This window comes from Wolffia australiana, chromosome 19, assembly GCF_029677425.1.
Source record: "Wolffia australiana isolate 7733 chromosome 19, ASM2967742v1".
Classification (NCBI taxonomy): Eukaryota; Viridiplantae; Streptophyta; class Magnoliopsida; order Alismatales; family Araceae; genus Wolffia; species Wolffia australiana.
Window position 1 is genome coordinate 4,573,717 of NC_135853.1, and position 143,342 is coordinate 4,717,058.

The 143,342-nt window shown below is 41.7% G+C and overlaps 10 protein-coding genes, 1 long non-coding RNA gene and 1 pseudogene across 24 annotated transcripts; 9 read left to right on the forward strand and 3 right to left on the reverse strand.

Moving 5' to 3' along the window:
- The first annotated feature begins 7,041 nt into the window (after positions 1-7,041).
- On the forward strand, positions 7,042-10,348 carry PPR40 (pentatricopeptide (PPR) domain protein 40). Of its 7 annotated transcripts, none has more exons than XR_013584715.1 (4): positions 7,042-7,365; positions 7,434-9,564; positions 9,666-9,733; positions 9,983-10,348. XR_013584715.1 is itself a non-coding variant. In XM_078590673.1 (2 exons), the coding sequence occupies exons 1-2, from the start codon at positions 7,275-7,277 to the stop codon at positions 9,179-9,181; spliced, it is 1,839 nt and encodes a 612-aa protein (XP_078446799.1). In that variant the 5' UTR covers positions 7,042-7,274; the 3' UTR covers positions 9,182-10,348. The 7 variants fall into 7 exon arrangements, 1 of the variants encoding a protein (XP_078446799.1); XR_013584717.1 differs by having other exon boundaries at positions 10,106-10,348; XR_013584718.1 differs by having other exon boundaries at positions 10,122-10,348.
- Positions 10,349-13,034: 2,686 nt separating this feature from the next.
- On the forward strand, positions 13,035-73,505 carry LOC144715482 (calmodulin-binding transcription activator). 7 transcript variants are annotated; one of them, XM_078590408.1, is made up of 14 exons: positions 13,035-13,173; positions 13,251-13,317; positions 13,829-13,954; positions 21,038-21,153; positions 34,669-34,757; positions 45,701-45,746; positions 54,960-55,149; positions 56,089-56,237; positions 56,807-57,124; positions 57,194-57,867; positions 58,511-59,069; positions 60,012-60,323; positions 72,388-72,435; positions 73,233-73,505. In XM_078590408.1, the coding sequence occupies exons 2-14, from the start codon at positions 13,254-13,256 to the stop codon at positions 73,254-73,256; spliced, it is 2,715 nt and encodes a 904-aa protein (XP_078446534.1). In that variant the 5' UTR covers positions 13,035-13,173; positions 13,251-13,253; the 3' UTR covers positions 73,257-73,505. The 7 variants fall into 7 exon arrangements, with proteins under 7 accessions (XP_078446534.1, XP_078446536.1, XP_078446537.1 ...); XM_078590410.1 differs by having other exon boundaries at positions 54,963-55,149; XM_078590409.1 differs by having other exon boundaries at positions 13,051-13,173; positions 13,244-13,317.
- Positions 25,699-30,140, forward strand: LOC144715483 (uncharacterized). The gene is made up of 2 exons (XM_078590415.1): positions 25,699-29,511; positions 29,841-30,140. Exons 1-2 carry the CDS (start codon positions 28,467-28,469, stop codon positions 29,867-29,869), a joined length of 1,074 nt encoding a protein of 357 aa, XP_078446541.1. The 5' UTR covers positions 25,699-28,466; the 3' UTR covers positions 29,870-30,140.
- Positions 73,506-78,499: 4,994 nt separating the features above from the next.
- LOC144715587 (protein transport protein SEC13 homolog A-like) lies at positions 78,500-81,772 on the reverse strand. 2 transcript variants are annotated; one of them, XM_078590528.1, is made up of 3 exons: positions 81,636-81,772; positions 80,044-80,936; positions 78,500-78,753 (listed from the first exon to the last, which is right to left on the reverse strand). In XM_078590528.1, the coding sequence occupies exons 2-3, from the start codon at positions 80,932-80,934 to the stop codon at positions 78,622-78,624; spliced, it is 1,023 nt and encodes a 340-aa protein (XP_078446654.1). In that variant the 5' UTR covers positions 80,935-80,936; positions 81,636-81,772; the 3' UTR covers positions 78,500-78,621. The 2 variants fall into 2 exon arrangements, with proteins under 2 accessions (XP_078446654.1, XP_078446655.1); XM_078590529.1 differs by lacking the exon at positions 78,500-78,753 and having other exon boundaries at positions 79,900-80,936.
- A 3,442-nt stretch (positions 81,773-85,214) lies between these two features.
- On the reverse strand, positions 85,215-87,194 carry LOC144715921 (uncharacterized). Its single transcript, XR_013584763.1, has 2 exons — positions 86,201-87,194; positions 85,215-85,328 (listed from the first exon to the last, which is right to left on the reverse strand). It is a non-coding gene; the product is annotated as an uncharacterized LOC144715921 (long non-coding RNA).
- Positions 87,195-87,420: 226 nt separating this feature from the next.
- LOC144715920 (caffeoylshikimate esterase-like) lies at positions 87,421-90,247 on the forward strand. Its single transcript, XM_078590922.1, has 7 exons — positions 87,421-87,561; positions 87,634-87,727; positions 87,808-87,840; positions 87,917-88,063; positions 88,680-88,810; positions 89,505-89,642; positions 89,715-90,247. The coding sequence occupies exons 1-7, from the start codon at positions 87,541-87,543 to the stop codon at positions 90,156-90,158; spliced, it is 1,008 nt and encodes a 335-aa protein (XP_078447048.1). The 5' UTR covers positions 87,421-87,540; the 3' UTR covers positions 90,159-90,247.
- Positions 90,248-92,200: 1,953 nt separating this feature from the next.
- LOC144715902 (pentatricopeptide repeat-containing protein At3g62890-like) lies at positions 92,201-93,562 on the forward strand. Its single transcript, XM_078590903.1, has one exon. The coding sequence runs from the start codon at positions 92,201-92,203 to the stop codon at positions 93,560-93,562; it is 1,362 nt and encodes a 453-aa protein (XP_078447029.1).
- Positions 93,563-98,572: 5,010 nt separating this feature from the next.
- On the forward strand, positions 98,573-98,911 carry LOC144715903 (dehydration-responsive element-binding protein 2E-like). Its single transcript, XM_078590904.1, has one exon. The coding sequence runs from the start codon at positions 98,573-98,575 to the stop codon at positions 98,909-98,911; it is 339 nt and encodes a 112-aa protein (XP_078447030.1).
- A 4,260-nt stretch (positions 98,912-103,171) lies between these two features.
- PHR2 (photolyase/blue-light receptor 2) lies at positions 103,172-107,384 on the forward strand. Its single transcript, XM_078590442.1, has 4 exons — positions 103,172-104,199; positions 106,163-106,395; positions 106,996-107,076; positions 107,228-107,384. The coding sequence occupies exons 1-4, from the start codon at positions 103,240-103,242 to the stop codon at positions 107,304-107,306; spliced, it is 1,353 nt and encodes a 450-aa protein (XP_078446568.1). The 5' UTR covers positions 103,172-103,239; the 3' UTR covers positions 107,307-107,384.
- A 1,520-nt stretch (positions 107,385-108,904) lies between these two features.
- Positions 108,905-110,759, forward strand: LOC144715714 (Dynein light chain type 1 family protein). The gene is made up of 3 exons (XM_078590683.1): positions 108,905-109,149; positions 109,261-109,372; positions 110,501-110,759. Exons 1-3 carry the CDS (start codon positions 108,970-108,972, stop codon positions 110,581-110,583), a joined length of 375 nt encoding a protein of 124 aa, XP_078446809.1. The 5' UTR covers positions 108,905-108,969; the 3' UTR covers positions 110,584-110,759.
- A 4,225-nt stretch (positions 110,760-114,984) lies between these two features.
- On the reverse strand, positions 114,985-116,871 carry LOC144715616 (large ribosomal subunit protein eL18x). Its single transcript, XM_078590563.1, has 5 exons — positions 116,792-116,871; positions 116,580-116,669; positions 116,378-116,506; positions 116,131-116,313; positions 114,985-115,329 (listed from the first exon to the last, which is right to left on the reverse strand). Exons 1-5 carry the CDS (start codon positions 116,792-116,794, stop codon positions 115,171-115,173), a joined length of 564 nt encoding a protein of 187 aa, XP_078446689.1. The 5' UTR covers positions 116,795-116,871; the 3' UTR covers positions 114,985-115,170.
- A 19,828-nt stretch (positions 116,872-136,699) lies between these two features.
- LOC144715953 (small nucleolar RNA R71) lies at positions 136,700-136,796 on the forward strand (annotated as a pseudogene).
- Positions 136,797-143,342: the final 6,546 nt, after the last annotated feature.

The following is a 143,342-nucleotide window of genomic DNA, read 5'->3' on the forward strand; positions in this document are numbered from 1 at the left end:
TAAAAATCCCTCAAAATATGTAAGAATGCACAGAATTCATAATATCATTCTAAAAAATAGATTTGATCATTTTAAGCTTGATAACACACACATATAATCAATTTAATGTGAATAAACATGTAAATATGAGCATATTAACCTACTAAAAATGTGTGCTATCAACCACCTCCAATCTACCATCACTCTATTTCATTTATCTCTATCTTAGGTGTGTCAACTTTGTTCACTATCACAACCCTCGTTGTACTCTTCCCTTTAAAGCATCCAAAAGGGTTTTTTATTTTTTGTTAAAACATTTTATAATGTGTTTGATAGTTATACCTTTCACTTTATTCATTAGATTACCTCTATTAGCATATTAATCCTTGTAGACACCTAATATTTCTCCCACCCTCAAACCACATTCCATCTTGACTCCCAACCATTCCAACCTTTGCTTTTCTCCATTACTTCTTCCTTTTCTCCCCTCCCCCTATTGTTCTCCCTAAGGGTCTCATGTGCTCATTCCCACCACCAACATTGTAAACTGTTAGTCTGGCCCATCTCGCACGGCCCATTAAGAGATGACCGTTGGACTACAACGGTCATCTCCTCTTGTGTACAAGACTATAAAGGATCGATTGCATTCGTTGTAACGTTTTAATGGGTTTTATGTGAATATATTGTTCTTTCTTTCCTACATTCTCTCGATCAATCTACTGGTGTAGTCGTGAGGATTCTCATAAACTAATGATGCATGAACAACTAATCCCTCTTCCTCATCCATGTGTCTAACATGGACACACTCCACCCCCATCAACCTCGACCTTTTAATTGCCTTAGGACAGGGTAATCACACCTACACCTACACCCCATTTCTAACTTTATTTCACATTACCATCTTCCCCAGAATTTTTTACCCCAACACTAAATGTCTCCTTAGATTCATTTATGAAGACAAGTCTTGAATATTTTCTACTATTTTAATGGATTTCATTCGTTAGGAAAGAGCGTTACCTAAGCACCAGCATCACCCATGATTTTCACCAACATTGTGACACTCAAATGGTTTGCAGCCAATGCATGTCACAATGTCTTATTGGTCTAACCCACAATCCGCGTCACACCAAATTTCCTCCTTCATCTTGATGATCTCCATTGTCATTCCACCATTGTCCTTATGTTGTTTCGATCACATCATGAATAGAGAGGAGCCAAGGGGAGACCTGAACAGTTATGACATGGGTGAATTTCATTTGCGGCCTTCCCTCATTTACACATAATAGGAATTTCTAATAAATAGAAAACTCTGCTTATGTATAATAACGCCTGAAATGAATTTTATATGTGACCATATAAGCCCGTGTACAGTCTAGTTAATAACTCAAATTTCACAGTGTACATACTATTAAGTTAACCACATGTCAATTTAACATGTAGAGTACCAAGAAACCCCTCATGTCATTGAAGGTGAAACTTAGTGTAATTACTCTCATGAAACCGTACTATCATCAATTAAGGCTGCTAAGATGACTTTGGATACGATGAGTTGTAAAATCCCCAATCAGTCCTACTAAGTATTTATGTGTTCATAAATCATTAGATAGCTCTTTTATGATACTCAATTGCCTTGGCCAAGGACTTCATTGTACCTTCTTTCTTCAGATTTTTACTGTTGTATAAAGGGCGGAGGATCCTATCTTGACTACTCAATCACCGTTGTGAAATTCTTGTTTCACTAGGGCTAAGACTATTTGAAATTTCATGAATACGATCTCCTAGGTCATAGTCAAAGTACAATCATCCATCGTAGGACATCTTTGGTGTCTCACGTATAAGGATCACATACAAAATAATAGTGGGAATAAACCTGATTGATAGTTTGGTATAATACCTTTCAGGGATTTGTAAGTATCATGTCAATGAAATCTTTCCTAAGGTTCAACCACTATCTTTCCATAGCGTCTTCACACTAATGGCAACAATATTGGCCATACCCATTCAATATCTAGATAGTGTTATTTTATCTAGATATTTTGATGTCCTTCTTGAGTATTCTTCAAATAGGAATATTTCAAACACATGCTTATGTTGTGATTTTGAGCCTAAATTGGCATGATTCAAAACAATTAAGACAGTGGAACATCGAATCAAAATGGATTTGAAAACTGAAAACATTTAAAACCAAAAAAACATCGCCTCTACATGAATCTAGTGCGTGACTTTTTTGGTCCCTTTAGAGAGCATCTTCTAGTCGTTCAGATGTTCAGAATTTAGATGTATCCACATGATCTTCATTGTGTTGGATCTCTTCTTCTTTCCATGAACTCTACTGCTAGAATATCTAATTTCCTCTCCATCTAGTCTCCACTAGATCACTTGGGGTACTCAAGTGATCTAGTATCAAAATGAAGTGATCTAGTATCACTTGGCTCATATTGGTATCAAAATGAAGGTGGTCCCCTCTATTTATAATGTATGGCAAAATTTTTATAAAAGTCCCTGAGAAAATTTCACAAAATTTGAAATCTCTGGGAACATTTAATAAAAGTATATCCACCACAGACCAAAAAATGTTGTAGGTGAGACCCTTTTCATGTATCTAATAATCATAAATATTATGCCATTTTACTAGTAATTTCATTTATTTGAAGTGCTTATTTTCATTGAAATTATCATAAATGCATTGATTAAAACTTAAAATGATTTATTGCACTTTTAGAATAAATTTCTGATTTTTCTTGATTTATGCTATTTTAACATAATTTTCTGACATTAATTTCATGATGAAAATAATTTATAAGCCATTAAATATTTAATTAGGCCTATTTAAATATTTTGAGAGTTTATTGTATTTAGAAGGATATTCTGATTTTTGTGATTTTATGTTTTATTTATTTATTTTTATGCCATTAAATTCTATAGAAAAATAATATTATGAGCCATAATATATAAAATTAAACTTATTTCAATATTTTAAATGAATAATTTGACTTTTCCACTATTATAATTGCTTGCTATGATGTCAATCCACCATGGATATTGGATGGCTTAGATTGTTATCTAAAGATCCCAAAGGAGTTTTGGGCTGAATTTTTTAGGGTAGTTCGACATTTATCTCTATCCATTTACCATGGGGATCTATAGATAGAGCCCCCCATATTTTTTAAAAAGGCACTGCTTGTTTTTGTTCCTCATTAGGATTAACAGAGTGATTTTCTCATTCAAAATCTCATTTGAGTCCTTTCTTGCCTTCCAATAGAGAAGGATTGAAGGACTGACATTCATATCAAGACACACGAATAAAAAATAACACTGGGCGTGTTGAACACGTGCCGATGAGGTTAGTGTGATTTTCATCTTTTTCTTACTCACATCTTCTTCTTTTTTCCTAAGTTATCATCACTAATAGCCTAGGTTTTTACCATCACGCACGCCATCTCCAACTCCGTCACTCATCACCATGTATATGCCTTCATCTCTGTCACACCGACGATGATGGAATCATCATCAATCTTCCTCTATGCCGATAGTCGGCACAAATCCACCATTATATTTGTTGTAATCTAATTCAATATATATTTTATTCGTTCCACTTCACTGAGGTCTGTCACCATCAACTGTCAACCAAAGATCCAAAAGCACGTGCTAAGGTTATTTAATTTTAATTAATTATTGTTTTCAATTATAAATTTCTATAAAAAATTCAAAATTGATTTATAAATTTTAAATAAATTACCTTAAATAGGATTAATAATTTCTGACCTTCCTATAATCATTCTAAATTACCCCGCACTTGTTTTTTTTCACTAAATTAGACCTCATTCCTAAAATAAATAAATATTAAATCTTAAATTTCAATTTCAATTATTCAATTCTTGCACCCTGTAGATTGGAACATTACTCAGTTGGTGCTGTAAGGGAAATAAAATGTATCTTTTTATAAACCAGAAGCCTTAAAAAACATATTTAAACCTAATTTATGGTTCATTAGTATCATTCTAGTTGAATGGCCCTAGAACTTTCACTGGGCTGATCTTATTAATTAACTACATCAAATATAGAATAAGCAATAAGGTATCAATTTTACGCAATTGATTAGCTATGTCATGGGTCTGAGGGATTCCAAGATACACCTAGAACATACATATGAGTATGTCAACTATGTCATGGACCCTTTATCCTCATCTATTACTATGTATGTATAATACCCCAACCGCGTGAGACTTATTAATTACTTCGGGTATGGCTACTGTCACCTGATTGATCATTCATGCTAGTAATAATATATGGTGAAATCATCGGAAACAACTTCTCCCCTATTTTAAATTAAGCGGACCAGGTATTTAATTACACCATCTTCCTTGAGTCAATCCCCCCTTATACAGAGGGTGGACGATCCCATCTTGATTGCACAACCACTTTCATGGGCTTGTCCCTTCATCCAAGCAACGATGATATGAATCAACATGATTGACAAGTTCTATAATTCCTTTCATGGATTCATTCAGATCAATTTGGAAATCTTTTCCCAAAGGGCACCCACTATCTATCCTTGGTGTCTCTACATTAATGGCCATACGACTAATCGTACTCATCATATGCGTGGGACTAAGAATGCTATTGTACCTAGAAATTTATTTACCCTTCATGAGTATGCTTCAAGAATGAATGTTTAGAACACATGTTTAAATACTAGTGATCACATCATAATTCACTTATTCATCTCATGTAATCATAGACTTCAATTACAAGTATTGCATGTGCATCATAATTAATATATTGTATTAGTGGATATGGAAGTAAAAGTGGAATGTGATTGGCTTAAAGACCACATTTATTTCCAACAACTTAAAGACTATTGATATATGTGTTATGATATTATCATAATTCACTGAGTTGGATCACATATTCATAAACTTCATAAAAAAACATCATATTTGCATTATAAGAAATGTATCATATTAATAAAAAATTGAAAAAGTATGGAACACGTGATTTACTTAAAAACCATTTTTTTCATCCAGTTCCATGAAGCTTGATACGTCATATTAATTTTATATATTCTACTTGATGTCCTCTCCATAGCAGGTGAGTTGAGCTTTCTGATGAGTAAAGACTCTACCAAAAAACAACATTAGACTGGGTGATTTACGCAAGAGATTATCACTTAACATGGATGATCTTATAATGTACTTTGGTAGGACTGAAGGGAATAAAATAATGGTGTACTCTCATAAGGTCTAGACTACGGAATAACAATAAATATATTAAAATTTCTAAGTGAGGTCCTCATATCCTACCAATTTATTGGAAATGTTAAAGTAATGAATACTTCGTACATAACACGTACCCAGAATTTGAATGTTGAATATTATTTAGTAGATATATATCTACTTTTTACAATTATGATATTTATTTATGTACATTTAATACTTGAATTGAGGATAACTAAGTAAACAAGAGAATAAAGAAAATTTGCCCATACACCTATTCATCCCTACTTCAAGGTACTACTGGTGTCTTAATGTCTCAGATTTTGAGATATGAGGCAAAAGGTTACGACTTCGGAGTAAAGCCCAAAACACATAATGGAAGCACTTAAAAAACCTATAAAAGACATTTTGAATCATAATTCACTGCTCTATGATTCTGAAGTCTGAAAATTCCATACCAATACTGAAAAATCTGTGAAATTCATGAAATCTCTCTAAAAGCAATTTAAATTGATGTTGTAACTATGATAACATATGGATATGATCATTTTAATGCAAACATTCATAGAAAATTCCACATCTCACCATTTTTTTTCATCTGCATGCCTTTGCTACCTTGCATATTGTGCAGCCGAATTACCAACCAAAGCTTGCCCAATATTTTCAGTAGTTATCAACAAAGTTTGGCCATTACTAATGAACCTCATAGTCTATTGAAAGTTAGGTAGACCAGACTGAACATAACTGTCTGTTTGGCTTTTTTTAAGCAGACCAAACTTTTTGCCTAGTTATGGTTAGATTGTCAGATATGATCGAAAACCATATATATAATCATCATATTTTATAAATTTATAATTTATACACTCTCTACCTCTATAAATCTCTTAACCTCTCCAAATCTCTCTTTCTCTCGCTCAAGCTCGCTCACTCGCTTGCTCTCTCTCCCTGTCTCTCTCGCTCTCTCTTCCCCTCTCTTTTTCTCAGGCTCACTCTCTCCTCTCGTTCTCATTTTCTCTCTCCCACCCTCTTTCTTTCTCTCTGTTTGCTCCAGCTTGTCCTCTACCTACCTATATTTCTTTCACTCTCCCTCTCCCCTTCTATCTCTTTCCCTCTGGTTCTTTCCCTCTCCCTATCTCCCTCTATCTACTTCTCTCTCTCACACACACACACTCTATCCCTCTCTCAAAATATCCTCTCTTTCCCTATCACTCTCTTCCCCTCTATAATCGTATCTCTTTGTCTCTTACTCTCGTCCTCCTCTAACTCCATCTCTTTCCCCTCTCACTCTCTCCCCCTCTCTAACTGTATCTGTTTTTCTCTTAATCTTGTCCTACTCTAACCCTATCTATTTCTTTCTCACCCTCTACCTGTATCCAACTCTATATATTTCCCTTTTACTCTCTTTCCCTCCCTCTCTTATTGGAATCCCTCCCATGTTTCTGACTCCCTAACATTATATAATTATACATCAATCTTGAGACATGTAATCTGCTTGAAGGGTAGACCAAGTTTAGTGGAAACCATTGAAAGGTGAATACTATATTTTCCGACATTGACTTAACACAATTTATGAGACATTATTAGTAGTATCGGAAATTCATGTCAATATTTTATTTGATTTATTTGGTTCCTCGAGCAAAGTTTCAGGTCAATCTTTTTCTAATTAACTTTGAGCTCTTAATTTTTATTCAAAACATTGATTGACTTTTTAGCTTTGAGTTGGACTTTGACTTGTCAACCTGACCTAATTTCAGGTTTAGGTTTAGGTTTTTGCTAAAAAAAGACCGATATCGGATCGTGGCGCTGCAGAGTTACTACCTCATTAGTTCATGATGTTCTAGGTGCACTCTATGTGGAATTCTTGAAGGGAGGATATTAAGTATTAAAATTATATAATCTTTTCTGTATATAGACCATAACCTACACACTCAACCTGAATTATTTTACTGCAGTGCATAGACTTGATAATTTATAAACCCTGCCATTATTTTATTGTATTGTAACATGATAATTGATATATTGTAGAGTTGGTCTCTTGTAGCCAGCAAACGTATTTTCTAGGCAGAAGATAGTCTCACGATGAGAAGCCATATTCGAAGTTTCCTGACTGCCTCTCCCGCCATTGAAGCGACTGGAGAATGGTTAAGCGCATCAAACCGAGGAAGAACAGGTAAACCCAAGTCGATCAAATCTATTTTTTCTTCTTTTTCCATCGCTAAATTTTGCTTCTTTTTCAAGCTCCCAAACGGGTTTTTGAGATGGGTAAACCCAGAGAGATTAAGAAATCCGTGGACCCTCTTTTTATATTGTCTATAATCTCCGCAAAAGATTGGTTTTCAAATCTGAACAAAGAGTTTCGGCGTTGTGAGATGAGCTCTCAATCTGCTGTGAGAATCTTGCAGCGTTCGGAGTGTGCAGGGTCTTCACTTAAGCTGTATCTCTGGATTTGCAACTCAGATCAAAGATTAGCCCAAGAGCTAGCTGTTAAAAGGGCATTGTCTGATGTTTTGAAGAGAAGAGGGCCGGCTGTGCTGTCTGTTGAGTTCTTGAACGAGATCAAAAGTTCTGGCTGTCAGATTACAGAGGATCTACTATGTCTCTTGATCCAAAGTTGGGGTTTTTTGGGTTTATTCAAGTATATATCAGAGGTTTTTAGTCAGATATCTTACCTTGGGTTGAAGCCCACTACTCGAATCTACAACTCTGTCATAGATTCCCTAGTAAAGTCCAATTCTCTTGACTTGGCTTATCTTAGATTTCAGCAAATGCTATCAGATAACTGCAAACCAGACCGGTTCACTTACAATTTTCTAATCCATGGGGTGTGTAAATTAGGCATTGTTGATGAAGCTAAGCGCCTACTCAATCAGATGGAGTCTGCCGGATTCCGACCCAATGTATTTACTTATACGATGTTAGTCGATGGGTTTTGTAATGCCAAGAGGATTGATGAGGCCTTTGAAATTCTTTTGGCAATGAAGAAGAGGAATATTCTTCCAAGTGAAGCTACTTACAGATCTTTAGTTCACGGCGCGTTTCGAAGTCTCGAACCCGAAAAAGCTTACATTGTCCTGAATGGCGTCTTAGATCGAGATCCAATCCTCTGCAAACAGATTTGTGATGCTGTGTTGTACTGTCTTTGCAAGAACAACATGTCAACGCATGTCAATGAATTCCTGAGTAAGCTAAGCAGAAGAGGTTATGTCCCTGACACTGTGTCATTCAGTATGATCATGGGTTGTTTGGTGAAAGACTTTGAAGCTACTGAGTGTTGTAAAGTTTTTGATGATTTTGTTCTGCGGGGAGGGAAACCTAAGTTTGATACATATATTATGATCATCTCTGCTCTATGTAATGAAGGTAGAGCTGATATTTGTAGAAAATATGCTGCCCTGGTATTCTCAGGTGGACTTGTCTGCAATGAAATATCTTATAACATGTTGTTAGACTGTTTTTGCAAAGCCAGAATGATGGAGATGGCTATGGATATGTTCTCTGAGATGATGAACAAGGGTCTACCTCCTAACATAGTGACTTTTAACACACTAATCAGTGGCTTCTCCAAGGTTGGAGATGTTAAAAGGTCAAGGGAACTCTTAGAAATGCTCTTGCAACATGGATTGAAACCTGATATTTTCACTTTTTGCTCTATAATAGACGGTCTCTGCCGTTCACATCAAGTAGAAGATGCACTTAAGTGTTATGAAGAGATGAATGAATGGTATGTCAACCCTGACTCTATGGTATATAATATATTATTACGGTGTCTTTGTAGTACTGGGCTAATTGGAAAGTCTATGAATTTGCTTTTGAAAATGAGGGCAGATAACATCTATCCAGATATCTACTCTTTCAATGCCCTAATCTCAGGGCTTTGCAGGATGAAAAAGTTTGAGGAAGCTCGGATTATCTATAATTCAATGTTGAGACTTGGTATAACCCCAGATAGTTGTACGAATCATGCTTTCGAACAAGCTTCATTTTGAGAGGGGTAAAATTGCGCGGCAAAATGAGCTCTTTGGTATCGGAAGCTTATGGAAGCAACCCAGAATTGGGTTAAAATCGTTGATTAGTTGATTCATAAATTTGGATGCTTCGAGGAAGCCCAAGATTTGAGCAGATTGTAAAATATTTGAGGAAATTTCATTAACATGACCAGTAGCTTGCCATTGTATGGTTTGGGGAGGATCCGCAGGAATATGTGTAGCAGAAAGTGCTTCTGCTTATGGTCAAGTGCGAATACAATCATTTGCATTACTCTTAGACATCTGAAATTAAAGAGGGGCTATAATCTTTAATGTCTGATCCATCGCATATCTTGCGCAATTACGATCCAACTCATTCCATTCCTCTGGAATTACTCCACTTGGTATGTCTTTCCATTGTTGCTTTGATTGCTCGGATTATCCTCAAGATTATCACTTATTCATAGGATATTTTAATATATTCTCTTTTGTTTCCAAAATCCAGTGGCAAGGTAACCGAATCCCTTTGACTCAGAAGTTTCTTCTTTCATATGAAGAATGAAAGAGATTCAGGTGATTTTCCATATTTTTCTCTATCTATTCAGATTATATGCGAAGGTGTTAAAATATCACCTATATAACCATCATTTTAGTTTTCACATCTCTCAATGACTCTTATACTCAGTCAATCAAAATGAGAGCCAAAAATTTTGGACTGTATTTCCTCAAATTTTCTGATTAATGCATGGTGACGATTCAATAATTGATTTTGGTATTTTACTTATTCAATAATACTTATATACCTGTTTTTTTTATTATCAGTTAGAAACTGTCTGTACCATTGGGAAGATGTATGTACTAACGCACATCCCAGTTAGGCGTCTTTGTTTCTTTTTTTGAATTTTTTATTCAGTATCGCAGAAATATAACAATTTCTACTTATAGCCACTAACACTTTTAGAACAAGGAGACGTGGATTGGGACAACGGTGGTATCACTCCATTCATTATTTTGATGATGTGCGTTGCTTTAAAAATGGTTCTAATTTGCGTAATTTTCGTGTTCTAAAATACTTATCCTGGTTCAATTTTATGAGAAGACGTCCTATAGATAAGTTACTTCTGTTTTCTCAATGTCGCAAGGCTTGCTTCTCTTCTAACTAGCCGGCCTCTCATATTCCTTTATGCATTTTCTCTTCTTTTCACTTGTTGTCGTCCATTATAATATTCACAGTTTCAAAGTTGGTTGGCTATTTGGGCCATATGGAATTTTCGATCTTGGTTTTTTTATCGTTTAGTTTGTCTCATAAAAATTCAGAGATCAATAATAATTATTATAAATATCAAACCTTTTTACTACGTATTGATCATGACTACATTGTAGCAAATTTCAATACCTCCCAGTTATATTTGCAATGCATTTCAGGAAACAACTCAGTTGTAAGTAACCTTTGTGGTTGTGGACCCCTACTGTTTTTAAATTAAAATGCTTGAAATGATTAGCCAGTATTTATGGTTAACTGATCACCAATATCTCTAAATAACATAATAGCTGTTTACCTGATTATCAAATCATAGAGTAAAGAGAAGAGAGAACATTTTTCCCTATTTAAAAAAAAAATACTTAAAAGTTTCTTGATAGAATATAATGATATAAGGAAAAAATATCCATTTGTATTTAGAAGAACATGATTACTAATGATTAGATTATAATATGTCTTTGAAAATTCGAAAAATGGAGAAATAATAGGGTCTGATAAAAATTTTTGTACCAAAATTTAATAAAAATTATAAAATATTTTTTATTACTAAAATAAAAAGTTCAGCAAGTAGTGACTTCAATATTTCATCTTAATTGAACTCAAAATTGATTATTTTATAAATTTCCAAAACTGATAACTAGCAATCTAGATTTTGTGCGTTCATAATTAAACCAATGGAAAATATATTAAAACTCATTCTCAAATATCTTAATTAGATGCACCAAATTAAGTGTTTCATATCAAATGAATTTTAAATTTGTGGACGTTGATAATTTTGTTGCAGCAAGAATTTTTTCCATTTAGACAGAGATATTTACAATATTTATGCACTTTTTTCCTATCATTATGTTTATTAGAATACTTCACATGCTGAATGAAAAATGGTAACAATTGGGGAGTCATTGACTTGTAATAACTAATGATTGAACTATGAGGGGATGTGAAAGTTATATTTTAAAAAAAATTCTTTGAAATAATATGGATATTACACTATATACTAAATATATATAGTCATATTTAAAGAATAATGACAAGGGATATGGACACACCTATTTATACATGTTCATGATAATCCCTAATCCTAACAAGGACACCCTCTTTTTTCCGAATCCCCCTACTGCACTTTTTCCTATTAATTGTTTTGATCATAAATTTCGTTGTAAGAGACTGGGTTCAGAAAATACCCCCATCTCCTAATAAACCTTCAATATATGCCCTTATGGAAGGAATCCTTATTCTTAATTTCAAATGATGAAGACTTTTCTAAATTGATCGATATGTATTCGTGGATGGTTTTATTCCCAACTTTTGACAAGGCTGATACATGTCATAGTTGTGTAAGTGATCGATAGACTTAAGGCACCAAATACATATTGTAGATGGATGGTTGTGTTTTAACAATGACAAAGAGAGCTTAATCAATATATTCCAAAAATTCTTAGTTTGGACACAACATCAAGTTTGCAAAAATGATTAAATGATAAAATGGGATCGCTTACCCTTGTCATAAGAGGAGCTAGTTAAGGAAGATGATGCAATGAAGTACTTGACCAATACAGTGGATACATTAGAAAATAGATTTTTTAGATGATGCCTTAAATTAAATGCTTCTAGGATAATCAATTAGGGTTTGATAGCTGACCATACCTAAACTCATTCCAATGGTGTCTCATGGATGAGGAATTAATTACAAACCTTGTGTAATTGCTAAATAAATCTAATAACTCGTCGGCTCTAAAAAACACCAAAATAAATAGTATGTAAGATATCTTCCTAATATCAAATCTCAAAATGAACTAATTTTGGAATGAGTATGGTCAACTATCAAACCCTAATCGATCATCCTAGATACATTAAAATTTTCTGATGTAGCCTTCTCAAAATGAACCGATTCACATAAATGATGAACATAAATGTGTCATTCCATTAACATTAATAAGTATAACGCCATATCAAATCAAGTCTTGTTGAACAAATGGCAAATGGCAATTTTGGATGGACAGATTGGGACTAAACAGCCATTTGTTCAGTCCTTTGTCCATGCCATTTCATTTAATACAGGTTGTCATCTATCACTAATTCATCATCATCAGTATTCTATCATCAGTCCCATTCTGGCATTTGTCGGTCATGAAAATTGGAACATGTGCTAAAATTCTGAGAGAGAGAGAGGAGAGAGAGAGAGAGAGGAGTCATTGATGACCCGTCTCCCCCCACGATGATAATCATCCTTGTCGTCCAGGATCATCATCCCTGTCATTCGTAGTCGTTGTCCCTCTCATCGTTGGTGGTTGTCATCCCCATCGTCGATGGTCATTGTCCCCGTCATTCACAGTGATCGTTCACGGATGTCGTCCCTGTCTATAATTGTAGCATGACTCATCTCCATCTAAGAAGGTACTCATTTCATTTTCCAAATATTTATCCACATCTCCAACATCTGAAACATCATCAGTCATACTCCGTCACCCATGACGTCATTCCCATTATACCGTACGTCATTCCCGTTATCCGTGACGTCATCTCCATCGTTCCAATGGATGACGGGTGACGAGATTGGGGAGAACAGATAACGGTCCGTCATCCGTTAACAAGCTTAAATATTCGAAGCGAAGAACAGGGAGTGGACTTCTTCTCAACGAGGGAGGGAAGTCAAACCGAAAGGGGAGCACTGCCGCGCCGATCGGATCGCGAAGATTTTGGAGTTTCTTCTTTGATTTCCTCGCTTTCGATCTTCAGAAATTTGTTCCAGGTAAGGGAATTGAAGTCCCTCTTTCGTATTGCGCTGTTTTATGCTGCTTCTGAGTGAATTTCGGTCGAAGGATTCAGTGCATGGAGCTCGGGGCTCCGGAGCCGTTAGCTGCTTCGGAAATTCATGGATTCCACACTACCGCTGGTAAGATGGAGCGGTTCGGTTGAGTTCTCTTGGGTTTATGAGAATTCCGTTTCTTTGTTCTGATGAAATGATTCTGTTTTTCTTTCTATCTCGTGTCTGGTTTTTAGTCCTAGTTTTAGTTTTAGCTCCGATTTCGAATGATCGTGCTCAATGATCTTCGTTTCTCAGAGTTTGATGGCCTTACTAGTGGCTGCCGATGGCATCTGTAGGAGCTCCCATCGTGTTTGTAATTGTCATTGCTGGGGTTAACTTTACGACTCATAATTCTCATTCACTGGCAGTCCAAATTTATGGAATTTCCCAACCCCAAGAGTGCTTTCGGCATCCGATTTTTACCTATATTTGATGCGAACAATTCAAAGAAATCTGAATGGAATTTATTGGGTGTATGCTGATGGCTGGAAACTCTTAATGATGATCATTTTGTCAATTAATTTATTAAAGAAACATATTTTAATTATTTGGATATTGAATTTATTTGGTGCATGCTGATGTCCTTGGTCACTCACAGATTTGGATATTGGGAGGCTTTTTGATGATGCATCAAATAGATGGCTCCGGCCAAATGAAATCCATGCACTGTTGTCGAATTATAACCTCCTGAAGATTCAGCCTCAACCAGTTCGGAATCCAGAAAGTACGTGTTTAAATTGCAGCATTATTCTTAGTGCGCTTCAAATATTTTTGATTTTGGTTCCTCATGGTTTTCCCAGTTTTGTACTGCGTTCGAGTTTTACATCTTCCCATGTGTGATTTCATCTTGACCGTTATATTTTTACTCAAACTTCTTGAAGATAATGTTAAAGGTTGTTCGCTTTCATAGATATCAATATCCTAATAGTATCAGTCTATTGATGTGGAAAGAGGCCATAACGAGAAAGATTCCAACAGATGTTGTTCTATAATTCATATCTCTTAAGAATAATAAGAAATGAAAACAATCTTTCTGCCCTGATTGTATATGGCACCAGAAGCATCTAAATTTTAGTATCCTGTGTATGTTACAATTGAAAGCATATTTTTATACCGAATGACTTTTATACCAAAGACCTCCAACCTCCTTGCCAAACACTTCTCCATAAAGATCGCAAACTCCAACATCAAGATCAACCGCACAAACTCAGTGTCATAGCTTTTGAGCTTGCTTAATAGACACACCATGTGAAGAACAACCATTCATATAGAAAACAGATTATCTTGCTTGCAGTACCACCTTTTTTATCTTGTTTCAACAATGGCTTTAGGAAGAAAAACCATCTTGCATTTCTGAAGTTCTCCATCAGAATACTCTCTAACAGGTGGCTGCACAGTCTTTGCACCAGCTTTACTTGTCTCTGCATATACTTGCGGATAAATTGAGACTTTTTTACCCTTGGGCAGCTTGTCATCTCTCTCTTCAGAACTCTAAACATGTTTCATAGTTGTATTATTAATTGAAATCTTTGGTGAAAAGGAACCCCTCGAGATTCTCATATCATGCTAGTGTTAAGATTTTCTCTTTGATATGTTAACAAGCATTGTTGCATGTGCCCTCCACCTCATCCAGGAAAACTCCATGCTTTAGATATGTTATTGGTTTCTCATTATGTTAAGACACTGAATAGATCTTAACGATTTCCGAGAATGTGATGAACTAACTCAAAATTGGAAGTAACTAGTATGAATCTGAGTAGTCCACGGTAAGAATCAGTATGACTCAATACACTCGATTGTTCAAGGTATTAAAGAGAGAGGAAAGGATAAAAAATAGAATAAACTGTCGTCGTGGTGTCGGGGACGCTGGCGGCCGGATCGGACGACGACAGCACGGCGAGGAGAATCTCTTGGCGCTCTTCCAAGAAGTTCTTCCAAATCTTCATACCCTCTTCTATGCCTCCTCTTCTTTATATAGCCTCCTCCTGCCGCACCATTCCCATGCTTTTATTCAAATGTTTCCATGTGCCGGATCAATCCGCACGTGTGCGGTTAGCTATCCTCCTCTTGGTTTGATACATTCTCGGTAGAGGCTTATCACATTAGGAAATCATCATGGCTCAGCCTCCATGTGCATAGGACTAATCAACGTCACTTGTTTCTGCTGCGTACTGCAGTGCATGTGTAAAAAATTTATATTCTCTTTCTTCTCCATTTCTTATAGGGTAGGTCACCATGAACTCCACATTTAAGACCTGTCCTGATCCAAGTAATGCCTTACCTGTCCAAGCCCAATTATTCCTGTCAGGACAACCTGGTATAGGTGGAAAAATGAGAAGTTAAGTCCCGGAGCGGGAATGGGATAGTTGTTGAGTGCGTTAATATTTTTTGAACTTCTTGAGAGGACATGCTCCCATGTGAGCACGTGGTCTCAGACCAGACACTTTTATCTAATTCTTCTGCCTCATTGTTTGATCTTATTCAGTTCCTGTTCTTAGGGTTCCATCATTTTACATATATCCACTACTTGTCAGACTCTGAGCATCCACAATAACACTGAGCATCATTTTAAGACCTTACCGTACTAATACCTGATGTGGTGTGTGTCAAAAGCATCTGCACCGCTATTTGGGAAGAGGAGGGGATTAATCACCCGGCACCCTCTTCTCCACAGCCGCCAGTATGGACTTCCGAAAGATTTGTGAAGTTGAAGTCTGATTGCCAGTATGGTCTTCTCCACAGCCGTCATGCATAGAAGGGGGGTCATACCATCATGACTGAGGCTTGAATCACTTGGGTTTGCCAGTGGCCAAGACCCAATTGGCTCTAGGGTTGACTGTGGCTCAGGCTTGACAACCCCTAAGGTCCAAGTAGTCCTGGCACTGCTCGGCAATCTCAGTCAGCCAGGTGTCATGTCTGTTAATGGCCTCCTTCAATTGGGGAGTACTGCTCTTAGTGGTCATCATTGTTGAGCAGTCATGACTGTTGACAACCTGCAGGTGTGGTCCTTAGTGGCTTTTTGTCTGAAGGTAGCTCCAGGCTTTGTCATCCTTTCTCTGCCTGTTGCTCTTTTCTAGTCTAGGCAGGCCATTGGAATTGGAGAAAAAAACTTTGTGATTTTTTATTTCTATTTTTTGGTGGTCAACATCTTGATGCTCTATAAAATTTTTACTTCTTTGCTGGATGGGATACAGTAATGCACGCAACAAGCTAGCTGATGTAGCCCATAAGCCCATTTTCTAATGCCCAATAGCAGCTGGTGGCCCAAGAAGAAGTTCATTCTAAAAGCTGACATGATCTGCAGAAAAGTACCTAGAGCTCCACAAAAATCCTTAGACAGAGGAGGTTCGGACATTAATGGGTGTGGAGATTCAGGAGCGAAAGAAGTGGAGATGTGTGGTGGCAGAGGAGGATAGGAAGGAGGAAATGGATTGGAGACAAAGATCCCGACAGCTATGGCTAAAGGAGGGGAATGCAAACACGAGGTTTTTCCACCTTGCAGCAAATGGCTGACGTAGAGTGAATCGGATATTATCAGTGCAGGTCGGATTGCAAAGGGTTACAGGGACACAGGCAGTGGGTCGAGCAATGGCGGAGCACTTTCGTTTGATGTCACGGCGGGGGGGTCGGAACAGTTGGCGGTGGACAGGACAAGGGGCATCTCAGTTAATGCAAGGGCAGAGAGATGGTCTGGTGCGGCCTTTTGATATGGAGGAGGTTCGGGCAGCTATGGCAGGGCTGAATGGCGAAGGCGCCCCAGGACCGGATGGCATACCGGTGTTTTTCTACAAGGAGTTCTGGAGTGAGGTTAAAGATGATGTGTTTGCCACATTGGGGGAGCTCAGGAACCCTCAAGCTAATATGGAAAGGATAAACAAATCCTTCTTATTCTTACTACCGAAGCGACAAGGAGCAGAGAATGTAGGCGATTACCGGCCCATATCGTTATCCAACTCCATATATCATATTGTGGCAAAGGTACTGGCTAATCGATTACAAGGGGTACTTGGGGACTTGGTTGGGCCATTCCAGTCTGCTTTTGTTCTGGGGAGACAGCTTGTTGACTATGCAGTCCTGGCAGGGGAGATTATTGCTTCGTGGAAGAAGAATGGGACCAAGGGGTTCATGTGGAATGTTGATTTTGTGAAGGCATATGATTCTTTGGATTGGCGGTTCCTATGGGCACCGTTACGAAGGAAGGGGTTCCCAGAGGAATGGATCAAATGGGTGAAGCGATGCGTGACGTCTCAGTCATTTGCCGTGTTGGTAAATGGACGCCCAGAAGGGGGGTGGATCAGACCGTAGAGAGGACTCAGACAAGGGTGTCCACAAGCGCCGATGCTTTTTGTTCTGGCAGCTGATGTACTAGCCATAAGTACTTCTTTGGTTTGTGGAAGGGGTTGTATTAAAGGTTTTCAGACGCCGAGCCAGCCATTGGGCATCCCTCTGTTACAATATGCTGATGATACACTGTTCTTCATCGAGGGATCGGTAGAGGAGGCCAAGAATTTGGCGGCACTCTTGCGGGTGTTCGCAGATTGTTCGGGACTGCACATTAACAGAGGAAAATCAGAATTTGTGGGTTTCGGCCTCGCGACGGAGGAGGAGACACAGTGTGCCAGTGCGCTTGAAATGCCGGTGGGTTCACTACCTATGAGATACCTGGGGCTACCCCTGTCTGTTGATAGCCTACAAAAAGCAGACTGGCAACCAGTGGTGGAGAAGGTGGAGAGACGGTTGGAGGGGTGGAAGCAAGGAATCTTGTCGCGAGGGGGGAGACTAGTGCTGCTGCGATCGGTATTATCAGCAATTCCAACGTTTTATCTATCCGTGTTTAAAATCCCGGTGGGTGTTGAGAAACGCCTGAGCGGGATCATGCGGAGATTTTTTTGGAAGGGGGCAAATGCGGGGGAAGGAAGTGTCATGGCGCTGGTTTCATGGAATGACATCTGCATGCCAACTAAAAAGGGGGGACTTGGGGTGCCTGACCTAAATACACTAAATGTGGCATTATTGACGAAATGGGTTAGACGGATTGTGGGACCGGAGGATGATTTGATTAAGGAGGTGGTGAGGGACAGATACGGATCCAATTTAGATTGGGAGAAGTTGATGCGTAATGTGAGAGGGGAGTCGGCTTTGTGGAGAGGGCTGAAGAAGGTATGGCCAGTGGTCAAGGAGTTTTTCCGGGCTCAATTGGGGAATGGCGCCGGCTTCAGGTTTTGGACGGACAATTGGTCGTCGCATGGACGATTCTGTGATCTGTTCCCTTGCCTTTATTCCCTTGCCCGTCACCGGCATGCTTTGGTGGAAGAGTGGTGGGATGGAGTGTGGTGTCCAACTTTTGCGGCCATCTTATCTAGTCAACGGGTGGAGGATTTCTTAAGCCTTCAGCAAACTTTGAGCAATTGGAGGCCGATGGAGGGGACGACAGATGGGTGGGTATGGGCATCGGGTCCGTTCTCCAGCCGAGGTGTTTACCAGATTTTGAGACCACACCACTATGAGGACCCAATCATCTTAAGGGCATGTCGCTCAATCTGGAGGCAAAAGATTCCCTTGAAGGTTAGGGTGTTTGTATGGTTGCTCGCGAAGAAGCGGACAATGACCCGTGTAAGACGGCGAAGGTTCTTTCCGTCTGAATCCTCATTATGCCTTGTGTGTACGGAAGAGGAAGAGGAGTGCGAGCATCTGTTCTTCCATTGTCGGCATTGGTGGGGATATAGGCCGATACGTCTCCAGCTTGTGTTTCAATGACGGGTAAAGCGGTCAAGCTACCTGCACCTGTCTGGTCCGATCGTTTAGCGGCCAGGAGTATTTAGCCTTGCAAGGTGGTCCTTGCTGATTCACACGGGATTCCACGTGCCCCATGCTACTCGGGTCAGAGCATATGCTAGTGATGCTTTCGGCTACTGGACTTTCGCCATCTAGGGTGCAGTATTCAACTGCTTCGCCTAGCAGCACGACGCTTGTATTGCTCTCCCACATTGCTCGGGCGCTATGGGATAGCCAGGGGCTGGCAGAGGTTATGTCGAGCTCGCAGCTATGGGCCACACTGCTGCGGCGCAAGCGGGGGACTGACAAGGAGCGGGGCTGAGATTCGCGGTGCTTTGGGCGATATGGTCTCACCTCAACGAGGTCGTTTTCAAGGGGGCGGCAATGTCGGTGGAAAGGGCAAAAAATGATGTAGAGAGACTGGTTTTTTGTTGGTTTGGTCCTGGATGAGGTGGTGGATAGGGGCGGAAGGATGGGATTATGCTTTTTGGCCTAGACCCGTCCACGTTCATGTGTACGGAGGGTCACCAAGTTGGGTGATCTTCTATATTTATCAAAAAAAAATAAAAATCCTTAGACAGATTTCTGTTTGACAGAGTCCTCAGATAGATTTTTCTCTAACAGAATCCTCTGATAGATTTTTCTCTGACAGGATCCTCTGGCAGATTCTTCCCTGACAGGATCCTCTGACAGATTCTTCCCTGACAGGATCCTCTGATAGATCCTCCAACAGATTCTTCTCTGGCAAAATCCTCTGATAGCTCCTCCGACAGATTCTCCTTCCGGGACAATCTGCAGAATACCTCTGCTCCAGCTTGTCAGAGCTGCAGATCTTCTGTTTTGTCTTATCAGGATCTTCTTGAGCCTCACAAGTGGCTTCTGACAGATTCTACAGGGCCCAGATGCTGCAGAATATCTCTGTTCAAGCTTTTCGGTCTGCTTATCCTCTGTTTTAGCTTGCCAGAGTTGTTTTCTCTTTGTTTTAGCTTGTCAGAGTTGGGCTGTCATTTCTTGGATACTATCACTATGGACGACCCTGCATCTGTTGTGGCCTATATAAGGCGCCCATGTACCCCTGAAGGATTATTATTGAAGTGTATTGTTTTGTTGTAACTCCTGTTTCTCCCCTCTGAGTGTTCTCTTTGCTAGAGAGTTCTTTAGTGCATGTGGATTCGAGCACAACCCCTTGTGGACTCAAGGGTTGGAGAAGCTAGTTCTGTGGATTCAGGACTTTGCTGCTTCAAGTAGAGCAAGGCTTGTGGATTCAAGTCCTGCTCCTACACTGTTCGTGTACTAAGACTGCGTCACTAGCAGCACATAGATTGAATCCCTCTAAGCGTAAGCATGGGTCATCTTCTGGCTATCTACTGCTGAATCTCTTTGATCTTGCATTGATAGCAAGGAATCTGGCCAGATGGCAGAAACAACTTTGGCATGGCATATACCTGTTCAACTTGGCATGCCTGATGGGCATTGGTATACCATGAGAATTTTATAAGTTTCAGACATGGGCCTCCCATGCAGAATGATGGGGGTATCTGGTACCGTCATTATTGGATCTGCCATTGGAGAAAAACTGTTCCAAGTGTCTAATGATTCACTGCGGTTAGAAATATCCTGAGCAGAAATTGAGATTCACCAGGAGTGGGTGAGGAGATGCCAGAGAAAAGGTCAATCATTTGGAAGACACTAACAAGTAGTTGACACTTCATGTGCTAGACATTACAGCTCAAAAGAAGAATGAAGGTGGGCTGCTGACGAATAACCGTTGCTACCAAGAACATGTTTGGATCAAGATCTATTCTCACTATTCACCAAGGGTATTTTTTGGTTTTTATAAGTTGCAACTATCATGTAACCTTTTTCAGGCTAATTTGCCTAATTATGTCCGACCAGGTTTCTTATGAATGTTTTTTGTGCTGCCAGTTTTGGGGAAACCTATTGGCTAATTTTATTTTTCGTGATTTGGAGATGGCTATTTTTAAATGATATCGGTCTATACCAACATATTTACTTTATTGCTTCAATTTAGGTGGCAGCATTCTTTTGTTTGACCGGCATATGCTGAGGAATTTTCGAAAAGATGGTCATAACTGGAGAAAGAAGAAGGATGGGAAGACGGTACAGGAAGCTCATGAAAAATTAAAGGTCAAACTTTTCAAAGATGAGAAATCTTGGTCCCAGCAATTTTTGATTCGCTATTCACTTTGAAGTATATACTTCTAAATTTACCTATATGGTGTCCCTCTTTAAATATTAGAGGCCACCAATTAGTTGCTCACCTGATAAAAAAATTATCACTTATTTTAGCATTCATATCTTTGTTCTTTGGAGATAATATAAATCCTCTAACTCTAGCTTAGAGAATTTTATGGTAGAACTTTGACTGCAAAAGGGAAAAAATGCAAGGTACTGAGTTTCCAGAGAGAATCAGGGAAACATTAGAAGAAGGGAAACAGAGTAGTGTCGATTCACCACCTGGGAGAAGGGAGCAAGAGGAGGATCAAGGTAGGAAGAAAGGTATGAATGGTTAAAGATGAGAATCCTGACAGTTCGCCTCTTTCACCAAATCAGTGGTGTGGATTTTTTTGGTAGAAGTCCCTTATTTGTTGACGCTTCACATCCAGTCACCAAGGGTTCAAGTAAGAGCCAGATAGTGTTCTTCCAAGATCAACAATTTTAACGGTCTTCCTGGATGAGATGGGACACTTTATGTAGGGTTTTCCCAGGGAGTTGTGACAGACTGCATCCGGTTTTAGTCATAGCAGTGCTGTTATTCATTTAACTGTTTTGTTCACTCAAGATGGTTTTTAGTGGTCCACAGCAAAAGGACACGAAGGAAGAAAAAGAAAGGAGAGGATAACAGTTCACACTTAAATTCATCATTAGGGTCCTGGATCCTTATAGGATAAATGAGGATATATCAATAGCTATATAGTTTCAAGAAAGGATAGAATCAAGATCAAGAAGTGAAGGATTTATGAGCAATGCAGGTCGTGGATGAGGACACGAAATCAAATCAAAGGATCGTGTAGTTTTACATTTCACTTTAAAGTTTCATTTTAATTGTCACTTTCATCTTTTTTCAGAAGATTTGTAGCACATTTATATCTTTGGTCCACAAAATTGAATCATGGTGTGAAAGAAATATGCTTAAAGCACAAGAAAGTTATGTCATCTAGGTTTGAAATATTGACTGTTGAATGCGAACATTTATGAGCACAACTTTAGGTCTTTAAACACTTGTATTAGTACAATCTAGGGCCCTGGAGCTAGCATGTGAGTATTATGAGTTTTTTCAAATGATCAGAAAATTTCAACTGGAAAGCATTAAATAAAGCCAATCTAAAGATCGAGAGATGCCTAAAACTGGAAGCAGTCGCCCACCTTTCAAAAATCTGGTTATTTCTCCAAGTAGCATGATTGTGGTGGATTATAAGGTGCCCATGAAATAAATGATACCTCAATAATTTGGACCATGGCCCCAAAAAATACTAAAAAAATTGAATGCTGTCCTGTGATTGACAGATATCCAGACTTAGTTTGTTACAAAGTCTAAGTCTGGATACCTTGTTTGTAGTGCTTCTAATCCTGAGGGTAGGTTCAGTCAAGTATATGATACAATATTTCAAAATATAAGTTCATATGTATCGACTTATTTTCCCTTCGTCATCATAATTTTTTTCTTATCACTTTTTTTGAAGAATGGGGAAGACCACCTGAGATTGGTGATCAACTGGGGAACGGGTTTTGAAAAAGGAATAAAATCCACTACTCAGTAGTTCATTTAGCTGGTATTCAACCAGCTTACATGCAGTCGGGCCGGGCTCACTGATACAGCTTGCAGGACATGATCTAACACCCCCCACAAGCTGGGTGTGGATGTTAGCCATTGCCAGCTTTGACGCGAATGTCTGGAACTGGGGTCCTGTCAGGCTTTTAGCGTAGATGTCTGCCGTTTGCTCTACGAAGAAACAAAGACCGGACATATAAACTCATGATCAATATTCTGAAGAATGTACTAACAATTTATTCCCATGTGCCTCGCCCGATCATGCTGAACTGGATTTTTGGCCTTGGCAATGGCTAATTGATTATCACAATACAGTGTGATACCATCACCCTTGTGCCGCTAAGGTCCTCCAATAGGTATTTTAGCATATTCAGAGATGCCACACTTCAATGGCCTGAGTTCAGCCATTGCACTAGAGAGAGCCACCTCCTTCTGTGTTTTGCTTCTCCAGGTGACAAGGCTGCCGCCAAGAAATGTGCAGTAACCTGAGGTAAATCCTCGGTCCACCGGTGACCCAGTCCAATCAGAGTCCGTGAAGGCCTCTAAAGACAGACCTCCCTCTAGGGTGAAGAGAAGACCTTGTCCAAGGGTGTACATCAAATATCCCAAGATTCTGTAAGCAGGCTGAAGATGAACGTCATAGGATTCACTCATAAATTGGCTGCATAGACTGACAGCAAATGAAATATCTTGGTGCATATGATTAATATATATGAGCTTGGCAATCAGTCTCTGGTATAAGGTCTTGTCAACGCCACCCCGTCATCATCTTTGCCAATTTTTACATTGGCGTCGAGTGGCGCAACAGCCGGTCTGCAGCCAAGCATTCCAGTTTCTTGAAGAAAGTCCAAATTATATTTGTGTTGGTAGAGAGAAATTCCAGCAACTGAATGGGCAACTTCAATACCCAAGAAATATTTGAGGGTACCAAGAACTTTAATGTCAAACTGACTGGCCAGAACAGTGCTCAATGATGTATTTCCTCCACATCATTGCCAGTGATCAGTATATCATCCACATATACAATGAGAACTGTGAGATGCACATTAGTGCTATATTTTATGAACAAAATGTGATCTCCCTGAGTTTGGTTATACCATAAACTGTGCATTGCTCTTGTCAGTTGTCCAAAACAGGCTCGGGGTGACTGTTTGAGTCCATACGAAGCCTTTTTCAGTTTACACGCCATATCTCATTGGTGCACTAACTGATACCATTGAGCTTGTGTCATGTAAACCTCCTCTGTCAGTTCACCATGGACGAAGGCATTTTTAACATCAAATTGAAGAATATCCCAATTGCACTTAGCGTCCAGCGCAATTATGAGTCTGTAGATGTTGAACATAGAGTGAAGGTCTTGCGGTAATCTACACTGTAGGTCTGAGCATAACCTTTGGCAACTAGATGCACATTCAGCCTCTCCAGCATCCCATCAGCCTTGAACTTGGGAGTGTATGTCCAGTGGCAGCTGATAAGTTCTACTGTCGGAAATATCAAAGAAAGAAGAAGAGAGTGCCTGGTCAACGCACCGTTGACCTGGCGATGTGACCTTAAGCCTCTGTGAAGCCACCATATAAATAAAGGGGTCGACAGACAGGTATGGAGATGAACATCTTCTTGAAGCAACTGCTGATTACCATATCGGGGAAGACCAGAGAGGAGGATCAAGCCGACGCCGCCCTGGAGGGAGGAGCTCTTCCAGATCTGGAGGAGATGCCTGAGCTCGAGAAGGAACTCCACGGAGGAGTCGTCTCGATCGTCTACATTGGAATAGATAGTGTACATCGTTGCATTTACAATTCTTGGAACACAAGTACTATTGTTTGGCATATATTGTTGTTGGATTTCCGGTACAGATAGGTTCGGAGTTGAACCTATCAGCTTCCCACTTCCCGCTTTCCCTTAGGAAGTGGGACAAGTTCCCAAGGCTCATTTTTTTCCAAGGCATGCATTTCTTTGTCCATGGCTGATTCCAACCTGGATCACCAAGTGCTTACATTACTTGCAGGGGAACAAAGATGTCTCCCATCCTTGTCAGAAAACTCTTTTATTAGGGCTCCAGTTTCTCATACGACACAGAGTGCCCAATGGGATATGGTACATTGATCCGGCAACTCTTTACTCCTTTCCTTACGGCAATAGGCCACCCTAAGTCGTTGGCTACCGGCACCAATATGTCGTCACAATAGGGCAGCATCTCTGCTATCACAGTTTCATGTTCTTGATGATGGGAACCCTTGGGAAGCTGCTGTGGTTTTTGATCTGCTGAGTTTCATCCTCTTCATGATTAAAGTATGTTCCCTTCCTGCTCAACCACTGCTTCAGGTGTAGCAACGGCATTTTCTTCTGCCTCTGCAGGTCTGGAACATTAACCTTTAGTCTGCTCTCTAGATGGCCTCACATCAGACTTGTCCAGGGGAGTACTCCCGATAAGATTTATGAATTCCATATCACCCTGGCCAGTAAATAAATCCCCATGTGGTGTACTAGAATTGAAGTACATTTGTGTCTTAATAAACTTGACATCTGCTGAGACTAATTTTTTTTTGCGATGGAGGATGATAACACTGGTAGCCTTTTTGTGTGCCTGAATACCCTACAAAAATATACTTAAGGGCTCTAGGCTCTAGCTTCCAAGATGCTTGGTGTACAAAGACGGTACATCCAAAGATTCGAGTTGTTAACTCAGACGGAAGTTATACGCAGGAGAACTTCAAGATGAGGAGATTAAGGCTTTCATACCCAATGACTTCTATGGGAAGCGGATTAAGGTGTGATGTTGTCATTACAGTCTCTCCCCAGAAGCTCTTTGGCATATTGTTTGGAATAACTGTTGAATCGAGTCTCTCTCTCTCCCTCTCTCTCTCTCTCTCTCTCTCTCTTTTTTTTCACTTTATTTCTTTCTCCATTGTGAGTGGGCCACGTTCTATAAGTGGCCCACGTGGGAGTTCTTTCCTTTTATTCGACTCTCACTTAAGTAAAATCCCACGTGTGAGCCTTTAAGTGACTCACACGTGGGACCTTGTAATGGGGCCTCTTAAAAGGCCCCAAGCCCTAGCCGTCAAACACTTCTTCTTTGTTTTTGTTCTTTTTTAGTCTACAAGACTGTGTCTCAGGCGCCGCCCTTGGCTGGAGCTTCTCCTCTCCTCAACATCTCTCTATTTCTCCCAAACTAACAATAACAATGATCTTGCAGTTTCCAGAGTGTAGCTTAGGCCCCTTTCCATGAGGCTATTCTGCTGGGGAGTATTAACCCAGGATGATTCATGGATGATACCACTGCAGGAGAAATAGGAGTTGACTGCATTATTAAAGAATTCTGTTCAATTGTCGAATCTGAAATGCTTGATGGTTACCCTCTGCCTTTGTTCAGAAGATACAACCACATCATACGTTTAGCCAGTTGACAAGCCTCACAAAAAAGAGTTCCAACATTGATTCCTCGACGCAATAATTGAAGAAAGTCTTTAAAGTGCAAAAGGAGGGTATCCAATGCATAGATGCATGCAGACAAGTCTCTACTTTGAAACATGACTGGTATTTCTGGAGTCCGAACACATCGAGCTGGAGAAATCCACCTCCTCGCCGAAAGGATGAAATTTTCATCCAGTACATCTAATCACAAAAAACAGTGGTCGTTCTCTGGGATGCAACGCCAACCAGTATCATATACATGGGTCTGTGATCGTTTAAGGTGCACTTGCAGTCACGGTACGTGTAAAACTCCCTTCAAACAAAAAAGTTCAAGCTGTACTTTGCCCATTCTTGATACCGGTAGGTTCCCTCCCTCAGCAGTTTGGACTTGGTGAGGGTCCTTGACAACTAAAAACTTACGGAATAATTCTCTCCTGTGCCATATGAGTTGCCTCAGTATCTGCTATCCACTTAATTATAGGAGAATCGGCCATAACTCATTCTGTTAAGACCCTGCTCAGGGTCTACAATCGATGGAAGACGAAACGGCCCCCTGACGTTTCGTCTCCACAGGGGGCCGTCTCGGGCCCCGTCCATCAGGCGTTATGACTCGCGGGAGTGCCGCGAGTCATAAGGAGGGAGCCTGAGGAGCTGAAGGGCATCGACACAACTTGTAAGCTCTTGACTTTTCTCCCTCTCACTCTTCCCTTGCCCTAACCTTCCCCCTTGGTCTCTCCAGCGAGCTACCGACGAGCTGCCGAGCCTCCTGACAACCGCGGGAGCTGCGAGCCTCAGCCGACATCTCGCCACTCCTCTCTATTCCTCTGATACTTCTCCTTCCTGCACCAGACCTCTTTTTGTGTTGAGAACTAAGCTGAAAGTTGGTTTGAGTTTTTGGTACGAGGGTTACAACACATTCATACCTGGTTGAATCAGGGATGAGGAGCTGAGTTGGGCCTGAAAGTGGTTGAGACGTTCTGTCTGGATGTCTACTGAGTCCTGAGTTTGTGCGGTTTCAGCATACACTTTCTTTCCGCCATTTTGATTTTTCCCTGCCAACTTTGAGCACAACTCCTTTGTATGGCATTGCCTTTTGCAATAAGTTCAGAATAAAGCATCTTTATTCTCGTCTCCTTGTACTGAACTAATTGGATTAAGTGCTTGATCTTGACCTTGAACCACATGCACTGGGGTAGTTTGACTTTGTTGCTAATTAGGCCCTAGCCGATTTGACCTGGTGACTAGTCGCGACTCCATTTTCTTGATGGAAAATGCATTGAAATGGTTGGATGACGATTAAGGTACCATCTATAGTTGGCTAACTTCTTTCCTCATAATTCCTGTATTCCTCAAGTTTGATAATTTTTTCCCTTTGGAGGACCTGGTTCCGTACAGACTTATTTACTGGATGAAAACCGATGATGAATGTGAATAAATGTTGTTTCAGAATATATTGTCGCTCAACTGCTTGGGGATTTTGAGTAGGTCAATTTTCCCTATATAGCCTTTAAATTGGAGGCAAATGCCAAAACATTGTCACTTCCCTGGCGCGCTTAAGATGCTTGGGCATTGAGCTCATAAATTTGCCAATCCTGGCTCTGCTTCTTGCTATACTTTTGAATATCATCCCAGCTCTTTCACATAATCCATATATAGAAGGTATCTACTCATTTCTTGAGTCAGTGCTCCCAAAGTCCTTTGATGAATTGAGGCTTCTTCTGATTTCCAAGCCGTGTCACATGGACCAGCAGGAGCTAGCGCAAATCTCTCAGATGGTGGTCCAACTGTTTGCTGTCCAGGGTAAGTTGGACAAGCTTGGGCCACTCAAATATATTTGTCAGCAGACAGCCTTTTAGTTCCTTTTTTAATGTTATTTCTACTTTCTTTTATTAAAACCTTAGAAGTCTTGTTATTGTAGAAATACCCTTATGATGGCGGATCCATCGTATTGGGTCTGCGAGACCCAATAATTGTAAACCCAGTTAAATACTGGGAAACCTTTTTACATCGTTAAGGGTTTCTATTTTTTTGTTGAATCTATCTCTCCTCCTCTCACTCTCTCTGACGGCTAGGGTTTGGGCAGATGGAGAAGCTCCACAACTGCAGGATCAGCTAGAAGCTGACATGGTATCAGAGCATTGCAAGGATCTACGTTCCACAAGCGAGACCCAACATTGACTCCGACCTCTCTTTCCATTCTGACCAAAGCGGGACAGAATAGGATTCATTTGCAAGGAGGGAGAAGAATCAACCTATGGCTAACTTGGAAGATCGGGCTAGCTCGGGGACTACACAAGGCGTCAGACAAATGCTAGAGTTGGTCCAAGAATATGATCGGTCGACACATATCATCTTTCCTGGAGTCCCAGAGCAGCTACGATATGATGGGCTCAACATATTACATTGGGGCCAATACATTGAGCTTATTCTGGAAGGTATGGACCTTTCAGATCACTTATTTGTTTCCAAGAATCCTACAGATCCAGGATACAAAGTCTGGAAACGAGAGGATGCATTAATCCGTGCATGGCTCCTACGGAGTATGGCGGGAGAAGAGTACAAGAATTTTCTGCTCCTTAAGACAGCAAAAGACATATGGGATCATGCCCAAAAAGGAAGCTCCAAGGGTAGAGACTGGAGGATCTATCGCCTGGTGACCAGAGCAGCCAATCTGACTCAGGGTGAGAGAAATGTAACATCCTATGTCAATGAGCTGCAGTCTATATGGAGAGAGATAGACCACTATCGCCCTGTGAGGAATCCAAATTCTGAGGAGTGGGCTTATGTATTGAAGGACAGATTATATAAATTCCTTATGGGTTTGAATGGTGAATATGAGGCTGTGAGAAGCCAAATCCTAAACCGAGAAAAGGTTCCGGACCTCGAAGAAGCTATTCGACTTATACGGGAAGAAGAAGAGAGATTCAGTGTGGCTTCAGAACCACTGGCGGGAGATAGCGGCACAGGTCTTATGTCCAAGACGGTGCCACAGAAGACACAACCGACCCAGACTAGTCAGAAGAATCAAAAATTCCAACCGAAGGATGGGTTATTTTGCAAGTACTGCAAGAGACGAAATCATAACATTGACCAATGCTGGAAGCTATATGGAAAACCAGCACGCACAGGTCAAGCAAATAATGTTATCTCCCAGGAAGAAATCAAAGACGATTTTGAAGAAACAAGCTCAATAGATCGAAAGACCTCTCAAGCTGCCCCAGGAAGTGAACTGAGCATTCTAAAAGAAGAAGTTGAAAGGCTGAAGACTATGCTTGGCTCTACATCTATGGCGAGATCAGGTGATCATCTACTTTCAACAGTATTTTATTCATCTCCTCTCCATCTGGACTGGATAGTCGACTCAGGGGCAACAGATCATATGACCCCAAACAAGCATATTTTCACCACGTACTCCCTGTGTGCTACTCCAAGGAAGGTTCTTACTGCCGGCGGAGAGGTTCTTCCTGTGTCCGGAATTGTAACTGTCCACATCAATCACCTGGGGCTTCTTAGAGAAGTTTTGCATGTGCCAGGGCTGCAAGCACAACTCATATCCCCTCAACGACTAGTGAAAGATATTAAATGTGCCTTGATCTTGAATTCTGATGAGTGTTTCTTATTTGACAAGGTACTCAACCGAAGGATTGGATCTGTTAAGATGAAGAATGGGCTTCTTCAAGTAGAAGATGATCCTGGAGATGCTCTGATGGTGGGGAGCTCCAAGTCTACACTAAAACGGAGCATAGCTGCTGAACCTGAAAAGCTTAAAGAAATCGAACTTTTGCATTCTAGAACGGGACATCCGTCTTTTGATGTTTTAGAAAGGATGTTTCCTAGTTGTGTAAAAACAAGTGGTTTATCAAATTTATTTTGTGATGCATGTCAGTTCGGAAAACACAAGCGAGCTTCTTTTTCTGGCAGTAGTGAAAGGAGGCACCGTCCATTTGATATGGTTCATAGTGATATTTGGGGACCTTGCAGAACTCCATCTATCACAGGGAAGAGTTGGTTTCTTATCCTTGTTGATGATTGTACTAGAATGACATGGGTGCACTTATTTAAATATAAGTCTGAAGCATCCAAGATTGTTCAAGATTTTTGCACATTGATAAAGAATCAGTACTCTATCACTATTAAGAAATTTCGATCTGACAATGCCAAAGATTATTTCAACAGCTCATTGACCACTTATTTCAATGATCAGGGTATAATCCATGAGTCTTCTTGTGTAAATACTCCTCAGCAGAATGGGATTGCAGAGAGGAAGATTGGGCATGTGATTGCCACTACCAGGACATTACTCTTCCAAGGCCGAGTTCCACGTCAATTCTGGGGTGATGCTGTTCTTACAGCCGTATATTTGATTAACCGACTTCCGTCAAGAAAACTAGAATATAAAAGCCCCCTTGAATTGATGTCGCTTAATTTTCCAGAAGTCAAAATAAGTTCCTCTATTCCACTGAGAGTCTTCGGATGTGAAGCCTTCGTTCATGTCCATAGTCCTGGTAGCAAGCTCACTCCACGATCAATTAAGTGTATATTTCTGGGATACTCATCTACCCAGAAAGGTTACAAATGCTACAGCCCAATATTGAGGAGATTCTTCATCTCTGCAGATGTGACTTTCAATGAAGACAATGCGTATTACGGTCTATCAAGCAACAACAATGAAGAAGAATTGAAGCATGTTCCAGGTTCTCTTACAACAAGGGGTAACGAAATAGAAGATGGCTACAATGTGGGATCTGCATCAGGTCCGGAGAGTCAATGGCAGAAGAAGACTCAGTATATTCCCGAGGAACTACAAGGACCCAGTCAAATTATTTCTGAGAACGATAATGTTGAAATTTCTCCTACACATATTTCACTGCCTGAAGGGGAAGCAGAAAATCTCAATGTTGACGAGGAAATACAAGTCGAAGAGGAGTTGCAGAATGACGATCTGGGCTGGCCAATTGCTCTCAGGAAAGGGAGGCGGAAATGTACTCGGCATGGCAGGTATCCTCTGTCACATGTTGTTAGTTATGAAAGAGTCACTCCAAGCTATCGTGCATTTCTTACCAATGTTGACAAGGAAGACATACCAATTAACGTTGAAGAGGCAATGAAGATCCCAAGGTGGAGAGAAGCAATGGAAGCATTACGAAAGAATAACACATGGGAGGTAGTGCCAGCACCAAACAACCAGAAGATAGTAGGCTGTAGATGGGTGTATACCATCAAATATAATTCAGATGGCTCAATTGAGCGCTATAAGGCGAGACTGGTCGCCAAAGGTTACACTCAGTCATACGGAATTGACTACAAAGAAACATTTGCTCCTGTCGCGAAGCTAAACACTGTAAGAATTCTCATAGCAGTGGCTGCAAAGTTGGGATGGCAGATGCACCAATACGACGTTAAAAATGCGTTCCTACATGGTGACCTTGAAGAAGAGGTATATATGGACTTACCCCCTGGATATAATGGTGAACAAGGGGGGAGGAAGGTGTGCCGTCTCAAGAAAGCTCTATATGGGTTGAAACAATCACCCAGAGCTTGGTTTGGAAGATTCTCCACGTATATGAAAGGAATGGGTTATAGACAAAGTAACTGGGATCATACTCTGTTTATCAAGCATTCCACCTCCGGGGGAATTGTGATTCTCTTGGTGTATGTTGACGACATCATAATTTCAGGTGATAATTATGAAGAGATCCAGCACCTGAGTAGCCAGCTGAGCAAGGTTTTTGATATTAAATCTCTTGGCCAACTACGGTATTTCCTGGGAATTGAAATTGCTTATTCTGATGAAGGGATTTTTATTTCACAAAGGAAATATACATTAGATCTCTTATATGAGACAGGTATGGCTGGGTGCAAACCTTCAAGTACTCCAATTGATCCAAACATTAAGCTTGGTACTTGTGAAGATGCTGCCCCAGTCAACAAAGATCAGTACCAACGTCTGGTTGGTAAGCTGATATATCTGAGTCATACAAGACCAGACATAGCATTTGCGGTGGGAGTTCTGAGCCAATTTATGCATAGCCCAAGGGAACCTCATCTGAATGCAGCACACAGAATCCTGTCGTATCTGAAAGGTACAGCAGGACAAGGCCTACTGTTTAAAGGAGGTGGAGATACGTCTCTAGAAATGTACACTGATGCAGACTATGGAGGATCAATCCTAGATAGAAGATCGACATCGGGATATTGTTCCTTCATTGGAGGAAGCCTTACTACATGGAGGAGTAAGAAGCAAGATGTTGTGTCAAGGTCGAGCTCTGAGGCCAAACTCAGGGCATTAGCCAAAGGAATATGTGAAGCACTTTGGATAAAAGGAGTACTGGAAGACCTGAGAGCCTACCACGAGGGACCAATTATACTTCACTGTGACAATAAGTCAGCTATCGACATTGCACATAATCCTGTTCAACATGACCGCACAAAGCATGTCTAGATTGACAGACATTTCATCCGTGAGAAAATTGACGCAGGCATAATCAAGATAAAGTATGTCCAGTCAGCAGATCAGGCAGCAGAAATCCTTAACAAAGGCTTACCTGGAAGCATATTTCAAAGGCTGACGAGCAAGCTGGGCATGGCGAATATATATACCTCCCAGCTTGAGGGGGGGTGTCAGCAGACAGCCTTTTAGTTCCTTTTTTAATGTTATTTCTACTTTCTTTTATTAAAACCTTAGAAGTCTTGTTATTGTAGAAATACCCTTATGATGGCGGATCCATCGTATTGGGTCTGCGAGACCCAATAATTGTAAACCCAGTTAAATACTGGGAAACCTTTTTGCATCGTTAAGGGTTTCTATTTTTTTGTTGAATCTATCTCTCCTCCTCTCACTCTCTCTGACGGCTAGGGTTTGGGCAGATGGAGAAGCTCCACAACTGCAGGATCAGCTAGAAGCTGACAATATTCAACCCATCGAAGTTGACCTGAATATCAGGAAAGACCATAACAGGTCTCCCTGTATTAGAGGTGATGTGTGCCTCTGATACGATGTTGGATAAAACAAGGTCCACTCCAGGCAAAGCTACTCCATTAGGGTTTAGAAAGGGATTAAAATTCACTACTCAGTTCATTGAGCTGGTATGTAACCAGCCTACAAGCAGTCAGGCTGGGCTCGACATTAAGAATTCAGACCAGGCCGGACTCACTAAGAGAAAGAAGACTAACTTGTAATTCGCGGCCCCCTAATACAGCTTGCAGGACACGGTCTAACTTCGACCCAAATTTAATACTATATATTATCGTAGTGAGTATATTACCAACCAACTTGGTCCCCTGACTGTTCTTCATACCCTCCCAACCCAGTAGGAGGCCATTCTCCACATCAAGCAGAACAGTACCTATAGAGACAGCCTTCCCTTAAACCCTACATCATTACAGTGCTGCCATATAGCCCAAAGTATCATAAGGATCCTTCCCCACCCTGACCACCCTCGTCATGCGCCTCCCATAGCAAGCTCCAATATGCTTCGTTGGATGGTCACATTCGCCCTGATGAGCTGCTGTGAGCTCCAAATTGCACAGGTGAACGGGCATTCAGAAAACTGATATGAGCAGTCTTCCTCTCTTTGTGTGCACATTTGGACGCTTTTGATGTGTCTGGTAGTATGCGCTTACATAGGACTCATATCATCAACTCTCTTCTAAAAAGCAGCCAGCCGAAGATCCTCATTTTTAATGGGACCTTCTGCTTCCATAACCCACAGCACGTAGTAATAATGGGCTCCTCTGTTGTATTCCCTATGATCCTCTTGTATGCATTTCGAACTGAGAAAGACACAGCCCTCCACATCCAGATGTAAGATAGTGATACTGATCACATATCTTAGGTTGACCATCTCAACCAACTTCCTTGAATAGGAATCGCCAACTATCAATCTGTAGCTCCAAATTGTCACATAGGAGAGATGAGAAACGAGAACGAGAATCCAGGAGAATCTGGAGAAGAGAGGGATGGTGAGGATGGATAATGAAGATCGGGAACTAGCTCCCTCTCTCCCCTTTCTGGTCGCGGACAGCCTCCCACTCCAGCCTCAGCTCCCGCTGCCAACAACTCAAAAGAATAGCCCCCTTTTTTGGCTGGTATTATTTATAGTCAAGTCACACGTGCGACTTGACTCAAAGTTACCTCTTGGTGGTGCGGCGTTGGTAGGTTCTTGAAAAGAACATATCAGCATGTGCAGTAAATCTTCCATCCACTGGACCAACAAAGTGCCCTCCACAATCGGGTTCCATGTGGCATCCCAATTATTTTGTTCTTATCTTAGAGCATAGTCAAAAGCTGTACTATGGCTAATAGATCAGGGGCATTTAGTTTCTGTCATACAGTATTCAAGAACAATTTCAAGTTCTTAAAAGTATTCAAGCACAAAAAAAAACAATAACACAATCTGATATTATTAATTTTTATTTATTTGTCTCCTTCATATAACAATATTATTATATTATAGATTGGTAATGATGAAAGAATACATGTGTACTATGCACGTGGTGAGGACGACCAAAACTTTTACCGTAGGTGCTATTGGCTACTTGACAGGTACGAATCACTTAATTTCAAGGTACCTTAAAACTAATGTATTTTTTGAGCTTATTTTCCATTCCTGTTATATTACATAATGATATTTTATCAATCAGATGATACATATTTTTTATGCCTGGTTATGCTTGTACCTAATGGTATGAAGATACTATATCTTTGATTTATTGTCAACAATATGCCTTTTTAATTTACATGTGCTTATTAATGTACATGAGCTTCATACATTCATTTTGCCTTTCAAAATTGCGAATTCCTCTAAAATTTATCATACTCCTTTGAGAAGAATGAAGTACATCTGTGATAAGAATGATAACACACTTAAATTTTGCAGTGGCGCATTGACGAGAATAATTTCTGATAGAATATTGAGAACACCAAATAAACATAAAATGTTGCGCACATTTCATTACTTTTACAAGGGTTTTATACAAAGGGAATTACAACGGCTAGAAAATGTAACGGCTACTCTTGAGCCGTACACGATACCACATGTGGTCCCCACATGCTCGATAATATCCATAACACCTCCCCTCAAGCTGAGGAATGGATGTCTTCCATTCCTAGCTTGGACACCAGGGCATCATGTTGGTCCTTTTGCAGAGCTTTGGTAAGGATGTCAGCCAATTCTTGTTTAGTAGAGATATAGGCAATGACGATGACTTGGGAATCAAGTTTTTCTTTGATAAAGAGACAGTGTATCTCCATGTGTTTGGTGCGATCATGTTGGACTGGATCATTGGTCAGGCTGATAGCAGATTTATTGTCGCAACGAAGGAGGTAGGTTGGCGAGGCGAGTTACCGAGCTCCTGGAGGATGCCTTGAATCCAGAGTGCTTCACAGATGCCCTTACAAAGGGCTCAAAATTCCGCTTCAGTACCGGATAAAGACACAAAGGTCTGCTTCTTGCTGCGCCATGTGACTAAGTTACCGCATAGGAAAGAGCAGTACCCAATGGTAGACTTGCGATCAACCTGCAAGCCAGCATAGTCGGAGTCAGTACACAGTTCGAGTTGCAAGGTCATACCTCGAGTGAAAGATAGACTAAGCCCAATCGTTCCCTTTAGGTAATGTAGGATCTGGTATGCAGCCTGCAAATGAGATATTTTAGGATGATGCATAAACTGGCTAAGGACATTGACGACGTAGGAAATGTCGGGGCGAGTATGAGCAAGATAAATGCGTTTGCCAATGAGACGCTGATAAGTGAGAGAGTCTGTGTCTGGTGCATTATTGTCTTGTTTAAGTTTTAGATTTGCTTCCATCGGTGTAGATATTGGTTGACATTGCAGATAACCAGTTTCATCAAGAAGATCATAGTTGTATTTTTGCTGCGAAAGAGTGATACAACTGGATGAAAGGCTGACTTCTATGCCTAGGAAGTATTTGAGGGGACCTAGACTTTTAATGTTGAATTGGTCACTGAGTTGTGCGCTTAATGTGGTAATCCCGTGAGAGGAGTTTCCGGTTATGATTATATCATCAACATAGACAATGAGAATCACAATCGAGTGTGGAACTTACAGGGCGGGTATCCGAGCTAGACCACTCCCGCAAGCACCTTTCTGCACTGGGGGGGTTCGCGACGCGACAGGGAGAGGTGGTGGGGAGTACTACCAAACGACTACACACCACATTGCAGCCCAAAGATGACATGCCGGCACCAGTCAGAGATAGAGGGAACCAAGCCCAGGGAGAATTTGTGACATTGGCTTCTCCGACACACTTAGACTGCAGATGTTCGAGCAACAAAGAGTGGCGGGTCAGACCCTCCCTCCACAAAGGTTGAAGGAATTGGAAGAGGCGATCATCCTAGTACTCATCAGGGTGACCCTGACACAGAGGGGCAAGGACAACGGGGGAGGAGATTAAGGGCAGCCAAAAGAACACGACGTATCACCTAGGAAGATCTCCGGCAGTTTAAAGGTATTGTATTTCATGGGGGGAAACTAACCTTGATGGATGAGCAGGGTAAGACGCCATGGCTAGTGTCGGGGAAAAATGGTCAGATGCGGCGGAGAACGAAAGGACCATTAAGGAAGACAGTTCCGCGTCAGTTGGTGGGTGAGGGGACACAGACTGCAGCTATCCCAAGCCAAGGAGTGGAAGCCGTGATAGAGAAGAAGTCAGACATGCAGTTGATGGTACGTGAACTGGCAGAGAGAGTGGAGCTCTTACCGGAGCAACCATTGGGGGGGCAATCACCAACCCAATTATGAGGTGCATCTCCTGGAATGTACACTTTCCCCGCGATGAGGGGAGACGTGGTGTGGTGGGAAGGTATTTGCAACAAGGGGGAGCTGATGTGGTATGGCTATAAGAGACAACGCTGGAGAGGTGTGCTGCCAAAGAGTGGAACTTGGTGGGGCGAGGGTTCTTGGAGGGTTTCGTAGCAGTTAATGCAATCGGCAGATCGGGGGGTTTATTGGTGGCATGGAACACGGTGACCTATGCTAAGGATGTGTTTTGGACAGGGCAGTATGTGGCTGCAGTTAAAATGAAGAGAAGGTGCGAAAACCGTCACTATGTGGTGGCATCGGTCTACAGCCCAGTGAATGCAGCACGCTGGTACGTGTTATGGGAGGAGCTGGAGGCCATGGCCTCGCTCTTTCAAGGGACCGCCATGCTTATTGGAGGGGATTTCAACGTGACACTAGAGTTGGGCGATAGGCCAGATGGGACGGGAGGGCAAGATCTGGGTTCAAAGGAGTTTTGGTTCTTTATATCACGAGCAGACATGTAAGAAATGGGGCCGATGAATTGTATCTACTCATGGAGAAGTACGTGGGGACCTAATACTCTCTCCCGTTTGGACAGGTTTCTATGCTCAATGGAGTTATTGGAGGAATAGTTGGCCGATGTGCGTGCACTCCCTAGACCGTTATCGAATCACACCCCAATTATATGGCAGAATAATGTCGGCCAAAATAGACCCACATACTTCAAGATGGATAAATCGTGGTTGCGGGAGAAAGGGTTCAGAGAAGAAGTGATGTCATTGTGGTCATCTCAACCTAGCCAGGGCTCAGCCACGGTGCAATTGGCCACCAAACTGGCAGGCTTGCGTCTTCATCTATCAAAATTCAAGAAAAAGATCCGAGAAGAATGTCACCGCCATAGAGATGAAGCCCTGACACGAGTTCAGCAGATGGATGCCCTGGAAGATATATGGGGCTTAACTGATATTGAGCGCACAGAGAGAAAAAACTGCAGAGGGATAGTTGAAGACGAAGACAAGAAGCTAGGGCTTGATTGGAGACAGCGATCTCGCCAACTATGGCTTAAGGATGGGGATGCCAATACTTGATTTTTTTACTTAGCGGCAAATGGAAGACGACATTCGAATCAAATACTCCGGTTGCAAGTGGGGGTGCGGGAATTTGTCGGGACACAGGTGATTAGAGAAGCGCTGGCAAACCATTTCAGAGAAGTGACTAGAAGGGGGGCTCGGATCTAGTGGAGATGGATCAGTAGAAGTGCATCCAAGTTAACACAAGTCCAACAAGATGAGGTGGTGAAGACATTCCTTGTGGAAGAAGTGAGGAAGGCAATCAAGGGCTTGAATGAAGAGGGTGCACCAGGCCCCGATGGATTCCCAGTATTCTTCTTCAGGAAATTTTGGGAGGTGGTTGGATATCAGAGGTAGTACATTGGAAGAATTCCGGCGTGGTAATTATGGCTTGGAGAGACTAAACCGATCATATTTATTTCTGCTGCCCAAGCGCTATGGTGCCATCAACGTGGGAGACTTTAGGCCCATTGTACTCTTGAATTCCATACATCTTATCATCGCCAAGGTGCTGGCGAACCGGCTAAGGGTGGTAATTGGAGACCTAATCGGACCTTTCCAATCAGCTTTCATCCCAGGTAGACAACTGGTGGACAGTGCGGTGGCGGCGTGGGAGATTGTATCCGCATGGAAGCCGAAGAAGAGTAAGGGTTTCATATGGAAGGTTGACTTTGCTAAAGCATATGACTCGCTCGACAGGAGATTCCTGTGGTATGTTATGCGCAAAGTGGGTTCCCCAATGAGTGGGTGACCTGGGTGAAACGGTGTGTTACGTCTCACTCTTCCTGGATATTGGTCAATGGTCGAGCTGAGGGGCCCACAAAGGGGAGTCCGACAAGGTTGCCCTCTAGCACCACTGTTGTTTCTACTTGCGGTGGACACCCTGGCCACCTGCATAGTCAAAGCTTGCGAGCAAGGCCTTTTCAAAGGCTTTCAAGCGGCGAGCTACCCTGAGGGCATCCCGCTTCTGTAGTATGCGGATGACACTATGTTTTTCATCGAAGGCTCGATGACAGAAGCTCGTATTCTATCAGCATTACTCGATCTGTTTGCGGACTTCTCAAGACTGTAACTCAATCGAGCTAAGTTCGTGGGCTTCAGACTTACTTCAGAGGAAGAGACACAGTGTGCCAGAGCTTTAGGCACACCTTGAGAATCGCTCCCGATGTGTTACCTAGGTCTCCCATTGACAGGGCGGCGTATTCTAGCAGCTGAATGGCATTCGGTGGCGGAGAAAGTAGAAAGGAGGCTAGAGGGATGGCAGAACACAGTACTTTCGAAAGGGGGATGACTAGTGCTTCTGCAGTCAGTGCTTTCTGTGATTCCGATATTCTACTTATCAGTATTTAAAATACCAGCAGGAGTGGTGAAGCGTCTGGAGGGGGCGATGAGACGGTTCTTCTAGGGAGGCAATGGAGAGGAAGAATGAAAGGGAGTGCCACTAGTTGCGTGGGAGATTCTATGCAGACCTGTAAAGCACGGAGGGCTGGGGATCCTGCATCTGGAATCAATTACTTTGGCATTGTTGACCAAGTGGGTGGAAAGAATTGCAACTTCAGCGAAGGGGCTGGTTTTCAACGTCCTGAGAGACAGATATGGCTCCGAGATAGACTGGGAGAGACGCTGGGCTAGAGTCAGAGGAGAGTCCCCTTTCTAGAGCGGTCTGCATCAAGCCATACCTCACATTCTTGAGTTCTTTGAGCCCAGATTGGGAGATGGGGCAACATTTCGCTTTTGGATCGACAATTGGTCCAACCACAGCCCCATAAATTTGGGGTTCCCAAGGCTATTTGCGCTGGCGAGGAATCCAGAGGCCACGGTTAGGGAATGTTGGGATGAGGCTTGGGTCCCTATGTTGACACAAGCTTTATCAGAGCCGCGGTTTGGGGAGCTGATGGAGCTGCAAGAGTCACTTCTACTTTCAGACCGGTAGTTGATTCCCGTGACGGGATATGGGGGGGGTCGTCCTTCTCGGTGAAAGATGCATATTTGAAAATCCGAGGAATAGCTCGAGATGACCAGTAAGCCTGCCATATGTTGATGACATGCAAAGTCCCCTTAAAGTGCGGCTCTTCAGTTAGTTGTTGAGGCGTCGAAGGTTGGTCACATGAGTCTATTGACGGAGATGGACCCCTGCCCCTCCCATTGGCTGCACTATGTGTGACAGGGGAGAGGAAAATTGCTCCTACCTGTTCTTCACATGTCAGTTCGCACAGGGCGTCTGGGCATCGCAGCATTTACTGGGGGTGGATATCTCCTTGGATGAGGCCTTTTGGGCTTCAATTTCTGACGGGAGACACGGAAGCCGACTTGATTGGGGCTGCTTGCTCGTGTTTCTTTATGATGATAGGGATGCATCGAAACGAGGTAGTGTTTAACGGGAGGGCGGCTTTAGTAGAGAATGCCGCTCAAGATGTGGAGGCGCTGAAGTCGTTTTGGGGTGGAGGGAGAGGATAGCCTATTTTGAGTTTGATTATACATTGTTTGTACAAAATCTTTATCGTTAATGATAGCAGGTAGGCCACCGGTTTCGGGTGGTCTTCATTATTGTTCAAAAAAAAAAAAGTAGAAAGCATAGCAGCTTCCCCCCAAAGAAAGTTGGGAGCATTACTCTGAATTGTCAACGCCCTGGTTTTTTCTAGGATATGACCAAGTTTGCGTTCAACCACTCTGTTTTGTTGGGGTATATGCGGGCAGGAGGACTCATGAATTATACCTTGTTCTTTAAAGAATGATGCAATGGTAGCGTTCATGAATTCTCGACCATTATCCATACTGCCTAGTAATCATAGCCACAAATTCACGGATTATAGTTGGAAAATCTGATTTGTGCTTTATGAGATGATTCCAAGTGAACCGACTGACATCATCGGTAAGAATTAGGAACCAACGGAAACCATGTAAGTCTGCAAATGGAGATGGTCCCCACACATCACAATGAAATAACTCAAACACGTGTAGTGGAGAAATGAGATGTAGGATATGTAGGATATGTATTGCGTTTATGTTTTGCCATATGCCACACTTGACATACAAACTTATCCATACATAATCCTTGACAAATATCTGGAAAAAAAATTTTTAGCAAATGAAAAGATGGATGTCCCAATTGACGATGAAGGAGCCAAAGCTGATCCTCCTTGTTTAGAAGAGTGTTGGGCGCTGACGGTTCCTCTGTCACCGAGTGTGACACCAAGGAAGTTGGACCATCAGAGCATAAGTAATAGAGGCCATCTTGGATCCTAGCTAGCCCACGCTTCAGACCCACCATCTTGTCACAAAGGAATACATGTACCCCATCAAAGATCAATTTAAAGGATGTCAATTGTGCTAATCGTTACTGTGAACAAGAAAACAATACTTCTCAATCATGAAATGAAAGAGATTACAGGGCTTTATAGGGAGCCCTAATGGGCTGACTAGAGATAGGGCCCTTAATGGGCTAACAGGAGAGAGAAAAATAAAGAAACGTAATAATCATATCAACAGTTACAGAGATAAGACTGACACATAGTTGAGGGACATGTAAGACATTAGTAAGTACACCAAGAGGATGAATTTCGATACTTCCAATCCCAACAACTGTAACTAAAGTGCCATCAGCAGTCTGGACCTTTTTAGCACTATGACAGAGTTCATATTTGGTAAATGCAGATTTTGAGGGGGTCATGTGGTCAGTGGCACCAGAATCAAGTATCCATGTTATAGATGAGTTGGGTAATGTTGGTGCAATGGAAAAACATAAAGCAGTACCTGAGTGAACAAGGGATGTGGAGCCAATAATCTCAGTGGCCTTCAGTTGATTCCTGAGGGTATGCAGCTCCGCTTTTGTTCTTATTGAAAGAAAAGTAGGGCAGACCACCCGGAAACTGGTGGTCCACCTGTTCCATTAAAAATGCGAAGAATATGTACACATCATATACAGATATGGCCACTTAAGGCCTTCACTCTATCCCCCCAACCCCCAAAAAGATAATAAAGCCGCAACGTCTGAGATGACATTTTCAACCGATGTCATCCTTCCCTTGAACACCACATCCTTTCGGTGCATCCATATTGCCCAAAGTATTGCTAGTATTCTTCCCTATTCCGCTCTGCTCCGGTATCTACCAGTCGTGAGTGATGCCCAAAAATCGGTGTCTGAGGAAATATTCACCCCGAAGATCTGTTGCAATGCCCATACTCCCCTGGCAATAGGACATACGAAAAAGGGTGTGAGCAGTCTTTAATGCCCCCGCCACACAGAAGCACGAGATGGGCTCCATTGGTGCCCATTGCCTGCGGTAGACCCGTGTGATCACTCTTCTCCGCCTCAGCAACCAACCAAAAAGTCTCACCTTTAGGGGCAGTTTTTGCTTCATTATGATATGGCATGTATTACCGGTTGAGATGTCGTCCCTCGCTTCCCCTTGGATTTTCAAGTATGCGTCCTTTACTGAGAAAGGCGGCCCCTGATAGGATTCCCAGCCCACATGGGGGCATTTTCGTTATTTTATTATGCTTTCTCTCTCTCTCTCTATGTTGCCTTTAAATAGCACAGCCCTCCTTAGAGGAGGGCAGACTGAATGTGTGATGCTTAAGTGATTAGTAGTTTCTCTTCCACTCTCGTCTCTCCTACGTCTATGCGTCTTCTCCCTCCACGGTCCCCGTCCCCGCGACCGTCTCCTCCTCACCGCATCTCCAGGCGGCTCGTCCCCGGCCGGCCCCTACCCCGTCTGCTCGCTCTTCCCCCTACCATTCCCGTTTCTCCTTCCTACCCCAGGAACTTCTGCCTCTCCTCGTCCCCTTCCCTCCCTCCGATACGACCGAGATCGAGGATCGTATCAGCCCCCAGCATACCCACCTGTCCTGGGAGACTCCGGAAGGGCTGAGAGGTAGGATGGTCTCATGCATCCCCAACAACTCCACGAAACAATCCTCCGATAAAGTCCCAGGAAGGTTTGGGACCCAAGCCCCTTCCCAACATTGGCTGACGGCGACTTTGGGGTTCCTTGCCAGCACAAAAAGTCTTGGAAAGTCTTGCAGCTCCGCTTTTAATGTGGAAAGTTCACTGTGGTTGTCCACGAGCTGCACTTGGGCTGATTCTTCCATAGTAATCATACTGTTGCTTTTTCTATGTAGTTTCTCAGCCCAGGCTGGACGACCATGGAGTTTCCAACAGGTGTCTTTTGTGTGACGATGACATCGACAGTGATTGCACCATAACTGATCTTTAGAATCTCCTCGAGGCCCTTTATGTTGGATCTTCTTGGACAATCCTTCTGAAAGAGTAGGCGTAGGAGCTCGAGGGGCCTGACTTGTCTGCTGCAGTTGTTTGACCATGCAAGCTGAAGTTGGTTTTCTTCTTTGAGAATTTGACTAACAGTGTCTTCAAAATTCAGTTTATGTTCTCGGTTGAAAAATTGAGCTCTCGCATTTTCGAATTCCGCTCGCAGTCCCTTGAGATATCGATACACCCAATCACGTAAAACATACTGTCGATCCACTGAATTTGCCGTAGGTGGAAGATAAAAATCTATTTCCTCCCACAGGGCTTGAAGTTCATTTGCATATTCTAATGCCGTATGGTTTTCTTGAAGCAGGGTCATAGATCGATCAACCACATCCGCAATCCGAGATTCATCTTCCCGCATCGAGAATCTCTGCTGAACTAGATCCCATACTTCTTTGACATTCTCATAGTCCGAATAAGATTCACTAATTTTGGGTAGCATAGCATCCAATAACCAGGTGAAGAGGATATCCTCTTCACACCACCACTACATATCTTGGATCACTTTCCATAGGTGGATCATCAGTTAGATGATGTAATTGACCACGAGGATGAAGTGTACGTTGAATGTACTTTGTCCACTGATAAAGATTATGACCGGTAAATATATTTCTGGGCGGAGTTTGTGGAAGATGGGTATATCACTTATCACCCATCTGAGTGAGTGGGATTTCCCATATTCAATTCCGCTTTAGCCATAAGAAGAGGCTAATCTTGGATAAAAAACAGTATCTAAGTCTATAAAACACAAAGTATTTGAGGAGTGATCACACCTGGAGAATCATCCCCTAGACGAAGAAACTCGTCCGCTCACTTTTAGAATAAGAGAGGCTGCAGCAGTAGTATCTCGGAACAGCCGAGCTCAATGAACTGAAGTATCGAGCTCCAGCGTCGCTGCAGCAAGAAGCTTTGTAGCCAAGGAAGCTCTCTCAGAAGTCTTCGCCTCAGAAGAAGCTTCGCTCTTTACAGAGAAAACGTTGATGCAGAAGAGGATATGGAGAATGTTGTCGCAGAGAAACGTTGCTGCAGAAGCAAATCTCGCGGAAGATGGAGCTGCGCGAAACGTTGCCGCAGAGAAGACTTCCTTGTGGAAGATAAAGCTGCGCGAAACGTTGCCGCAGAGAAGACTTCCTCGCGATAGAACAGATTAATGGACGGTGAAACTGATTACTCCAGGCTCTGATACCATAAGAGAATATTGAGAACACCAAATAAACATAAAACGTTGCACACATCTCATTACTTTTACAAGGGTTTTATACAAAGGGAATTACAACGGTCAAATGTAATGGCTACTCTTGAGCCATACACGATACTGCATGTGGTCCCTACATGCTCGATAATAATCCCATAACAATTTCTAAGCATGTAGGAATAACATCTTTGCTGCTGCACTTGCACAAAATGGCCTGAAGCAGCAGGTTATGTGGAAATTTCAATGCTGAACATGCAAACTCGACGTGAAGGACTGTGACTGTTCTTAGGTGGATTTTCTCTGCTTGATTGATGAAGCTTTTGAAGAATTACTGTGAGCCTACAGAGTATGTTATTAATGATGAATAAGTTTTGACTTTGGAGAATATATTTTTACCATGATCTTTGTCTAACCATTAGATAAATCAGGAATATAACCGCTTAAAAAAGTTTCCCATAGTGTTCTGTTTTTTATTTGTGGTGTTTTACTCTGACTAGTGTAAATAGTGTTTAATAGACCTCATTACAGTTGCTGGTACTTCAGATTTAATTTATGACTTTGGGGTAACAGGATATCAATCTTTTTCATCTGACCGAAGGTCCAGGGTAAACAGATGATGGAAACTCAAACATCAATTGATATTGCATTTGGTTCTTTATAAGATGTATACAATTTCAAATGACAGGGTTCTTAGTGTCCGATACGACAGGGAGACATAATAAATCCAGAAGGAAACTGGCGTAATTAAAACTTATGAAGCATAGAAAATACTGAGCTACCTGGTGGACTTCAGTCTGACTCAGATGGAACCAATTACTACAAACAACGTGTTCACAGATGGACTTATAAAATTTTGGAAATGAAGAAAATTTATGATGCCTATTTTTTTTGCTATAACTGATGATCTATGCTTTAACTTGCATTTTTTCTTTCCTTCATTTGATGCATTAATGATGGGAGATCTTCATATATTTTTTTCCTGATTCATCCGTGAGGACCATAATAAGGGCAGTTTTTTTACATATCTTAAGTTTCCATTGGTGTGCCATAAAGAACAACTTTCTGACTTTGAAGATGAAGAGACATGACTGGAAAATTGAGTTGAATGGGCTTTGGCATTCAATTTTTGAGGAACATGGATAGATCTGTTTAATCATCACTAAACTTTCTGTAACTTAATTCTTCAGGAGCCTTGAGAGGATAGTCCTGGTACACTATCGGCAAACGGCAGAGGTTTGTCATTTTTGTAATCTTATTTTCCACTTATTCAGGCCGCTTGTTATATCCTTTTATTCCATGTTTAATTTTGCTTTGTCATCCTATTATTTAGTTTATTTCATCATTTATTTTCTATTAGTGGGGAAGGTACATGTTTCTGCGAGGGATCCTGTATTTCCTATAGCCCTCGCCATCTCAGTATTGTCTTGATGTTTATTTCATGATGATGGAAATACATTTGTGTTCTTTCATTAACCTCTGCCAGGTCGGTGTTTGGTTTGTGCTATGGTGTTGCAGCGGCAACATTACAGGCATAATGGAAGTGGTGTTTTTTATTTTCCTAGCGTCGGTGAAACTATAAAGAAAGAGATTGATCTTATTCCCTCTGAAAGATTAGAAAGCAAGTCTATGCCGAATAATACTTTCAAATAATAGGGCTTCTGTTTCATTACCGACTTTTTAATTGTTTGGCTTGTCATGAAGGCAATGTGATCCACCTCCATTGAGGATCTGATCGAGTTAAATCAAATCTCAAGATAAAACAGCGTCCAATTGTCTGTCATTTGGAATGAAGTAAACTACTTTTCCATGGAAGAGGCATCCTCATAGGTCACTCCAAAATTGGCAAATTCTTCCACTTGAGCAGGACCTGCATACTTTTAGAACTCTGAGAATATATCACTGAATTCCAAGAGAAATCTACCAAATCGGAGGTCGTGAGTTATACCAAATTAGGAATGTTTTCTTCCCACTTATCGAGAGAAAAGATGTTGGAACAAGAGAAGAAGAATAGCAAGGATAGAACCAGGGAGATAGGATCAATATCCCTTGAGGAACTTGAGAGTTATGAATCAGCTGCTCTGTGAGATCTGAACTGAGACTATCTCCCACTAGAGCTCCCACCAACCTTTTTGAAAAGCAAAAACCCACTAGAGCTCCCACTTGATGTCCCGTCTCGGCGCTTCTTGATATGGGAAATCCTTGTTGGGACTTTTATCACATACCACTCGTGTCGCATTGATATGATGAAATTGCCTCCAAAAAAACCTGCCATTCCCAGTCATGAGAGAGGTTACAAGAATTCATCCTCAAGTTAGTGCCCTGCAACTTGTCGAGTTCTCTCCAAAAGTACTGGTGAACATACTAACCTCATTCTGAAGTAATAATTCTAGGAATGCAATGCAACCAAGCAATTTCCATCATGAAAACTTCTGCTATCACTGGCGCATTCAAAGGATGTTAAGGAGATACGCTGTGACTGTATTTGGTTAACAGATCACTACCACCATAATTGATTCAAAACCATGGCAACTCTGTAGGCCTTCAATGAAATTTATTGACACATCTTCCTAGACTTAATCAAGAATAGGTAGAGGTTGCAATAAGCCAGCAGGAGTGAGATTCAGTACTTCATGTCTTTGACTGTTTGATACGTATGTCCTGATCTGTCATTTCATGCCTGGAAAATATAGCTGTTGGGTAATTCTCTGGAACCCAGCATGTCCTCCCATTATGGTATCGTGGAACTCCCTTAATATGATTCGAATTAAACTGGAATTTATGGGGATGGCCAATTCCTTCCAGTAGAGGAAAATTATTTGCTGCAGTGAATAATAAGAATGAATTTTATTATTTTCAATGAGCTGTTGCTTGGTAACTGATAATTTAGGATCTGTGACAATTTATTTTTCATTAAGTTTCTTATCCAACAAGTGAGTGATTAATACAGCTTGACAAGAGATAGCCGCGTCACCTATTGACCTGGATAACGAATCTGACACAATATCGTTTTTCCCTGACTTTTATTTGATGTCAAAATTCACACCCTTGTGATATTGAGGTGGGATCTCATTTTGGTCATTTGAAAATTTCAAACTGAATTGATCCATAAAAATAATAGATCTTCGAAATAATAAATAATGTTTCCATCTGTATGGCCACAGGACTACCATCATCTCTTGTTCCTAGGCTGATGATGTCTTGGCCCTCCCCAATAAGGCTCTACTAAAATATGCAATGGGATGAGATTCTTGTAGCACTGTCGCTCCTACTCAAAATTCTGATGCATCAGTTTCTATAATAAACTGTTTGAAAAAAATCTGGTAAACTCAGAATAAGTGCAGTAGATAAGGCTATTTTCATATTATTGAATGGGCACCTTATCTCTTAGCACGGCTGTAAAGGGTCGAGCCAGTATTGCTTATTGTTGTGCAAAATGCCTGTAGTCATTCGTCAATGGAAAAACTACTCTCACCTGCCTTGAGGAAGTCAGTATCGGCCACTGAATGATAGTGTTGGTCTTTTCAGAGTCAGCTGCCACACCCTGAGAGGACATCAAATGTCTCAAATAATCAATCTTTCCTTGAATGAATTGACACTTCTTCTGATTGATCCAGAATTGATGCTCACTTAGAAGTTTGAATACCACATGTAAGTGTAGCATGATCTAATTCTGTTTTACTATAAACCAAAATATTGTCAAAGAAGACACGTATATATTGGAACATGTATGGCTGAAAATTTGAATTCATTTATCCCTGTAACATTACTGCGCATTTTGTTAATCCAAACAACATAAAGGGGTAACCCTGGTAGCAAGGGAAGAGGTCTGAAGGCCCGTGAAACAAGGAGGCCTGGGGATACTCCACAGACTCCATGAATCTGGCACTACTGACCAAATGGGTGGGAAGGATTGTGACGTCAGCGGAGGGCCTCGTTCTCAGTGTCCTTACGGACAGATATGGAGCGGAGACTGATTGGGGGAGAAGGTGGGCTAAAGTTGGGGGGAGTCCCCCTTTTGGCGCAGTTTGCATTTTAGTATACCCCACTTCTATTAGTTCTTTGACCCCAGGTTGGGGGACGGGGCTGGTTTTCCATTCTGGACCAACAACTGGTCCAATCAAGGCGTCCTGAAGTTGAAATATCCAAGACTTTTTGCTCTAGCGGGGAATCCAAAAGCCACGGTCGATGAATGCTGGTTCGGAGCTTGTGTCCCTATGATGCATGGGGCGTTATCAGAGCCACGGTTTGAGGAACTGATGGAGATGCAAGAGAACCTTTTGCATATCAGACAGTCGAATGTATATCGAGATGGCTGGGTGTGGCGAGGGCCATCTTTCTTGGTGAAGGATGCATATTTGAAGATCCAAGGGGAAGCGGGGGGAGACTCGACAACTATCAATTCATGCTCCACGCTAATGATGCAAAAAGTTCCTCTCAAGGTGCGGTTCTTGAGACTGACGAAGATTGGTCACACGAGTCTTTCGGAGGAGGTGGAATCCGACAGTTTCCATCGAGTGTCCCCTGTGTGCCCAGGGCAACGAAGACTGCTCCCACCTATTCTTCACGTTTCAGTTCACCCAAGAAGTATGGGCAGCGCAACAGATACCAGGGGTGAATATCTCCTCCGACGAGGCATTTTGGACCGCAGTCACTGGTGGTAAATACCGGAGCAGACTGGAATGAAGGAGGCTACTTGCTGTGCTATGGGCTTTATGGCTGCACTGGAATGAGGTAGTGTTCAAGAGGAGGTGGGCGTCAGTGGAGAACATTATTCACAAGAATGAGACACTTGTGTCTTTTTGGGTTGGAGGGAAATGATTGGTGGACTATTTTGGTATCTTGAATGTACATATCTTCCGTTGTTAATGGTAGCAGGTTGACCACCAATTAAGGTTGGTCTTCCTTATTTTCTTCAAAAAAAAATCCAAAAGACATAATGATGAATCTGAAGTCAACCTGGAGCATCTTGAGGGCAGACTTGGGACTATCATCTTCATTCATGTGAATTTTGTTGTAAGGAGATTTTAAATCCAATTTGGTGAAGATAGTTGACCCATGTAATTCTTGAAATAACTCTTCAATAAGTGGAACGGGTACTGATCTATTGAAAGCAATGCACATCCTCCAACACCCCCCCAATCTATTTTTCTGTATCAGCTAGCACTCAACTGATTTCAATCATTGGACTCCTAAAAATGACTTCCATGTTTCTCATTTATTGAGTGAGGTCTTGAGTAATCTGCAGCCCTTGCATACATATTTTGGGACATTCAGTCAGATTCCTCTGGATTGCAGCATCACTCCATTAGCCTACAATACATCAAAGGGTTCCCCTTAGAAGTCTGAAATAGACAGATGGGAGAGTGAAGAGTGTATGTGATACTCAGTATCAAGAATTGGAATCAATATCACTGTATTCTCCACCGCAGTGGATAGTCAACACTGTTTATAACGAAGATAATAGATCTTGGAGTTGATCCAGACGACTCCTCTTCTCCAGGAACTCCTTCTTGATCAGGCGGTCCTCCTTTCCCAAGATGGACTCCTCTCCAAGCCAGGGCAGCCGCGCCACGCCCGCAGCTCCACTTTCCTCCCTCTGAGGAAATGAATTCAAGACCCAGAAAACAATGCCCATACGTGGGAGACCCTTCCCTTATTTATAAGACTCTGCGGGGAGTTCCCGCCCAATTCACTTCATCTGGTCAAACGACCGTTGACCAGATCTGGTCCTCCTACGATAAGTCTTGGAAAAGCGTCTATCAGTATGACGTTGTGAGTAGCACTTAAATCTATGGTGATTCAGACTGACTGCCATTTCATGTTTCCCCATTATTTCCCCATCCCATTTGGGGACGAAGACTGTGAAAGTGAGATGAGATTTGTGCATTAAAAATTGAGCCTTCAGTGATAGGATCTTCATCTGTTGCTGAACAGGTGGAGCCTAGATTGGATGATGGGCTCTCTGTAAGGTCGGTCAGAACTGTATTTGAGGAAGGTACAGATGGTGCCGATGATCTATGTCAGCAGAAGCCCAACTCTTTTTGTTTCTATTCTGTTATGTTATGTTCTATTCTGTTAAACGTGGGCCTCATAGATAAGAGGCCCACTTATCCGCTAGTGCACGTGACCCTTTAAGTCACGCATATGGGCAGAGCCCATTGTCTTTTCACTGGTTTCAAACCAGTGAAACCAGACCACTCAATATGATGAAGTGTTCTCTTCTCTCTTTCCTTTTGACCGGCAGCTAGGTCAACAGCGAACCAGTTAAGGACCTTGTTGAGAATCTATGCCAGGGTAATTCCCTAGTGGAATATAGAAGGGTGTATTTTGGCCCGCTGTGCATAAAAAATCTAGGTCAAGCTCTTCTTGCTGAGACTGATCCATGATCTCCTTGAGCAAGTAGGGTTTTGATTTTAAATCTTCTCATCTGTTTTCAGTCTTCAGATCCCTTGGATAAGCATTCTATTTGACTTCTCATGACAAATTTGGCATTTGAGTGATTAACTTCTCAAATCTGACTTGATATTCCGATGCAAAATCTGTCATCTGTATCTCAAATAATGATTAATGTAGACTGTTAGAAGAAATGCTATATTTCGTAGAAAATTGACCTTTCAAGTCCCAATCTTTAAAACCAACTTCTTATTCGGAATAGTTAAACCAGTCTAAGGCCAATTCTTTGGGATGTTAAGACGCTAAATGCATCTTTTCATGATGTGACATTGGGTATAATCCATAGAAGCGCTCAGTGCGTTTAATCCATCCTTACGCATTTTCCTCATGAAATTGCAATAAGTACCCTCTATTCAATATGAGTCAGTGTCTAACCTTTGGTTTAGTGGTCGTTCTTCTGGAGGATCTCTGCGAGGACAAATACATTTTTCTGTTTAAGAGGCTTGCAGGTTTGATTTTCTCGTCTTGTTCAGCTGTAGGGTAATGGATGCCATTTGTTGCATAAGACGCTCCATGACACTGTTGGTTCTTCGTTGAAATTCTGACAAAGTTTGATCGCTTTAAGGATCTTGATCCATCTTCCCAAACAGCCGAGAATTGATGTGCTCCGAAACCAATGATGCAGATCCCCGGAGGATTCGATCAAATTGAATCAAATCCTGCGAGAAAACAATGTCCAATGGAACGACAAAAAGAATCCGAAGTCCTGTCAATGTTGTGCGAAGGAGATTTTAAAGGAAGACGGGATTCCACCTGAAATAGGAAGAAGAAAATCGATATACTGTTGAGTTTCCAGACACTGCTGAGTCGGCTTTGTCCTTGTCCAAGAGATTGCGGTATCAGCTCCATCTCTGCTGGATCTTGGGGAATTCCCCCTGCTCCAGCCCTCTCAAACCCAATCGTGTAAGAATTTCGAATCACTGCCTGTTGAGGTTTAATTCTCTCGTTTTATGGGTCCAATGTCCCCCACACTTTATAGGGCCGCAAACAAGCCTCCTTCCTGACATCTGTCCTCAACTATCTCTTGGGGAGGTTTGTTTCAGGATGTCCTGGGCTACATATCTTTAATATGGTGTAGCTGGGAGACAAATCCACAATCTCCACTTTCTTGGACCAGAGTGTGTTTCAAATAGTTAAAGCCATAATTCAAAATTTATATTAGACGAATATTTCGTGCTTGAAGACAAAGTTTTTCTGCAAGAATGTTTAGGCAACCTTTAATTCAAATATGATTGTGTTATGGTCTATAAACCTTTACTCGGACATGCCTTGAACTCATTTTCAGCTTTGTTGACTTTAATATTTAGGATTACCAAATGGCATTCTGTCACCTGATAGGGTATTTATGTATTTTTTACTTTTCGGTTCCTAACGGTAAATAAGAGCATGGAAACTAGGATTCTTGTTGAGCTTTTGTTTCCTTCTGTCTCTGCCCGACTCCCTGGGCTGCAGGGTTCCTCCCACCAGCCAGCTATTTTCTCTCCCTTTCTTTCTCTCATACTCTCTTTCTCTCTGTTCTTCCTTTGAATCTAATACCCTGAGTTCAACATGGTATTTAAAGGTTGTCCACACTTGCATCTTTGCGTGAATGTTCCTGTCCTTGATTATTATTCCGTTTTTGTCTTCTTTGGTAAATTTTCCAAAAAAAAAAGTGTTCTTTCGTAATGTCTTGAACATAGTGCATCATAATCTTCCTACCACCATGTACATTCTCCATTTGATATCCTTGGGGTGATAAGTGCTCTGGAGGCATCTGTTCCAACAATGGGTCTAGGATTTGTGATGAAGATTATTTGGCGTTCTTGGGGAGAATTTGCTGAAAGAAAATTCTACTGATTGTTGATCTGTGGTGGTCATTTTCTGGCACAACTTCAACTGATTGTCCATCTGCGTCAAGTATATTGTGGGAGGTTTCACAGTGATCTATAAAGTTTCTTTACAGAGAATCTGGCACTCTTTTTGCCATGTCCAGCTGAAAGTGGCAGAGTCTTGCCTCCTTGACGGTTGTAACGGTCGCCAGCATAGCCAGTGCTGGCCACCTGCTCTGATGATCCAGGAATAGCAGTTTAATCTTCCAAAGAAGTCAAGGAAGTGATTTGCAGTATCCTTTATTCTTCTCATAGCAGCTGTTTTTGTGCTGGCATTCGACATCTTCATCATTTTTTCTTTTAAAAAAAACCATATTTGTTGATTAAGAGCATTGAGACGGGCACTTTTGATTAGTCTACAAGGTTCTCCTGGAGAGAGGACGAGGATGTTGGTAAGGGCATTTGGTTCTAGGACGGACACAGGCGGGAAGAACATTGCATGGGAGGTAGAGAAAACATGAACACTTTCATTTCACTTCTTCGCTGCCTCCATGATAAGGTCCCCTTAAGGACTTACCATAGCTCTAAGAAGAGGAGAAGCTAGTCGCACGTGTTAGTGGGAATAAAGGTGGGCTCGAGGTGCCTACTATAAATAAAGGTCAAGTGACAGAATGGGCATCGATTTTTGAATTTCAAGAACTGCGGAGCAGACTTCAGGCAGACAAGGAGATACTCCGAAATCCGTGGAATGAGGGTTGATTCAACCTCTCCTCTGGCTTCCATCGAGAAGATCTGATCCAGACTATCACCAAATTCCTTCTTCTGTTGAATCCTGATTTCGCATCCTTTATCCACTCATTTTTTATTATCTTATCCCTTTCTGTTCCTCGGGGAGACGGATTTTCTTGAAGTCTTTCTATTTGAGAATTATTGTCATTGGCGATTATTGACAGAATCCTCTTTAAGGAGGGTTATGATTGGGGATCTTAACACTCCATAATTTGAGAGCTGCATTATTTAAATGGTGACACATGGAGAGCAGAAAAAGGCCGACATACTGCTAGTGGGTAAAATGAGGAAAATGCCCTAGATATGATCTGGATCATTTCGTACCTAAATTGGACCATCTGGTTCAAGCAATGGTGCTACTTGAGACTCTCCATTGGTCTTCCATAGAGTGTATTGTTATTATTAGTTTCCATCATTGTATTACATTCAAGCTTTGAACGGAAATCCATTCGTCAGCTTCAGGGAGAGTCTTAGACGGTAATGATATTTCTATAATTTTTACTTTTATGGTTCCTATCCCTATATGATGGTAAATGGTACGAACCTAGCCGGTTCGTACAGAGGAGAAGACGGTGGAGGAAGAGTGAGGGCGCCGGGGTGAAAGTCGGCGTGCCGGGGTGGACTATGGCAGGGAGGGGTCGACGGAGTGGACGTCGCCGGAGAGCTCGACGGAGTGGACGTCGCCGAGGGAGAAAAGAGAATACTTGAACCCAACCAGTTAACAATTCATGTCCTGCCCTCCCACAAGGAGGTCTACATATTTAAAGGAAACGTAAATGGAGTGTTAAGACGGAAATGCCCCTAGTGGGCCTACTGGATCGTATCAGTAAAGAACCTAGAATGTTAATTGAGTTTTTGGTTTCCCTTCTACTGTCCCCTGTTCTATTATCTACTTTCATCCCTTCCTTTCCTAGTCAACACATTCTAGTATTATTCTACCCTGAAGTCTCCCAGCAGTAAAAGATTTCTATTGGCATATCCATTTAAAATGGTAGATTCTTTTCGAGAACATACTGAGAACAAGCTAATAAAAGTGTACGGAAACGGGCCACACACGTGGAACGGGTGGTGCGTATGACAGCCTCAGTTGGGAGCTGATGCTAAATTCTCGAGCGCAGCAAAAGCCTGCGACCAGAAGGGAGAAGAATCAACCCACGATTCTTGTCAATAGTAGTTCATTCTTCCTCCTGATCCCCATTCTCTTGTTTATCCATGAACCTACCAATTCTCTCTGGATTTATTACTGTGAACATTGACTTGCCGAGTATTCTTTTCTTGATTCTTGTTGAAATGCAACATTGGGAATATTGTTATATGGGAGGACTTTTGCAGAACATTCCTCCTGGATAGTTCATAATATCACAAACTTAGCTATGTTTTTTTCTTCTTTATGTAGCAGGATAATCCAAATCAGAAGGTTTATTCTGCATTAGACTGCAAGGATCAATCTTCATGGGCAAACTCATTGCACAACTCTCCAGTAACGCCTATGAGTTCAACTTCTGCCTCAAACGTTGAAGAATCAGGATCTTGTTTGAGATCAAGAGAAGAAGTTCGATCAGCAGAAGATTCTGCAACAATCTCTGGTAATGTTCCTCAAACTTTTTTTGAAAATGTTCCTCAAACTTACATGTTCTTAATCATTGTTGTTATCGTCTTTTTTAAGAAAGATAGGAGAGATCACACAAAGTTGGGGACCCTTCCGTTGTGAAATATAAATGTGAGCATTAAGTACATGATGACCTACACAGCTGGCCGTGTCTTGGTAATAGACCTTTAAACCACACAGATGTAAAAAACTCACCACTGCTTGTACAACAGCATCTGTTGAGGCTTCATATGTTGAAGATGACTTCGTTCCTGTGCAGCCATAGTGCACAGAGCACCGCGACGGGTTGTCCATGCCCCTCTCTCCCCCTGTGTGTGCCGCCTCATATATAGTCCCAAAAGGCTTCCTCTGAGGAGACATCCAACCCCGGGGATTGGCTGATGGGTCTCAAAACTTGGGCAAACGAGCAGTCGAAGAATGGATGGCTGTTATTATCACTTGATACATAGACATTTTAGTGAAAAGGAAATTATGACAATTCGACCGATCCTTTTGAATTTCTCCCTTTTCATTTTATGATTTATGGATTTAATGCCACGAATAAAGGGTCCTCCAAAGGTCCTCTGGTTAAAATGTATGATAAAATGAAAAGGGAGAAATTCAAAAGCAGCTTGACAAGTGACAATTTCTCTATATCCCAAGGTTGATGACTGACCCTTTCTTGTCTTGATCATGCCTATGTCTAGCTGTACGAGTCATCATCTGATATAATTCTGACTTGTAGTTGAGTTCTTATAGTATAGTTTTCTTTTTTTGAACAAAGAGTTCTTAAAGTATAGTATATTATCCGATAATGCTCTGCACTATTGTTGAGATGAATGACTTGCTCTTTGGCTCTAATTCACTTTGATATTGATGCAGATACTTATTCTACTCACTCACCATTCTTAAGTTTTGGTATCTGCTAATGGAACAGGTTATGATAAGCCTACAGAAATTGAGGGTCATGACCTCACGATTGACATGATTACCAGATTTGATTGGGCCTCTCTTGAGCTGCAGACCTCCAATGATCCCAATGTACCTTGTCATCAAGAATTATGCAGTCAGGATTTTAGAGATCATGTGAGTACATAAAGCTACTGTTATATTTAAGTTAATTGCAATTTCACTTTGTAGCTTCTGTTCAGTGAGTTATGATTAATGCACCTTTGATGATCCTTGTAGAGTAAAATCATTTTTCTTATTTTGTGTCCTAGTAAGTCTCTGCAAGGTGGCCCCAAGTTTTATTTTTGGTCAGTTACCCCTTTCCCCTTTTAAATAAAAGATACTTAACCCATCAAGTAGGCCTTCTGGTCTCATAAATGGATCCATTTAAGAGTATTTCTACGAAATTACATTTAGAAGGTTTAAATAGCAAAATAAATATATTTCCACGATGGGAAAATACGGAATTTAATTGAAAAGATTATAGTTTATGAAAAAGCCTTCTCTCTTCTAAGATTCTTAGATCCCATCAGGTAGATCCTTTGGCCACTTAAATAGATCCATTTAAGGACAATACCACAATAGTAAATTCTGAAAGGTAAAAGAGCACGAGAGAGATAGAAATAAATGGAAGATTTTCCTCATAGGTTTACCGGACGCTTTTCTCTTCTTCCAAAGATTCAGATAATGTTTTGTTTTCCTCATAGGTTAATGATGGAGACCTTGGCTTTGATCCATCAAATGCTGTTGATCAACTAGTTACTTGCTGTTCTCAAGATACAGTAGCCGAACAGGGATCTGCAAACATATCTGGGATTCAAAAAGCCTTTTGTGATGAAAACTTACAAACTCAAAACAGTTTTAGCCAATGGGACTTCATTGTGGATGATACTCCTGGATTGTTAAGTTTTGGAGAGCTTGATCAAGTTTCAGTTGCTCTTGACAGTCAAACTCAAGCAACAGAAGAAGCCTTCATCATTACAGACACTTCACCGGCATGGTCTTACTCAGATGAAGAGACCAAGGTTAGGCCTCCCTAGGCTTGAAAATACCTGATTTATAACAGCTGCTGACTCAGTAATTCTTTGATGCAGATACTTGTTGTTGGATATTTCCATGAATCACACAAGCAACTCGAAAATTCGAGTTTATATCTTGTTTTAGGTGATACGTATGTTCCTGCAGAGCTGGTGCAGCATGGTGTATATAGATCCAGAGTAACACCGCGCACACCAGGCTTGACAAACTTGTATCTCACCCTGGATAAACAGCTCCCTATCAGTAAGATCATGGATTATGAAGTGCGTCCTACCGTAAATGCACTAAAGCATGAAGAGGAGTCTGCTGAAAGAGACTTGGAGGTCATCATACGCCTAATCAGACTGCTCTTCTCCACATCCAGTTATTCATCCATTCAATCAAACATGAAGGTTGCTAAGCGGTTCTTGTCCGCGACTGCTCCCTCGCTGGAGAAGGATTGGACTCATCTGCTCAAGTCAGTCAGGAGCAAAGGGGCTTCCTTTTCATCAGTAAGCAGGGAGCTCTTCGACCTGGTTCTGAAGACCAAGGTTCAGGAATGGCTTTCATTGAAGCTTGCAGAGGGTCGTAAAACAACGGAGTTGGACAGTCAAGGCTTGGGAGTCCTCCATCTTTGTGCCATACAGGATTTCACTTGGGCTGCTCATCTATTCAAATCATCTGGCCTTTCCATTGATTTCCGTGATGTTTATGGATGGACTGCTCTGCATTGGGCTGCTTACAGTGGGAGGTTTTCACTAATTATCATTTAGTTTTGCTATTTCTATGTATTTCCATATACTCCATCATTAGGCCTTGAGTTGTAGAGAATGAAAGAATTTACTCTGCCTGTGAAGATTACAGTAAGTTTTAATAATAAGCATGAATTTTGATTTTTAGGCAAATCTCAATCTTTCTAGCTTTGAATTCTTCTTTTGCTTATGATTGATGATGGTGATTAGATGAATTTCAAGCTTTAGACCTCAATTCAGAAATTATCAGTAATCTCAATCTGCCTAACTTATGTTCGGTTTATTTTTTTGTTGATGATTTTAATATTGATGGGTGCCTTCAACAATGTCAAGTGAAAAATATAATTTTAATCTAAATGAAGATAATTCTAAATATGCCTGACTTTGTCTGCCCTCTTCTCTTATAGATGATTCTACTATAGTGAATTGATGGTAAGTATGGAGTCTACAAAAAAATGTGAGAAATAATATTGAACTTGAATCAAATCAGATATCTCAATCTGTCTGAATTTCACTTCCTTTTACCATTGATTATTCCAACATCATGAATAAAAGGTTAATTTCCAGATCATGAATTTGAATAAAATAACATATCTCTCTCAATCTTTTTGCTGACGATTCTTACTCACATTATAAATCCAGGGTAAAGATGGTGGCTGCACTGTTATCATCTGGGGCAAACCCTAGCCTGGTTACAGATCCGACTCCTGAGTTTCCCGGAGGGTGCACAGCCTCCGACCTGGCATCCAAAGCAGGATTTGAAGGTCTAGCAGCATATCTGGCAGAGAAGGCATTGACTGCTCATTTTGCTGCCATGACCTTATCTGGCAATGCATCCAGACCTTCAGCACCTGCCTGGGGCGAGAAAGTCAATCCAGAAAATATGGAAAGTGGCAGCAACGAGCAGGAAGTACTTTTAAAATATTCTTTAGCTGCTTACCGCAATGCTGCCGATGCTGCAAACCGTATCCACAGTGCATTGAGAGATCGTTCTCTAAGGTTACGTGTGAAGGCTGCGGAATCCTCAAACTCTCAGTCTGATGCGGCTCTTATTGTTGCTGCTCTGAAGATACAGAGAGCTTATCGAAATCACAACAGCCAGAAGATGATAAAAGCTGCTGCAAGGATACAAGGCACCTTCCGTACCTGGCAAGCCCGAAAAAACTTCCTTGCCATGCGTCGCCACGCCATTAAAATTCAGGTGGGCTACTTCTCCCTCATTTTAATTACTGCTCGTTTATTTTGTAGTAGGATAAAATTACATCCATCTTCTTTGATAGTAACCTCTATAAGACGGTTACTGTTGGGATTACAAGTTTTAGCTCAAGAATCACTCAGAATCCCACATAATTTATCATTACAATGCAAGACACGTTTAACTGTAGACTAAGGAAGAAACTTCTTGAATCCTTGAATCCTAGATCTTTCTCGAACTCCCTCATTTCTTGAATCCTACTAGAAATTGGTGAACTGGACATATCCAACCTGCTGTCTAACAGTTATAGGAGAAATCCTCTGATATATATAATTATTCCATTATGATTATTGATCCATTGTGGGATAATTCTTTAAAATTGTAAGGCTAGGAGCATCAGTTTCTGTATTTTCTTAGAACTGTGGACTGGATTGCCCTTTTGTAATCTTCTCATGAACATCCTTTAGAACCGTTGACTTTTTATTTGTCTTAAGGCTTGATTCTATTTTAAGTCTACATCATTTATTCCACAAGAAATCGTAATCAATAAAAAAAGTTAAAGGGAAATTTTAATCAATAATGGAACAATCCTTTCATCTCATAAGGATGGGAAATGAATCAGAATAGTAGACTGACTGAGCTTGTAGTATACTTCTCAGAAACGCTCATTAGTAAATTGAGTTTGCTTTGTAATTTCCTTCTTTTGGTACCGACGACTTAGAATCCTAACTTTGCTTCTCATAAACTTTGCATGATCATCTGATAGAAGTATTGACCTTTTATTTCGTTTAAGTCATAGTTCTTATTTAACTCCACATCATTCATTCCATGACAAAGAGTAACCAGTAACAAATGATTATTTCATATCTTGAGGTTTTTTTTTCGGCTTCTCATAATCTGATGAACACTTGGGATAAGTGTTGACTTAAGCTTTGGCTGGTGCTTCAGGCGGCTTTCAGAGGGCTTCTGGTGAGGAAGCAATACCGTAAAATAATTTGGTCTGTGGGAGTGTTGGAGAAGGCAGTCTTGAGGTGGCGGATGAAGAGGAAAGGCCTACGGGGCCTTCAGATTGAGTCAGGTGATGCGTCTGCCGCTGCCAGCATGGAGAAGAGTTCTGCTGAAGAGGAGTACTTCCGAGTCAGCCGGGAGCAGGCTGAAGAACGAGTTAACAGATCAGTTATCCGAGTTCAGGCCATGTTCCGATCATATAGGTCACAGCAGGAGTACAGGAAGATGAAGCTGGCTCATGATCAAGCCCAGGTATTTGTCGTTCTCCTTTTCTAAATTCTGCCCAAATTTCCTTTTTTAAAAATTCCTAAAAAAACTGATCTTGAAAAGGAAAAAAAACCGCTTGGGTGCTTGGGAATTTATCTTGGCTGGGGAAAGAAAATCAAGACAAAAACATGGGGGTTTGTTGGAGGAGCCGTGATACTGCGAGAGTGATATCACGAGAGGGAGCGGTCACGAGAGGGAGTGGTCGCGAGGCAGATCGCGACCTAGGGGGAGAGATGGCACATGATCACGTGCAAGGTGGAGGGGGAGCGTGGACGGGACTCCGGCGTGGGGGGGGAAGCCGCGCCCTAGGGCAGATGCGACCGCGGGCGAGGACATGGACGAGGAGGCTCGATGGCGAACGAGGGCGAGGCATGTTGGGCGAAGAGGCAAGAGGACTGGTCAGGTTCCACGCGACCTCACGAACTCTTGAGCGAGGCAGGAGATTTTACCATGAGGTCGGGAGAGGAGTATGGCCAAACAGAAGGGAGATCTCGCGAATGAGGGAGAAATCACCCTATTTGCATCCTCCACATCACCAAACAGACGAAGCAAGGGTACGGTTGGCTCGGCTCCGCAACCCTCAATGCGAGCGAGGGGGAGATGATCGAAATCCTGCAGTGATGCAGGGAAATGGTCGACGCAGCAAAAAATTCGTGGTATATCCGCCCCTCATCCTTCACAGAGGATGCGAGGGAGACGTTGGACTAAGTGTGCAGATGTGGGAGATACTACGGCGGCAAGCTACAGAACACCATCAGAGGGAAAATTGGCCAAATTTACAATGGACGAGATCTGCGAGGGAGCTTCTGCCAAGTAAAAAAGCCGCCCGAAGCTTGGCACCACGTACGAGCACTGAACTCAATGTTTTGCACCAGAGGCGGCAGAGACGAGAGTCGTGTGGACCGCTCAATAGCAGCAGATCCAATTGAGGGCTGCACGTGCATTGAAACCCCCTCACGCCAGCATACAACCCGCAATGCTGAAATGACGCAAGGAGGGAATGATGAGGACAAGCCTAGTCAGTCGTACGCAACTTCTCTAAATGTTGGGGAAGCACACGCACTGCAAGTGGAGCAGACTGATGCATGGGTGACAGTTGGGCAGAGGAGACGAAGAAACAGGCACTGTCCCGCACAGATTGAAAAAAACAGAAAGTACAGAAGGTTGTTACAAATATCTGAGAAGCGGACACAGATCGAGGGAGTGTCGGGAAGCGTGGTATGCCTCAAATGTAAGGGGGTGGGACACTGGAAAGCAGAATGCCCTAGGCGAGCCAGAGAAGACGTCAAGACTCAAACTACCATATCTGCAGAGGTCAAGACAGCCCACCATCCAGCGGTTCATGCCCGACTACTGACCGAAGCTATGTGCAGCCAACAAGGGGGCCACATGGGCTGCCTAGTCGGGGAATTCACGAAGGGAGCCCCTACACTAAGCGAAGTACGGCAGGGACTTCTGGAAAAAATTTCAGCCCTAGATAAAATTGAAGTATGGCTCCTCGACTGTGGCCATTTCTTTCTAAGGGGGTCCCCATGGCAGCAGGTTCTGCCAGGTGACAGATCATCCAGGAGATCTATTCACATAACTACTATCGAAGCACGAGACATCCCTATGGGTCATCGGATAGGGCAGGCGCTAGAGGCGCTTGTCCGACCCTTGGGTATCCTGAGACGCATCATATCTGATAGTTCGGAGACAGGCGACCCAAACATTGGGATTCTAGAGGTGGAAAGGACACACAGCATCCCCACCACCTTTCCTAAACTTATGGAGCCTGGATGGCACCTTCGAAATCAAAATTGCCATGACACCGCCACCGTCGACGGAGAGACTGCTGAACGGAAGATCATAATGTATCCGAAAGCCCCCCCTCTAGAGGGAGAAACGTCCGGCGCGGAGGTCGATGTCAACCCGGGACGCCTAAAATCTGCCGCCTTCGTGGAGATGGAATACAACTTAACGAATGAGAATCGACGGGTGGCGGCGACACAACTCGTGCCCACATCACTGCTCATGGGCACCGGAGGCTTGAGCCCCAGAGTGTGGTGGAGACACCACCAACAGAGACAAGGACGGGTGATGAGCCCAAGTGCCCGGACACGACGACCCATGCAGAAGAGGCAGTGGAAAGACACGAGGAAGGCTGCACTAGTCCAGAAGTGTTACCCCCTCCAGACAAGGATATGACTGGAAAGGGACCCGAGAGAGGGGGCTGCAGCAGCTCAACTAGCAGCCATCGGAGGCTAAGTAAAAGGGAGAGAAAGGCCCGGATAGCCTCTCCTATAAGCGCAAGAAGCTTGGCATGCACCACGATTAGAGAATCGTCGCGTGGGCCAAGGCTGGTAGAAGTGGGCGGGTGCTGCTCGTGGCAGAGCTTATGACCAAGAGCAACATTAAAAATGAACAAGGTGGGAAGGGAGACAACATGGAATGGGGAAAAGGCAAGGAGATCATGGGGTAATCCAATTGCGGGGAAATGGAGGCCGTAGAGAAAAAAAAAAGTTGCCGATGAGGAGTCGATTATGACACCCCGTGCCAAACTGATAGCGCCAACTGTGGGGCTGAAGTTGACTCCAGGCGACGGAGGGGGTGAAAAAAGTCTAATATGAAGTGCATATCATAGAACGTTGGAGGCCTCTGGGATGAAGGGAGACGTCGAGTAGTGGGAGGCTACCTGAGAGAATGGGGGGCCACAGTGGTATGCTTGCAGGAAAGCATGCTAGAACGTTGCGAGGCTAAGGAGTGGAATGAAGTGGGCAGAGGTTTCCTGGAGGGGTTCAGAGCGGTTAATGTGGTTGGACGGTCCGGTGGAGTACTGGTTGCACGGCATGAGGCCATGTTCTCAAAAGTGACAACATCGGCAGGACAGTTTGCAGCAGCAACCAAATTGAAGCGTCTGAGCGACAATGTCGAAATGTCGAAATGGGCCAATATCCAGAGAAGAAGAGCCTTATGGAGAGAGCTGGTCAAACTAAAAAACACATTCAGCAGGTGCCCCTTGCTACTCGGGGGAGGGGATTTCAATGCGACACTAGAGACAAGGGACATACCAAATGAAGCCGGAGGGCAAGATGTCGACTAAGAAGACTTTTGGGCTTTCATCGCAGAGACATCACTACAAGAAATGGGGCCAATTAACTGCATATATACGTGGAGAAGCACGATGGCAAGCAACAGAATGTCGCGCTTAGACCAGTTTCTATGCTCAGTGGAGCTCGCAGAGCGCTTCCCTCTAGCGGAAGTAAGATCACTTCCCCGTCCCTTGTCCGACCATACACCGATATCATGGGTCGGCAACAAGACGACCAGGAGACCCACTTATCTCAAGGTGGACAAATCGTGCCTACATGAGGTGGGCTTCAAAGAAGAGGTGAAAGACAAGTGGTTATCGCAACCCTGACTACAGTCTGAAGTGGAAACATTGGCCGCCAAATTGCACGCTCTCAGACGCCAGTTGGTGGAGTTTCAGAAGCGAGTGCACGGGCAGAGGAAGATGACCGGAAATGAGGCCCTGAGCAAAGTCAAATGTTTGGACGACTTAGAGGACACACGATCCTTGGAAGAAGAGGAAACACCTGAGCGAAGGAAGAGGGGGGTGGTAGCTGTGGAAGACAAGAAGCTTGAGATGGACTGGAGGCAATTGTGTCTATAGGTTGGAGATGTGAATGCAAGATTTTTTTACCTAACCGCAAACGGGAGACGTCGGACAAACAGTATATGGAGAGTGACCGTGGGAGGCCAAGAGCATGTTGGAGCGCAACCTGTGGGAAAGGCAGTTGCAGACAATTTTTGAGCCTTCTATAAGAAGGGTAGACGTAATACGTGGACGTGGTGTAGTAGGGAGGCTCGACTATTGGACCCCTCATGCAAATTGCAATTAATTTGTCCCTTCTCGGAGGAAGAGGTCAAGGACGCAATAAAAGGTCTCAACAGCGAAGGAGTGTCAGGTCCGGATGGCATGCCAGTTTTCTTCTACAGAGAATTCTGGGAGCTGGTATGTCCAGATATGATGGCCACGCTTGAGGAATTCCGCCAAGGAACGGGCAGCATGGAGAGACTAAACAGGGCCTACCTGATCCTTATACCTAAGCAGCAAGGCATCGAAAGAATTGAAGATTTCTGCCCAATTTCTCTGTCCAACTCCATCTACCTAATCATCGCAAAGGTCTTGGCTAACAGACTGATAGGGGTGATCGGGGAACTCGTAGGACCCTCCCAGTCAGCGTTCATCCCAGGGCGTCAGATGGTCGACAGTTGCATTGCAGCAGTCTAGATTTTAGCGGCTTGGAAAAGACAAAACTAAAGGCTTCATGTGGAAGGTAGATTTCGCCAAGGCATATGACACACTTGACTGGAGTTTCCTTTGGGCAAGCATGAAAAGGAGGGGTTTGCCTAATGAATGGATCACGTAGATGAAAAGATAAATCACGACAAACTTCTTCTCAGTGTTGGTGAACGGGAGACCGGAGGGCGGACATATACAACTGCAAAGGGGAGTGAGGCAAGGATATCCGCTCGCTCCCCTACTGTTCGTACTAGCTTTAGATGCACTAGCTACATGCACCAAATTGGCCTGCACATACAGCCTCGTGAGGGGTTACCAAACGCAGAGCCACCTTGAGGGAATACCACTACTGCAGTATGCGGTGGAAGAGGCAAGAAATTTGTCCATGCTACTCGATTTGTTTGCAGACTTCTCGGGCCTACGTATAAATCGGGACAAATCAGCATTTGTGACTTCTAATCTTCCCCAAGAGGAAGTGACACAATGCGCTGAGGCATTGGGCACACCAATTGGCGGCCTTCCTATGAGATATTTGGGACTGTCATTGACCCGAGGGTGGATCACTAAGGCGGACTGGCAGCCAGTGATAGAGAAGGTCGAGCGACGGTTGGAAGGATGGCAAGCTAAAGTGGTATCTAGATGTGGCCGGCTAGTGCTCCTGAGGTCAGTACTATCAGTTATTCCCATCTTCCATCTTTCAATGTACAAGCTGCCAGCCGGGATTAGTCAGAGAGTGGAGGGCTTGATGAGACGCTTTTTATGGAGAGGACCCGAAAACGACAAGAGGGTCATTCATGCTTTGGATGTCAAACTGGGATGAGAAAACTGGGATGAGAAAACAGTTCCAGTCAGGGGGGCGTCACCATTCTGGCAAGGCCACAAACAAATCTTCACCAAAGTTCGGGGGTTCTACTCAGCCCAACTAGGCGACGGCTCTCTATTTTGCTTCAGGACAGACCACTAGTTGTCATGTGGGCCCTTGCGAGTTGCACTCCCGCGGCTATTTGTGCTGGTACAAAGCCCCGAGATCACAGTGGGGGAGTGTTGTGGTGGCACATGAACCTCTTGGATTTGCAAAAAGCATGGAAACAGCTTTGCCCCGGACCCAACATAAAAGATGGTTGGGACTGGACCAAAGCCCCTTTTAAAGTGCAGAAAGTGTACGTGGGGATTCGCCAGGGAAACACAGAAAACTTAGAGACTGCCCGCGCATGCCGGATGATATTGCGTTTAAGGGCCCCATTGAAAGTAAAGATCTCTGGGTGACTCCTACTCCATGAAAGATTGGCGACCCGATTTTTCCGTAAAAAGATGTACCCTGACGGACCGACGGAATGTGTACTGTGCACAGGAGACGATGAGGACTGTAACCATCTACTTTTTTGGTGCCCTTTTGCTCGTACGCTTTGGGGCACTCAAATACAGGTGGTGGTGAACGCAACATCAGAAGAGGCCTTGTGGGAGTCCATGTAGAGATTCGGATCCAGACGAAATGAAGAGGGGGGCAGAGCGCTGACAATGCTTTGGGGAATTTGGCGCCACAGAAACGAAGTGATATTTTGAGGTGGAACAGCCTCTAAGGACAGGCTAACCCACAAGGTGGAGAGACTCATGGCGTCATGGTTCTCCCGAGCCGGGGTTGGAGATGGATGAAGAGAAGTACTCATGTAAAGGAGCCTTAGGGCTCAAGACATGTACACGTCGGGTGGTTACGGATCTTTTTGGGTGATCGCCTTTTTGTTTTCAAAAAAAAATCTTGACTGGGGGAAATCCTATGGGATCTTGACTAGGAAGAAATAATGATTATCAAGTCTTACCTGGATTTTTCATAATTTAATGTAACTGAGAGTCTGGGTCCTGCGGTTGAGAAATAATATTCTTTTCTCCTTCCGTAAAATCTTCTCAGAATCATTTTGAAGAATTTTACCTTGATGAGAGAGAAAACAAAGAAAATTAAGTTTTACCAGGGACTTTCAGAATTCGATGTAACTGAGAGTCTGGGTCTTGCACTTCTGAAATGATGAGTTTTCTCCATCCATAAAATATGCCCAAAATATCTTAACATAGAGAAATCTCTGTCAGCACATTTGGTATCGATGAGGAAAAAAGGATAGCATAAAATTTTATCTAGGTTTTAGAATCTATCTTGAAAAAGGCGTTCGGGGTGGAATTTTGGCTCGCGTCGGCGCCGCCGCTGTCGACGATGGCGGAGATGGCCAACAAGGGGGAGGAGCTGCGGTTGTTGCACGGCCAGCGGGAGCCCGATGTGGCGAGGGTTGTGTGCTTGGAGGAGGTCAACAAGAAGTGGAAGTACATTGCCGTAGAGGAGGGGTCTGGCAAGCAAAGGAGAGGGGCTTCCGTGAGGGCTGTCCCCGTGCAGCATTCGCCCATGGCTCCTGTCGATGCGCTCGTATCCTTCATGAGGAAGGAGGAGGAGCCGGCGGTGGATGTCAATGGTGCGTCGTCGTCGGGAGGGGGATCACCGCTGCCGATAACGTCACAGGGCGACGTAAGACGGGGAGCTTGGCCGGCGCAGGTGCTGGTGGGGTGCTCAAGGACTACGGCCAGGAGGACATCTTCGCCTATTGGGACAAGATGTTGCCCGAGGAGCACGATCTGCTTATCCAGAAGATCCAGGGTTTAGATCTTCCACGTGTTGATAGGATCGTTCAACGTTCTCTCAAGTTGCATGATGCTCTTGCCGGCGCCACCACGACAGAGGATTTCGTTGAGACACTTGGCGCGTTGCTCAACATGAAGATGAAGACGGCGGATTCTATGGAGCCGAAGGCTATGGAATTGGGGTCTCGATCGAAGTCGCCCAAAGAGGAGCCGCCGAAAGCTGAGCCGGAGCCGATGGAATTGCCGGTGGAGGAAGACAATTCGAAGAAGAGGAAGGTGAAAGCCCAGAAGGAGAAGGAAGCGGGGAATGCCGCTTACAAGAAGAAAGATTTTGAAACGGCAATCAAGCATTACAAGAAGGCGTTGGAGCTGGACGATGAAGACATCTCGTTTCTCACAAACAGAGCAGCTGTCTACTTGGAGACGAGAAATTATGAGGACTCCATAAAAGACTGTTACAAGGCTGTTGAAAGGAGGAGAGAGCTGCGGTCTGAATTCTAGACGATTACAAGGGCTCTTGCAAGGAAGGGAACTGAGTTTGTGAAACTTGCCAAGTCCTCTAAAGACTATGATATCACCATCGAGTCCTCAAAAAGCGTTGACGGAGCATCGAGATCCCGAAACCTTGAAGACATTGACTGAAGTGGAGAGATCCAAGAGAGAGCTAGAACAAAAAGAACAGTACGATCTGAAGCTTGCTGATGAAGAATGCGAGAAGGGTAATGAGATGTTCAAGCAACAGAAGTATCCAGAGGCGGTGAAAAACTACACAGAGGCTCTTAGGAGAAATCAGGATCCAAGATCAAACCGCTTCCCAGATAGGCGGTACAAGGTTGCGATGTGGGAGTGCGGATTCGCACGAGCTGCGAAGCGGGAGCAAGGTCGCGCGATCCCGAAGGTTTGGGGAGACAGGGTCGTGCGAGGGAGGTCTGGGCATTGTCGGAACAAGCACGTGAAAGGAATTTTGCGCGATCGGGACTGGTCGGGGGAGGAGGGAGCGATCAAGACTGGCTGTGTGATTGGGACGGGTTGCAGACGAGACACATTGGGCAGGAGCTGGGGCTTGGAAAACTTGTCGTCACTGAAAGAAGCAGAAGGGGCAGACTCACGAAGCCCAGAAAGAGGCCAACGGATCCCTCGCGAGACCGGGGGAGCTAGGTCAGAAGGGAGAGCTCTGTCACGAAGCCGAGAGAATGCCCTTACCCTCATCCTCCACATCACCAAATAGGCAAACCATGGAGTTGGTCGGCCCGGGTCTGCTACCCGGTGTGGAGACGAGTCGTAGAGGCTCCCGTAAGAAGACGCTTTTAAGCAATACAAACTTGGAGGCCTTCCCAGAAGCTCAGATGAGAGGAGAGTGGGCAGTGGCAACGAAGACATCTCCCGACCCCACCTCCCGAAGATGAAATCCCCCGAGCTACAGTGAAGGCCGAAGGGACGGAGAGGACGAAGAACGCCGGTAAGAAAGGGACATGCCTAGGCAGTCATATGCAGCCGCCCTTATGGGTGGTGAAACACAAGCACGAAAAGCAGAGGAGATTAATAAATGGGTGACAAGGAGGCCAAGAAAAGAAGAATCATGCGCTGTCCCGGGCAGAAAGATGTAGGAAACAAACGATGCTGCTATTGATGTTTGAGAAGTGGGCATATAGCAAGGGAGTGCCGGGGAAGCATAGTATGCCTCAATTGTAGAGGGGTGGGACACCGGAAAGTCGACTGCCCTAGAAGCCAAGTCTCAATCCTCTGCAGTCACTGAGGACGAAACAGCCCAGAACACAGAGGCAAATGCTCTTCTGCCGACCAATGACATGAACAGCCAACAGGGGGCGCACATGAGCTACCAAATGGGGGAGGCCTCGCACGGAGCCGCCGAAATCAGCAAAGTACGGCGGGGACCATCGGCAAAATTCCCAGACCTGGACAAATTAGAAGTATGGCCCCTCGAGTGCGTCAAGTTCTTCCTATGAGGAGCCCCCAAGGCAGCTCATAACGATATGATTGGATGGGAGCAGGAGGCCAGTCGAGGGCGGATAAAATGGCGACGTGTATTGCCAGTGGATGGATCATCTTGGAGACCCCTAAACATAGCTATTATCGAAGCCCGAGGCATCCCTATGGGCTACAGGATAGAGCAAGCGCTAGCGGCATTGGTACGCCCTTTGGGCACCTTAAGGCGCATCATATCCGACAGACTGGAGTCAGGAGACCCAAACAAGGTGATCCTGGAGGTAGAAGGGGCCTACGCAACATCCCCATCACCTATCCTAAACTTACAGGGCCCGGAGGGCATCTTCGAAGTTAGAATTGCAGCGATGCCACCACTGCGGCCACCGCTGATGGAGAGACCTTCGGACGGGACTGCCATAGTACAACCGATTGCTCAGACTTTAGTAGAAGAATCAATGTTCGACAAGGAGGGGAAAGGCAAGCCGAGACGCCCCTAGCCTGCAGCCTAAGTAGAGACAGAGCACAATATAACGGGCGTGAATCGAAGGGCCTACGACAACACAAACAGGGCCCACCCCACCGCTCAGGAGTCCCAAATGCTTGAGGCCCAAGATGCGGCAGGGACACTCCCATTAAAGACAAGGGAGAGAGACAGCTTGGAGAGTCCGAATGGATCGACTCACTCAGGAGAGGCAGCGAAAGGACACGAGATAGAAGGTCCCACTCGCCCGGAAGGGCTACCCCCATCAAATGAGGTTACGACAGAAAGAGAAGCAGAGATAGCAGGCTGCAGCAGCACAGTGGGCAGGCGCACGAGGCAGAACAAAAAAAAGAAACAAGGTCCGGCTAGCCTCGTTTACAAGCGCAAGAAATTCGGCATTCATCAAGATAGGAGAATCGTCGCATGGGAAAAGGCAGGCAAAAGCGGGCGGCTGCTACTAGCAGCGGAGATTGTGACCAAGAACAACATCAGAGCAGAGAGCGGAAGAAAGGGAGACAACACGCCACGGGATAGAGGCAAGGAGGTCATGGGTCCATCTAGCGACGGTAGTAGAGAGTCCGTGGCGCAACATAAAACCACTGAGGAGTAGCCGGTCAGGACACCCCGGGCCATAATGATAGCATCAACCGTGGGGCTGAACATGACTCAGGACAACAAAGATGGCAAAGGTAGCTCACCATGAAGTGCATATCATGGAGCGTTCGAGGCCTTTGGGATGAAGGGAGGCGGCGAGTAGTGGGAGGTTACCTGAGAGAAGGGGGGGCAACAGCGGTATACATTCAAGAAACCATGTTAGAACGGTGTGAGGCAAAGGAGTGGAACGAAGTGGGCAGAGGTTTCCTGGAATGGCTTCTAGCGGTAAATGCGGTTGGACGGTGCTGCGGAGTGCTAGTAGCATGGAATGAGACCTTGTTCAAAAAAATGGCCACATGGACAGAAACAGTTTGCAGCAACCGCTAGAAGTCGAAGCGCTAGACTGACAGCCGATGATAGAGAAAGTCGAGCGACGGCTAGAAGGGTGGCAAGCTAAAGTGTTATCCAGAGGGGGACGGCTGGTGCTGCAGAGGTCGGTACTTTCAGCTATCCCCATCTTCTATATATCGGTGCACAAGATGCCAATCGAAGTCAGCCAGAGACTTGAGGGCTTGATGAGAAAGTTATTCTGGGAGAGGACTCGGAAATGACCAGAGCAAAGGACAAGCACTAGTCGCATGGGATACCATCTACAAACCCCTCAACCAAGGAGGTCTGGGTGTTCTGCATACCCAAAGTATGAATACAGCACTACTAGCGAAGTGGGTGACAAGGATGATGCAGCCAATCGAGGATCAAGTCATTCAAATCTTGAGAGACAATTATGGAGAAGGTCTAAACTGGGACGAGAAATCAGCTCCAGTCAGGAGGGCGTCCCCATTCTGGCAGGGCCTTAGACAAATCTTCCCCAAAGTTCAGGAATTCTACTCAGCCTGAATAGGAGATGGCTCGTTATTTTGTTTCTGGACAGACCATTGGTTCACACGTGACCCTTTGCGAGCAACATTCCCACGGCTATCAGCACTAGCACAACGCCCTGAGGGCACAGTGGGAGAGTGTTGGGCCGGCACATAGAACCCGAGGCTTGTGGGCGCTCTGTCAGCCCAAAGACGAACAGAGCTTTTGGACATGCAGCAAGCGTTGAATCAGTTTCGACCTAGAGCTGCTGTGAGTGATGGCTGGGACTGGTCCAATGCCCCCTTTACAGTGCGGAAACCCTTTATAGAGATGGCGCACAGATGCCAAGTGATATGGCGCGTAAAGGTCCCTCTGAAAGTGAAGATCTTCGGGTGGCTTGTGTTTCAAAAAAGAGTGGCCACCAGAGTCTTCCGAAAGAAGATGTATCCCGACGCACCGACGGAATGCGTACTGTGCACAGGAGGAGAAGAGGATTGTAATCATCTATTCTTTGATTGTTCTCTTGCTCGCACAATTTGGGCCACTCGAACTCAGACGGCGGTGAACCTGACATCAGAGGAAGCCTTCTGGGACTCAATACAGAGACTCAGCTCTAGATAAAGAGAAGCAGGGGGCAAAGCGTTGAAAGTGCTTTGGGGAATATGGCGCCACAAAAATGACATGATCATTCATGTGGGGACGGCGTCTACGGATGGGCTAGCCCACGAGGTGGAAGGACTTCTGGCAGCTTGGTTTCCCTGAGTCGAGAAAAGAGAGGGGAGAGGATAAACCCCATTGTAATAGAGCCTTACGGCTTAAGGCATGTAATCAGAGGATGGTTACCAACCCTTTTAGGGTGACCGCCTTTTTTGTTATTCAAAAAAAAAAAGAATCTATCTTGAAAAAGTAATTGTCGTGCTGTTGGAAAATGATTATTTTTACTCCTTTCATAAAGTATGCCCAAATTTTCTTGACAAAGTGAAATTCTTGCTAACATATTCTATTTTGACAAGGTCAAAATAGAGTGATTATAAATTTTACCTGGATTTTTAGAAATTAACGTAAAAGAGTCTGTCTTGCTGCTGGAAGATGATTGGCTTTTCTCCTTTCATAAAGTCTGCTCGGAATTCATTAATGTAGAAAAACTTGTGAGTTGATGAGTAATCAAATTTTCTCTAATTCCTCAGAAAACTTTCACCCTAATTTGCCTGAGAAATTGTGTTTTTAGAATTAAATTGTAACAGAGAATGTGGGTCTTTCAGTTTGAATATGATGAGTTCGCCCGCTATAGAGAACTGTATGATGAGCAGGTATGACTTTAATCCTCCACCCTCTGCATCATGCATGTTTCTAATGTCCTACTAAACGTAAGTTGGAAAAGAAATAAAACTCAACCCTTATTCCCCTTCATAAGTGTCGGTTTCTGCATTGATGGGTTGACTGTACTGCAGAAGAAAAAATGTAAAATTGCTATAGCAGATAGGTAGCCTCCCTCATGCTGATTTCTCTCCAACTGCTTAAAAATTTTCCCCGTAAAAATAAATTAAGTTTCATTGGATCATTGAAGTGAGATGATTTACGACACCCCATCTAATTTAAGCTATCGCAGATGAGATACATATCTCTCTCTATCTGAAGATTTATATGTTTATCTCTCTCTATCTCATTTTTAAGTATTTTCTCCTCTTTTCTGAGGGCTTTTCCTTTCTATTTAGAGAAAAGTGAAAAGGGAATGGGGGTTTCAATAATGAATCATGTATCAATTAATGTTCTATCTGAATCAGGATAAGAGTGTCTCCACCGTCGTAAAAAAATTGCTCTGAACTATCGATAGTTGCACCTTGCCATTTTTTGTAGCTAAATATCATTAACAGTTGTTTATTATTTTGCTTATAAAAACAAACTAAAGGCATCATCAAACATTTCATAAACAATCATTCATGCCATGCCATCAAGGCACTGGCTAATCTATTGGACATGAACATAAAGAGCTTGAATGTTTTAAATGCTTCAGAAAAAAGTTACCTTGTTCATTATTATTTCTTTACTGTGAACTATTGAAAGAGTAATTCATGGAAGGAATAACCACACTTCAATCTTTCAACAGGGTTACACAAATAGAAGTAATTGAGAGGTGGTTTACACAGCCTTAAAGAGGCTTACTTTGAGATCAGGGCTGTCGATGGAAAGAGCACATCCCAAGAAATATGTCATGGAGTTCTCATATATGAAGCCTGGAACTATGAACTTTTTGAGCATCTTTCACAAAAAAATTATTTATTTTGGATTCTGATCACTGATAGCGCCTCTTTTTCTATGTCAATCTACAGTGTTAAAAATAATTTTAGATTATGTAGAAAAAGTTTTCTGGGGCCTTAAACCTACTTTAACTTTTAATTTCTGCCCTAATAATTTGTTTGAGTCTGATGTTTCCTGGTGCTTATGATCCTTTACTCTCTGTGTCAAGAAAAATATTCTTGAACTGCATGTCATGTCTGAAATGGTATCTGAAATCCTTGAAGATAATAATTTCAACCTACCTGTTTTACAACTTTCTATGAAAATAATATCATTAATGTGGAAAACATGTGTCGTTGTTTTTCTCCAACAATCAAACTTTCCCAATGAAAAATATCAAGTTATCTTGATGTCACCACATAGATAATAAGACGAATATGGCTCTAATATGTACGTTGATGGAAGATAGAAATGAAGGCCGAAGTGTGTGAGAGTGTAACTGAAATATCTGAATTAAGTTATTTGATACTACTTGAGAACTTATATAGATTTATTCAGATGAAAAACCAAGTCTATGTCTGTAGAAGGATTAAATTAAGTGGTCTCTCCCCATGGAAAAAAAGGTAATATTGAAATCAACATGAAAGAGGGGTGTTAATAAAATGAGAATTTGATTACAAGAAGGTTTGATACAAGTTTTAGTGAACCCAAGAACAACTAGAAATGCATTAACAAACCCTAATTTCTAGCAGGTGCAGTATTCACTATGAAAAAAGATGCATAAGAAGGTTGTAAGGCTAAAGTTCAAGTTCCATTGGGATGTAGCATGCCGATGTCTTCTTTCCTTTTTTCACATTGAGCTGAATGACTAAGAGACAATGCAGTAATATGTGGTGTAGGGATAACTGGAAATATTATGATGATGGCACAATATCAAAGAGACAGGCAAGAGCATCCACTAAATCAGAAAGAGGTTTTTTAATTAAGATTAAGGTACCTTAAAAGTTCAATATGTTAGTGGGATTGTATGGAAGAGGAAGATGATTTGTATACAATGTGAGATCAATGATAGGGGAGAGAGTGAGATAGCAGATTTCTGATGGAATTGAGGACGCTAAGGTAGACACCCAAAAAAATATCATTTGAGATCAGAAGGTCAAGTCATAATAGGAATAACATAGATAAAATGATTAAATTGAGTAAGAACTAGGAAGTTCAATAAATATCATGGGATCCTAAAATGGAAGTGGTAATGGAAGAATTAATGACATAAGTGACATTATGGATTTTGATGATGGTGGAAAACAATTAAATATAGGTTATCATCAACAGACACGGTGAATGTGGAATAAAATAATGCAATAGTCTAAAACAATGTGATATAGACTTGTGTAATGTCTATAGAGAGGAAGATCATTGAGTGGAATTAGGTTATAATTTATCACGATGTCTATCAAGGTTCCCAAAAAAAACATACACAACCAAAGATGTGGGTAGCCAGAAAAGAGTGAGGGTTGATGTGGGATACAAACCAAAAGAGGGAAATTATCTGTGGGGTAAGTTTTCATTTGATTGATTATGTGCATAAAATAATAACAGAAAATCCAATGAATGCAAGAGTAAAGTCCATATGGGTTATAAGATTGTGTGATCTCGGTTAATAGAATGAAATATAATAATTCTCCTGTGGTATGAACAAAATGAATAATGAAATAGTCCTTTATTTTATTTCAAACTATTTGAACATTTTCCGCCCTAATGTTATGGAATTTTCTAGACTCATCAAAGTTTATTTAAACTCATTGAACAAATACCTGAGACATACATTCAAAATTGAGCAACATCACCTCTTAAGACTAATCAGTTAAAAAAAATTTAATTGATTCAATGAGGTAGTAGGTAAAAATTGAGATGAATAAAAACATTAAAATACATTGTTTCATATATATAATTAAGATAATTAGTGCAGATGATAGTTTATTTTAATATTCACGTTATATTCTTATGGACTAATCCCACTTATATAAACTTCAGAACTAGTTTTTTATGTTTATGAGATTTGGATGATTTTAATAAATAGACATGCATTTGAATAACGGATCTTAATGAGTTATCAAATAGGCACCATGAAAGATATGAATGGACAGTTAAGCCCATGTGGAGGATTTAATAAAAGCTTTTGGGATTCCAAATAGGCTATAAAATAAGGGATTAATCTCATAATGTTTCCAAAATAAGAGATTCATTCTATAAATATGATCAGTTTCAAGATTTGGGTGTCAATCAAAGGCATCCGGGGAACTAATAAAAGGGTTAACGCCTATGGTATATTTTGGGCATTATTTTGGCATCCAACCTTTGTATATAGTGTTATTTTCATTATATTTTGTCATTATAAAAATTTCCCAATCAATGGAGTGGTATGTGAAACAACTTCCATAGTATCAATTACATGTCTCATTGAGTTAAAATGTAGTAAATATGAGTTTCTTATTTCAGTTCTTGAGTGGTATATAGAGGTTCTAGATGTGCAGTGGATTAGATAAATGATATTACCAAGAGGTAAGTGAATCTTAGGCTAGGCTTAGTATCAATTTTATCATCATAGTTCTGGTCTTGGTAAGTGGTATCAGTTACTGAATTTTAGTTTATTGAGGTATATAATAACCGCATATAAAGGCATTTTGGATCCCCAATTTTTTATTATATTATCTTATAATTCTCATCATCATCAGATTTCGGCTTTCAATCCTATCTAAATTTCATTATTTTTCTGCTCAAAATATTATTTTATTCAGAACCTAAACTCAATCTCCATGAAAACCCTGTCTCACCACATATATGGAAAACATATAAAAAGGATGACGTAAACTATTTGAATTGATGTGGTTCTTTGGACCTCAAAGGCACCTATGAAATTTTCATAATCTATTTTTTTAGTTTTATAAAAGTAAAAATATTTTTAAAATTTTCTTTTAGTATTGAAAATATCTCAACAGAGACATCATAATTTCAAATATGTGAGAAAAAATGGTGTTGTAGAATTAGGGCCTTTGATGTTCATATATAAATATCTTAGAAAGAAAAAAACTTTTTATTTACTACACAGATGTACCTGCCTAACCCTTCATTTTCTCTGAGGGACCATTGAACATAACTTCTTTACTACTCCGCAAAACATCTGTGTGGTTGATGGCCAAGGAGAATAACTATTTAATTTCTAAGCCCTCTGAGATTAACGTCGGGTTTGGACCCCAACGGTTTGATTGTTGGTACCTAGCTTTTTATGATCAGGACAAACAATAAGTGTAATAATGTGAGTTAGATTTTGGGATTTAGAAATACCAAAGATAGGAGAGCAGACTTTTCACAATCTGTATAAAAATATTAATTAAAATTTTTATATCATGTATGTGACACATTTAGTATGTGTGTCTACATATTAGATAATTAGGGTAATTTAATTTAAAAAATAATGGAAAAAGTAAGAGAAACTTTCAAAAGAATCTGATTTACCACCTCTCAGTTTAAAACCCTCTGAACATATAAAAATTTTAACCAGTTTTTAGTATATTATTTTTAAAAAATACCTTGAATGAAACTAATAGATTTATTTAGTACCACATATCTCACTTTAAGATCTTCTACCTGAAGTTAGAAAAAACTGAACACGCAGTCTACTGTCTTAAATCTTTTCTTGGCATGCCCTGCCATCCACCTTCTGATCCAATCATATCTTCAAAATAAGATTTATCAATGTACCTTATTTTTGACATTGTTTGACATTGTTTCACATTAGAAAGAAAACTAGTCTACGTGCCTATGATATCCAAGTATATAAGGTATATCAATCGTCTAACTAGCTCTCTAGACTTTTGACTCAAAAATGCAGATATCTTGCCTCAGCTAAAACTATGGCAACATCATAAATTTTCTCATGACTAAGGATATCTTCAAAATACTCCTAACCAGATATCTTCAAAATATTCATTTTTTATTTCGAGACAATACGATTCTTCATGCAGTAATTAGCGAAATCAACCAAAATAATGTTTAAACAAAGACTGCATTTTGGACGTCAGGTATCATCCAATTTGTGCTACTTCATAACATGGAAGTAGCTGAATTTTTTTATGGAAGGACAGTATGGTTTATTATGTCAAAGGATACCTGTATGGAGTGGTTTAAAATTATTTCCAAATAATTTGTTACTTCGACAAAGAAACATACCTTTCAATCTGTAACTTTGCAATCGTATCTTATTAATTGAATCAGTCTGTTAAATTCACCCGGTTTGCCCAGGAGAAACTCATGATCTTTTATGCAATTCTTAGGTGTGACATTCTACTCCAAATTATATCCTCCAAGATTATGATATTGTAAGAATCATAGAGACCATGTTGAATAAATTTGAAGGACATAAGGAACGAAAAATAGAGAAAAATAATGCATTACAAAGATAAAATTGTTGATACATCACGCCAGGTAAATGCTAAGTTTCATATTTAAGTGCATCATAATAAAAATTCATGAGATATGGGAGATCCGTGGTCCACCTACAACTTGTATATATTTATGGGTTAAGATGCACATTCTCCTAAAAAATAGGGCTCACCAAACTGTGTAAAGAAAGAAATGCATTGATCAATATCTGAAAGATCCACATGTTTTTTTTTAAGATTCCACATGCTCATTTTGAAAGATGGAATCATCAGATTATGCATTATCCCATAGTGCATTAGAGTGATAAAATTCATATGAGCAACCCAAATGACCAAAGCTGTATATAAGTTGAGATATGAAGTTGGCTCTCTTCCTCATAAAACCGAAATATTAGTCTGACTTCTGCTAAATTAAAGAGAGTGAAATGACTATACTCGAACCACAGAAATGAAATAAATTTGGCAAGAACAGAGAAAGCTACTCTCATGTAAGTAGTGTCCTTATCTTACAACAATTTAAGGCTGGTGGAATGTAGTCAAAGTCATATTTTAAAGACCGTTATGAAGATTACATAGTAAGTAAACTCTGAGAAGAAAATTTACTGAGACTGGAACTCAATTTGGATACTGGAGACGTTAAGTTCCTGGAACTTAATATCAATAGGAGGGTCAAAACCGATTGTGGAACTCAATATTGAGTACACAAAACAAGAAACTAGTGTTTTATATTGTTACACTCGTTGGTAACAATGAACGGAATTCGCTAGATTTGAATCCAATGTATCTCAAACTGCGAAGAAGAAGAATACAATCAAGCTAACACTCGGATCGGACGGCTCCTCCCTCCTCGGTTGGTGCTCCTTCGTGATCTTCTAGGGCGGCCTCCCTCTCGGTTGACTCCTCCCCGCGGCAGGTGAGCTCCTCCGCAGTTCCCAGACCTTGGCGTAACTGCCAAGAACTTGCCAAATGAGAAAACATGTCCCCTTTTTCCGCGAGTACCGTCTTATTTATAGGCCCCAGGGACCAGCCTCTTCCCTCCTTTATTTATAGTTAGCCTGGTCAACAGCCGTTGACCGGATCTGGCCCCTTTTTCTCTGGTACTTCTTATGATAGTGCCTATCATATATATTGCTCATCAACATGATAATATCTTGATTATGATGTTGAACTTTTGAGTTCGTTGAATAATGCAACTATGATCTTTAAAACATTGTCATATTTTCATCATAAGCAAGGAAGGCAGAACTTGGACTTATGGTGGCACAAAAAATATTGGATGTTGTTTCAATATAATGGTAAGCATTCATGAAATTGAAAATAGGGTTTTCCAAAATTTTCCCACTAGGGAATTTTATCCTTCAATTTTCCTGACATGCTAAAGCTAAAGCCAACACGAAGAAATCAATTGTCAAAAATTAGCATTTTGGGTGGCTAAGCTGCATGGTTAAGAAAATACAAGAGGTCAACACAATACTTTGAACCCCGAACACAACTGTTGTTTTTGATTAAGTGGATATTAGAGAAAGATAAGATGACTCTATTTTTTTTAAAAGTAATGTTCATAAAAATGGAATCGATACAAATTGTTGACAAATAAATGGCTCATTCGCATGATTGCACATAAATGAGACATCAATATACACGCACCAAAAAAATTGGAGAGAAAATAATAAGATCTATGATGGTATCGGGCCAAAATAACATGAAAAGAAGCAAAGATGGCCAATAACTAACACTCATGCTAAGAAAGAAAAAGGAGAACGGCTGAGTAAGATATACAGAAAAGGCAGTGAGTTGGAGAAAGACAGATAACAAAGCTAAGGTCAACTCCAAAATGTTACCACTATATAAGATAAAGATCAGTTATTAATGTTCCATCCATTCAGCGAGCATAAAATAAAGGCTTGTCCTAATCAAACTGGAGAGGTAATAGATACAGCTTAACACGGGAAATAAAGATTGAAAATATGTCCAATTAAGAAAAAATAATAATAAACCATAAAAGATGAGTTATTCATGACACATTTTGCAGTTATTGATGCATTAAAAGAAATATCCCTAAAACTGCAAAAATGTCAAAGGTTTTAACAAGGATGACAGAGAACGTAGCATCACATTTCATCTCAAAACAAAGGAGAAAATCAAACGATTCCTCCCCATTAATACATCCCAAAGTTGAGGAAACCACTTTCTTTACTTCCCAGAAAACACGATTCACTAAGGCTCAACGGTTGTCACCTGCTGCCATTCTCCGTCGACCGAATCCTTCCAAAGTGTGACGCTATTGTTACCATCAGCAACAGCCAATATGTTACCCACTGTAGACCAAGAAACCCTCCAAACAGGAACCTGAAAATCATGCAAAACCTTCCCTTCCCACTGACCCCCTTCTCTCTCTAGAGTCCAAATTACAACTGTTCCGTCTTGCGAAGCGCTTGCAATAGTCGACTTTGTCAGACCCAAGCTTGGAGCCCACGCCACGTCTCGAACCCAGTCTTTGTGCAAAGAAGTAAGAGAAGACTCAAGACTCCAGCCCCCATTGTGCAGCTTCCACACCTTAACAGAATTGTCACCCCCACCAGACACAATTCTGCCGACAGGCCTTTCTCTCTCTTCGAGCATAGTTGCGAGTGATGTGGCAGGAGCCCATGACACAGACATAACCCCAACAGGGTGGGCATTCTCAATCCTCGAAGTTTCCCAGCCGCCATCCGATCGAGCAGCTATGATCGAGATGTTTCCATCAGAAGATCCACAAGCCAGTGAGAGACCAACTTCAGGAGGAGCCCAAGAAATTGAATTGACTGAGGAATTATGTTCATTGAAGACATTGATTTGAACCCATTCGTTCTGTTTGGATGTTTCCTTCCATATGATGACACGGCCGTCGTAGCTGCAAGAGGCGAGGATCGATCCAAATCTGGGATGGGCCCAGGAAACCTGCCAGACTGGGCCTTGATGCCCAGTCAGGGTTGCAAGAGACTGTGAAGGAAAAGAGGGATCGCCATTGACTGCTATAATCTTGATGCTGTTGTCAGATGATGCTGTGGCAAGGCGCTTGCCGTAGTAGTCCATGGAAACATCATGGACCACATCCTGATGGCCGGTCTCAATTTTCTGAGAAGACATCGCTGCAAAATTGCAGTAATAAAAGATATGATTGATGATAAATTGCTTGGGCAAACCTCAAATTATTGGAGACGGAGACTGAATTAGTTCATGCAGAAAGACCAAAGCGAACAATAAAAATTAAATCCAGGAACCATTTTATGATGTTTTATTTTTTGAAGGAATTTAGAGTAATGGTCTCGCTGCATAATTACAGTAGTATCAATTATGATTTATTATAAACAATAGGCCAAACCCTGAATTATTAGTGACAGAGACAGCATTACTTCATGCAGGGAGAGAAATGAGAGCTATACAAATTAAACCCACGAACCATTCAATGATGCTTTATTATTTTAAGGAAATTTAAAGTCATGGCATAGCTGCAAATTTCTAGTTAATATCAAATATGATTGGTTACAAATGGTTGGGCCAACCCTCTATTTTTCGAGACAGATATTACATTAATTCATGCAGAAAGAACTATGAGAGCAATACAAATTAAACCCAAAAACCATTTAATGAAGTTCTATAATTTAGAGGAATTCGGAAATCGCCACCATAACCTACAAAAGGAGCAAAGAAAAAGCCATCGAGAGCAAAAAAAACCGGATTTCCATGAAAACCCCGTAGAAGAACTGCAAAAGAGATCTTAACAAAAAACCAGAATACAGTTCTGATTCAAACGACTCGCGAAAGAACTCCACCCGAAAGAGGTTTACCGTGTGGATCTTCGGAGATCGGCGCGCCAACGAGATTTGCAGGAACTCTCGCAAATCTGCAGATCTGGGTCGATCGCGTCGGAGGTCAGGAGACTCGGGGCGAAAATAGAAATCCCAAATATACTGGGAAAGAAACTATTTGTATTTATTTTTTGGATCCTTATCGGATCCTAATCGGATCCGGTTTGGTTCATTTTGAACTAAACATCAAAGAGTTTTAAAAGAATACTTCCCAGTTTGGGTTAAATTGGAACTTTTAGTCTGAAGGATTAGAGCATAAAAATTTGAACCAAAAATTGGTATGTTTTGGGTGGAGATAGTCTTTTTCGTGTGATGTGCAGTGTGGTGTGGTGTAAATTTTTGAACCGCACATATAGTGCACCGGAGGTCTCGGACGAAACAACCATCCCCTCCGGAGGTCTCGGAGGAAAAAATCATCCTCTTCGGAAGTCTCGGACGAAAAAACCATCCCGTCTGCATCCCTGCGCTGAATCCGGACGTCGGACGGGATGATCTTCGTCCCATCCTGCCCATCGTCCACGCCCCGGACGATCCGGAACTATAACAGCACACTGCGCATTTTAAAATGTTTGTATAATTGCCTGACACACTAGCACCGCATGTACATGCGATGTTATGTTTCTCGTGACACTTCATTGACGCTGCATTTTTTACCATTCAAACTGGCTTCAATTTTTTTTAAGATTCGCAGGCCTCAGTTCATGAGTGCATTTATTGTGCGAAGGATCCCTCCATTTTTCATTCGTCCACATCATTGTCTACAGTTAAATAATAAAAAATAGTATTTAATGTCATTATGGCATCTCTAATCGCGACTGCATAATGGTGTCATTTCAATGATTGGATGATGCCAATCACTAGCAGGAATCTTTTTTGCCATTTGACGAATCAAACAGCGACACATGGCACAGTGACTTTCAAACTCAAAATGCCTTAATAATGCATATAAAATTAAATATAAATCCAAATAATATAAATAAATAAATATTCGGACTTAGAAAAGTCACATCTTTATGAATATGATGTCGAAAGTTCAGGAAAAATCATATTCCAACTTCACGTTTTATTTTCTTTCAGAATATATCTTAAAAATACTTAAAAGTATTTAATTATTTGACGCATCATTCAACACATCGTTCGGAAAAAAAGGTTTAATCATTTTAGGCTTAATAAAACCCATATATAACTAATTTAATGCAAAAATGGAAATATCATCATATAAACTTATTAATAATGTGTGTGATCAAGTTTTTAAAAATCTAAATAAACTTACACATAAGAATAACTACAGAATTTTTGTGAAATAAATATTAATGATACAAACTCCCATCGAAATTGGATACCGTGTTAGTGTGTTAGGACCAAGAAAGCATGTGGATATAAAGTAGAGAGTCAGTCTCTCTGTAAGTGTAGCTTTTACGATAGATTTCTCACATATTTATTGCATAAATAGTCTATTTTTAACATATTCCTTCAGAACTTGGAATTTATGTCTATATTCTATGATTTTTTCATGGTCCTATTTTTATTGGGAGACGAAATGGCAAGGCAAGGTGGTTCAACAAGAGGGAAGATGGGAAGGTGATTCAACAAGGGCAAGACAAGGTTTAGGTGCATGTGTTGTATTAAACTTAAGATACTTTTAAATTTAAAATGTAAATATTATAAAACTCCGAGGGATATTAACACATCCTAAAAACATATTGAACCTTATTCCCCCATCTGACTCAATTATCTTTAAAGAAATAAACATTTTTATCTTGAAAATATATTTAATGGGGGGGTCATAGAAATTAAAACTCCTTGAGGTTTCTAGTATTTTAAAAAATGAATTTCCTGGAGTAGATTAATTTTTTTTGCTCAAAAGCCTTCTTGACATCCCTGAAATATTTTAACTTTATTTTATGCCCATTAAAATTTTAATGCAAATAAAAAGAATCTTATTGTGTTTCTCTGATACATCATCAATTGTCTTTTATTTCTCATGAAGGATAGAGATATATCAATATGATAATTTCTTGGTGGACTCAGAAAGATGTCTAGGGAGTGGGCCACAATATTTGTGCATTAGTTCTAACTTGTCTAAAGCTCAATTAGCTACTGCTATCTTGGTGTGTGTGTAGTTTGTACATATTATACTGTCACATTTATAGTTCCTTGACATCAAGAAGATTATGAATTTCATCAAGCAATACTTGTTCATTAACATTTTAAGAAATATGGTGTAATATTTTGTGCCATAATAAATCAAAATTCTCTTTCATTAATTTGACATTATATCCCTTAGGCTTTTGTGTAAAAAATCATTATAATGCATGATTACATCAAGCATGTATAAATTGCTATCATTTAAGAAAGGTCCCCTGCCAGTTTTATTTTATTACTAACATAGGCTAAATGAACTAATGCTGAATACACAACCATTGTCAAGCATATCAATTGTAGAAACACAAACCAGATTCTGTGTAAGATAGAGTAAAAATCGTTTCTATCAAATACAAATTCTGGATGATCTTCAGTTATAACCCTGGATATCTAGTTGCCTCCATTTTCATCATTTCATCATTATTTAAGTAGATGGATACTTCAGCTGCACTTATTTTCCAAAAAGGGAGGCAGTCTTGTGTTATCTCGCCCACATTATTTCCACATTTTTAATATATCTAGCATGTCAAATGGTACGCAAATAACAATGAACTCATACTAAAATAGATAAATCATGGGGACATAATTTGATTTAGTGAATTTGTTATCGGGACATGGTGGAGATATGAACAGAAAAGAGAAATCATGATATATTTGTTCCAACTCTCAAAGTATTTGGCATCAAGTATAAATATTTAATCACATTTAGTTATAATAAATTCAGGTTCCAGGGCTGCATAAAAGCATACAAAACAACCCATGTAAGAAATTGATACTAATAACGTGCAATTCTATCACAAGACACTGACAACACTATTAATACATCATTTTTGTAAAATAACATTAACAACATATGATATCTTGGAGTATTATGAAACATTCTTAGTAAGTTCTTATTAAGTGATGTCTACCTTTAAGTAGACTAGCAACTATCGGAAAACGATCTAGTTTAATTGGACAATGTCTATGATCACAAGTGCACATAGTCCACGCTTGCACTGAGCTTATTTTTTGGTCAGCTACCACCAATATCAGATGGACATAACTCATATTTTTACTTATTGACTTCTACAAGAGAGCCCAATTTAGAGAGATGTTGATTATTAAATAAGTTGGAAAATCAGACATACACAAAATTCACTTGAATTTTTTAATTTTTTTCCATGTATTCCTCACACCCGCTATATATTTAATTTATATTTAAAATTGGCCTACATGTCCTTTTATTATTCCTACGTTCCCGAAAAATTAATATTTTTTCCCATCCCTATCGTTCACGCTCTCTCTCTCTGTCTGTCCTCTCTACTAAATGAGATGATATACTTGGGCATAAATCCATGGTTGACTCTGGGTTTGACCCTGGTCAGATTATGTTGACCAAGATTTGACCAATCCTTCAACTTGACAAACCTGGGCCATAAAGATCAACTCTAAACAATCATCGAAATCACAAATTACATACCCGTGGTTGACTGTGGATTTGACCCTGTTCAGCTCACGTTGACCAAGGTTTGACGATTCCTTCAACTTGACAAAGATAGATAAATAAAGATCAAATTTGAACATTCATCAAAATCATAAATCTAGACATATTTATTCAATATCCTTTTGTTGATACAATACGATCTCTAACAAGTAAAGGAGGAGAGTAGATTCAATAAATAATTTTAGTTTACCATTAGGGTCTACGAACTCACATCACTATAATAATTGGTTTTTAAGCGTCTGCAATTTTAATGTAGGCGTGAGGAACTGACTTCAACATTTATTCATTGATAAAAAAAAATTAGGTCAAGTATCATTATTCCTACAAAAATAAACCCAAATGACAAAAATGTTTTCAATTGTTAAATCAATGTAATCTATCATTGAAATTAAGAATCTGCGAGACGATTGGAAAATAAATCTGTAAAAATATTTCACGAAAGATGAACATATAACCACGTTTCATGTCATAATTGATAATTAAAGAAAAATGATCTCGCAGATAAATTCATAGCAGAGTACAAATTGGATATCCATCAGATGGATAGAATTAAAAAGAAATTAAAGGTTCTTCTCTAGGAGACAATTATCAACTAATAAGCTTACATACTTGATAGTTAAATAATGAAATTAAAGATAAGCTATCATCAAAATTAACAATCTGCGAGACGACTGGAAGAGATCTGTAAAAACATTTCACCACGTTTCACGGAATAGTTGATAAAAATGAAAGAAAAACTGGTAAGAAAAAATGATCCCGCAGATAAATTCATAGAAGATTACAAATGAATAACTTTCGCAGGAGAGATATCGAATCTTTGAGTATTCATTCGACGGAAAGAATTAAAAAGGAATTAAAAGATGCAGAAAACCGTTGGGGAAGAGAAATTTGTCGTATTGCAATTAAAAAATACCTTTGCAGGAAGCGGGGGCCACGGATTAATGGCTGTCAGGCTGCAAAGTGAAAGCGGCGCAGAGGCTTGGATCGTGTCGCCATTAATCTGCTTCATCGCGCCATAGAACATGGATCACAGATCTCACATGTAATTCGTCCAAGAACTGATCTCCCCCGCTCAATTCAAGAACGAAATCAAGCAGCAATGGCGTTTTCTCCATGGCCGATCTCGCAAGAACAGAGCTCCAAAGCTTAATCCTAAAAGAAATTGGGAAGCAAACTACCCGATCTCCATGGCAGATCTCGCTCAATCCTCGAAAGAAATCGAGAAGCAGTCGCTTGATCTCCTTCATAATGGATTTCTCAAGAACTAGCCTGGAAAGAAATCGAGCAGCAATCGCCAATTTCGAACGCAACTTTTCACCATCTCAAATCTCGCAACAACTCATTTCGATGGTTCAATCCGCGACCGTATCAAGCAACAATCAATTTCCAAAGCAGCTTTTTCTTGCGATCGCAAATCTCGCAAGAATTCATCTTCAACGTTCAATCCGCGTTCAAATCAAGCAGCAACCACCAATTTCCAACGAAGCTTTTTCTTGCAGTCGCAAATCTAGCAAAAACTCATCTCCAACGCTCAATCCTCAACCAACTCCAGCAGCAATCGCCAATTTCCGACGCAACTTCTTCTCGAAATCGCAAATCTCACAAAAACTCATCTCCAACGCTGAATCCGCGACCATATCAAGCAACAACCGCCAATTTCCATCACAGCTTCTTCTCGCAATCGCAAATCTCGCAAAACTCATCTGCAACGCTGAATCCGCGACCAAATCAAGCAGCAACCTCCAATTTCCTACGCAGCTTCTTCGCGCAATCGCAAATCTCGCAAAACTCATCTCCACCGCTCAATCCGCGACCATATCAAGCAGCAACCGCCAATTTCCAACGCAGCTTTTACTCCCAAAAACTCGTCTCCAACGCTCAATCCCCAAACGAAATCAAGCGGCAATCGCCAAATTCCCAACGCAGCTTTCACTTGCAATCGCAAATCTCGCAAAAAACTCATCACCAACGCTGAATCCTCGACCGAAATCCAGTAAAATTCCCCCCCTAACCTCCTCCAGCAATCCGCATCCCCCCATCCGCCGCGAGAGCGGAATTAGGCGGGAAACCCGCTTCCACGCAAAGATTCAAATCGACCGTCGACGCCCGCAGACTCCTCCTTAAATAAGACCCCACTCTGAACCGCACGATCCCCGCTGCCATCGAGATCCGCGAAAAGGGCGGTAACCACCTCTTCCTCGCTGTTCTTCCTCGATCCATCCATCTTCTCCGCCGATCTCATTCCATGTACAGATGGAGGTGGAGTACCACGAGGTGAGCGTCTCCCTCCCCCGCGCCAATTCCGCGATCAAATCGAGCTCTGAATCTCTGATCTTCGATTCTCAGGAGTACATCGCGATCTCGAGAGGCGCGCGGCTGTTCACCTGCGGATGGCGGCCTTCTTCCTCCCCGGCCAAGGCGCTCGTCTTCCTCTGCCACGGTTCCTTGCCTTCTTGCTTCTTCCTCTTCTCGCTGGTGTTCTTCTTCGATTGAATCCGGTTGTTTGGCCGTGGATTGCAGGGTACGGGATGGAGTGCAGCGGATTCATGGAAGGTGGTGGTTGTGGTTTTCCTCGCTGATCGGGGCGGAAACTGCGGATCTGGAGATTGAGAAGTGGATTTCTGTGCAGGCTGCGGGATGAGGCTGGCGAGGGCGGGGTACGCGGTCCGCGGCGTGGACTACGAAGGGCATGGCAAGTCGTCGGGAGCTCGATGCTACATCAGAAAGTTTGATGATCTCGTCTCCGACTGCGAATCCTTCTTCAAGGCCGTCTGCGGTGAATCATTCTTCCTCTTTCCTCCTCCTTCTTGGGTTTCTTCTTCAGAGCTCTTCTTCTTCTTCTTCTTCCTTCTTCTTATTGGATTTCTTCTTCTTCCTCCTTCAGAGCTCTTCTTCTTCTTGGGTTTCTTCTTCAAAGCTCTTCTACCTTCTTCTTATCGGATTTCTTCTTCCTATTTCCTTCTTCTTCTCCCTCCTTCTCCGGAGCTCTTCTTCTTATTGGGTTTCTTCTTCAGAGCTCTTCTTCTTCCTTCTTGTTGGATTTCTTCTTCCTGCTTCCTTCTTCTTCTCCCTCCCATCGTCTTCTTCTCCAGAGCTCTTATTCTTCTTGGGTTTCTTCTTCAGAGCTCTTCTTCTTCTTCCTTCTTATTGGATTTCTTCTTCCTCCTTCCTTCTTCTTCTCCCTCCCTTCTTCTTCTTCTCCAGAGCTCTTCTTCTTCTTGTGTTTCTTCTTCGGAGCTCTTCTTCTTCTTCTTCCTTCTTCTTCTGATTAGATTTCTTCTTCAAAGCGCTTCTTTTTTTTTCTCCTCTTTCTTGGGTTTCTGCTTCTTCTTCTTTTTCTGCTTGGGTTTCTGGCATTGATTGACGGGGAGGAGGTGGATTGGGCATGGCAGCGGAGGAGGAGAACTTGGAGAAGAGGCGGTTCCTCTACGGCGAGTCGATGGGCGGCGCCGTCGCGCTGCTGCTCCACCGCCGCGATCCGGAGTTCTGGGACGGCGCCGTCCTCGTCGCCCCCATGTGCAAGGTCGGTTCTCCACACCCCGTCTGGACGAATGACGGACGATGCCGAACGGGACGGAACGGCGTGCATTGTCCTGAACCATTCCGTTCCGTTATCCTTCCTGAACCGTCGCCTTTTGTCCTTCCCTGAACCTTATCCGTTCGCTGGCCACTGTCTTTGGACGACGACAAAACCATCGGAGTCGTCTTCCGAAGCTTTGTCGCCATCTGAACGATGATCATACGTCATCTTCAGTTATGATGACGAATCAGTCATCCGCCTATCGTTCGAAACGGTGTCGGCTTGTGACGCCGTTAACGATTATTTAATTGCGTCATCGTCAACGGATAACGACTTGTCACGTTAGGTTGACACCTCTGTTGCGACGAAAGAGGATGGTTGAGCAAGGAGACTATGTACGTCAAGACGTCAACGTTGACGTGAACAATGACGAAACCTTAGTCCATCGTTGTACGTTGACGTTAGACATCATCGTCATCCTAATGACGAAATCGTAGGACTCCATAATTGGAGTTCTTTCTTGACGTCAGTCATACTGATGAGGATATCCTAGGATTATGCATATGGATGCCGTTGACGTTGACGCATGTTGGTGACAATGCTGTCATCATGCTTTCTCTATGTAATCCGTCGTCTTCGTCATCCGGGCGTTCCAATCCCTGCTGAATTCTGAGGTAAATGGCCGTGGCGGAACCAGATATCAGAGGACGTGAAGCCGCACCCGCTGGTGATCAGCCTGCTGACCACGGTGGAGGAGATTGTCCCCAAGTGGAAGATCGTCCCCACCAAGGACGTCATCGATTCCGCCTTCAAGGACCCGGCGAAGCGGGAACAGGTGCCGAAATCTTCAGACTTTGTCGTCCGAATTTGGATGACCAGGATCTGAGACGGGTGTATGCGGGTGCAGATCAGGAAGAACAAGCTGATATACCAGGAGAAGCCGAGGTTGAAGACGGCGCTGGAGCTTCTGAGGACTAGCATGGCGCTGGAGACGTGGCTGGGGGAGGTGAGGCTACCGTTCCTGGTGGTGCATGGGGAGGCAGACACGGTTACGGACCCGGGGGTGAGTCGGGCCTTGTGGGAGCGAGCCGCAAGCCCGGACAAGGCCATGAAGCTGTACCCAGGGATGTGGCATGGGCTCACCGCCGGCGAGCCAGACGCCAATGTGGATGCAGTTTTTGCTGACATTGTCACTTGGCTTGACCATCGGATCACTGGGCCCCGGGTCGCCGCAAAAATTGGCACCGTCCCTGAGCCCGTCACCGCTCCTGGCCCTCCGCTGCGGCGTGGGGTCTCCCGTTGCCTCCTCTGCGGGCTCGGCCAGCAGACGCTCCACCAGTCTGCCATGTAGAAACAGATCCATATCCAACTGTTCTTGTCTATGTATCCATCTCTCTATCTATCTATCTATCTATCTATCTATCTTTGTGTATTGATCTATCTATCTGTCTATCCATGCATTTGGCCATCATTCATCCTTCATCAGTCAAACAATCATCTGAGGCTCCCATGTAGGAATATCCTTGTTGTCACCGTGAAGTCCACTTTTATCTACCTATTTATTTATCTATCCGTGTGTATATCTAATAACTATTCCTAGCCTGCTATATATCCATCCATGTACATCCTATCTAGCTTTCCATCCAAAGTCCATTTGCTTATTTTCCTGTCTCTGTACATCCATTCAGCCATCTGTATAATATATTCTCATCCGTTTATACTTCCATCTACATGCCATTAATTGGCCCATTGCAAATTGCGCCACAACACCCTCAACTTCAAAGTTCTCAACTCGTGGTATCTAGTCTGACAAGCCAAGTGGATCTATCTACCAATCTACTTATCAATTCATCCATCTATCCAACAATTCATCCATCGGTCTGTCTGTCTATTTCTCTATCTATCCATCCATATGTCTATATATCTATCTATCCATCCATCCATCTATCAATATATCTATAAATCCATCCATCCATCTATATACCTATCCATCTATCTCTATTTACACATCTGGTATATATATATATACCGACCAATTAATCTATCTATATGGCTATCTATCCACTAGGGTTTGACCGTTCGATATCCGTCTGATGTCGTATGGATTTGGGTACCGATATGATAGGGTTCCAAACATGGCGGATGCCAGTACAAGATATAGATATGATAGATATTGGATATCAAAATTTGTACCAAAAATTGGTATTCAGATATTGAGATACGATATCCAGATATTGATCGCCCATCATCACATATGGAAAAAAAGGCAGATAAAAAACAGTATAAACATTTTTGAAAAACAAAATGCAAAAATCAATGCTCTCTACCATGCCTGTGTTATAAATATTTGATAGGTGCTGTTGGCCCTTCTGGGCTCAATTTGGGCCAGTTCGGGTTTAGTGCGAACTACTAAACAAATGTTGAGTAAACTCCATAAGAAATATAAACAACACTGAAACATAGTTTATTTATAACTCACTATATCTTAATTATGCATTATGTCTCCCAGTTAAACATTATATTATTTACAATATTTCTATTTATTTGTCGGATATCGAAACGATGATTGCCGAAACTGATATCCGATATCGTCATCCAACCCTTGAGATGAAAACGGATACCGATATCTGTATTGGATATCAGTACTGTTGCAACCGATGTCCAATATCACCATCTGATACTCAGTTGTCAGTAAAGATAGATATCTGATAACCCATTTCCAATATCCAATTTAGCATCCATACCGATAACATCATCTGATAACAGGTTTGAGATGGGAACACAACTATCTTTCTACCTATATATCTTCTATCATCTGTCTACCTGTTATCAGATGATGTTATCCGGACGGATGCTAAACTGGATATTGGAATTGGGTTATCAGATATCTATCTTTACTGATAACTGAATATCAGATGGTGATAGATATCTATCTATTTATCTATGATATATCTATCTATCTATCTATCTATCTATCTAATCTATCTATCATATCTACCTAATCTATCTATCATATCTATCTATCCGTACATATATCATATATCTATCTATCAGTCCATCCAGACAACTATCTGATAACCCTTTTCCGATATCCGGTTAAGCATCCGTCCCGATAACAGGTTCGGGACGGGTAACACAACTATCTATATCTACCTATCTGTACATCTATCATCTATATATCTATCTATTAGTCCATCCAGACAACTATCTGATAACCCATTTCCGATATCCGGTTTAGCATCCGTCCCGATAACAGATTCGGGGCAGGAACACAACTATCTATCCATCTATCTCTATATATATAACATATATCTATCTATCCATCTGAGTCCATACAGATACTATCAAGAACACACCCATGAATCATCTCCCACCATAGGTGCCGGATCCGAGATGCGAGCCGCGGCCAAGGCGATCGCCTCCACCCACGCGTCTCTAAACCTCTCCCACCCGACCCCAGACTGCTTCGTCTGGAACACTCTCATCCGGCGCGCCGCCGCCCACGGCGGCGCCGCCGCCGCCCTCGTCGTCTTCCGCCGGCTGAGGCGCCACGCCGTCCTCCCCGACCTCTACACCTTCCCCTTCCTTCTCCAGAGCTTCTCCGCCCCTCCTGACCTCCCCTTCCTCCCCCCCCTCCACGCCCACCTCCTCCGTTCCGGCCTCCTCTCCCACCCCTTCGCCCAAAACTCCCTCCTCCACTCCTACGCCGTCTCCGGCGATCTACACTCTTCCCGGCGCCTCTTCTCCCACTTCCCCTCCCCCGACCTCCCCACCAGAAACTCGATGATGAACGCGTACCTCAAAACCGGCGCCGTGGCCGAAGCTCGCGAGATCTTCGACATGGCGGAGGAGAAGAGCGTCGTCTCCTGGACTTGCTTGATCGACGGCCTGGCCAAGGCCGGCGACGCCATTGGAGCTCTGGAGCTGTTCTTGAAGATGCGGAAGAAGACATCTGTCACGCCCAACGAGTTCACCGTGTCCGCTGTTCTCGCCTGCTGCGGCCAGATCGGAGCTCTGGAGCTCGGGAGATGGCTGCACGGCTTCGTTATCAGCTCGGGGATGGCAGTCGACGCGGCGCTCGGGACGAGCTTGATCGACATGTACGCCAAGTGCGGCTGCATAGAGAGATCTGTCGAGGTTTTCGCCGCCATGAACGAGATCGACCGGGATGTGAGGGCTTGGAGCGCGACGATCGGCGGCCTCGCTCTTCACGGAAGATCTAGCGATGCTCTGGCGATGTTCGATCGGACGATCGGGGTCGGATTGCGGCCAAACGCGGTGACCTTCGTCGGCGTGCTCTCCGCCTGCGCGCACGCTGGATTCGTGGATCTCGGAGAGCGGATCTTCAACAGGATGAGCTCCGATTTCGGAATTTCTCCGTCGATTCAGCACTACGGATGCTTGATCGATCTGTACGCCAGATCGGGGATGGTGAAAAAGGCCTTGGAAATTGCAAAATCGATGCCGATCGAGCCGGATCCGGTGATCTGGAGCGCGATTCTCAGCGGATCGAGGCTGCACGGAGCTGTCGATGTCTCCGAAATCGCGCTTGCGAAGCTCGTCGCGGTCGATCCGAGGAGCAGCGCGGCGTTCGTGCTGTTCTCGAATTTGAATTGCAGGATTGGAAAATGGCGGGAAGCGAGGCAGGCGAGGGCTTTTATGGAGGCCAGGGGAATCAGGAAGGCGCCTGGTTGCAGTTTAGTGGAGATTGGAGGCATAATCCATGAGTTTTCCGTAGGAGAGGAATTGCACTAACTGAGGGTATTTTGGTAATCTCACAGTGAAGGCAACTCAGTCTGTAGCAAGCGCGTCCTCCGACTTCCACCCGTCGCCGCTATCCTTTAGCGAGTGCATCGCTCCGCCTGTAGTGCAGGGACGCGGACGGGGCGATTTTTTCGTCCTCGGACGAAAAAAATCGTCCCGTCTGCAAGGTTGGACGAAAACCAGGACAGTTTTTTCGTCTGAGACCTCCAGCCGGGACGGTTTTTGTCCACTCAGAGGAAAAAACCATTCTGTCCGCGTCCCTGGACTGATTCCGGACATTGGACGGGACGAACTTTGTCCCGTCCCATCCATCGTCCACGTCCCGGACAATCCGGAACTATACTAGTGCAGGGACGCAGGCGGGACGGTTTTTTCGTCCCAAGATGAAAAAATCGTCCCGTCCGCGAGGTTGGACGAAAGCCGGGACAGTTTTTTCATCCAAGACCTCCAGACGGGACGGTTTTTGTCCACTCAGATGAAAAAACAGTCCCGTCCGCATCCCTGGACAGATTACGGAGGTCGGACGGGACGATCTTCGTCCCGTTCCATCTCGTCCATCGTCCACGTCCTGGACGATTCCAGAACTATAGCCCCTCCTTCGTCTGATGTGCATTGCCCTGCCCCTGACCATCGGCAAGTAGGGTTTGACATTTTGGACCGGGGACTGGTTAAACCGGGGACCACTAGTCTGGCATTTCAGATATTAATTAATACATAAAAGATATTATTTTTGTTGGTAAACCCTCTCTCCCAATTCTGGTGGCGTTCCACCCTTTGATGGGTTATGCGCTCCAAGGGGGAGCACGACCAAGGGGGAGGGGGAGTGTGACCCCTCCTCCGGTTGCACTTCCCCACCTCGTCACATTCCCCCTCGCTCAGATCTTGCCACTCCGCTCAGTTGTGCTCCCCGGAAGGGGTGCTACCCGAAGAGGAGTGCGCAACTGGTCGAAGTTGACCGCCCTCTTCTTCTTCTTCTTATTTTTCTTCTCTTCCTTTTTTTCCTCTTGTCTTCTTCTCTTCTTATTTTTCTTATTATTTACTTCTTCATGTTCTCTTTTTGTTTTGTTCATGCTTTCATTTTTTTGATGTCTTCTTTTTCTTCTACTTTCCTTTTATTGTTCTTTTCTTCTTTTTCTCTTCTTCTTCTTTTACTCTTCATCTCTCATTATTTTCTTCTTATCTTCTTCTCTTCTTCTTCTACTTCTCTTTTTCTTTTATTCTACTTTTCATCTTCCATTATTTTTTTGCTCACTTTTTCTTTTATTCTTCTTTTCATCATGTATTCTTCTTTTATTATATTCTTCTTCTTTTCTTTTTCTCTGCCTTATTTTATTCCTATTTTCTTCATATTTTCCTCTATATTTTATTTCTTCTTTATCTCTTTTTATTATTATTTTATTGTTATTTATATATTTTCTTCTTCTCTTTTACTATTCCTATTTTTATACTTCTTCTTCTTTATTTTTTCTGCTTATTTACTTATTTTCTTCTTCTCTTTTTCTACTCTTTTTTTATCTTTATTCTTATTTTCATCTTGCAAGCTTTATTTTATAGATCACTTTGGAATACATTTTTTCCTTTTACGACAAGTCCATGATGATTCCTTTATTTTGACTTTGACTAGTCAACATGATTGGACTGGGACTGGACCAGGACTGGGCCGGAACAGAACAAGACTGGACTGGAACCAGACCGAACTGTAGGTAAGGTTTAGGTCCTTGCTAAATACATGGACCAAACCGGGACCGTCAAACTCTATTAACATGCCGCCGTAGGAAGGGTGTCTTGCTCCGCCTTCACCAGTCCATGCTAGCCTGTAGCAAGTGTGTCGCCACACCTCTGTCGCTGCTAGCTTGTTGCATACAAGTTGCCTCGACTCTGCCCATTGGCCTGCCTCCATAGCAAGCGTGTATCACCCCACATCCACCTACTGCTGCTAGCCTATGAGTGATGAATTAGAAATTAGAGTTAACTATGTCGTTAAAGGCTTTTGACTTATACAACAATATGTATAATTTTCCTTTAAGCGTAGAGGAAGTAAGGGTTGAATCCACATTGAGCAAGCTTTGTCTTTGATTTTTATTTTTTTAGATTTTATATTTATTTTAAGGATTAAATCTAGTTTAATGAAAGAAAACTATAGAAAATTAATTCAAAATCATTCAATGGAATTCATAAAATACTAATCCTATTAACCTAATTGTTTATAAATTTATAAAATAATTTTGGAAAATTTATAGAAATTTATGGTTGAAAGTACTAAGTAATTCTAATTATAATACCTTAGCTGACACTTAAAGAGCATCGGGTGATGGTTGACAGTGATGGCGTGAGTGGGTTGGGGAGGATGGATGAAATGCTGCCACTTATTATGATGTAGATGGAGGGCAGATATATACCAACGAGTGGTGGAGTTGGAGGTGGCATGCGTGATAATGGAAACCTAGACTTTTGATAACCTAGGAAAAAGGACGGAGACATAAATAAAAAAAGACAAAGATCACACTAACCTCGTCATCACATGCCCAACAGGAAGGGTGTTTTTCTTCATGTATCTTGATTTAAACGTCACTCCTTCAATCATTCTCTCTTGGAATACAAGAACAGACCCAATTGAGATTTTGAATGAGCAAAACACTTCGCTAATTGTAATTATGAACAAAATCCAAGGGTTCCTTTTTTACAACGATGGGAGGTTTTGTTTATAGATCCAATATGATGGATGGATAGAATAGGGAAAGGTAAAACTAGCTCAAAATTTCAGCCTGCAACTCCTACAAGATCATTAGATATCATCGTTTGAATTCCAAGTAGTATGATCCATTATGTTTTCAATCTCCTCCAATTTATATGGCAGATTGCCACTCACACGCTTCGAGGTACAAAAAAATTCATTTTAAGTATTTAAATAAAAATTATTTTTTTGACTTATCAAATTATTTTCATTATGAATTTAATGTAAGAAATTCCATAAAGTATCAGAAAATCAAGAAAAAATAAGAATATCATTTTTAAAATGATAAACCCTTTTAATTATTTAAATAATTATAAATAAATATTTTATGACCTGTAAAAATCATGTTAAAATACCATAAAACCAAGAAAAAATGGAAATTCATTGTAAAAGTTTATTGAGTTATTTAACCATTATAGCATGCATTTTTTTATCACTTTGATGAAAATAACCACACAAATGCATGAAATTATTACAAATAATAGCATGATATTTATGATTATTAACAATTGTGTTGCCGCACCCCCCCCCCCATACCACTAGTTTGTAGCGAGTGCAATGTCCCATCTCTGACCATTAGGCTGACTACATAGCAAACATTTCTCACCCTACCGCCACCTGTCACTGATAGCATGTAATGAGGGTGTTGCCACGTCTTCACTCTATCACTATTGGTTGTGGCAAGTGTGTTGCCCCGCCTCTAACGGTTGGCCCCCTCCCCAGCGAGCACATCTCGCCCGGCCTCCACCGATCGCTCTAGCCTGTAGCAAGCATGTCACCACACCTCTACCTATGGCCGCTAACACATAGCAAGCACAGCACCCCCCATCTACCTTGTGCTATCGCCAACTATCACCATTGTCACTATAAATTATGATCAACCATTCTTGAACTAAGCGGGATTTGAGTTCTTGAAAATACATGGCAAAATTGAACAGTTATCTAGTTACACAATTGTTCACGCCATATATATCACATTGAAGTTAATGCTACATGACAAAATCAATACTTTGGAATAGAGATTATTATATTGGCATATTAATCTGCAACATCACTGCCAAATTTCCAATTAAATTACACAGGTTTTTAGTCATCAGTTCAAAATATATGTATAGTATTTATGTAAATTCAACTTCTCCGTGCACCTGATTATGCTATGAGAGTCTGAGGTAGGTAACCTACTAAGATTATGTGCTAATTATTGGCCTATAAAGTGCAAGTAATAGGATCAAATATTACTTTATTTAAATTTCTGCATTTATATATTTGTTGTACACATTCTAGCTAAGTCAGTTTTCTTAGTGCAGGGTTCAAAAATCTGTTTGCATATTTTCACTGTTTTCCGTGTAAGACTCTTGAAAATTATTTAGGAGACTATATTGTAATTATGGCAAGGAAACCTAGATACTTTTAAAATTTGACACTAGGTTGATATAATTTTCAAATAACTTATAAATTTTACCTATATCACAGTGTCGAAAAAGAAAACATTTCAATAACTGGGATGTTAAATATTGCTAAAAATGATCTGTCTAAAATTAAAATTTTAATAATCGCTCAGATCGAAGAATAGGTTACCCAAAAGATGGCCTTATCACTACAGATTGTTCATGTATCCACTAATTTTCTAATATGCCTATGATCTTAGTCTACATGTGGGAAAAACTCTAAGAGCTTGATACTGAACAATACAGTGATTAAATGGAGATACACTTAATGAATATTAATTCGATTGTCCTGTAAGCAGGGAATGACACATCCCGTACATCCTGTCCATGACATGACATGACAAGACCAATGACGATGGTGACAGGTGAAACAACGACACATAGGATTTGAGGAAATCTGGCACACTTGCATCTAGCGTTCACCTGACCGACATCCGTCCGATATCCGGTATCAGACAACCAATATCCGATATCCGGGAAAAAATGGGACGGGGCTGGATATCGGATATCGGTCGATATCTGTCTATTAGAGGTTAGATGGATATCGGTATCAGATATCGAAGGTAGAGGGACGCGACGGATACAGGGTGGTGGATATCGGTTTTCGGTATCCGGATATCGGAACCGGTATCGGCAGTAAAAAACACAGTTACAATATCAATCTATGACTTACGTACATAAGAATCAAATGGTTTTATTCTATATCTATCTGAGTTAATATATAGAGTTTAAAATTTTTAATTTTTTCCATATGGGATAACAGGAGGGAGGGGGTGGAAGAAGGGGCCGAGCAGGGGGAAGGGGGGGCCGCTGAATGCAATGTGCGAGTACAGATGGGTGAGGCAGAGGACGTGGGGGAAGTGGGTGGCGGAGATAAGGGAGCCCAAGAAGAGGACGAGGCTGTGGCTGGGCTCCTTTGCCACGGCAAAGGAGGTGGCGATGGCCTACGACGAGGCCGCGCGCCGGCTCTACAGCCCGGAGGCGTACCTCAACTTGCCGCATCTCCAGCCCAGCTACGTGGGGGAGAGGTTTCGCTGGCTTCCCAGGCTCAACCTCAGCGAGCAGCACAACGTGCACGTCATACACAGAAGGCTGCAGGAGATACAGAGCGTTGTGGCGGCGGCAGCGGCGGCAGCGGCGGCGCCGCCAGTGGTGTAGCAGAAGCCGCAGGTCGATTTGAAGGCATTTTTGTAGCAGATGGGGCTGCTGCGGGAGAAGGTGGAGGAGGAGGTGGCGTGGGAGGAGATGCTGGACGTGCATGGGTTCGAGGACGTGCAGGTGAGAGACGTGCATGAGGAGATGGGGTCGCCGCTCTCTCTTTGGGACGCGTAGAGATGGGCTTGCTTTCTTTTGTCTGTACGAGTCGGTTGCCGAGAGATAGATAGATAATCCATGCCATCATGTGTCCTTCGCAGCGTGGCAACCGGTAGAAAGAGAGTGCAAGAGATTGACACACATAGAGAGAGATAGAGAGATCGAGAGAGAGAGAAGGCGATAGAGAGTGAGGGGTAGATCGAGGGAGAGGGAGAGAGATCGATAAACGGAGTGAGAAATAGCAACGTAGAGAGAGCTAGCAAGATGAAGGAATAGGACGCATAGACGGGGTTTGTTTTGGCTGTAGGAGTCGCTTGCCAAGAGATAGATAATCCATAAGAAAGAGAGATAAGGAGAATAATGGGATAACGGGATCCGATTATCCCATATGGAAAAAAAATGAAAATGTTTGGCTGTATATATTAAACGAGATGTATTAACCATTAAAATTTCCCTCATATCTCTCTTGCCCACGATAAACCGTTCTAATCGCTGAATAAATATCGCTTAATAATATTTTTAAGTATCACATATCGATGTGGATATTGAAAACCGATATCCACACCCGATATCCGATGTCGTCATCCTCCCCCCTGCGACAGAGACGGATGCTAACATCGAGACGGAAATCAATCTCGGATATTGGCACTGTAGCAACTGATATCTGATACCGATATCCGATATCTGGATATCAGAATGAACGGATACTGGAAAATTGCCTTTCCGGTATCCGATACAGCATCCGTCCCGATACCGCCATCTGGTACCGGTATTGGGACGGGCGTACTCTACTTGCATCACACATCATGAACTCTCACATCCTAGTATCGTCCTGTCACTTGATAGCATCCCTATCACACAAGACTTAAGGTCACATAGAATATTTTTTTCATGTGTCTCTCTCTCCGTCCCCAATTATATATATATATCTATATATCGGTGTCTCTCTCGCCTCCCCGTCTCTTTGCCACTCTCTCTCTCTCTAAGTTTCTTTCTCTCACTTTCTTTCTGTATCCTTTTTCTCTATTCTCTCTCTGTCTCTCTATCTCCCTCTTATCACTTTCAATCTTTCTCTCACCCTCTTCTCTATCTTGCCTCTCGCACTCTACCTCTTATTTCTCCATCCTCCCTCTCTCTTTCATCATTTTAGAATCTGTCACCTCTGTCATCCATGACAGTCGTCCCATCACATCACCCATCCAAGACCCTCTGTTGGCCTCACGTCATCCGTCAATAAAGTTTTGTCACATCACACTTCACCATCACAACCTTCTAAAATGTCCTCCATTATAGTCAAATTATCAGTCACCTTGTCATCATGACCAACGATGTGATAAACAATTTTGGTGTTCTCTACGCACAAGCATTTTTAAACACTGATTTCTAATTATAAGTTAACCTTAAGGAGATTGAATTATCTAAATTTCAATAGGTGCGAACATCCTATGGAGGCATGGCATTGGAGTAATTATTGGAATTACAGGGAATGAGTTTTAAAGTATTTGATCCTACAAGTAGGGTTAACCATTTTGGACCAGAGACCAGTCAGGCCAGATCAAACTGGGACCATTAGTACCCCATTTTAGGATGGACCAGCCAGTCAATATGGATCTGGTCCAAGGATAAAACCCGAATTGATTCAATGGGTAAAACAATTTATTTTTGGTCAACCCTGCTCCCTATCGCACTCACCCCATGATTGCTGCTTTTTGGAAGGTCTTTTTCTTTTCCTCTTCTCTTATTCTTCTTTTGATCTTCTCTTAGTCTTATTTTATTAATATTTTCATCCTCCTTTCTTCTTCTTTTCACATTCTTCTATTTTTGTTGTCTTATTCTTTTCATCTTCCCTTATCCTATTCTTCTTGTTTCATTAATCTTTCTATCTTCCTTTCTTCGTCTCTTCTTTTCTTTTATTAATATTTCCATCTTCCTTTCTTTGTCTCCTCTTCTTCCTTTATTAATATTTTGAGAAAATCTAATGGTAGTTGTTTTTAATTTTCCAAGATGGACTTTCTATATTACCTTATAATGCATTATTCATTTTACGATAAGTGCATATTAATTTTTTTTACTTTGACATTGACCGGCCAACATGACAGGACAGTGACTTGGACTAGACAATACTAGACCGAAAGTATACCAAAATTTAGATAATGTTTAGATCCATGGCTCCATGCTAAAAACCGAGACCGGACATGACCAGCAAACCCTACCTACAAGCAACCAGCCACATCTCAAGAGGCCACAACACAGTTACTTAAAATCAAGGGCGAGAAACTAAAAAAAAACATATAACTAAAAAGCCAGAAAAAGAGCTATAAATCTGATGCTTACTTATAAATCTGATCATCTTGGAGCTCGTCAGGAAGTACTCGGTGCTAAGGATGACAATGGCGATAGACAAAATGACACCGGGGACTAGACGAGAAAGGGAGAGAAATTATAAAAACATATAACTAAGAAGCCAGTAAAAGCGCTATAAATCTATCATATTACAGCTTGTCAGGAAGTGCTCGGTGCCAAGGACAACGATGATGACAGATGAAACATGATCATACTGAACTCTAGGTAAGGTTTAGGTATTTGCTAAAAACATATACCACAATCACTAAAAATCAAGGGTGAGGACTTAAAAAAACATATAACTAAAAATCCAGAAAGCACTAAATCTGATCATATTAGAGCTTGTCAGGAAGTACTCAGTGCGAAGGATGACGATGGCGATAGATGAAAGGTCGCCGGAGACTTGGCCAAACAGGAACTGGACCAAACTGTACGTAAGGTTTAGATCTTTGATAAAAATGTATAATTATATCTCAAGAGTACATACCACAGTTACTAAAAATCAAGGGCAAGAAACTAACAAAAGATACAACTAAAAACCAGAAAAACGCTATAAATCTGATCATGTTAGAGCTCATTTGGAAGTACTCGGTGCTACGGATGATGATGGTGACATACAAATCGGGGACCATACCGAACTCTAGGTAACATTTAGTTACTTCCCAAAAACATATAATTATATGTAAAGAGTACATACCATGATAACTAAAAATGAAGGGCGAGAAACTATAAAAACATATAACTAATAAGCCACAAAAGCTTTAAATCTATCATATTAGAGCTCGTCAGGAAGTACTCGGTGTCAAGGACGGCGATGATGACAGACGAAACAGAACCATACCAAACTCTAGGTAAGGTTTAGATATTTATTAAAAACATATACAACAATCGCTAAAAATAAAAGGGCGAGAAACTAAATAAAATACAACTAAAAATCCAGAAAAAGTGTTACAAATCTGATCATATTAGTGCTCGTCGGGAAGTACTCGGAGCTAAGGACGACTATGGCGACAGACAAAATAGGACCATACCGAACTCTAGGTAAGGTTTAGGTACTCGCTAAAAAGCATATACCATAATCACTAAAAATCAAGGGCGTGAAACTAAAAAATACAGGTAAAAAGCCGGAAAAAGCGCTATAAATCTGATCATATTAGAGCTCGCCATGAAGTGCTCGGAGCTAAGGACAACGATGCGGACAGACGAAACAGAACCATACCGAACTCTATGTAAGGTTTAGGTACTTGCTAAAAACATATACCACAATCACTAAAAATCAAGGGTGTGAAACTAAAAAATACAAGTAAAAAGCCAGAAAATATTAGAGCTCGTCTGATCATATTAGAGCTCGTCAGGAAGCACTCCGTGCTAAAGCCGATGATGGCGACAGACAAAACGGTAGCATACCAAAACTTTAGGTAAGGTTTTAGGTAGCATACCAAAACTTTAGGTAACTTTAGGTATTTGCTAAAAACATATACCACAATCACTAAAACTCAATGGCGAGAAATTAAAAAAAATACAACTAAAAATCCACAAAAAGCGCTATAAATCTTATCATATGAAAGCTCGTGAGGAAGTACTCGCTGCTAAGGACTACGATGACGACAGACGATACGGTACCGTACCAAAACTTTAGGTAAGGTTTAGGTCCTTGCTAAAAACATATTACCACAATCACTAAAACTTAATGTCGAGAAATTAAAAATATATATATAATTTCAAATCCAGAAAAGAAAAGACGGTATAATCCATCCCCACTCCCCCTATCTATCCATCTCTACCAGCCAGTCGGCCACAAGCAGAGAGAGAACTCCCCGAGCTCGGCCATGGCGGCCACCAACCCCCTCGCCCTCCTCCAGAAGAAGACCTCCTCCAACGAGCTCGACGAAGAAGACGAAGAAGAAGCTCCCCAAATCCCCAAGCCAGCCATGGCCTCCCTCTCCCTCTCCCTCTCTTCCCTCTCCCTCTCCTCTTTCCCCTCCATCGCCGCTCTCCCTTCCAAGCTCCACATTCCCTCCCAAATCGCCTCCCTCTCGCATCTCTCCCTCTCCTCATCCTCCTCCAAACCCCCTTCCATGGCCAGATCCATCGCCATCTCCGCCAGCCCCCTCCAAACCCCCTTCCAACACCTCCCCCGACGCCCCGGCGACCCCTCCAACCCCGCCGGCGGCCGTCGATGCTCGATCGTGTGGTTCAGAAACGACCTCCGCGTCCACGACAACGAGGCCCTCTCCTGCGCCAACGCCGATTCCCTCTCCGTCCTCCCCGTCTTCCTCTTCGACCGGCGCGATTTCGGGAAATCCTCTTCTGGGTTCGACCGGACGGGCCCGTACCGAGCCACCTTCTTGCTGGAGTCGGTCCGAGAGCTCCGGGCCGGGCTCCGAGCCCGCGGCTCGGACCTGGTGGTCAGGATTGGGCGCCCGGAGGCTGTGCTGGCCGAGCTGGCCCGGGCCGTGGGCGCCGAGGCGGTCTACGCCCATCAGGAGGTCTCCAGCGACGAGGTGAAGACAGAGGAGAAGGTCGCCAAGGCCATGGAAGAGGAGGGTCTGGAGGTTAAGTTCTTCTGGGGGAGTACATTGTACCATATCGAGGATTTGCCCTTTGATCTTGAGCAGATGCCGTCGAATTATGGGGGTTTTAGAGAGAAGGTGCAGGGATTGGGGGTGAGGAAGACGATCGAGGCGCTGGATCGGCTCAAGGGAGTTCCTGCCATGGGCGACGTCGAAGCCGGGGAGATTCCGAGCTTGGCCGACCTCGGCCTCTCTCCGCCCCCGTCAATGGCTCAGGTAGCTGACCCGTTTTGAGGATTGATTTTTTCAGGTTTTTTTTTTGGTTATTGGCAAAAACACGGTGCCAGGTACGGGCCAACCCAGGGTCTGGCTGATGGGGTTTTGTATATGTTTAGGTTTAGTGTTTGGAAGAGTTTTTAGGCAATGGCTCAGGTAGCTGACCTGTTTTGAGGATTGATTTTTTCGGGTTTTTTTTTTGGTTATTGGCAAAAACACAGTGCCGGGTACGGGCCAACCCAGGGTCCGGCTGATGGGGTTTTGTATATGTTTAGGTTTAGTGTTTGGAAGAGTTTTTGGCAATGGCTCAGGTAGCTGACCCGTTTTGAGGATTGATTTTTTCGGGGTTTTTTTTTGCTTATTGGCAAAAACACAGTGCCGGGTACGGGCCAACCCAGGGTCCGGCGGATGGGGGTTTGTATATGTTTAGGGTTAGTGTTTGGAAGGGTTTTTCGGCAATGGCTCAGGTAGCTGACCCGTTTTGAGGATTGATTTTTTCGGGGTTTTTTTTTGCTTATTGGCAAAAACACAGTGCCGGGTACGGGCCAACCCAGGGTCCGGCTGATGGGGTTTTGTATATGTTTAGGTTTAGTGTTTGGAAGAGTTTTTAGGCAATGGCTCAGGTAGCTGACCCGTTTTGAGGATTGATTTTTTCGGGTTTTTTTTTTGGTTATTGGCAAAAACACAGTGCCGGGTACGGGCCAACCCAGGGTCCGGCTGATGGGGTTTTGTATATGTTTAGGTTTAGTGTTTGGAAGAGTTTTTAGGCACGGATTGAGTTTTTAGGCGTGGATTGAGCGTAAATATCCCAATGTACACATTGACCCCACTTGCCCATGACCTCGATAGACAGAAAAGATATACTATAGTTATGCCTTGGCCGGTCACAAAGTAGCCTAGAGATGGTGTGTGTGGAAGAGGAAGCACCATCATCACCGTAATCCAATCGCCGGAGCTCCGTGATGTAGACAGCGCATATGCAGTCATCATGCATGCCTGCGGCCACCCATAGATCTTTCCAGTTGACTCTTCAAAGAAGAATATTGAGTTTTTTAGCAGGCTGTTGTTGTTTTGAAAGTTGTACATTACTAGCCAGCCAACAAATATATGTTTGAGATTCTAGATTTTCAATAGGACCCTATTTGAAGGTGACTCTAGATGTGTTCAATGTTAGAATGAAACGCTTACTACTTTGGTAAAGTTATGGCTTGTACCAAGTGTGATGCTTTATTTTTTTAACACAGTCCACCAGGCAATCCATATCGAATGAGTATCGTCTCCTTTTTCTTGTCTTGTTAGTGTACATTTAACACTGTTCATAGAGAAAATTATACAACCCCCGACTTTGAATTCTCCTGTTTCCTGTTATTTTATGTGGACGATGACGAGTCATCATTGTTCCTGTCATTTGTCCTGGCTAGGATGGCAATGATGATGGTGTCATCATGTCTGGCCTGCAGGTAGGATGACGATGATTATTTTGTCTTTTCAATGCCTCTCATCACTCTTCCCTTATTAAGCTCGCTCAGATGACAAGGGATGACGACAAAATAGTCATTGCCACTCAGAATTGATGATACCGTCTCTCCTTTAGTCAGGTTGATCACCGTTCGTGGTTGATCTTCCCTCTTAGCTTAAAAAAATCTCTTCTTTATTAAAAATGTTGCAAACATTTTTAAAAGGTGAAATCATGATGATGTAGGGCTTTCAGTTTTTTCTCATTTCCATAAGCCTAATGGTCGTATATATTAGTCTATCTTTATGTTTTATTTGTTCTATTATCCACAACTGTCCTCCCCGATTTTGCTTCTGGGACTATATTTTATCGATAAATGCGGGTTGGGGAACCTTAATTTGGAAATCCAGAATGGAGATGCCTTCGTGAATTAACACCCGGTTTTTAATCTGGATCCGCAGTTGTGTTTTATTAAGTTATGGAATTTTTTTTGCTTCCTCTCTCTAGGACTCTTCACGGGTTGCCATGCATGCATCTCTGATCGGTGGGGAAAGCCAAGCTCTGGAAAAACTGAAGCGATTTGCCTCTGAATTCGTGGCAAATCAGAAGAGTGGAGCCAAAAATCCCAACCAGGACAGCATCTATGGTGCCAACTTCTCCTGCAAGATCTCCCCATGGCTTGCCACTGGTTGTCTCTCTCCGCGATTCATGTTCGAAGAACTCAAGAAAGCTGCCTCAAGGTGAATTCTCTCTCTCTCTCTCTCTATCTATCTATCTATCTCTCTCTGTATATCTCCTCTGTCTGCCGCTCTGTCTCTCTCACTCTAACACTCCATTTCTGGCCCTCTCTCCATTCCCTTTCCTCTCTCTCTCTCTCTCTCTGATGCAGTGTGTCTGTCTCTCCCTTTCTCAATGTCTCTAATTCTAACCCTCTGTGTTTATGACTCTCTTACCATCTCCTTTCCACTCTCTCTCTCTATATTTGCCTCTCATTCTAACCCTCTGAAATTTATGACCCTCTCTCTCTCTATAGATATATATATCTCTCACTCTAACCCTTTATATCTCTTTCCATTTCCCTTCACACTCCCCCTCTCTCTCAATGTCTCTCTTGTTCTAACCGTTTGTACCTATCTCTCTCTCTCTATCTTCCAGTGCATCTATCTCTATCTGCCTCTCTCTTTGGCTCTTTCTCCTCAACCCTTTCTATCTATGACTCTCATTCGATCTCAATTCCTCTCTCTCTCTCTCTATCTGTGTTTTTTCTGCCTCTTTGGCTGTGGCCCTCTTTATCTATGACACACCCTCTCTTCTTATCTTTCTCTGCTTTCTCTCTCTAGAACGAGTTCTGGGGGACCAGGTCAGAACAAGGGGGGAATGAACTGGCTTATGTTCGAGCTTCTCTGGAGGGATTTCTTCAGGTAATGTGATTTCTTGGAGCGTGTTACTCCTGAAGACAGATCTATCCATCCTCTCTCTTTCTATCTTCTTGATTTTGAAGAAAACTTTCTCTTTCTATCTCTAGAACGAGCTCGGCGATATTCCTGAGATTTTTATACTGTCCATGGGCAGGTTCATCACGAAGAAGTACAGCTCGAGGAAGAAGACCGAGATCGTGCCCGCCACGGCCTGCACTGGCGCCCTCGTCTGAGCTGCCTTCTCTCTTCCAATTCTCCAATCATGTCCACTTTTCTGCAAAATTTTATATATCATTGACTTCATGGCTCTCTATTTTCTCTCTCTAACTCTCTCTCTTCCTTACCCTCGGACCCTCTCTATTCATCTATTTATCTCTCCATCTGTCTCTCTACTCCCTCGGTTTTCCCTCTCTATCCCTCACTCAATGTCTCTCTCTAACCCTCTCCATCTCTCTCTCTTACCTCCCTCTGTTTTCCCTCTCTACCCCTCACTCTATGTGTCTCTCTCTAACCCTTTCCACCTCTCTCTCTCTACCTCTGTGACCCTCTCTACCTCTGTCTAACCCTCTCCATCTCTCTCTACTCCTTCTGTGACCCTCTCTACCTCTGTCTGACCCTCTTCATCTCTCTCTACTCCCCCTGTGACACTCTCTACCTCTGACTAACCCTTCTCCATCTCTCTTTCTATTCTCTCTGTACCCTTCTCTCTCTAACCCTCTCCATATCTCTCTCTACTCCCTCTCTCTCTAACCCTCTCCATCTCTCTTTCTCAACTCCCTCTGTGTCCCTCTCTACCCCTCTCTCTACTCTCTCTACATGTCTCTCTCTTACCCTCACCATCTCTCTCTACTCCCCCTCTCTACATGTCTCTCTCTTACCCTCTCCATCTCTCTCTCTACATGTCTCTCTCTTACCCTCTCCATCTCTCTCTCTACATGTCTATCTCTCGTACCCTCTCCATCTCTTTCTCTACTCCGTCTCTCTACATCTCTCTCTAACCCTCTCCATCTCTCTACATCTCTCTCTTACCCTCTCCACCTCTTTCTCTACTCCGTCTCTCTACATCTCTCTCTAAACCTCTCCATCTCTTTCTCTACTACCTCTCTCTACATCTCCCTCTAACCCTCTCCATCTCTTTCTCTACTCTCTCTCTGTCTACATCTCTCTCTAACCCTCTTCATCTCTCTCTCTATATGTCAATCACTCTCTGACCCACTCCATCTCTCTTTATATGTCTCTCTCTACCCACTCCATCTCTCTCTATATGTCTCTCTCTCTCACCCACTCCATCTCTCTCTATATGTCTCTCTCTCTCTCACCGACTCCATCTCTCTCTCTCTCTCTCTATATTTCTCTCTCTCTAACCCTCTCCATCTCTCTCTCTCTATATATATATGTGTCTCTCTCTATATATGTCTCTCTCTATAACCCTCTCCATCTCTCTCTCTCTATAACCCTTTCCATCTCTCTCTATATGTCAATCTCTCTCTCTAACCCTCTCCATCTCTCTCTATATGTCTCTCTCTATAACCCTCTCCATCTCTCTCTATATGTGTCTCTCTATAACCCTCTCCATCTCTCTCTCTCTCTATATGTCTCTCTCTCTAACCCACTCCATGTCTCTCTCTATAACCCTCTCCATCTCTCTCTCTCTCTCAACTCCTGTGTCACTCTCTACCTGTCTCTCTCTCTAACTCCTCCTGGGTCCCACCACTCGCGCAGCAGCCCAAAACACGCGAGGCTTTCACTTTCAGCCTTCTCAAAGGAAATGGATAACTACGCAATTTCCGGATAATCCGGCCACGATTGCAAAAAAAGTAGACCATATAAATACCGCCGAGAAAGCAAATCAGGAGTAAAACGCGGGGGAATTTCGCCGAGCGATCTACGGCGGCGATGATGGCGGAGGAGCGGCGGCGCGGCGGCGGCGATCCGGCGGCGATCGCCTTCCACAAGGTCTCTCTCGACGACGGCTCCTCCGCCCTGCCTTCTTCCGCTCCCAAGCGCCGGATCATCGTCAAGAGCGCCGACATGAAGGAGGACGTTCAGAAGGAAGCCATCGATTGCGCCATCGCCGTACTCGCATTCCCCGATTTCCCCTCTTTCTCTCCTTTTTTTTCTTGATTTTTCGCGCGCCTGATCGAAAATCCGCTCTGGATCGCGCTTTGTTTGGCGTTTTCTCGAAAGGAACAGGCTTTTGACAAGCACTCTGTGGAGAAGGACATCGCCGAGTACATCAAGAAGGAATTCGACAAGGCTCATGGCTCCACGTGGCATTGCATTGTCGGTCGCAACTTTGGTAGCGGTTACTTTGCCTCTAGCTCCCCCTTGGGGTTATTTCTGACCGTAATTCTATATGTTTGCGAAATTGGAAGATCAAGCCAGATCTTGTCTTCATTCGTGACCGGATTATTCTTTTCCTAGATCTGCCAAATCAATGGAGTTAGTCATGTTCTTTTTGTGGAAATTTCTTCATCCCCTGCATTTGGAAATTTTCCTCGGAAATTGCCCAAATCTCCGAAGACCGAAATACCAATTTCTTACCATGGTTTTTCTTAAAATTTTGGACCAGACTGCTCTTGATCCCAATACCAGCGCTTTGGTCTTGACGAATACTTGCTCAATTATGATTCTCTTCGCATGCCATGGATATTCTCTTTATGAATAATTTTGATCATTTATTGATCTTAGTTACTGTCCTTATCTTCCCATCACTGATCATATATTGATGGTCAACCTTCTGTTTCTTTGCAATTGACTAGGTTGGTAGACAATGATGAATTCATCATCATACGTTAAGTCTCCAGAGTACGATTAATCTCTGGATTTGGGCGCGACTTTAGGAACGATTTATGAGCACAAGCCATAGTCATTGTTATCAATTTTATGTACGGATGAATCCCTAGAGGATTCATTGTCGTCGTCCTGGGTGCTGAACCCTACTGTTCATGCACGAGTACAAGTGAGATTTGGGCTTTAGAAGGGGATAGACGACTTTTTTAATTTGCATTAATTGATGATGGTGCCATTTTCCCTTAAATACCGGAGTCAATTGCTAAGACTCTTCTACCAGGTTAGAAATCTGTTATCTGCATTGAAGCTCGTTGAATTCTATTCATTCTTTCGTCTTGTACATGATCTCTCCCGGAGAATATCGGTTGTTTCTTCAGGGCTTTAAATGCTTCAAAACATTATCTAGCCTAGAACAATTCCTAGAAATATTTTAGCTTCTGATTTTTATCTGAACCCTCTTAATTACGCAATGAAAATAAATGACCTTGATGCATTTTATGCTGTCTTCCTGAGCATAACTGCATAGTAATTCTTCCATTATGAACCCCATTTCCTAAAGTTTCCTGTTGTGCAAAGTTATACTTTAGGAGATGGACAAATGATTGACAAGACTTTGACTCTGTTCTTTTGTAAGGTTCATATGTGACGCACGAGACAAATCACTTCATCTATTTTTACTTGGACCAGAAGGCCATCCTGCTGTTTAAGTCTGGTTGAATGGGTTGGGGTTGGCCGGAGAAGTTCGGGCTCGATACCTCTGTTTCTGTAAATCATGCTTTCCTCTTGCATCTTCTCCTCAGTTTGTTGGATCAGCTTCTTCCCTTGTTTCATCTCTTTGCTGTAATCTTCCCTGACAAATATTTCTGAAGGTGTGAAGCTTGATGACAAAGAAATCTCTCTCTCTCTCCACCTCTCTGTCTTGTCTCTCTCCCTCTCTCTTCTGTCTACTAGTATTCTCTCTCTACAGTATATCTGTCTACTAGTCTTCTCTCTCTAGGCATATATCTCTCTCTCCATCTTCCTCTGTCTTCTCTCTCTGATTCTGTTTTCCTCTCTCTCTCACAGTGCGTCTCACTACTAGTATTCTCTCTCTACTTTTCTCAGTGCCCTGTTCTCTCTCTGTATTCTCTCTCTCTCTCTGAGTGTGTCTCTCTACTAGTCTTCTCTCTGTGTTCTCTCTCTCTCTCTCTTTCAGTGCGTCTCTCTACTTGTCTCTTTGATCAGTTCTTCTCTCTATCTCTGTCTTTGCTCTCTCTCTCTCTCAGTATGTCTCTCCACTAGCCTTCTTTTCTACTTCCCTCCGTGTGTCTCTCTCTCTCTCTCCCCCTATGTCTTCTCTCTCTGATTCTGTGATCTCTTTCTCTCTGTGTCTCTCTTTCTCTTTCTATCTCGCTCCATCTCTATGTCTTCTCTCGCTGGCTCTGCTTTTTCTCTCTCCCCATCTCTCTGTCTTCTCTCTCTAATTCTGTTTTTTCTCTCCATCTCTCTGTCTTCTCTCTCTCATTCTGTTTTCCTCTCTTTCTCTGCTTCTCTCTGAGCTCATCTCTCTCCATCTCTCTCTATCTTCTCTTTCTGATTCTTTTTTCTCTCTCCTTCTCTTTTTCTCTCTCTGATTCTTTTCTCTCTCTCCATCTCTGTCTTCTCTCTGTGCCCATCTCTCTCTGTCTTCTCTTTCTGATTATGTTTTTCTCCATCTCTCTGTCTTCTCTCTCTGATTCTGTTTTATTTTCTCTCTCCACTTCCCTCTGTGTCCATCTCTCTCTGTCTTCTGTTTCTGATTCTGTTTTCTCTCTCCTCTCTTTCTCTCTCTACTTCTCTCTGTGCCCATCTTTCTCTGTCTTCTCTTTCTGATTCTATTTTTTTCTCTGTCTCTCTCTCTCTCTGATTCTGTTTTCTTTTCTCTCTCTACTTCTCTTTGTTGCCATCTCTCTTTGTCTTTTCTTTCTGATTCAGTTTTTTTCTCTCTCTATCTCTCTGTCATCATAACTCTCTAGTAGTCCATTGATATGACCATGTTATGGAATAATCTGATTTACACTTAGGTTGAATATTAAACCAATGCAGAGAACTTTTTCCCTACGAATGACCACCATTTGTCCTTAGTGTCTTTTCTAAAAGATCAGCCATACTTTTTGTAAAAGTGGGGATCTATTGGACTATTCTTTTCAAATAGTTTGGGGTTTGTCCCGAGTATCTTTCAAATATCAATATTTATATTACATCCTTAGAGACTAGTGATCCCTGTATTATGATATTCCTAAATAATACATTTTTCCATAATTTCATTCAAGGTCTTTCTTTGTCCCTTGCCTGTTCCATTAATAAAATTAATCTATGTTGCATAAATAAATACAAATAAAAACAAAGCAAACGTGTTTGAAGCTAAAATCAAACGGGCATGGTTTAATAATGGTTTACTAATTGTTTTTGTGACAATTTTCGTTTTGTATACTTTCATTTGGTGGGAAATCCCACAGGTTCCTTATTTCCCCAAACTTTGAACCTTCCCTAGTGATTTCGTTTCTTTATATTGTTCAAATGATCTTGAGTACATACGTACAACATAAAAAAGCAGAAAAATACAACATAAAGTTATTATTTAAAACCATATGTTTATTATCATTATAATTAATTGCCTTCTCTTATTTTGCTCACACACCTATTTGGTTTTGCGGATTGATTCCTCCGTTACTGCATGCTTTTTAAAATAAAACAGTATTCTCCTCCATTCAGTGGGGAAGGGACATCAATTCGGTAAGGAGTTTAGTTTTCACTGTACAGAATTTCATCCAGGGGGAATTCTCTGTGAAGCCTTTGGAGTGCCTTATTGCTGCTAGTGTTTCAAAAAAGTGTAATTATTGTGTTTAAATAAATAGTAAATAATGTGAAAATTTGTAATATATTGTTAAGGCGGTCTTATATTCGTTTAGGCATAAAAATGTACATTATACATATCATTCATTTATTTGGCTTATCCATTAGGTTTAGGCACTTCTATTGATTGAATAGAGTTTCATATTCTTAACCACCTCTCATTAGAAATATAATAGTGAAGATTTCAAAAATAATGTACTTAATGTGTAAAAAATGCAAAGATTGTGGAAGCATGCTCATCTAATGTTATTGAATATATTATTTTCAAAAAATAATGTATTTAATGAGTACAAATGTTTTTCTTTTTTTGCGGCTTCCAAATTGCACCTAAAGTTGCACCTTGTAATAAACAAGGATATGAAATTATTTAGTATTTATATATTTGTTTTATCGATAAATATTCACTAATTTGTCTGTGGTGAGGCATGACATATCAACAACTTCTGGCGTGACAGATCAGCACTCTAACCCACTAAGCTATTTCCCCTTTTCCTAACTGGTGTCAATTCAAAAGTCACTTTTCTTCCTTCTTCTTTACAAAAGAAACAGCTTTCATAATGAGCTGGGATCAATATGATATCACCCTCACAGAAAGAATTTAGGGAAAAAATTCCCAGTATATTCAAATAACAATGAACTCAGATAAAACATGACAAATAATACATTTTATAAGACATTAGTTAATATCTTCATAAGATTCCAGGAATAAAAAATCATGCCCTAGTCCAGCATTGGGCACCATATCATACTTAAAAAAGTGCAGGTCAGGCTCGTTTACAAGTTATGGAGCATTTGAAACCAACAATATAAAGACTTCTTAATGACTGGGAATTGTTAAGGAATTATTCTTGAGTTAAATGAATGAATGATCTGTTAATGAGCCAGTCACCATTTTGCTAATCAAAGTTGCTCGCGGGTCATTGCCCTTGGGAAGGGCCTGCTGTGCGGTGCGTATATTCACACCGCTTGTGCAAAGTTTCGATATCACTGAGCCCCATATGCAATTTGTGGAGTGAATTTGTATGGAAATTTGCACGGCACATCGCACAAATTCACACAAAATATTGTGAGAGCCAGCAAGAAAGAAAGAGGAGTGATAAAGAAAGAGAGAGACAGTGAGTGAAAGGAAGAGTAACATAGAGAGGGAAGAACAAGCAAGAGAGAAAGAGGAAGAGATCAAATGGAGAGAGAGAGAGAGAGAGAGGGAGAGAGAGAGAGGGAGAGAGAGGGAGAGAGGGAGAGAGAGAGAGAGAGAGAGAGAGAGAGGGGCGAGCAAATGGAGAATGATAGTGAGAGAGAGAGAGGGGCGAGCAAATGGAGAATGATAGTGAGAAAGGGAGAGAAGCATGAGGCAGCAAGTGAACAAGAGAGGAAGAATCAAAAGAGAGACAGATAAGAGCAAGTTTGAAAGAGAGACACTTGAGAGGAAAAGATCAAATTTATTTATTTAATGCACCAATATTATTTAAACTGACTTCTTTTAATTCTGTTGCCGAAAGGATAAAGGAGTCATTGGAGATATCAGAAATTAGCTTGTGGAATAATGGTCTACAATATTTGATTATCCTGGTTTCTGTTCACCATACAACCTTTCTCATCTATATAGAGGGTAACAGCTAACCAATATTAAGAAGAGTGATATTTCCTATTGTATCGGAATATTAAAATATAATGCCGAAGGTTGAGTTTACAATTTTAAATTCAATTTGATTTGTTTCATGGATGGAATTGGACATTTTAACTATAGTACCGGATCAATCAAATTTCATGCCAAAGGTTAGGTTTACAGTTCAAAATTTTAATTTGCTTGTATAAGGGATGGAGTTCGATTTTTTAAATATTTACAACACATTGCTATAAATATGATCGATTAATTACCTTCCAGAAATTTAACCTTCTCATTTTCATCATTTAAGAATTTGGTGCCGTCTCAAAAAACACATTAATCTATATAAGATAAGTGAATCTAAATCAATATGATCGATTAATTACCTTCCAGAAATTTAACCGTCTCATTTTCATCTTTTAAGAATTGGGTGCCGTGTTAAAAAACACATTAAATCAGTATAAAAAAGAGTATCTAAAAGAGGAGCATTCTGTATAATATGAACTGATCTCGCGATCCTCTTGATTTTTTAGAAAATTAGATTTACAGTGACGTAGAGATATTAGATCTTACCTTACAAAAGTTCAAATTGTAACCTTCATTTTCCCAGATTCTCGCGTCGTGATAACCAATAACCATTAGAAAAATAGCAAAATCATAATTTTGAAAGAGTCTCGGGCCTTTTTTCTATCACCCCAACAAGATGAACAGGTCAAAAAGAAAACAAGGAAAACTCCTCTGTCAAGGATTTGACAACTAAGAAAAAAAAACTGAACTTGAAGAACAACAAAGTTCGATAGTGGTGGTAAAAATGAAATAAAAGATCAAACCCTGAACCCTCTGCTGTTCCTGCGACCTCTGGCCTTTTCGAATTTCCTTCCCTTGGAGCGCACATATGGCTTGGTGTTGCTGTCCGGCACACCAGGAGCCTTGCCAAAGTGCTTAACAGCCTCTCTGGCGTTCTTGGGTCCTCTCAGAAGAACCTAAATTAACGAAATAAAAGTCATAACTAATATTATAATGCATTCGTCCAAAGAACAAGGATTTGAGCTCAGATAATGTTTTTGATCCATTCTTTGGCCTTATCTACATGAGAGGAGCCCTCATAATGAGCTGGGATTGATAAGAAAACATCATTGCAGATATAATTGAGGAAAAAAAAAGATAGAATACAGTCGACTGAAACAGTCATTTGATATTGAAGTATTCGATTCATTCAAAGGTCGAAGAAGCTTTTGTGCTCAGATAATGTTATTGATCCATTCTTTGGTCTTCTCTACATGAGAGGAGCCCTCATAATGAGCTGGGATTGATACGATATCATCAATGCAGATACAATTGAGGGAAAAAATATAAGATAGAATACAATCAATAGAAACAGATATTTGAAATTCAAGTATTTGAGTCATTCAAAGATCGAAGAAGCTATTGTGCTCAGATAATGTTATTGATCCATTCTTTGGCCTTCTCTACATGAGAGGAGCCCTCATAATGAGCTGGGATTGATATGATATCATCATCGCAGATATAATTGAGGAAAAAATTCTAGTACATATATCCAAAAGGAACCCAAATGAAATATGAGAAAGAATGCATACATTCCATAAGATAAACTAAAATCAAAATAAACATTAAATTCTATACATAATATAATCCCTTACTCCAGCGCATCGGACGCCATATAACTCAATGTCCGCAACAAAATATGGTCTCGAAAATCGAATTGAAAGCAAGATGAAGTTTAAAATTCTAATTTTTCTAAATCCCAATGGGTAATTGCTCACCGTGTTCTGTCCCAGAGGAGCGCGAAGAGCGAGCTGATCAAAAGTCAGGCACTCCCCACCAGCCTTCAAGATCCTCGCTCTAGCTCTCTCGGTGAATCTCAAAGCCGTCACCTTCAGTGCAGGCACATCATAAACTCTCAAATCATCGGTGACCGTTCCAACGATCACTGCAGTCTTGTCTTCCTGAAATAATCCAAAAAATTAGAACATAATCATAATAAAAGTTGGCTGAATGATTTCGACGCACCTTTCCCTTCATATATTTGATGAGCTTGGACAGAGAAATCGGCGGCTTGTTAATCTTGCTCATGAACAGCCTCTTGAGAATAACTGCATTAAAGTTGCTACCGGTCCTCCGAACAAGAAACCTGTAAAGCTGTAAAAACCAAAGATAAAAAGGGAAAATCAGTAAAAAAACACAATACAAATTTCAAACAATCAAATCGAACCTTCACGAGAAGCTTGAGGTAGATATCGTTGGACTTCGGCGCAGTGCGCTTAGTCTTCTTACTTTTACCACCGGCAACGAGATCGATACCCTGAAAGGAAGCAGAGATTGAATCTCAAACAACAATAGCGAGTTGGGTATACAAATCTCGCGATGGGTATTCGTAATCTGGGCCAGGGATTGAAGATTGAAGATGAAAGATTGAAGATTTACCATGGTTGCCTCCGCCGCGCTCCGCCTGCTCGCTCGGCCGCTTTAGGGTTTCACTCCGCTCTCTGAAACTTCAACTGGCGAGAATGTGAGAGATTTATATAGGTGTCTCAAAAAATCGGATCTTCAGCTCCTGCCTTATTGGTTCCGGATCCAACCGATAAGAAATATTTATTTAGGGATTTTCTAGTTCTATGATTTATCCAACTGAATAAAATATTTATTTATAGAAGTCTTTAAGATGTCAAATGAGAAACTCTTTTATTTGAATATACTTCTCTAAAACTCAGAATGAATGAAATTTAGTATTTTAATTTGGTAGGAAGTATTCATTATGCTTGGGAATAAATACCATGTTAGTCTAAAAAGCAGAGAATGGAGATGAAATTCGACTTATACTTAAATAGACATGATAGGCAATGCTATTCTACCTTGTACGTACTTGGTGTCATGATGCATTTATAAATAAATGCTCATCTAAAAATATATAATGTTATATTTTATCATCCAGGAAATAGGAGACATTTCACTTGCTTTTGTACTTCTTTTAAGTATTTTATAGAATTCAGTTTTTGAAAATTCATTTGGATAAGATATCTAAATAAATCACATCCCAGATTGTCTGAACATTTTTCCTTTGGATGTGGATATTATCTATCTTTTGAGACAATCCCACAAATAGGCAAGCCACATGAAGACTCGTTGTGTAGGCCAAGTAAAGTGGGAGCTCTAAATGAAGATCGCCCCTAGTAAAACTAGTATGATCTGATTTATAGTGAAATTCCAGACATGATAACTGTGAAAATATTTAAATTCACATGATAAATTTGCAAGGAGAGCACAGATGTCAATGCTTAAAAACCAATTCAAAATAATAATCAACTGTCAAAACATTACTAATTTGATGAAATGTTTTGATCTCGTTTTGTGTACTTTCCTCTGAACCTTGGTCGCATAGAACGTTTCATGGCCAGGTGTTTATTAATTGACATTGGAAGATCAAATTTTTTTTAATGAAATGCAAAAATCAATCACTCGTCCTAATTCTGAATATTGGGATAAAGCAGAAATTATTATTAAATATAACATTTGATTCTTACCTAATACATAGTTGCGATACATAGTTTAAATCTATTCCCTAAAAATTCAGAAAATTCTTAATTGGTAAATTATTCTACATCGAATCTCAACGGAATTGTGGCATAGATAATAACAAGTCAAGATTAATTGGACTATTCTTTAACATTAAGTGGGTAGCTGTTCGATATAAGGTTTGTCTATATAAGGATTGAATATTTTGTGATAGGGTATCTCTATTCAAATGGTAAGCTAGAGCCAAGATTTATAATGTTGAATTGGAATGCATAAATGAACCTACACTTTATTGAACTTGAACTTGTATATAAACAAGATCACGGGAAGATCTTGGGGAATTAAGTCATTTGTTTTTAGCATTTGAATTTTATTTACCAATCGGTAATATACTTTATATATTCTGGAAACATATACCTAACTACAAATCAGAGCACCGAACCAATGGTTTCATTATTTAGAAGGCAATGAGCGTCCCAACCTCTCAATCAATGCATAAAAAAAACCGATGTAAAAGGGGAGGCACAATAGTATCACAGATAAGTAAATTCCCTCGGATCTTCCATTGCAGCAAAAAATAAAAAAAAACAATTTCAATATTTCATCCAAGCTTAGTTGTTATTTATTTTATATATCTTGTATGATTTGATAGTTGTGGTTCAATGAATTTATTTTTTAAAACAAACTTTCTTATAATAGCCCATTCTCTAGGGGTATAATCATCTATACTTTGGTCTAAATCAGAAATACATGAATAAACCATATCATGTGTTATCTTGGGATCCTTTAGACTCATAATTCATGCTTGATATTTCAGCACACATGCATTATAACATATATAGACTGATAGATTAATCCAAATGGTGTGAATAAATAAAACGCAGTGAAAACAAATAGTTAAATTTAGGCATTTAATGAGACCAATAAACGTATATGTCATGACATATGATAACATAGTAAACCTATGATATAATCATAATAAAATAATAAATAAAACCAATCAATTTTAATATCTTATCATAAAAAAATTTCATCTCAGTTTTTTTATAGTTGAGATTAACTTTAGACTTTTATCACTCCACAATTTATATAATATTCAGTTTATTGAGTCTTTTTTCATACCTCTTCTCTTGATCATCATGCTACCTCTAATGACGACGAAGGAAACCAGAATGATCGGATAATTGGCATCAAATTTCTCAAAATGAAAGAATCAAAATCAGAAAACTTCTCAGCAAATAAATATTCGAATGATGAGAAAAAAGACTATCTCCAAAATCCCCTCTTGGTATCTAATGATCCAATAGTTTCATACCCAAATTTAGGGTTATTTCATCTCTCAATCTTTTGTAGGGTGATGGATTTTGATTTGAAAATGTACCCCTCAAAAGAGTGAAAAAATATTGTAATTTATCATAAAATGTTGGTCGAGAAAAATAAGTATCTAAGAGACCAGGGATGAATGGTAGGTCAAACAGTTCACCATGTTATCCATCCATACATGACTTGCATTTCATTTTTTTGTTAGGACTATACATTAAGCAATGAGGGATGAGAGAGAAAGGAAGGCATTGCTCCTGGTAGTCAGCTCACGACACTTCGGTAGAGGTACTCGAGATGATATAAGTGATATTCATATTTCTCAAGGGTCCCATACTTTTAACTTTAAACTTTTAACATCTCAATATTATAATCATCATATTGTCTATCTCTATAGTCTTCATCATCGACCCTTCACAAAAATGAACAAATTCCAAGACATAATTAGACTAAAAATGATGTTGATGAAGTGGAGTCCAGACTAGTGACTTTGTCAATCAAACAATGGATATGATGGGCTTTACTTTTTATGAACAGATGAACAAGATTTTTCCATTTATTTTTGACTTTATATATTGTCCATCATCCATACCCAATACTTATTCAAATGCAAGTTTGAACTTCTTGAACTCATACAAATTTAAGGAGTATCAAAAAAGCTAATGAGGAAAATACCCCAAGGCAATGTGGACCAGTTCTACATTTCATATTGTCATCAATGGCAAGAGAGTGATCTGCATTGAATGTGGAAGAGGAAGAGGGGAGAGAACTTGGATGTGAAATATGGAGGAGAGGAAGAGGGACATTCATCACAAACAAAAATGCAGCTCAATTGATGACAAATTGAGAAACCGTCTTAAAACTTGTTGTAAAAAGGAATACCTATAAAACACATAAATACAATGCCTCTAATGGGCTAATTTTGATAAAAAAACCCAAAATGGTGCTTGCCATGTGGCACCAACTTTGCGGCAAGGTCGTTGTCAACCCCTCTTTCTTGGATTCCTATGATGGGGGATGCGGCACACTCCAATAATCTCTGCATTGGGAAACACTTGTCAAAAGAGATATCCAGGTCGCTCCACCATCTTGTAACCACTCCACCTGGATTGAAGTGCTTCAAGCATAATTTGATGATGATGAGATTGGCTTCATTTATGGAAGGCAACTTTTATTTGATGAGAGAGGTTGGTAGAGTGGCATCAACCAATCATTAAACACAATCATTATGGCATTGCTAATGCCATAATCAGGATGCTATTATGGTATTTAATGCTAATAGAATGTGTTCCTTATTTTTAATTGTAGGGGTGACGTGGCCCAGCAAAAAAAGAGTGTCTTTTTTGCAGTAAACGCCCCACGGAGAACGAGGCTTGAAAACCTAAAAATATAACCTTTTTCTTCTTGTGACTAGTCAAATATTGTGGCTCATTTGATGTGTTGTGAGACATGTGGCGCCACGTGTATGTGGTGGGCACGTGTCTCACACTCATTAGCTGGCATAAAGGCACGCCGATGAGCCACGACATCAAACATTCTCTTGTGTTCAAAATTTATTATTATTAAAATACCATTAAAACAAACCCTTTGTCTTTTTTAGAACGCGACACGTGACGTAGTGGGATCCATTCATCGCGAATGACGCGGATGAATCTGGGCCAATGATCACATTGAATGCCACAACAAGACAAAACCCTAACAAAATGGCATGGAGGTGTTGGCCTGGACAAGGAGAGAGAAATCTTTGGACTACATCGATATCTAGGAATCATCCAACTTTCAGGCTTGATAACTGAGGATCTAGAATTTTGATTGAGCTGAAATTTTAAGGGTAGCTTTTTCTTTATGTCCCCTATCCATCCATACTATTGGATCTATAAATTGAGCTTCCAATATTTGTAAAAAACATCTTTAAACTTAGATTGAAAGAAAGTAAAGTTTAGAAGGTTCCTCAAGTGTGTTCTTGGGGTTCTGAGTGCTTGGACAGGTCAAAAGAGAAGTGGGGAGGCTGATAAACATCAATAGGGATGTAAAATTTATTGTTTGTCCTTGAACAAAAGCAGTTCGTCAACAAACAAACATGTCAAAATTGTTGTTCGTGTTTGGTTCATTTGTTTTGGTTCACGAACAGTTCGTGAACCATGTGCCTTTGAAAAACCCGTAATCCTGCATTATTATAGAGATAGAGAGGAGAGAGGAGGGGGGAGGATAGGGGAGGGATATCCAGAGGGGGGCACGGGGGTGAGAGGAGAGGGGGGCATAGGAGAGGGGGGAGTTATATATATATATAGAAAGAGAGAGAGAGGTGGAGGGAAGTGAGAGAGGGAGGGAAGGAGGGGGCAAGAATGGAGGGGGCTAAGGGGGAAGAGAGAGAGAGTGTAGTGTTATTGACATATTGTGCACGTCTGCCGCCGGTTGGAGTTAAGTTTCCACCTGGGCCCTTACCGGGAGGTAAGGACCCATGCCTAGTTATTATCTAAACATTGGTCGATGTGTGTGTGTTGCGTTCTTTAAATAGCCCTGAAACTGGAAAGGACTGGAGGTGATTTCATGGAAATTTTCTAGTCTTTCTTCTCTAGTGTTCTTCTCTCTTTAAACTAGTGTTTCTGGCTGCTCCCCCCTTCTGGATTCGGCGGCATCTCTCATCCTGCTAAAGATTTCCCTATGAACACACAAGTACTCTTTTCTCCTCCTTGTGTGAGTTGTCGGTGTTGTTCTTTCGTTCAGATTCAGTGGCCATCCATTATCCCGTGATAATCGATATAGGGCTTTGTCCAACGGGATTTCGAGTTATAAGGCTGTGTCAATTAACCGAAGCAGGTCAATCCCGTCAACACCCGATTTCCAGTCATAGTCAGACGACCGATTCCCTCAAGAGGTATTCCTGCCTCCTTACGGTCAACTTACGTTTACGTCAGTTATTACACTGCAAAAAAAAATCCTTCCCGCCAATTTTTCATGAACAGTTTGCGAACCTGTTTGGATGGGATTTTTCTCGTTCGTGTTCGTGTTCGTGTTTTGTGTTCATTCATGTTCATTTGTATTTCAAATGAACAAACTTTTTTTCCAATCCCTAAGCATTAGGAAGATGCCTTGATCCCGGTGGAATATAGGAATCTAAGGTTAACCTCTTGCCTTACATTGGTCATTCTTTAACACATTTAGGTAGACCGTCCATCGTTCATATCCATCATCCGTATGGATCAACATCCTCCATTCATCATTATTTTTCGTCTTCTAACATTCTCCTCACGTGTCACTTGCACGGTTGCGATATTCTCTTGAGTCCTTCTGATGTAGGACAGCTAATGAGAAGGGCGACTGAGGGGTGGATACGACAACGACGGGTAAAGGGTGCTAGATGGGTTTGTATGGAGGGATAAAACAGACCACAAAAATCCACACCATTGAATTCGGAGTTTAAAATTGATGAAATACTAGTGGTGCAGCTCCGATCCTCGTCGAGGGCGCGAGTACTGTCTTCACCCACCGCGACGATGCCAAGGCACCAAAATCAATACCCGAATTCACGTCACGAAAGAAACTCTCGAAGAGAATTGTAGGAAAATCCAAATCAAACCAGATCTGACGGCGGTGGAGACTTCTCGTGGAATACTGGACAGAGAACACTTTGACACCAAAGAGTTCAGGCGTACCTTGGCACCGTAGTGCGTGAAGAGGTTGTGGGGAATTCTGACCGTGACAAGACTGGGCAAATTCGGGCGTTGAGCGGCCCATTGGACGAAGGAATCTGGGCGTTCTAGGCATTGTACGGCCTGGCAGAGAGCGAGACCAATGAGTGCGGACACGACCAAGATGGGCGCGCACGGACAGGCTGGGGACGGGCCGTCCAGGAGCAGCCTTGGGGTTCCCCTTTGGGCGGCCTTGGGCAGGCAGCCTGGGGCGTCCTGGGGGTGGCCTTGGGCAGCCTTGGCTGGGCAGCATTTGGGCGGCCTTGGGCAGGCGGCCTGGGGGCGGCCTTGGGCAGCCCTGGTTGGGGTGGCCCAAGCGGCCTTTGGGCTGCCCTTGGCGGGCAGCCTAGGGCGGCCTTGGGCAGCCTTGATTGGGGCGGCTTGGGCGGCCTTTGGGCGGCCCTAGGCGGGCAGCCTGGGGCGGCCTTTGGGCGGCCCTTGGCGGGCAGCTTGGGCGGTCTGAGGGCGGCCTTGGGCAGCCATAGTTGGGGTGACCTGGGTGGCCTTTGTGCGGCCCTAGGTGGGCAGCCTGGGGCGGCCTGGGGGCAGCCTAGGACGGCCCTGAATGGGCGGCCTGGGGTGACCCTGGGCTGGCGACCTGGGTGGCCTTGGGTGGCCCCTGTCTTGGCGATCAGGGGGCGCCCTAGGGCAACCCTGGGAGGGCGAGAGAGAGAGAGAGAGAGAGAGAGAGAGAGAGAGAGAGAGAGAGAGAGAGAGAGAGAGAGAGAGAGAGAGAGAGAGAGAGAGAGAGAGAGAGAGAGAGAGAGAGATAATGGAAGGGAAGAAGGGGGGGGAGGAAGGACGAGGAGGTGTAAGACTGGCGACGCAAGGCGGCGGTGGCGGTGGCGGCGGTGGTAAGGTTGAAGGAGGGATAGGGAGGCTGGGCAGTCCTCCAAGAAGAGTTAACAATAAACTCAATTCTTGAATAATGACTGCCTAACTGTTTCTTGAAACAATGGCCTATACATATAGGCCTTGGAGGAAAGAGAAAATACAACTTAACGACAAAAATTTAAAGACGAGAAATTAAAGATGAAAGACGTGCTTCGTGTCACGTCAAGGGCCAGTTGTTGATCTGCCGTTGGTGACGTGTCATGATGCGTGAAGGGGCGTGCGTGCGTGGAGACGTGCATGATGCCAGAGTGTTGACATCCTCCGATGAGGGTGGTGGCATGTCTGTAGCGGTGGCGTTGACTTCGGTTGACGGTGGTGGAGTGTCCGTAGAGGCGGCGTTGACTTCGGTTGACGGTGGTGGAGTGTCCGTAGAGGCGGCGTTGACTTCGGTTGACGGTGGAGACGCGTCCAATGTCGATGCGTTGGCATCCTCGCCATCACCTTTTCTCCATTTGTCTATTGGTAAACCAGAATCTGGGTTAAATTAGTGGTTTTAAGGATCTTATTTATGCAGAAAGATTTATAAAATTTTCCTTACAACAAGCTAACTAAGGGTTCAATGCTCAAGGAATCTGAAATTTGTCGGCGGCAAAGGGGTAGTGGACTGAAAATGCTTTAATTTTGCTACAAGAGGAAATTTTCAGTGCCGTTTAATGCGTTGGAAGATTTGAAGTCTAGAGTATCCATTGTCATATTTACCTAGGAAAAAGGTGAGAAAATTCAAATAAAACATTCAGGAGATCACATAAACCTTGTTGTCACTACTCCCAAGAGTTAAGTGGTGCTCTTTCTCCAAAATCTTGATCACTCTTGAACTCTCTCTCCCACACTCTTGTAGAAGAATAACGGATAAAACAAATATGTTACACTAGGCCTCAAACAACAAGTTCGGAGCAGAAATCCATGATGATATACAAAGAGAGGGGAGAAGAGAATTACTAGAAGCACCCAAACTCTCTCAGCCATTAGATTTAATTCAGAGGGTTTCAACGACTAGGATTTCTTGATTTCCAGCCTGGACTCATGTTCCCTCCTTCCCAGATTTGAAAACAGGCCTTTTAAATTCAAATTGTGGGTTAGTACCACAATTCTTGCCTTTGGTTAACCCGGTCCTTAAGGATGCTTGAATGGGCTTCTAAAGTGGGTTTCTTGTGTATTGGGCCTCTTCTTATTATCTATTAGATGGCTTAGGTTTCTTCTTTCCTCCCATTTGTATCCCAAATCTACCATTATATTTACCTAATCCTGTTTTTTCAGATAAAACTCCAAGAAGATGTGAGAAATCCACTTGACTCTAAGGAGTCAAGTGGGGTTAGTCTAAAAAATCAATAATATATATAAATAGAGCTTATGAAAATAAATCATAAATTTCTCATTTTATCATTAAATGGTGAATAATGCTAGTAAAAATCTAAAATTATATGGTAAAAAAAGTTTAAAAGCAAAATTTTATTGATCAATTTCGACGTTATCATCTATGAAAACCTAAACCACCATCTTTATCTCACTCAACTCCTACTTCCACCACCTTCATCACCATGTTTCATCCCATTGCTTCAACTCTGTCTCACCTTTCCACCCTCCTATATTCTATTAAACCCTAAGTTAGTAAACCTTAAATTATTAAACTCCAAATACCCATCTCATTTGCTCGAATTTTTTCTCTCTCCTCGGGCAGAGCTTCTCTCTCCTCCATAGACAGGGATTTGGTCATAAATTTTGCGTCCAACCTCTGACCAAGCTGAAATTGGTCCCATTTGATTCAGAAGATCAAAATCAATAGGAATCGACTCAAAAATTGCCCCAAATGGATCATTATAGCTCATTCTAGAGGAAATTGAAGATCAAAGGTGAGTTTTCACTTTCAAATTTTATTTTCCAAAATTCGGGCCTTGTACAAATCCAAATCGTGTCAAATTTGGACTTGGATTGTTCGTCTCGGGGAGCAGAACATTAGTTTCTATTTTTCTCCATTAATTTCTCTTTTTATTACGTAATTTGTGATGTTTTAGACGCCTTCGCCGAAAAAACAAAAGAAACAAACTCCCAGCCTGCAATCCCATGCGGGCCGCTGAGTCAGCAACGCTCTCTAGCTGGCCGTTTGATGTGTCAAACACATCAAATGGCCAGCCCGCCCACCTAGGCGCGCTGGCGATGCCAGCACACCCCCCATCTGACATGCTCGCCACGTCAGATGTGGGTGTGCTGGACGCGTTAGGTACAAGATCCATCCAGACTATCGAATCTGACTGTCTAGATGGATCTAACGTTCACCAAAAATCGAAAACAAAAAAAAATGAAATTCAACAAAAACCCAAAAAAATTTAACTCTAACGTCACCGCCCACAATCATTGCGGCGGGCGATCTTTGTCCATCTATCTGGACCGTCCGCGATGCCACGTGTCGCGCAAATGACGATCCAGATGATGGACTTCCCGTGGACCCTCCGAAAGTTCAAAAAAAGAACCGTTGGCCTTAACTGCCAACGGAGCATTAACTATACCTCTTTGCCTCGAGCCGCAGCCCACAGCCACGTCAGATCTGACGTCCAGGATCGAATCCATCCACTAGAATGATCCACCCCTGGCCGTCAGATCAGATCGTTCTGCCTACGTGGATGGCGGTATTGATGCACCCAACGACGCATCAAATGCGCCGCCGGTAACCTCACCGATGTCGGCGCCTACAATTTTTGACCACTCCACACTCCCGCCGCCGTTCGATCTCCCAACGGTACATCCATCAGAAGGCCAAGATAGTGCCACGTCGCCGCCCGCCTTTTTTGACCGTTCAACGCCCTCATCGCTCGCATTTTTTGACCATTTAACGCCTCTTCCGCCGTTAATTTCTGATTTGGACCATCATGCAAGCGGCTTCGGCCATGCCACGTCTTCTTCACCACGTCCGTCCACCGAGAGGTCTGACGTGGCGGTGTTTTGTCAATATGACTAAGCTTAGTCAATCCGAGTCGACCCAGTCGACTCGGGCGACTCAGCCCGGGTCAGATTGGCCGGTAGTGGCCGAGTCGAGCTGATCGACTCGGTCGATTCCGACCGACTCGATAGGGTCGCAAATTGCCGAGTCGACCAGGTCGACTCGGTAGTCTACGAGGGAGTCGACCGGGTCGACAATGACTGAGTCGACTTGGTCAATTCTGACCATGTCGACCTGGTTGACTTGGTCAATACTCAACGAGTTGACCCGATTGACTTGGTCAAAACTGCACAAATGGACCACATGGTCAACTCTAACCTGGGCAGCCAGATTGACTCGGTCAATATTGATCGTGTCGACCCAGTTGACTTGGTCAAACCTTTCGAGATTGACCATACGGTCAATACTGACCGAGTTTACCCATTTGACTCGGTCAACTCTATGCAGATTGACCACGTGGTCAATACTGATCGACAAGACTCGGCTGACCAAATGGCCTTGGTCAACATTTCCCGTGCTGCCCAGCTTGACTTGGTCAACCTTGACAATGTTGACCTTGTTGACTTGGTCAACCCTGACAATGTTGAACAGGCTGACTCGGATGAATTGGCCCATGTTGACTAGGTCAACACAGCCACCTCCGATCTTGTCGTCCAGGTCAACCTGGTCAACCCACAACAAGTTTCATACTTGGGACCTTCAGACGACTCGAACCGACCTGACTCGGGTGCTTTGTCTTCCCCCCCTGATGACCGGACTAGAACTAACGGGCCAGTCCGAAATATCTCCAGCGACACCAGGAAAGAGGTCTTGGCATCTTCCATTGAAGGTGCCCCATCATGTGGACTAGGCATGGAGGATCAGCGAACACCAACGGAGTGTGGCAATGGAGTAGCTGGGCAATCCTCTTGGCGATCACCAACGACGACCTGGGCGGCGAAAGTGGTAGGGACTACACACACGGCTACCACCCAATCCCTCCCCAAGGTCACCCTTCCCCCACTTTACGACGACACGACCCCAAAGCAGGGTTACATTGACTTGGAGGGGGTGAGAGTTGTTGCCTTCTCTAAGGAGGAGGTCTCACGAATGGCTACACCATTTGCCTACACTTTGATAGGGCGATTCGCGACGAAGCGCCCCCTCATTGACGACATTATGAGGGTGTATGTAGCACGTGGGAACTTCATCGGTCCGGTGGTTATAGGACCCCGTAACCATCAGAGTGTCTTCATCCGCTTCCAACAGGAAGTGGACTTTAGGAAAGCTTAGAGTCGTACCACGTGGACAATTAGTGGTTCCATGATGCACACCTATCGATGGACAGCTGATAACTTGCAAATTAACATGATTAATTAATGAATTTTATATTATATTTATGTGTTTTAATGACTATATTTCCATGTTATCATATTAAAATAAAGATAGATCATTTAACCTTTCATTTTATTATTAATTCTGATTTTTTATCATTTTTTATGGAATTTAACTTCATTTCAGTGAAGAAATATTTTTTACAGGGTTTTAAATACTTGGCTAAAGGTTGGTAAGTGTTTCCATGATTTTTCTGGAATTTTCCATATTTTTATATAATTTTTTGACCATTATATAGCCAAGAAATGATTTTTACATATTTAAATAACACATATATTATTTATTTGGCATTTATAATATATTTAAATATTTACTAAGGAGTATCCACGTCATTCGCCCGGGCGAATAAATGGATATATTTATTTAAATAAGAATAAAGAGAGAGAGAGAATGAGTGGTTATTATTATATAATAAATAGAGAGAAGAGAGAGGGAAGAATAGTCAACATAAGCGGCTATGATTTAAAATATATAAAAGAGAGAAGAGAGAGAGAAGAATAGTCAACATAATTGGCTATGATTTAAAATATTTAAAGAGAGAAGAGAGAGAAGAATAGCGGCTTATGATTTAAAATAAAAGAGAGAAGAATGGTCAAAGATTACGGCTAAGAGAATAAAAAAATATATATATTTTTTTAAAAAAGACCTTTTGTCCTTTTCTTTTGTTTTTATTATTTCAGGGTGACGTGGAGAATTCCTAGCCGTTCAAATGACGAAATCACTTGCCAATGATTGCGGGCGGACGACGCGCACAACAACGTGTCAGGGCGTGATCCGAGAAAGCGGAAGACGAGAAATAATCATGCTAGCCAATCAAAACGCGCCATTTCCAAGCTTATTGGAGGAGAGATAAATAAATCCAACGGCTCAGATTTTTTCTCACTAAAACCTTGATATCTTGAGATCTACATGTCCGATTGGGCTGAAATTTTGAGGGTAGGTTCGTCTTTTCCCCCTCTACAATCCAGACAGTTGGATCTTTAAATGGAGGTCTGGAAAAGGGCGAAAATCACTTTTGGAGGCTCTCCCCAAGCAATTGGCCAGGAAGGACACAGGAGGCATTCTGGAAGTCGTCAGATCTGGATCTCTTTATCAAATTTGTAAGTTTCTGAATTGTATTTGATCATCTTCTAGAACGATTCGAAAACGCCTTGGCATGGGCGAAATGTACATGCCCTAGATTCATGTTTTGAATGCATCAGCACTTCTTTTTGATTTGGATTCGAGATCTGACTTTTGATAATTAATTCTTAATCATTTTAGGACATTTCTGCTTCATTACATTTTTAATTTAGGGTCGAAATTGGGGCTTTCCCCAATTTCTTCACTTTCTCTCTCTAGGTTAATTTGATTTGTTTCTCTCTCTAGATTTCGGTTTTTATTGTTTAGGAATTTAATTTAATATATAAAAAATCCAAAAAAAAAATTTGAACCGAAAATTCATCCATTTTGAACTCCAATTCAAAAATCACTTTCTTGATTATTAAATTCCCAATTTTAATTCTGAAAATTATTATAAATTTTATTAAATTGGGAAATTAATAATTTATATTTTTATGAGCTTAAAATAATAATAATATTCTTATCTGGAATTATCTGACCGAAATCAAAATTAAGTTTTACTTAATTTTGATTATTTTAATAATATTATTTAATATTAATTGAATTAAATATTGCAAAATTCAAAATTACTTGACTTGATTCATAAAAATTGTTTGAAAATTCTGAATTGTTGCCTCCTTGCGGATCGACCCCTTGCTTGCTCTATATTCTTATTTAGTAATTAAGGGAATTATAAATTTATTGCATAAGTCTAAAAAGCGCAACGACCACGTAATTTTACGTGATTTTTCGGCTTATCAATTATTGCTATTCCCTTAGCAATGTACCATTATTTCTTTAGATGACTTCTTCATCCATCAATACTCATTCATCTATATGAAGTGTTAGAATTATCAATAACATGCTTAAACGAAACTCTCTTCGACAATTCGGATTCCACCTTGTGAGGAATATGAGTGCCGTCCTCATGGTTTGGATAGAGCTAATGAAATGAGTAGAAAGATGTACTTCTCTCTAGATATTACACTATGATCCATAATGCTCCTCACTGCACTCATCAAGTGGTGGGCCTTTCCCTCTCATAACAAGATCACTCTCTCACGGGTAGCGGCTACTTGTGTTCAAATTCTCCACTACGTTTCCTCCCACTATAAGATGAAATTTAAACATTCTCCGCCTCCCAGTTAGCACAGAATATCAAGTGGTGTGATGGCATGGGTAAGAGCATAAGAATGAATGAAAAACGTAGGCTCAAAGGTGAAGAGATGGGTCGCGAATGGAGGGTATATCAAAGATGTCTCATTTCAAGTTGCCTTCTCCCAAGACTTAGACGAAGTGAGAAAGAAATAGAAAGAAGATATAGTGAAAAATGCCCTTACTAGAATCAATAATTCAAAGCAAAAATCAATCTACCAATAATCCCTATCACAAAAAACCCCATTTGTTTTCTTTGAATGAATTTTTTTTTTTAAAATTTTCCTCATATTTTTTCTTGAGCTTGAGGACTTCCACTTTTTTTTTTTTTTTTTTGAAAGGGGTAAAAAAAACTACTAAATATTTTGAAGAAGCAAATACAAACATATTTATCATTGGCTCTAATAAGGGCATGATTTTTTTTTTGTTTGAAAAAATCATTTGAGAGAAGAAGAGTTAATAAGAATATGAAGAGTGAAATTTAGACAGAATTGGAGATAGAGGTGGGATAAAAGTGATCCCATGGAAAGAGAGATAGAGTGGCTTGGGAGATGGCTACCATCCATGAAAGGCTGTTAGGTTAGAAAAAAAAATTTAACAAGTGGATAGGAAAAATTGGCTCATGGTTGAATAAATAGATGATAATGTGGATAGCATGATAAGTAGAATGGTATGGCAAATGGCATAAGGTAGATCAAGAAAAGGGAGTTATGTGCTTAAGGACTTGGAGAAATGCCTATCTTCCAGCCTACAGTAAGATTGACTCAATGGAAGAATGAAAACAATCAAGTAGGATCGGCTCATTTATTGGTGGCGCGATGGGGTCCTCAATTCACTCAACTCTCTAGCATATTGAACCATAGTGCTTCAATCCTTTGATTTTCCTATCCCCTACACACCCACTAGATAACCTAGCCATTTGGAAATCAACTCTCATATCATCCAAAATCAAAGTTTGTCCCATCTTTGCATGATCATGATCCGCTATATAAAGCCAAACTTCCCTACACATGTAATTCGAATTCATGGATGAAGAATATCTCCTAAAGGTGGGTTTCATTTATACATGGAATTTATATGACATAAAGAAAAGTAAAGGTTTGCATTATGCAATGTAAACACATGAAATGTTCTCTCCCCCCCACTAAATTATGCAATGTCCTCAATGCATGGGAAAAAGATCAAAATTGAAATTCAGAAGTTCAGAATTACAAACCTGCTTGGCGTGATCTTTGAAGGACTTACTAATGATGAGTCGACATCTCGTGTTGTTTCTGAATTGTACTTGATCATCTTCTTTATTCTGGAAAAGCTATAAACTGAAAACAAAATCAAAGAAAAATTACGAGCTAGGGAATTAGGTTAATTCCCCTTTATTTGCAAAATCAAAATTCAATATTAAAAAGAGAAAAGTAGTGAAATCAAAATCCTAGATTTATGCTTCCTGTATGGTGGTTTCGATCGGATTTAGCGTTATTGTTGCCGTAGGTTGCGATATATCTTCTGCTTCCACATATGGCTTAAGTCGCATACCATTAACTGTGAACTCCTTCCCTTTCTTAGGATCAAAAATCAAAACAGCTCCATTATCATACATGTCAGAAATTGTAAATGGCCCATCCCATCTTGATTTTAATTTTCCTGGAAAAATTTTCAACCTTGAATTATAAAGCCAAACCTTTTGTTGTTTCTGAAAATGCTTACGGTTAATATTCTTGTCGTGGAAGTGCTTCATCCTGGCTTTATAGATTCTTGAATTTTCGTAAGCTTCGTTCCTTAGCTCCTGGAGTTCATGCATCTGCAATAAATGTTGTTTTCCCGCTGCATCTAAAGAGAGATTAAGTTTCTTAATAGCCCAATAAGCTCTATGTTCTATTTCAACTGGAAGATGACATGCTTTACCAAAAACAACCCTGTAAGGAGACATCCCTAAAGGTGTTTTGTAAGCAGTTATATAAGCCCATAGAGCATCATATAATCTGCTAGACCAATCTTTTCCATCAGGCCTAATGATCTTCTTTATAATCTTTTTAATCTCCCTATTTGAATTCTCAATCTGACCATTTGCTTGTGGATGATATGGGGTAGTGATTCTATGTTGAACCCCATATTTTTTAAGCATGGTCCTGAATTGAGAATTATTAAAATGGCTTCCTCCATCACTTATGATTGCTCTAGGACAACCAAACCTGCAAAATATATGTTGTTGAATGAATTTAAGCACTACTTTATGATCATTTGACCTAGTGGGGATTGCCTCAACCCATCTGGAAAGATAATCCACTCCCATTAAGATGTACTCATGCCCATCTGAATTAGGAAATGGTCCCATAAAATCAATCCCCCATAGGTCAAATATTTCTACTTCAATGATAGGCTGTAGTGGCATTCTATCATTCTTTTTGATATTCAGCGCTGCTTGACATTTTAAACAACTAGAGCAAAACTTAAAAGCATCAGAAAATAGAGTTGGCCAGAAAAATCCACAGTTTAAAACTTTAAATGCAGTCAATTTAGGAGCATAATGTCCAGCACATAAAGAAGAATGACAAGCATCTAAAATGCTCCATTGTTCTTCCTCCGGTACACACCTTCTAAACACATGATCAACACCTAATTTAAAAAGCTCAGGTTCATCATAATAATAGTAATTAATATCTTTATAAAATTTCTTTCTATCATTCATATCCCAATCATTAGGTATTAATCCTGTGACAAGAAAATTCACAATATGAGCGTACCATGGAAGCCTTTTACTTTGAATTTTTAAAATATATTCGTCGAGAAAACCATCATGAATAGGAATAGATAATTCTGTAGATAATCTAGAAAGATGATCTGCAACAGTATTATCTATCCCTCGTTTATCTTTTATTTCCAAATCAAATTCTTACAAAAGTAAAATCCACCGAATTAATCTAGGTTTGGTTTCTTTTTTATTCTGTAAAAACTTTAAAGCTGCATGATCTGAAAACACAATTATTTTACTACCTAAAAGATAAGAATGAAATTTTTCTAGGGCAAAAATAATAGCAAGCAATTCTTTTTCAGTAGTTGAGTAATTTACTTGTGCTCCTCCTAGAGTCTTGCTTGCATAGTAGATGGCAACTGGCTTCTTATCCACTCTTTGTCCTAAAATTGCTCCCACTGCATTGTCAGAAGCATCACACATAATTTCAAAAGGCTTACCCCAATCTGGAGCTTGCAAAATAGGTGCTTGAATTAGAGCTTCTTTAATCTGCAAAAAGGATGCTTTAGTATTTTCATCAAAAACAAATAGTGTATCTTTAGAAAGTAAATTAGTTAAGGGTTTAGAAATTTTAGCAAAATCTTTTATAAATCTTATGTAGAAGCCAGCATGCCCTACAAATCCCCTAAGTTGCTTTAGGGTTGTGGGCAGGGGGAGGTTCTTGATAACCTCGACTTTGGCCCTGTCCACCCTTAGCCCATCCTTGCTGATATGGTGGCCTAGGACAATTCCCTCCTCCACCATAAAGTGGGATTTCTCCCAACTTAGAACCAGATTGTTCTGTACACATATCTGCAAAACCTTAGTTAAATTAGATAGACAAATATCGAATGAGGAACCAAACACTGAAAAATCATCCATAAAAGTTTCCAAGCAATCCCCTACTAATTCAGAAAACATGGCAGTCATACACCTTTGAAAAGTAGCTGGAGCATTACATAACCCAAAAGGCATTCTTTTAAATGCAAAAGTACCTACTGGACATGTAAATGTTGTTTTCTCTTGATCACTTTTGTTAATTTCAATTTGATTATAACCTGAATATCCATCTAAAAAACAATAAAAATTTTGACCTGAAAGTCTTTCAAGAATCTGATCAATAAATGGTAATGGATAATGATCTTTCTTAGTCACAAAATTAAGCTTCCTATAATCAATGCATACTCTCCAACTAGAAGCTACTCGAGTTTGTACCTCATTACCATTTTCATCTTTAGTCACTGTTATTCCTGTTTTCTTAGGTACTACATGAATAGGACTTACCCATGGGCTATCTGAAATGGCATAAATAAAATCAGCTTTTAGCCATTTCATGATTTCCTTTTTAACAACCTCCAACATGTGCGGGTTAAGTCGCCTTTGGGGTTGCCTTGTTGCCCTAGAATTTTCTTCTAGAAAAATTCTGTGCTCACAAATATTTGGACTGATGCCTTTAATGTCATCAATTGTCCATCCTATAGCAGATTTATAAGTACATAAGACATTCAAAAGCTCTAATTCTTGTTCAGATGATAACAATGATGATATGATTACAGGAAAAGACTTGCATGGTCCTAAATAAGCATATTTCAGAGATGATGGTAAAGGCTTAAGTTCAATTTCAGAATGCAAAGAAATATTTGTTGGTATGGAAGATTTTTCATTCAAACATTCATTAGATTCACAAGAAAATAAATCATAAGAGCATGGATCAAAATCAAAATCATCTTCTTCTACCAACGCTAGAAAGCAAACATCTTCACTTGTGCCTTTAGGGTATTTCATTAATTTGGAGATAGTTCAATTTTTTCATCTCGTACTTTAAGTTCCACTGTACCCTTATCCCAATCCGTTGTGGCTTTCGCCGTAGCTAGGAATGGTCGACCTAAAATGATAGGGGCATGGCTCAAATTTCCTGTTATTTTCATATCTGCAACTATGAAATCAACAGGAAATTTACAATTCTCCACTTTTACTATGACATCTTCTAATTTTCCATAAGGTTGCCTAATTGAACCATCGGCTAATTGTAATTCAAGAAAAATAGGTTCAAGCTCACCAAATTTAAATTTATCATACAAAGCTTTAGGCATTATGTTTACACTAGCTCCTGAATCAAGAAGTGATTTACTAAAAACCATGCCTCCTATTTCACATTTAATGAGAGGAGCACCCGGATCTCTTCTTTTCCTAGGAATATCATTCAATAAAATTGAACTGATATTTTCAGAAAGTTGTACCCTTTTCTGCTTTCTAGAAGGTGTACATAGTTTCTTCACATATTTTTCATAAGAAGGAATATTTTGTATTGCCTCAGTCAGTGGAATAGTGATGGTTGCATTTTTAAATATTTCAAGCAAATGAGAATTTTCAGGTTTTTGCTTGGATATATTTAAAGCACTAGGAAATGGAATGGGTGGTCTATAATCAATTGGATTAGGGTCTGCCATTCGTGGATGCCTTTCCTCATCCTGGCCACCCTTATCTTGTTGATCATTTTCCATCTCTCCATTTTCTTTATCTTGATGCTCCGACAATCCTACATTTTTTTTATGAGTATCTAACAAAATTTTCCCACTTCGTAATTTTGAAATCACACTCACATGTTCATCATTAATCATATCTTCTTCAAAGCCATGTAAAATATTATTTGTAAAATCATGACATGATGCAACATTATTATTTTCACCAATGCAAGATTCATTTAAAATTTCGGAAGACACACAACATGATGATTCTAAATTTCTATCTACACACAACATGATATTTCTAGGATTTATATTAGGTTGGGTAGGGAGTTGACCTGGATGTCCTTCTCTTAGAATGATTTCTTCTGATTTACCTTTCATCCTGAGAGCAGGTTGTTGTGCTTGAATCCCTTGTCCTCGCTTGAGCATCTCAATTTCCTTCTTGTGCTCTTCTAAAGTTTGCATCAACATCTTCCTTTCCTCATGCATGCTTTTTCTCTCTTCCTGCATTTCCTGATAAAATCCATTAAAGTAGAGTTAGTGTTGTCATTATTGTTGTTAGGACGAGAGTAAAGGGCTTAGACAAATTTTGAAAAATTTGCTGATATGGTTGTGGGGCGAATTGCTTTGAGGCGAAATTGTTGTTTCCTCCTTTGCTCCAATTTTGATTAGGTCGTGCATTCCATTGGTTTTGACCTGCATCTTGTCTCCCAAATACATTAACCTGTTCAACCATAGGACAAGCCTCATCAGAATGTTCTTCACTAGAACAAAAACAACAATGGGTGTTAGTGGAATTGTTGCCCTCGTTTGCATTCTCCTTGCCTTTAGACTCCTGCAAAAAGATTTAATATCATTGCTCATATCTTTAACTGTTTTACCAATATTGCTCATTTCTCTTTCTAGCTTATCAATCCTGATCTCGGTTCAACTGCCTTGACGTTAATGATTCATCCACGCTTGGGACCTGCACTTCGGTTAGTGTACGAAAAACTTTGACGGTATGTCCAATCTTCTACTAATTTTTCCATCAATTTCATGGATTCATCTGCATGGGTATCAAGGAACATTCCTCCACTAGATATATCCACTAGATGCCTTTCCTGATCATTCAATCCACCATAAAAAATTTCAACCAATTCATGAGATGGTATGCCATGATGTGGGCACTTCCTAGTGAGTGACATGAATCTCTCCCATGCTTCTCCTAAAGTGTCAGTTCCTTGACAAAAATCTCTTATATGTTTCTTAATTGAAGATGTCTTTCCATAAGAAAAGAATCTCTTTAAAAAGCAAGCTTGCATTTCACTCCAAGATTGAAATTCTTGACCTACCCCTTTAAACCAATCTTTTGCCCTATCTTTCAAAGCAAACTGAAATAACCTTAGTTTGAGAATTTCCTGAGGAACACCTGCATAACTATAAGCAGAACAAATCTGGTTATACTCTTCCAAAAACTCATAAGGCTCCTCATTAAATCTTCCATAAAATGTAGGCAATTGATTAATCATATTCGGGTCAATTCTAAAATTAACATTTTCTGGTAAAGGAGCAGATATTTTAGTGTAGGTTTCACTCTCCATAGGGTCAGAAAATTCTCTCAACCTCATTCTTCTAACACCCTGTTCAACCCCAAAATTTTGATTATTCTCCATTAAGTCACAAAAATGCTGATTTTCACCTTCGGAGCTTTCAAAAATACAATCAAAACTAGGAGTTCTACTAACTGTTTCAAGATTCACGAGATGAGGTTTTAAAGATCTCCTACCGAACATCCAATGTTGAACACATCAATATAAAAAATAATCAGTTTTGATGAACAAGAAAAATTAATTATGCAATGATGAATTTTTTTTTTCAATTTCACTATTTCATCAAAATTCACAAAAGAATTGCAAAATTCAGCTCAATCCAAGACTTAATATAAAAAATAAAGAGTAATGAATCCACACAGAATAATTTAAACATTCAAACCGTGCGTTCCCCGGCAACGGCGCCAATTGATAAGCCGAAAAATCACGTAAAATTACGTGGTCGTTGCGCTTTTTAGACTTATGCAATAAATTTATAATTCCCTTAATTACTAAATAAGAATATAGAGCAAGCAAGGTCGATCCAAGGAGGCAACAATTCAGAATTTTCAAACAATTTTTATGAATCAAGTCAAGTAATTTTGAATTTTGCAATATTTAATTCAATTAATATTAAATAATATTATTAAAATAATCAAAATTAAGTAAAACTTAATTTTGATTTCGGTCAGATAATTCCAGATAAGAATATTATTATTATTTTAAGCTCATAAAAATATAAATTATTAATTTCCCAATTTAATAAAATTTATAATAATTTTCAGAATTAAAATTGGGAATTTAATAATCAAGAAAGTGATTTTTGAATTGGAGTTCAAAATGGATGAATTTTTGGTTCAAATTTTTTTTTTGGATTTTATATATATTAAATTAAATTCCTAAACAATAAAAACCGAAATCTAGAGAGAGAAACAAATCAAATTAACCTAGAGAGAGAAAGTGAAGAAATTGGGGAAAGCCCCAATTTCGACCCTAAATTAAAAATGTAATGAAGCAGAAATGTCCTAAAATGATTAAGAATTAATTATCAAAAGTCAGATCTCGAATCCAAATCAAAAAGAAGTGCTGATGCATTCAAAACATGAATCTAGGGCATGTACATTTCGCCCATGCCAAGGCGTTTTCGAATCGTTCTAGAAGATGATCAAATACAATTCAGAAACTTACAAATTTGATAAAGAGATCCAGATCTGACGACTTCCAGAATGCCTCCTGTGTCCTTCCTGGCCAATTGCTTGGGGAGAGCCTCCAAAAGTGATTTTCGCCCTTTTCCAGACCTCCATTTAAAGATCCAACTGTCTGGATTGTAGAGGGGGAAAAGACGAACCTACCCTCAAAATTTCAGCCCAATCGGACATGTAGATCTCAAGATATCAAGGTTTTAGTGAGAAAAATCTGAGCCGTTGGATTTATTTATCTCTCCTCCAATAAGCTTGGAAATGGCGCGTTTTGATTGGCTAGCATGATTATTTCTCGTCTTCCGCTTTCTCGGATCACGCCTGACACGTTGTTGTGCGCGTCGTCCGCCCGCAATCATTGGCAAGTGATTTCGTCATTTGAACGGCTAGGAATTCTCCACGTCACCCTGAAATAATAAAAACAAAAGAAAAGGACAAAGGTCTTTTTAAAAAAATATATATTTTTTATTCTCTTAGCCGTAATCTTTGACCATTCTTCTCTCTTTTATTTTAAATCATAAGCGCTATTCTTCTCTCTCTTCTCTCTTTAAATATTTTAAATCATAGCCAATTATGTTGACTATTCTTCTCTCTCTTCTCTCTTTTATATATTTTAAATCATAGCCGCTTATGTTGACTATTCTTCCATCTCTCTTCTCTCTATTTATTATATAATAATAACCACTCATTCTCTCTCTCTCTTTATTCTTATTTAAATAAATATATCCATTTCTTCGCCCGGCGAATGACGTGATACTCCTTAGTAAATATTTAAATATATTATAAATGCCAAATAAATAATATATGTGTTATTTAAATATGTAAAAATCATTTCTTGGCTATATAATGGTCAAAAAATTATATAAAAATATGGAAAATTCCAGAAAAATCATGGAAACACTTACCAACCTTTAGCCAAGTATTTAAAACCCTGTAAAAAATATTTCTTCACTGAAATGAAGTTAAATTCCATAAAAAATGATAAAAAATCAGAATTAATAATAAAATGAAAGGTTAAATGATCTATCTTTATTTTAATATGATAACATGGAAATATAGTCATTAAAACACATAAATATAATATAAAATTCATTAATTAATCATGTTAATTTGCAAGTTATCAGCTGTCCATCGATAGGTGTGCATCATGGAACCACTAATTGTCCACGTGGTACGACTCTAAGCTTTCCTAAAGTCCACTTCCTGTTGGAAGCGGATGAAGACACTCTGATGGTTACGGGGTCCTATAACCACCGGACCGATGAAGTTCCCACGTGCTACATACACCCTCATAATGTCGTCAATGAGGGGGCGCTTCGTCGCGAATCGCCCTATCAAAGTGTAGGCAAATGGTGTAGCCATTCGTGAGACCTCCTCCTTAGAGAAGGCAACAACTCTCACCCCCTCCAAGTCAATGTAACCCTGCTTTGGGGTCGTGTCGTCGTAAAGTGGGGGAAGGGTGACCTTGGGGAGGGATTGGGTGGTAGCCGTGTGTGTAGTCCCTACCACTTTCGCCGCCCAGGTCGTCGTTGGTGATCGCCAAGAGGATTGCCCAGCTACTCCATTGCCACACTCCGTTGGTGTTCGCTGATCCTCCATGCCTAGTCCACATGATGGGGCACCTTCAATGGAAGATGCCAAGACCTCTTTCCTGGTGTCGCTGGAGATATTTCGGACTGGCCCGTTAGTTCTAGTCCGGTCATCAGGGGGGGAAGACAAAGCACCCGAGTCAGGTCGGTTCGAGTCGTCTGAAGGTCCCAAGTATGAAACTTGTTGTGGGTTGACCAGGTTGACCTGGACGACAAGATCGGAGGTGGCTGTGTTGACCTAGTCAACATGGGCCAATTCATCCGAGTCAGCCTGTTCAACATTGTCAGGGTTGACCAAGTCAACAAGGTCAACATTGTCAAGGTTGACCAAGTCAAGCTGGGCAGCACGGGAAATGTTGACCAAGGCCATTTGGTCAGCCGAGTCTTGTCGATCAGTATTGACCACGTGGTCAATCTGCATAGAGTTGACCGAGTCAAATGGGTAAACTCGGTCAGTATTGACCGTATGGTCAATCTCGAAAGGTTTGACCAAGTCAACTGGGTCGACACGATCAATATTGACCGAGTCAATCTGGCTGCCCAGGTTAGAGTTGACCATGTGGTCCATTTGTGCAGTTTTGACCAAGTCAATCGGGTCAACTCGTTGAGTATTGACCAAGTCAACCAGGTCGACATGGTCAGAATTGACCAAGTCGACTCAGTCATTGTCGACCCGGTCGACTCCCTCGTAGACTACCGAGTCGACCTGGTCGACTCGGCAATTTGCGACCCTATCGAGTCGGTCGGAATCGACCGAGTCGATCAGCTCGACTCGGCCACTACAGGGCAATCTGACCCGGGTGATGCGAGTCGATCGGGTCGACTCGGATTGACTAAGCTTAGTCATATTGACAAAACACCGCCACGTCAGACCTCTCGGTGGACGGACGTGGTGAAGAAGACGTGGCATGGCCGAAGCCGCTTGCATGATGGTCCAAATCAGAAATTAACGGCGGAAGAGGCGTTAAATGGTCAAAAAATGCGAGCGATGAGGGCGTTGAACGGTCAAAAAAGGCGGGCGGCGACGTGGCACTATCCTGGCCTTCTGATGGATGTACCGTTGGGAGATCGAACGGCGGCGGGAGTGTGGAGTGGTCAAAAATTGTAGGCGCCGACATCGGTGAGGTTACCGGCGGCGCATTTGATGCGTCGTTGGGTGCATCAATACCGCCATCCACGTAGGCAGAACGATCTGATCTGACGGCCAGGGGTGGATCATTCTAGTGGATGGATTCGATCCTGGACGTCAGATCTGACGTGGCTGTGGGCTGCGGCTCGAGGCAAAGAGGTATAGTTAATGCTCCGTTGGCAGTTAGCACTTTCGACAACACACCCACCCATCCCTCACCAGTCCCCCATTCCTCATCGTTCCCCCGTATCACATCCTCTCGCCCCTCACCAGTCCACCGGCCTCCACCCCCATCGTCCCCTCCACCTTGCCCCCCTCCACCTTCTCCACTTTGCTCTCCTGCACCTCGCTCCCTTCCACCTCATTCCTCTTCTCCACCTTCCCCTGCGCCATCCACCCCTTGCTCACCACCCATCCCCATCCCTAGCCTACCATCCCACCATAGCCACACTCCCTCCCTCCCCGATATACTCACCTCCTTGCCCGACCTCCATCCATCACATATTCCTTTTGAGCAAACGAACTGCTTGACTAACCATCAAGCCTCCCTCACTAGCTCTAAGGATACATGAGGGGATACTAGAGGCCATGCTCCCACAGACGACGAGGACGATGGCGCCTCCATCTCCGAGGAGTCAGACTTGGACACCCCCCCTCCTCCAGGTCACCGCTCGGACACTCAGCATACACGTCGCATCTATAACACCCGATCGCTGGTGTGCCACGTGAGCCGATAGCTTTATGATTCTAAGTCTTGTTTGGAATTGTAGAGGGATTGGCAACCCCCTAACCCAATCACATCTCCTCTCCAAATCAATAAGTAGAAACTAGTCGTTGGACTTATTGAGTCGATGACTACATCGGATCACTCCCATTCCATTGCAAGGAAACTCGCAATGGATCGTGTTTATTGTCATCCCTCGAATAAGCTTTGGCTTTTTTGGAAGTGGGATTATTAGCTAGAACTGGTTGTCAAAGGGACCCAGTACGCCACTTTTGATGTGACGTACTCCCCGAAGCCTTACATGCTTACCGTAGTCTATGCCTCACATAGCCACCTCGTGAGGGAGGCCCTTTCGGAGGAACTCGCCTTACACATCCATACTCACTCACGACTGGTTGATCTCCCTTGGTTTCTAGCTGGGGACTTTAACTGCATACGGGCAATCAAAGAACGCCAGGGAGGTTTTTCCCCCTCAGTCGCGATCTATGCAAGCGTTCAACGACTTTATTCACCAGACATCACTTGTGGAACCTCCTACCATTAGGGAGAAGTGGAAATGGTGTAATGAACGCCAAGTAGATGCGCGTATGTACGAACGGATCGACCGTTGTTTCACAAATAGCACTGCACTAATGTAGTCCACCATCACGATTGAGATCCTAGCACTGCACTAATGCGGACCACTCACCGATCCTCCTTCTCCATGACTCGAGTAATTGAGCACGCCGTCCTCCATTCCGCTTCCAAGCCATGTGGTTAGAACACAACAACTTCCATCGTTTCATCCGCAGCCATTGGCATGGAACGATCTCGACATCACATATGGAGAACTTCAGTTATCGATTGAGGAATCTCAAGTACCACCTGAAATGGTGGAATTGACATGTCTTCAGAGACGTACACGCGCCGGTCAAAGCAATCAAGATGGAACTAGCTGCTGTCGAGCGACAATTGCAAGATGTTTGGACGGACGACGCGGGAGAGCGCCAGTTTCGCCTTCGGGAGCAGCTTGAGGACGCTATGCGATGTCAGGAGATTTTCTATCTTCAGAAATCGCATGTCCAATGGCTGCGAGAAGGGGATAGAAACACACGTTTCTTTCAAGCCTCGATTCGTCACAGAGCCCGCCCTAATTATACGACCCTATTAGAGACGTATGATCAAGACCCCGCCCAGCCAGTAGGTGTAGCAGTGGAGTTCTATCGTTCCCTCCTCTCCTCACAACCAACTGTTGTGAGAGAAGACCTCCTCGCATCTATCCCTCACGTGGTGACCAACCAAGAAAGCGCCCTCCTCATAGCCCTTCCTACTCGAGCAGAGATTAAGGGTGTCGTCTTTTCCTTGGCTAGGAACAAGGCTCCAGGACCGGATGAATTCTCAGCGGAATTTTATACCACATGTTGGGATATTGTAGGCACAGACTTGGTGCTGGCTATCAAGGAGGTTTTTACGCGAAAAGTCTTCCCTCGAAGTTGGAAATCCACTTTTTTGGCGCTTATTCCAAAAGTGGATACTCCAACTACCTTCAGAGACTTTCGCCCTATTAGTCTTTGTAATGTATGCTACAAAGTTGCATCCAAAAT

Bases quoted from the DNA above. Each gene is read 5' to 3' on its own strand.
- PPR40 (XM_078590673.1), top strand. From the start codon at position 7,275: ATGAGAAGCCATATTCGAAGTTTCCTGACTGCCTCTCCCGCCATTGAA. The intron at 7,366-7,433 runs GTAAACCCAAGT...TTCTTTTTCAAG, and splicing joins ATCAAACCGAGGAAGAACAG to CTCCCAAACGGGTTTTTGAG.
- LOC144715482 (XM_078590408.1), top strand. From the start codon at position 13,254: ATGGAGCTCGGGGCTCCGGAGCCGTTAGCTGCTTCGGAAATTCATGGA. The intron at 21,154-34,668 runs GTCAAACTTTTC...ATTATATTATAG, and splicing joins AAGCTCATGAAAAATTAAAG to ATTGGTAATGATGAAAGAAT. The intron at 45,747-54,959 runs GTTTGTCATTTT...TTCTTTATGTAG, and splicing joins ACTATCGGCAAACGGCAGAG to CAGGATAATCCAAATCAGAA.
- LOC144715483 (XM_078590415.1), top strand. From the start codon at position 28,467: ATGGCTAACTTGGAAGATCGGGCTAGCTCGGGGACTACACAAGGCGTC. The intron at 29,512-29,840 runs GTGATCATCTAC...TTATTTGACAAG, and splicing joins TACATCTATGGCGAGATCAG to GTACTCAACCGAAGGATTGG.
- LOC144715587 (XM_078590528.1), bottom strand. From the start codon at position 80,934: ATGTCTTCTCAGAAAATTGAGACCGGCCATCAGGATGTGGTCCATGAT. The intron at 78,754-80,043 runs GTGACAACCGTT...AGTTCTTGGCAG, and splicing joins TCGACGGAGAATGGCAGCAG to TTACGCCAAGGTCTGGGAAC.
- LOC144715920 (XM_078590922.1), top strand. From the start codon at position 87,541: ATGGAGGTGGAGTACCACGAG. The intron at 88,064-88,679 runs GTGAATCATTCT...TGGGCATGGCAG, and splicing joins CTTCTTCAAGGCCGTCTGCG to CGGAGGAGGAGAACTTGGAG. The intron at 88,811-89,504 runs GTCGGTTCTCCA...TGGCGGAACCAG, and splicing joins TCGTCGCCCCCATGTGCAAG to ATATCAGAGGACGTGAAGCC.
- LOC144715902 (XM_078590903.1), top strand. From the start codon at position 92,201: ATGCGAGCCGCGGCCAAGGCGATCGCCTCCACCCACGCGTCTCTAAAC.
- LOC144715903 (XM_078590904.1), top strand. From the start codon at position 98,573: ATGTGCGAGTACAGATGGGTGAGGCAGAGGACGTGGGGGAAGTGGGTG.
- PHR2 (XM_078590442.1), top strand. From the start codon at position 103,240: ATGGCGGCCACCAACCCCCTCGCCCTCCTCCAGAAGAAGACCTCCTCC. The intron at 106,396-106,995 runs GTGAATTCTCTC...TTCTCTCTCTAG, and splicing joins CTCAAGAAAGCTGCCTCAAG to AACGAGTTCTGGGGGACCAG. The intron at 107,077-107,227 runs GTAATGTGATTT...GTCCATGGGCAG, and splicing joins CTCTGGAGGGATTTCTTCAG to GTTCATCACGAAGAAGTACA.
- LOC144715714 (XM_078590683.1), top strand. From the start codon at position 108,970: ATGATGGCGGAGGAGCGGCGGCGCGGCGGCGGCGATCCGGCGGCGATC. The intron at 109,150-109,260 runs GTACTCGCATTC...TTTTCTCGAAAG, and splicing joins CCATCGATTGCGCCATCGCC to GAACAGGCTTTTGACAAGCA. The intron at 109,373-110,500 runs GTAGCGGTTACT...TTCTTTTGTAAG, and splicing joins CATTGTCGGTCGCAACTTTG to GTTCATATGTGACGCACGAG.
- LOC144715616 (XM_078590563.1), bottom strand. The intron at 116,507-116,579 runs GTTCGATTTGAT...TGGTTTTTACAG, and splicing joins ACCTCAAGCTTCTCGTGAAG to CTTTACAGGTTTCTTGTTCG. The intron at 116,314-116,377 runs GTGCGTCGAAAT...GGATTATTTCAG, and splicing joins TCAAATATATGAAGGGAAAG to GAAGACAAGACTGCAGTGAT.